Source organism: Muscardinus avellanarius, assembly GCF_963383645.1.
Source record: "Muscardinus avellanarius genome assembly, chromosome: 14".
Taxonomy (NCBI): Eukaryota; Metazoa; Chordata; class Mammalia; order Rodentia; family Gliridae; genus Muscardinus; species Muscardinus avellanarius.
The window spans coordinates 75,301,091-75,445,269 of NC_137800.1; the positions used below are offsets into that span (position 1 = coordinate 75,301,091).

At 43.2% G+C, this 144,179-nt stretch overlaps 4 protein-coding genes across 8 annotated transcripts; 1 reads left to right on the forward strand and 3 right to left on the reverse strand.

Annotated features, from left to right (window-relative positions):
- Nucleotides 1–24,707: 24,707 nt before the first annotated feature.
- Nucleotides 24,708–25,901, reverse strand: NHLRC1 (NHL repeat containing E3 ubiquitin protein ligase 1; the record flags this gene model as incomplete). Its single annotated transcript, XM_080710937.1, has 1 exon — nucleotides 24,708–25,901. The coding sequence occupies one exon, from the start codon at nucleotides 25,899–25,901 to the stop codon at nucleotides 24,708–24,710; it is 1,194 nt and encodes a 397-aa protein (XP_080567063.1).
- A 7,164-nt stretch (nucleotides 25,902–33,065) lies between these two features.
- TPMT (thiopurine S-methyltransferase) lies at nucleotides 33,066–47,246 on the reverse strand (the record flags this gene model as incomplete). 2 transcript variants are annotated; one of them, XM_080710015.1, is made up of 8 exons in its annotated part: nucleotides 33,066–33,178; nucleotides 33,592–33,636; nucleotides 35,424–35,509; nucleotides 37,339–37,413; nucleotides 38,584–38,636; nucleotides 42,455–42,587; nucleotides 45,788–45,880; nucleotides 47,107–47,246. In XM_080710015.1, the coding sequence occupies 8 exons, from the start codon at nucleotides 47,244–47,246 to the stop codon at nucleotides 33,066–33,068; spliced, it is 738 nt and encodes a 245-aa protein (XP_080566141.1). The 2 variants fall into 2 exon arrangements, with proteins under 2 accessions (XP_080566141.1, XP_080566142.1); XM_080710016.1 differs by lacking the exon at nucleotides 33,592–33,636.
- Nucleotides 47,247–58,120: 10,874 nt separating this feature from the next.
- Nucleotides 58,121–99,269, forward strand: KDM1B (lysine demethylase 1B; the record flags this gene model as incomplete). 4 transcript variants are annotated; one of them, XM_080709780.1, is made up of 20 exons in its annotated part: nucleotides 58,121–58,207; nucleotides 59,857–59,984; nucleotides 61,744–61,833; nucleotides 63,594–63,705; nucleotides 64,657–64,773; nucleotides 72,664–72,702; nucleotides 75,750–75,960; nucleotides 78,755–78,939; nucleotides 79,667–79,843; nucleotides 80,036–80,110; nucleotides 82,255–82,392; nucleotides 83,282–83,453; nucleotides 87,306–87,433; nucleotides 88,637–88,768; nucleotides 89,932–90,006; nucleotides 93,975–94,091; nucleotides 95,035–95,160; nucleotides 96,267–96,389; nucleotides 97,991–98,143; nucleotides 99,186–99,269. In XM_080709780.1, 20 exons carry the CDS (start codon nucleotides 58,121–58,123, stop codon nucleotides 99,267–99,269), a joined length of 2,469 nt encoding a protein of 822 aa, XP_080565906.1. The 4 variants fall into 4 exon arrangements, with proteins under 4 accessions (XP_080565906.1, XP_080565907.1, XP_080565908.1 ...); XM_080709781.1 differs by having other exon boundaries at nucleotides 96,270–96,389; XM_080709782.1 differs by having other exon boundaries at nucleotides 96,273–96,389.
- Nucleotides 99,270–100,804: 1,535 nt separating this feature from the next.
- On the reverse strand, nucleotides 100,805–127,248 carry DEK (DEK proto-oncogene; the record flags this gene model as incomplete). Its single annotated transcript, XM_080710285.1, has 10 exons — nucleotides 100,805–100,897; nucleotides 103,300–103,368; nucleotides 108,313–108,461; nucleotides 108,758–108,893; nucleotides 115,529–115,714; nucleotides 119,085–119,205; nucleotides 120,206–120,300; nucleotides 121,578–121,687; nucleotides 121,975–122,076; nucleotides 127,089–127,248. 10 exons carry the CDS (start codon nucleotides 127,246–127,248, stop codon nucleotides 100,805–100,807), a joined length of 1,221 nt encoding a protein of 406 aa, XP_080566411.1.
- Nucleotides 127,249–144,179: the final 16,931 nt, after the last annotated feature.

Genomic DNA, 144,179 nt, shown 5'->3' on the forward strand with positions numbered 1-144,179 from the left:
GGTGACATGGTAAATAAAGGGTGGTCTAGTCATACATGGGGCATGTTCAGAAAATCAGAGACCAGCTGCTCCTGAATTAGCATCTGCTTTTACCAAGATTGGCTGCGAATAATTCCTAAAAGGCAGATGTCCTTGGTGAGGTTTATGAGGGTGTGGGCACCCCAACCACTCAGGCAGGAAAAGGACGTGCTTCAGGGGAGTTTGAAAATAAGCACTTGCAGCCAGGCGTGGTGGTGCACACTTATCATCCCGGCATTCGGGAGGCTGAGACAGGAGGATCGTGGTTCTAGGACAGCCTCAGCTAGTACTTAGTGAGGCCCTCTGCAACTCAGAGATCCTGTGTCAAAATAAAAAATAGAGCTGAGGATGTAGCTTGGAGGTAGAATGCTCCTGAGTTACATCCCTAGTACCACAATAAAATAAAATAAAATAAAAAATAACCACTTGCTGAGCTTGGGGTTTAAGGCCTGGGAAATTAGCATCTGGCTTTTGCCAAGGGACACTTAGAGGTAAGAAAGTATGGCTGGACCTGCTCCTCCTCACAATGACATGGAGATAGGGTACCTTGAGAGTCAGCTACAATTCGACTGCATTTTTCTTCTTCTATTCGTTTCCCCTTTTATGCGGTCCTGGGGATCAAGCCAGACTCTGAGCTTAGATAGATGCTCTAGCACTGAGTTGCATTCTTAACTTTCCACGGCATTTCTGAAGAACTGGATTCCAAGACAGCTGGCCTAGGATTTGCTGAAGCGTGATTCTCTGCAAAAGGCCTTTCTAGAAATAAAGAGGCCCAGGCAGAAGATGTAGACATGGAAGGTTGGGGGCGAGAGGGAGACCTGGAGTCCTCATCTCCATCAAGGACCAGGTAGGTAGATCTCTGAGGTGCCTGCAAAAGCTCACCATGAGAGAAAGCATCTACTAACCACAGGGTACCAGGATTGCATCTACCATCCACAGGGTACCAGGATTGCATCTACCATCCACAGGGTACCAGTATTGTAGCTACCATCCACAAGGTACTAGGATTGCATCTACCATCCACAGGGTACCAGGATTGCATCTACCATCCACAGGGTACCAGTATTGTAGCTACCATCCACAAGGTACTAGGATTGCATCTACCATCCACAGGGTACCAGGATTGCATCTACCATCCACAGGGTACCAGGATTGCATCTACCATCCACAGGGTACCAGTATTGCAGCTACCATCCACAGGGTACCAGGATTGCATCTACCATCCATAGGGTACCAGGATTGCATCTACCATCCACAGGGTACCAGGATTGCATCTACCATCCACAGGGTACCAGGATTGTATCTACCATCCACAGGGTACCAGGATTGCATCTACCATCCACAGGGTACCAGGATTGCATCTACCATCCACAGGGTACCAGTATTGCAGCTACCATCCACAGGGTACCAGGATTGCATCTACCATCCATAGGGTACCAGGATTGCAGCTACCATCCACAGGGTACCAGGATTGCATCTACCATCCACGGGTACCAGGATTGCAGCTACCATCCACAGGGTACCAGTATTGCATCTACCATCCACAGGGTACCAGGATTGCATCTACCATCCACAGGGTACCAGGATTGCATCTACCATCCACAGGGTACCGGGATTGCATCTACCATCCACAGGGTACCGGGATTGCATCTACCATCCACAGGGTACCGGGATTGCATCTACCATCCACAGGGTACCAGTATTGTAGCTACCATCCACAAGGTACTAGGATTGCATCTACCTCCCACAGGGTGCCAGGATGGCATGTGCCTCCCACAGGGTATTGGGAGGGCACACACCACCCATAGGATACCGGGAGGGCATCTACCATGTATTGGGTACCAGGATAGCATCTACCATTTACAGGATACTGGGGTAGCATCCACCACTCACAGGGTGCTGGGATGGCATCTACCTTCCACAGGGTACTGGGAGGGCATCCACAATCCACAGAGTACCAGAATAGCATCTACCATCCACAGGGTACTGGGATAGCATTTACCACCCATAGGATACTGGGGAGGACCACAGTGATTCACAGGGCGGGCCCTCATCCTGAATTCTCTCTCCCCAGGACCCAACCCTCGATGGTAACCAACAGCAGCCCAGAAGAGGGAAAGCCGAGGAATGTCAAAGAAACCGACTATACCCTCAATCCTGCCTCCCAGAAACGGGGCTAGGTCTTTCTACAGCCAGGGTCAAACTGGAGAATAGAGGAAGTCTTAGTTGGGTGAAATCTGGAGTTTTAATTTCTCTGTTGGACTAGATTGGAATTATATGATTATTAAAGACTTCCTTTTTGTTTTTGTTTTTGATTTTGTTGTCATTGTTTGTTTTTGTTACTGGGGATTGAACCGAAGGCCATTCTACCTATGACCTATACCCCCAACCCTATTTTATCTTGAAATAGAGTCTCTCTACATTGCTGAGGCTGACCTCAAATCTGCAGTCCTCCCATCTCAACCTCTCAAGTCCTGAGACTACAGACGCATACCATTGTACCCAGTTTAGACTTCATTTTTCGAGTGTCCACACAAGGGGCTTTTTTAATTTATTTCCACGAATGGCTAGAAAAGCCATGAGACATGCCCATAGTTCCATCCTGGGGCAAAGAACAATTAGAGTATGGAGCAGTTTGAAAGCCAGTGGAAGAAAGAAGAATTTTATTTTATGTTTCTAACCCGCTAAATCCAGCTCATTCAATAAACTGGTTAAAAGTGTTTCTGGAAAGAAAGAAGGGAGGGGTCCTGCTGCCGGAACCCGCCTCTAACCACAGAGGATAATGGATCTCTAAAGATGCGGGTTTTCCCAGTGAAGAGCTTTGGAAATCATCTACTTGACAAGAAGAAATGGTGGCTGCCCCCAAGTTGCAGGCCCTGCAGAGAATATTGGGGATACTGATTTTTTTTGGGGGGCTCACACAATGGTTGCAAAAGGAATCAATATCTCTCTCTCTTTCTTTCTCTCTCTCTCTCTCTCTCTCTCTCTCTCTCTCTCTCTCTCTCTCTCTCTCCTCTCTCTCTCTCTCTTTCTCTCTTTCTCTACTATAGCATTCTACTTCCAGGGGTATTCTACCTCCAAGCTACACCCCTAACCTTATATTTTATTCTTTATTTTCAAACAGGGTCTCACTAAATTGCAGAGGGCCTCACTAAGCAGCTGAGGCTGGCCACAAACCTGTGATCCTCCTGTCTCAGCCTCTCAAGCACAGGGATTACAAGTGTACACCACCGCACTCAGCTGAATTTATCTCTTTGAGTAATGAGAAAGATCTTGGTTTCCAGGAATGCCAGGTTTCTCTCCACCAAATCCAGAGCCTGATGGGTTGAACGCCTATATCACTGTTTTGAAAGTGTTTATACAGCCAGGAGTGGTGAACCAAGATGATAATTCCAGTACTTGGGAAGCTGAGACAGGAGGATTGCAGGTTTCACAGCCAGCCTCAGCTACTTAGTGAGGTCCTCCGCATTTTAGTGAGACCCTTTATTCAAAATGAAGAATTTTAAAAAAGAAAGAAGGAAGGAAAGAAGGGAGGGATAGAGAAAGAAAAAGAAAGAAAGAAAGAAAGAAAGAAAGAAAGAAAGAAAGAAAGAAAGGAAGGAAGAAAGAAAGAAAGAAGAATGTGCTACCACAAAGCATGATATCCATATCCAGGGAATACCGAGAGTCTTTACTAAAAGAAAGTTCAGAGGTTAAAAAAAAAAAAAAAAGAAACATGGAAAACAGCAAGGTGTGGTAGCGCAAGTTTGTAATCCCAGTACTTGGGAGGCTGAGACAGGATGATTGCAGGTTCAAAGCCAGCCTCAGCAACTTAGTGAGACCCTCTTTCCAAGTAAAATATAGAATAGGTCTGGGCATTTAGCTTGGATGTAGAAGGCACCTGGGTTCCACCCCCAGTAACACACACACACGCGCGCGCGCACACACACACACACACACACACAGAATACAATCAGTTAAAGCCATGTAGCTCTCTTTCCTGCAAAATTGGTCTTGCTTCAGCAAGAGGAAAACATATCATACAACATTTTCTGCACCTGGTTTTTTTTTTTTTTTTTTTTTGTGGTACTAGGGTTTCTGGAAGCCCTTCTACCTCCAGGCTACACTCCCAGACCTATTTTTTATATTTTTATTTGGAAACAGGGTCTCTAAAGCCAGAGCGGCTGGCTTCAAACCTGCGCGATCCTCCTGTCTCCATCTCCCAAGTACGGGGATTACAAGCATGCACCACCACGCCTGGCTTCTGCACGTTTTTTTAAGAGTAAAAACAAAAAAATGTTTAAAAAGTGTATTTCTGGATGGGTATGGTGGCGCATGCTTGTAATCCCAGCATTTGGGAGGCTGAGACAGGAAGATCGCAGGTTCGTGGCCAGCCTCAGCTACTTAGTGAGGCCCTCAGCAACTTAGTGAGACCCTGTTTCAAAATAAATAATAAAGCCGGGGGTGTGTGCATGCTTGTAATCCCCGCGCTTGGGAGGCAGAGACAGGTGGATCGCGCAGGTTCGAAGCCAGCCTTGCTGGCTTAAGAGACCCTGTTTCCAAATAAAATATAAAACAGCTCTGGGAGTGTAGCCCGGAGAAGGGTGGTTCCATCCCCAGTACCAGCAAAAAAAAAAAAAAAAAAAAAAAAAATTGGGCTGGGGGTATAGCTCAGAAGTAGAACGCCCGTGGGTTTAATCCCCAGCATCATAAAAGAAATGCACTATTTTTAAAGTGCGCATATGGTTCCTTTCTGTGTGGGTACCTTTCTGATCCTGTTACGGGGCCCCACCTTCTTGAAGTCAACTGAACCTAGCTATCTCCTAAAGCCCCACCTCCACAACCATTACCTAAGAAGTTAGGGCGTCGATATATGAATTTAGGGGACACCATCCAATCTTTATTAGTCCTACCAAGTTACATGTAATCCTGCTGTGTGGCAGGAAGGAGCCACGTGAATGAGTATCAGCAGATAGGGATGTTGAGGGACATCATGGGCTGCCTATCCCAGGCAGACTTGCTCCTCCAGCTGGTCCTAGTGGCTCCCAGCTCATGCCTGGGTTTTCGGAGGCCCCATCCCAACCTTTGCTGGAGGCTCCACATCCTGCTACGTAACTCCTGGTGGAATTCGTGATGGCTCGCTCAGGCGGGCCCATCTATAAGCTTCCACATAGCTCCTGGGAAAGATGCCCCTCCATCCTGGGGTGGCTGGAGTCACACCTCGCTCTTGGTGCTGCACCAACCCGAGCACCAACGCCAGCCAGATGCATGCCTTTACCCTGGATCTCAGATGGGTTTTAGAAACTAGTCCCTGTGGCCAGGCGTGATGGTGCATGCTTGTGATCCCAGTACTTAGAAAGCTGAGACAGGAGGTGTCGGGGCCCACTCAGCTGGACCAAGGTGGCACCCAGGCTTGTTGCCAGCGTAGACTCAAGATGGCACCTGGGCTTGCAGCCAAGTCACGAGGCTCACGAGGCTGGCGGTGCCCTGAGCCTGCACAGTGAGCCCTATCAGGCGCCTTACGGATGATTAGTGACGCAGCGCCTCGTGCTACCACCTGCCCGCCCAGGAGAAGGTTGAAAATGTGCATGCCCTAGCGGGGAAGCGAGGAGGGTTGGTGGAGTGATGAGGGAGGGGATAGAAGACTGATGTTGTTTTTACCTGAGAGGGCGTTGAGAGAGCATTAAAGAGGAAGGAGCTTCATCAACAGAGTCGGCGTTCGTGTGTTTCTTCCCTAGGCTCTGCTGGTCAGAGCCCTAGGGACGCAACAAGGAGGGTCTCACTAAGTTGCTGAGAGCCTCAATAAGTAGCTGAGGCTGGCTTTGAACCTGTGCGATCCTCCTGTCTCAGCCTCCCAAGCGCGGGGATTACAAGCGTGCGCCACCACGCCCGGCTCCTCAGCCCTATTTTATTTTTTCATTTTGAAAGAGTCTTGCTAATGTGTTAAGGGTCTTGCTAAGTTGAGGCTGGACTTGAACCTGCAATCCTCCTGTCTCAGCCTCCTACGTATTGGGTTTACAGGTATGTGACACTGCGCCCGGCTCTGATTTATCTTTAACCCTTGCCCATAGTTGCAACTTTTTTTTTTTTTTTTGGTGGTGCTGGGGTTCCTGGAAGCCCTTCTACCTCCGGGCTACACTCCCAGACCTATTTTATACTTTTTATTTGGAAACAGGGTCTCTTAAGCCAGCGCGGCTGGCTTCGAACCTGCGTGATCCTCCTGTCTCCGCCTCCCAAGCGCGGGGATTACAAGCGTGCGCCGCCACGCCTGGCTTAGTTGCAACTTCTTGAGCTGTCTGACTGGCTCACTGCAGGAGAAAATGCACAATCTCCTTTCCGAAGGGTCTGGTCCACCCGAGCCTCCCTAGATGAAGGAGTTCTGGCTGCACCAGGAGCTCAGAAAGCAGAGCTCTGCCTGGTGAGTGGAAGCAGCAGCTGGCTGGGGCCCAGGTGTGACCCAACGGGCCACTTGAGGGAACCCTTGGGCTCGCTGGGTCTTCCTTACCTGAGGGCTGCTTCCTCTTGCGGGTGCCACATTCCATCCAGGAAGTGTTGTTTGCTTCTATTGTCAATGAAGAAGGGAGCAGGTGCCTCCAAGGGAGCCCTGGCCTCTTATGAGAGGCTTTCCCAGGGTGCGATGGCACAGTCCTGTAATCTCAGTACTTGGGAGGCTGAGACAGAAGGATCACAGGTTGGTGGCCAGCCTCCACAACTTAGTGAGACTCCATTTCCAAACAAAAGGTTAAAAAGAGCCAGGGGTCTAGCTCTGAGTTAGAATGCCCTGGGTGAGAGAGGGGGGGGAGGGAGAGGAAAAGAGGGAGGGGGAGGGAGGGGGAGGGAGGGAGGGAGGGAGGGGGAGGGAGGGAGGGAGGGAGGGGGAGGGAGGGAGGGGGAGGGAGGGAGAGGCAGGGAGGGAGAGGCAGGGAGGGAGGGGGAGGGGGAGAATATCACTTGGTACGACTGCTAGTCCTGCTGGAAACTAAGAGATAGCCACATGGCTTTTATCACCTCAACAACCTCGAGACTTGACTGACTCAGCCCCCACCTCATGGTGCTCCCATCGACCTTTTATTTCTATTAATGCCTCCCAGTTACACCCAAGGCTACGACCACCCCCTGGATCATCCCAGTGCACCCCCACCCCAGGGTGGCATCCTTGACCATAGGAATCTCTAGAAGCCAAGCACAGAATTCTGTCCCACTGACTGTGAGTGGGTTAGGAGTCACCCTGTGACTGGTTTTTGTCGATGTGACAGGAGAGCTTCTAAGACATAGTTATCTTCTCTTCAAGTGAGACAAGGCACCGGGTGAGAGGTGGGATGGAATGATTTTCTCTGCTGAATATTGAGGATATCTTCAGGGAGTTTGGGAGAGAGACCAAAACCCCGCTGGCTGATGAGTTGCTGGCTCCATCCACCTCAGAACCACCCCGCCTCTGCAGATCAGATGTCAGCTAGTAAATGTCTTTCTTATCCAAGCTGTTGCGAGTTGGGTTTTCCAATGTTTGCAGCTGAAACTGTCCCAGGGGGATATCTGCTGCATGCTGGGGATTTCCGGAAGGCACAGACGATGATCCTCACGACATGTTATAGAAGGAAAGAAACGAAGACGCCGCCTCATACGAACTTAACCTGGAAATACTCATGCTGAAAGCATGGCTATCTACTGTCTAAGACTTTGACGTTCCACTCCGAAGCCAAGTGAGCCAAGAAATGAGGACAGTAGGTCAGGTTCTGTAGTCAACAGCCAGCTCAGAACAGGAGGGATCCTGAAGTTAGACCCTGAGCTGAAGGCGTTCTGAATTTACAAGCCGTCTCTGCTTTAGTCTTGTGGTCCAGACCGAGTCCCCAAATCTGGGTCAGCTAGAGTTTTTAGATGCAACCTGATGAGGGAAAGAAACTGCACTCACGGGAACATTCCAAGTCCAAACCACGTAAGTCTTTAAATATTCAGTTTAACACCTTGGTGTGATACCTGAGCCCAAACAAGTAACTTAGTTAAACTAATGGCCAGCCAGGCAGTACTTCTCTGGTTACGATTCTCAGGTTGAAAGCCAGAGTAAACTTCTCTGGCCTCTCCTTCCCTGGAGGAGATCTAGGTGTTATCATACACGGCTTTATCTCTACTATGGGTTCCTTCAGTTCCACCTGTGAGGGTAGCTTCTCAGCAGGCAATGGATGTCTTTAGTTAGTAAATCCCAAATGTGAGGTTGGGGGAGTTCACACGTGGGGAGCTTCTATCGCCGGGCAGGGTTCTCTGCCAGAGTGACAATCAGAGCATATGTTTAGGACTGATAAATCCCAAGGTTGATTTAAATGATGCAAAGATGACAAATGATTCAAGAGTGGAGGTGCGCACTTGTAATTCCAATGACTTGGAAAGCTGAGGCAGGAGGATCTCAAGTTAGAGGCCAGCCTGGGCAATGTAGTGAGACCCTATCTCATCAAAAAAGGGCTGAGGATGTAGCTTAATGGTAGAATGCTTGCCTAGCATGTGCAAGGACCCGAGTTTGATCCCCAGCACTTCCCTCCCTCCCTCCCTCTCTCTCCCTCTCTCTCTCTCTCTCTCTCTCTCTCTCTCTCTCTCTCTCTCTCTCTCCAGAGACATTACTGTATCTCTTTACCCTCAAAATAAAAGCCACCCACAGACATTGAGAAAAAGAATCACAACCAGAGAAGCAACCGAATATAGAATCCTAGAGAAACAGAAGGATGGGTCAGAGTAGAGCATTATCAGAACTGAACATAAGAATGAAAAACAATCCAGAAAGAAAAAGCCAGCACTGAGCCAGAGAGAGGTGACGCTTCAGCCCTGGAAACGGAAAATCCAGTCCTCCAACACAACATTTGCTAAAACACTACGTCTGTGGCAAGGTAAGTTTGTAAAACACTAAAGCCCATGTCTAACCCACCCCCCCATAACTTGTAATACAACATAGCTTATTAATGATGCTGAAAAGTACTTCCATGGAGAGTTACATTCAATGTATAAATTTACTTACATACAGAACCTCTTTTTCCACATTACCCCATTCCAGTGACTTCCACTGGGGCCAGAGATCTACACGGCCTATTTGTTAGATGTTGTAAGAGTGTATGCAGTAAACATGGTGGCCACAGAGAAGCCATGTTTAGTGACAGGAAGAGGCATGAAACACATCGCATGATAACACATTGTTTTGTGCATTTTGACTAGGATCTGTCACATGAAGTCAGGTGTGGAATTTTCCACTTGTGGCCTTCTGTCAGAACGAAGGAATTTTGGATTATGCAGCAGTTTGGGTTTGGGATTTGGACATTAGGGGTGCTTATTATTATTATTATTATTATTATTATTATTATTTACTTTTGTGGTACTTGGAGTGGAACCCATGGGCTTTCTACCTCCAGGCTATACTCCCAGACCTATTTTCTATTTTCTTTGGAGACAGGGTCTCACTAATTTGCCGAGAGCCTCACTCAGTAGCTGAGGCTGGCTTCGAACCCGTGCGATCCTCCTGTCTCAGCCTCCCAAGCGCAGGGATTACAAGTGTGCGCCGCCACGCCTGGCAGGGATGCGCAACTTGGAGCTGTATTTGATAAGATAGAAAGTGTCATAACAGATCCCTGCAGTGGACTTAGGAAACTCCAAACAGCCGAGCTGAGCTGTAATATCCACTTTGGGAACACGGGCTGAGAGTAAGAATGAGGATTGTCAAGGCTGACAATCTAGCCTAGACAGGAGCCAGTAACAAGACCCCTGTATTGGAAGGCCAATCCCAGAGAAGGAAACCTTTACCTGGAAGCCTCTCCTGCTCCAGCTGGGGCAGCAGCCAGCTGCAGAGCAGCCAGCAGGAGCGCCACGGCGGGCAGCCCATTCTCTCCATGAGGGAGACGGTAATAAGTTAACTTGACTGAAGAGTGAGTGTGGGATCCAAGTGAAGGTCATATCCTGACAGGAAGCCTTCCATTGGTGGTGATTACATGAGGAGATGCTGCTAGATAGTATTCATAAATTACTTGGCATGGCTCACAACAAAGATAGGATCTTAGAGAAAATTCAGCATGCATACTGATAATAAATACTCCTCAACCCGATTGTGAAATAGGCCATCGAATCAACACACACCATGGAAAGTGGTTTCCATCTCAGGTAGAGCGGCTCTTCTGGATTTTTTGACCTGTAATGGGTGCCTGGAACCAAAACTATCTTAAGACTCCACATTTCTCTTACAGAGTACTTCAAAATTAGTGTGTGCTGCCAGGCGTGGTGGCGCATGCTTGTAATCCTCGCGCTTGGGAGGCTGAGATAGGAGGATCGCACGGGTTCGAAGCCAGCCTCAGCTACTGAGTGAGGCTCTTGGCAACTTAGTGAGACCCTGTTTCCAGATAAAATATAAAATAGGTCTGGGAGTATAGCCTGGAGGTAGAAAGGCCCTGGGTTCCACCTCCAGTACTACCACAAAAAATATTAGTCTGTATTTCTGGGGGGTGTGTGTGTGTGTGTGTGTGTGCACGTATATAACTGGGGTTTGAATCCAGGGGCATTCTACTTCTTAGCTACACTCCCAGCAGGGTCTCACTAAGTTGCAGAGGGCCTCACTAAGTTGCTAAGGCTGGCCTTGAACCTGTTATCCTACTGTTTCAGCCTCCCAATCACAGAGCCAACCCACCCAGGTGTTTCTGATCTTTTTAAACATGCTGTTCCCAACTTGTGAAACAAAGCCACTAAGGTGAAGACTTGCAATCTTGAATTTTTAATTAATTAATTAATTAATTAACTTATTTTTTGCAGTACTGGGGATGGAACCCAGGGGCATTCTACCTCCGAGTTACACCCCCAGTCCTATTTTTTATTCTTTACTTTGAAACAGGGTGTCATTGAGCTGCAAAGGGCCTCACTAAGTAGTAGCTGAGGCTGTCCATGAACCTCAATCTTTCTGTCTCAGCCTCCCAAATGCTGGGATTACAAGTGTGTGCCACCATGCCTGGCTTACAATCTTGAATCTTGGCTACTTTTTCTCTGGCACCTGAGCTCCTGGAGTTGGGCAAATGAGAACTCAAATGATACCCTTAGGGCCAAAGTGTCTATCAAAGTCCTCATCCCTCGGTGCTCATTGGCAGATGCTGAGCATTCGAATTGACCAACATCCCAGAAAGGGAAGGCATCAGGATGCCTCCAGTGACAAACATTGCTGAATCAGGAAAATAATTGTTATGGCAATTTGACTCCTCCTCTTATAAAGTATGGTTGCCATGACGATGGGAGGAGCTAAAAATGGGTAGGAATTATAAACTACCAAAGACATGCCTTATTATAACACACAGAAGCTTTGTTCACATGGGCACTTTTGACCTTGGTTGATATTAATAGATGTAAAACTGTGGCATTTGGCTGAATGTGAAAACACCAGTGAGACAGGTGTCAAGATGAGCTGAGCAACTCCTTCCCAGACACCAACTGACAGAAACTCAACGACATGGGCCATGAGTACCAACTTTTTACTTTTGTTTTTTTTCCGCTACTGGGGATGGAACCCAGGGGCATTCTACCTCTGAGCTATACCCCCAGCCCTATTTTTTAATCTTAACTTTGAAACACGGTCTCACTAGGTTGTGGAGGGCCTCACTAGGTAGCCGAGGCTGTCAGCAAACTGCGATCCTCCGGTCTCAGCCTCCCAAATGCTGGGATTACAAGCGTGCGCCACCACGCCCAGCTCAAATTTTACTTTATGAGAAGTGTGTGGCCTCAGAGGTTGCTACTGACACCCTGGGTGAAAAATGGAAGAGTTATGTGGTTCAAATCAGTAGCAGGAATGACCAATAGGGATTCCCCATGAAGCAGGGTATCTTGACCTGCAGCCATGCCCCCCTGCTACTAAGAGAGAGGCATTCCTTTTATAGACCAAGGAGGGAACACATGCAAATCTTTTTGGAAGTCCTTTGTACATGAGAATATGAGTGTTATCAACTTGCTTATTATAAAAAATGGAAGAAAAGGATACTCTGGACTAACTGAGACTACTGTGCTTTATCTAGCGGACTCTCTCTAAAGATGATGTCTGTCTGGGCATGCCTGTGATTGTGGCTACTCAGGAGGCTGAGAAAGGAGGATCACATGTTCAAGGCCAGCTTCAGCAACCTAGTAAGGCTCTGTCTTCAAAACAGCTGGAGCTAAGCCGGGCGTGGTGGCGCATGCTTGTAATCCCCTAGCTTGGGAGGCGGAGACAGGAGGATCGCGCAGGTTCGAAGCCAGTTGCGCTGGCTTAAGAGACCCTGTTTCCACATTTAAAAAAAAGTATATCTGGGAGTGTAGCCTCTGGGAATGTAGCCCGGAAGTAGAAGGGCTTCCAGGAACCCCAGTACCACAAAATCAATCAATCAATCAATCAATCAATAGTGCTGGAGATGTAGCTCAGTAGTAGAGTGCCCTTGGGTTCAGTCCAAACTGAACTAACCAAACAACTAACTAGATAACTAAATAAATACATAAATGAAAAAGACATGTCAAGCAAACACTAAGCATTAGAAAGCTGGAGTAGCTATATTAATATCAGGTGACCTAAGCTTCAAGACAAAAATATTCTAAGATAAAGAAGAGTGTTTTGTAATAGAAAAGAGCCAGGAATATCAGGAAGTTATTACAATCATAATTGTGAATGTGCCTAGCAATAGAGCTTCAAGACCCATGAAGCAAAAAATGACAGAATTAAAAGGAGTGATGGGCATTCCATAATCATTACTGTAATTTTAATAGCCCTTCTCAGCAATAGACAGAACAATTAGACAAAGTAAAACTATCAACTACAGTGACCTAAATTAATACATTCAAGCATCTCCTTACAATAGTTCCATCACCAATGAACCGCACATACGATGGTGGGTCCATAAGATTATAATGAAGCTGAAAATTTTCTATCTCTAGTGACACTGTAGACTTTATAACATTGGAGTACAATGCATGACTCGTGTTTGTGGCCATGCTGGTGTAGGCAAACCTGCTGTACTGTCAGTCATTCAGAAGGAGATCAATTTAAAGCTGGGGTGTAGCCGATGGTACATCAATAGCCTGGTATGCATTTGAATCTCCTTTTTTTTGCATTACTGGGGATGGAACCCAGAGGCATTCTACCTCCAAGATACACCCCCAGCCCTATTTTTTTATTTTTTATTTTCGGTGGCACTGGGGTTCCTGGAAACCCTTCTACCTCCGGGCTACCCTCCCAGACCTATTTTATACTTTTTTATTTGGAAACAGGGTCTCTTAAGCCAACGCGAATGGTTTCGAACCTGCATGATCCTCCTGTCTCCACCTCCCAAGCCCGAGGATTACAAGTGTGCGCCACCACGCCCGGCCTCCAGCCCTATTTTTTATTCTTTATTTTGAACAGGGTCTCGCTGACTTGCAAAGGACCTCACTAAGTAGCTGAGGCTGTCCGTGAACCACATCCTCCTGTCTCAGCCTCCTGAATGCAGGGATTATAAACATGCGCCACCATGACCAGCTGACTCTCCTTCATTTGTACAGACAGTACTTCCAGCAAATTTCACACACACACACACACACACACACACACACACACACACACACACGCCTTATTACTGATTTTTCAGAAGAGGGGAACTACTTAACTTTAAGACTTGTATTTGATTGGCTGCCAGTGAAGACTGGTTATAGTTTTGTGGAAATGAACTTCAAAATGTCATGAAATTGGGCTGAGACAGGAGGATTGTGCAGGTTCGAAGCCAGCCTCAGCTGGTTTAAGAGACCCTGTTTCCAAATAAAGTATAAAATAGGTCTGGGAGTGTAGCCCGAAGGTAGAAGGCCCCTGGGTTCCATCCCCAGTAACACCAAAAAAAAAAAAAAAAAAAGTCATGGAATTGGTTTCGTGTGTCATCGATTTCACATTCGGTCTGGGCATTGTCAATCCGTGGTTTGAAAATAGAAATAGACTTCACAGAGTTATATATGTGGGAAGAAAGGTCATAGCAGCAAAGGCTATTTTGGAACATGTTGCTCATCAGAACATGGGCTGGAGAGATGGCATAAAAATGGCTGATGTGAAGAAACCAGAGCGGGAGGTTTTTCTGATCCTGCCACACCTCTCACTGTGCACTTACTCAACGTGCTCAGCAGCCCAGGGCTCTGCTGCTGATGTTTGATTTCACATGTTTAGAAGCTCTTTTCCCTTTGTTCAGTGGCAAGGACAAATCACCCTTTTGATTAGTGAAAAACATTCTCCTGAATACAAATGCAACACAGGACTTTCCTGGTAATAATGCAAACTTTCATGGATTGAAAAGACCAGGAAATATACCAAGTATGAATGTATCACTTCAAATCTCATTAAGATGTATAACTACAATGCACCGATAAATGTAAAACAAAATAAAACAAACAACTAGGAGCTCAGATAGGGTCCACTTAAATTTTATTGTATAAAATCTAGATATAAGATGGGCATGGTGGCACACATTTATAATCCCAGCATTCGGGAGACTGAGACAGGAGGATCGCGGCTTGTGGATAGCCTCAGCTGCCTAGTAAGGCCCTTTGCAACTCAATGAGACCCTGTTTCAAAATAAAAAGAGTAAAAAATAGGGCTGAGGGTGTAGAGCTCAGAGATAGAATGTCTCTGGGTTCCATCCCCAGTAAGGAAAAAAAAATTCTAGATATAACCAGGCGTGGTGGCACGTATCTGTAACACCCATACTTGGGAGGCTTGAGATGGAGGATTGCAGGTTTGCAGGCAGACTCAGTAACTTAGTGAGACCCTGTAACAAAAGAATAAAATAGGTCTGGGGGTGTAACTCAGAGGTAGAAGGTCCCTGAGTTCAATCCCCAGGTACCATATATAAAAAACCTGCCCTGTCTACCTTAAGAGATGTTATGAAGATCAAGTAAATTAAGAGGTGTTTTGTGGTACTGGGGATGGAACCCAGGGACAGTCTACCTCTAAGCTACACTCCCAGCCCTATTTTATGTTTGAAACAAGGTCTCAATAGAGCCAGACATGGTGGCACACACTTGTAATCCCAGTACTTGGGAGGCTGAGACAGGAGGATCGCAGGTTCATGGCCAGCCAGCTACTTAGTGAGGCCCTCTACAGCTTAGTGAGACCATGTTTCAAAATAAAGAATAAAAATTAGAAGTGGGGGTATAGCTCACAGGTAGAATGCCCTTGTGTTCAATACCCACGACTGCAAGATAAATAAATAAATAAAATAAAGCAGGGTCTCACTAGTTTGCTGAGGCTGGCAGGGAATCTGCAATCCTCCTGTTTCAGCCTTTCAAGTGGTAGGATTATAGGCATGCACCACCATGCCCTTCTTTTTTTTTTTTTTTTTCCCTTTTCCTTTATCTTTTTTCTTTTTTATATTTTTATATATTTTTTCTTTTTTTCTTATTCTTTTTTTGCAGTACTGGGGATGGAACCCAGGGGCATTCTACCTCCAAGCTATACCCCTGGTCCTAATTTTTATTCTTTTTATTTTATTTATTTATTTATTTGTTTATTTTGTGGGTCTGGAGATGGAACCTACGGGCATTTGACCTCTGAGCTACACCCCCTGCCCTATATTTTATTCTTTATTTGAAACAGGGTCTCACTAAATTGTTGAGCCTCACTAGCTGAGGCTGTCTGCGAACAACGATCCTCCTGTCTCAGCCTCCCGAATGTTGGGATTACAAGTGTGCGCCACCATGCCAGCCAATTTTTTTTTCTTTTTAATATGAGCTGCTCTTCAACAATTACAATGGATATGCCCTGTCTTATATTTGTGACCTGTCGTCTGTGGCAGGCTTCTCATGCAGGTGGTTTCTGGGAAGGGCAGGGCCTCTTTATGACATATGCTAAACCAACATCAACCAGAGATGATGACGTTAGCCATGCTCTGAGCACGGCGCCGGGTGAGCGGCCCCGGTGCACCATCTGTCCTTCCTGTGCCCTTCAGATGGAGTTGAAGACACTGATCCTGAAGGGCTCACACAGTCTTGTTTCCACTCTTCGTGCTTTGACAGAAGATGTGGTTCATGAAGGCTCGGGCAACCCCAGCACCTCAACCTCCCATGTCCTTGGGTAAATATAGAGCGTGTGGTGATGGAGACCACCAAGTTCTTCCCACAGTCCCAACCCAGGCAGCCACAGGCCTTCAGATCTCTATGAGTCACTCCGCAAACACACCACAAATCTTCTTAATTCTAGACCAGCTTCCCTAAGCTATCCAGCTACCTATACCGCTTCCCTTTTACCGAGTAAAAGGATACATGGTCTATAAAATATTCCTTTGGAAAAGCATTGATGCAGAAAGTAGATCTGAATGCCTACAACATACAGATTAGCACTGCTCTAGGAGCTAAAAGTACAGCTTTGTACAACACAAACACCATTCAAGGTGTTTACACTCTAGTTGAACAGGGGCTGACAAAAATACACCTTTTGGACTCTTCATAGCTTTTGTTTTTTAGGTTTTTTGGTACTGGGGATTGAACACAGAGGTGTTCTACCTCCGAGCTACATTCCCAAACCTTTTCAATCTTACTTTTTTTTTTTTTTTAGGAAAAATCAAAGCAAACATATTTTAAAAAGAAATGAATGAGACATCTATTACCCTCATTTGGTTCACATATAAAATGTGGCTGTTTCTACTAGCTGTCCAAATTCACAGAGCCTGAAATTTTCTTGTAATGTAATATCAAAAGTAAGAATAAAAAAGACTAGAAAATTTCTTTACCTCTGTAGTTTGGTAGATCTAAATATTGTCATGTATAACACATTCTCAAGAACTAATTAAGTTAGAATTTAAGATGGATTGAAGTAATCTTTTCAGATTTTGAAAGCTTTAATTTCATGACAATACTTTGGAGGAGGTAAAACTGTATAGAAATGAATTTAAATTTTTTTTTCTCCCTGCTAGTTTGCTTTTTTTTAGTCTTTATATTTTTTTCAAGTGTCAAAATTTTATGTTGATATTTACTTGTTTTTATTTTTATGTGGATTATATTTAAAATGGCATAGATTCAGACAGTGCTTGGTGCCCTCTCTGCCTTTTATCTTACTTTTTCATGTTGAAACAGGGTCTCACTAAGTTGCCAAGGGTACCCGGGTGTGGTAGCGCACGCCTGTAATCCTAGTACTTGGGAGGCTGAAATAGGAGGATCAAAGCCAGCCTCAGCAACTTAGCAAAATTCAGCAACCTAGTGAAACCTTGTTTCCCAATAAGATATAAAATCAGGTTGGGGTGTAGCTTGGAAGTAGAAGGCCCTTGGATTCAATCCCCACTATTAAAAAAAAAAAAAAAGAGGGCAAGGTGTGGTGGCGCACACTTGTAATCCCAGTGCTTGTGAGGCAAAGACAGGAGGACCACACAGGTTTGAAGCCAGCCTCAGCTACTTAGTGAGGCTCGCAGCAATTTAGTGAGACCCTGTTTCCAAATAAAATATATATAAAAAATAAGTCTGGGAGTATAGCCCGAAGGCAGAAAAGCCCCTGGGTTCCACCCGTAGTTACCACACACACACACACACACACACACACACACACACACATTTGCCAAGGGTCTTAGTTGCAACTCTTTGTATTTTTTTAAACATATTCCAGATTGTAATGATTTCCTGAAAATGTGGCGTCCCAAGATTGAGCAAAAACTTTGCCTAAGCATTCTAAAATGGAATCCTAAGACCCAGCCTTCCAAACCATAACAAAGAGTATTTTTAACACTTGTATTTACATGTTTCAAGAGAGGAGGATCAAAGTGCCTTACTTACCAGTGTGTTGGCCCGATTTATGATTTACACATTTAGACTCACGGTACGTGCGCTCCGTAGGTGTACTCTGGCCTCAGGCCCCATCGATATTAGGGGTTGGCAGGTTGATGAGTAAGTGTCGAAACCCACAGGTTGAATTTCTTCTTCGTACCATCAAAATTAGTAGGTTTCAGTCCAATTTTCTCCAAACAAATCAACAAAGCAGCACCACCTTCACCAGGAACTTTCTGTGACACTATGTGTAGATTCATGCAGCGAGCTGAAGCCAGGGCGCGTTTAGCATAGAGTCCCCAACTCACAAGAGTTCCACGTACAATTTCTTCACTTTATAGTGGTGTGAAAGAAACTGTACTTCGAGTCCTGTACTCTTTCCCGGCTCGAAGTCTGCAGTGGGATCCCCTTTAGCGCTGCTGGACGGCGACAGCAAGGACAGCTCCCAGGCAGCCTGGTGATCCAGGCCCATGCGCACCGGGCTGCGTTGCTATTCCAGGCTATTCTGTAGGTTACTTATATTAAGTGCATTTCGACTTACCGTACTTTCCACTTACGAGGTGTGTCATGGGATGAAACGTCACTATATGCAGAGTAGCCGCTGCCTAAAGAGTCACCAGGCACGGAGGGTTCTCAGGACTCCAGAACCAGGAACCACAGTGAGGCCGGGCCTTGCAGAGAGAAAGAGCTGAATCTAGGCAGCTCAGGGGCCACGTGCTGGTGCGGTGCCCCGAGTTAATTTAACCACTGTACGCAGGTGCCTTCACCTCCTACCCTCACCTGGAGTCCTCTGAGCCCTATCTTGTCTCTGCCTCAGAGCTTCTTATTTTCCCTTTAGCTCACCCACAGGGGTGTTCTGTGCTCTTCTAACTGAGCATATTTTTTTACCCCCAACCCCAGCTGCCATCTGCCTGGTTTGTTCCTGATTTCTAAACTCACAGTTTGAAGGATGTGAAACCCACCTAGGCATCCATCAACAGATGACTGGGTTATAAAATTATGGGATATACACACCATTGGGATTCTATTCAACAATCAGGAAGAACAAGCTGGGCGTGGTGGCGCACGCTTGTAATCCCAGCATTCGGGAGGCTGAGACCAGAGGATTGTGGTTCGTGGACAGCCTCAGCTACTTAGTGAAGCCCTCTGCAACTCAGTGAGACCTGGTTTCGAAAGAAAAGAATACCAACGCCAACCTCAATATCCTGTATGGATGGAGAGGGAGCCAGGGAAAGCCCTCCATGTGCCACGTGCATCACGTTGAATTTCCTTGCTCCTTATTTAGGAAAACCTGCTCATCCCAGGCCGATTTGTAGCTGCCGATTTCCTTGTCTAATTAAAGCAGTTGCTGGGGCACGGTTGATGGGTTGGCTGTTCTTGGTCCAGGTGTGCCCCCCATCTAATTGGCTGTTGCTGGAGGGGCTCCCGCTGTAGACCTTGTATCTGCTGAGGGCTGGCGCATCAGCAGGGCCTGTGGAAGTGCTGGGGGCGCAGCAGACACCGTGGCCGCCCAGTACAGTAGTGTGGTGGCCTTTGTTGGCTTCTCAATCACACTTTCTACTTTTTTTTTTTTTTTTTTTTTTTTTTGCGAGTCTGGGGATGGAATCCAGGGTTATTTGACCTCCGAGCTACACCCCCTGCCCTATTTTTTATTCTTTATTTTGAAACCGGGTCTCACTGAGTTGCAGAGGGCCTCACTAAGTAGCTGAGGCTCTCTGCGAACTGCGATCCTCTGGTCTCAGCCTCCCGAATGCTGGGATTACAAGCATGCGCCACCATGCCTGGCTTTACTTATTCTTTAAGAAACCAGTTCATCTCCTGATAAATCATAATATATCACCATAGTATATTGCTATTAGCAGAACAACAATCACTAGGATATTTTTTTCATTCTGTGGTAGGTGTAAGGATTATTAAGTTTTCTTTTCTTTTTTCTTTTTTTCGTGGTACTGGGAGTGAAACTCAAGGGCTTTTCTACCCCTGAGCTATACTCCCAGACCTATTTTATACTTTGGAAACAGGGTTCACTAAGTTGCTGAGAGCCTCACTAAGTAGCTGAGGCGGTCTCTGAACCTGTGATCCTCCTGTCTCAGCCTCCCAAGTGCTTGAATTACAAGTGTGCACCACCATACCCGGCCTGATTTTTAAGTTTTCTATCATCAGTGTTTCTTCCTCATTTTTCTGAGGTGTAAGGGATAATATCTGTTCCTCCAAAGGTGTGTGACTCAGCTGGGCGTGGTGGCACATGCTTGTAATCCTAGTACTTGGGAGGCTGAGACTGGAGGATTGAAGGCTCAAGGACAGTTTTAGCAATTTTGTGAGGTTCTCAGCAACCTAGTAAGACCCAGTTTCCAAATAAGAAATAAAATTGGTCTGGGGATATATCTTGGAAGTAGAAAGCCTCTGGGTTCATTTTCCAGTACCACAAAACAAACAAAGGTGTGTAACTCACCTTTGTGTGTGTGTGTGTGTGTGTGTGTGTGTGTGTGCGCATGTGGATGTGGTACTGGGAATCAAACCCAAAGGAATCTACCTCTGAGCTATACCCTCTTTAATTTTTTTTTTTTTTTGCAGTACTGAGAATGGAACCCAAGGGGCATTACCTCCAAGCTATACCTCAGCCATATTTTCCATTCTTTCTGTTGTTGTTGTTGTTGTTGTTGTTTGGTTGTTGTTGTTGTTGTTGTTGTTGTTGTTGTTGTTGTTGTTTTGGTACTGGGGTTCCTGGAGGCCCTTCTACCTCCGGGCTACACTCCCAGACCTATTTTATATTTTCATTTGGAAACAGGGTCTCTTAAAGTTGGCTTTGAACCTGCGCAATCCTCCTGTCTCCGCCTCCCAAGCACGGAGATTACAAGCGTGAGCCACATGCCCGGCTCCATTCTTTATTTTGAAACAGGGTCTCACTAACTTGCACAGGGCCTCCCTAAGTAGCTGAGTCTGTCCTCAAACCATAGTCCTCCTGTCACAGCCTCCTAAATGCTGGGATTACAAGTGTGCGCCACCATGTCCGGCTTTAAAATTGTTTTGAAACAAGGTCTCTGAGAGTCTTGCTAAATCGCTGAGGTTGGTCTTGAACCTTTGATCTTCCTCTCTCAGCTTCCCAAGTGCTGGGATTAGAGGCATGCGCCACCATGCCTGGCTTATGACTCACTTTTTATGGGGTTTGCACCTGTTTTAGCAGATGGCCTGGAAGGATCTAGATAATGCACTCGCAGATGGTTTGGGCCCTGGGATCCAGAGCTGGACTTGCTAGGGAGGCATGAGTGTGTCTGAACCAATGTGTTTAGAAAATACCAAGGAAACAAATAGAAAGAGCCAGGTCCAGGTGGCAAGTTCAGAAGGTCAAACAGGTCACAATCAGGATGCAGCACAAGGATGGGACACAACGGGAGAGATGGAGGATGCTGTGAGAGCTGCTGAGACGAGACGAGCTGCCCACGTTCCCTTTTATGGACTCGCAGGGGGCGCATGGTTCCTGTTCTGGAAGAGCCTGTTTCTTTGCCTTCTCCTGTCTCTCCTGGCCACATCCTTTTGTCTCAGCGTCTGAGAGTTAGTCATCTCCCCCATATCACCTTGGCACCTCTTCCTTACCGCCGGGGCATTTCTTCCCGTCTATCTCAGAACTCTCCAGTGTCCTGAATCGCCTGCAGTGATTTGTCTCAGGCCCTCTGACCAGCGTACTTTAAAGAGCAGTCTAGCCTGGGCACGCCTGTAATCCCAGTACTTGGATGCTGAGACAGGAGGATCGCAGGTCGGAAGCCAGCCTCAGTAACTTAGTGAGGTCCTCGGCAACTTGGCAAGACCCTGTTTCAAAATAAAAGGGCTGGGAGTGTAACTTGGAGGTAGAACGCCCCTGGGTTCATCCTCTAGTACCCAAATAACAGTAGTAGTAATAATAATGAATAGTAATAATAATGATAATAATACAGTCTGTGAGACAAGTTTTTGCCTCTGCCTTCTAGGTCACTGAAATGCCTTGTGCAGCCTGCGGATGGTTGGAGATCCAGCTTGTGTCTTCCCCGTGAAGCTCTGCTCTGGTATCATGCCATGCCTGGGAAGAGCTGCTTTAGACATTTTATGTTGAATATCCTGCCCCACCTTGTTCCCAAGCCGGATAATCTACCTAGGCGGTTAAGGCCATTTGTCATTACATCCCTGATGCGTTCCTACATCCTCGCACAGACGTACATCTGATTCTCCCACTCGGTAATCTACAGGGGAGCAAGCAATACTTTGCTCACTGTGTGCTACAAAGTCCACACCTTTGCTGCTAGGGCTGTCTGAAAGGACACATGCACAGCTTTATAATTAAAAAAAAATGATGCCACCGGTAATCCAAAAATCTTTTGAATTGGCTCAACACTAAGATTATTAAAATGTCCATTATTCCTAAGGCAAGCATTTTAAGCTCAATCCGCCGTTGGCCTACTTGCAAATAGGCGGCCTCTAGGAACTCACATCTCCATGTAGAACAACTCTCTTACACACTCGGGAAATCCGTGAAGTCACCAACCTAAAGGTGACGTCTTAGGGTAGAGCGTGGAGTGAGGGAGAAGGGATCTGCCTCTGGGATTCCTATGTGGAATGCATTCACTAATGGTGGTCCAGGCAGCCGGAAGTCTTGCTATTTAGTGGTCTATAAAATGAGCAGTGGCAGCAAATCGAGCTTGTGTGAACTGACATGAGAACCCGGCCCTCACACTTTACTCCCGAAGACAAATGACAATCTTTTGGAATACAACCTACTCATGATAATATACATCTTACTCACAATGGGGCTATCCTTAGTGTATACATCATATGATTGTAGTATGCGCTTTGTATAATGGCATACTAATTTTTGTTGCTAAGTCATCAGTTACAAGCTCTCAATTTTCTTTCTTTCTTTCTTTCTTTCTTTCTTTCTTTCTTTCTTTCTTTCTTCCTTTCTTTCTTTTTTTTTGCGATACTGGGAATAGAACCCAGGGGCATTCTACCTCCAAGCTACACCCCCAGCCCTAGTTTTTATTCTTTATTTTTACACAGGATCTCACTAAATTGTGGAGGGCTTCAGTAAGTAGCTGAAGCTGGCTGTGAATCTGTGATCCTCCTGTCCCAGCCTCCCAAGTCCTGGGATTGTAAGTGTGGGCCACTATGCCCAGCTAAACTCTCACTTTTCAAAAGCAGTATTTGTATGTATTTGTGTGTGTGCGTGTGTGTGTGTGTGTGATGCTGAGGATGGAACTCAGGGACATTCTACCTCCAAGCTACATCCCGGCCCTATTTTTTTATTCCTTATTCTGAAACAGGGTCTCACTAGGTTTCAGAGGGCCTCACTAAGTAGCTGAAGTTGGCCGCAAATCTGCAATCCTCCTGTCTCAGCCTCCCAAGTACTGAGATACAAGAGTGGGCCACCACCCCTGGCTCAAAAGCAACATTTTTCCCAGGTGCAGCAGCACACACCTATAATCCCAGTACTTGGGAGGCTGAGACAGAAGGATGCCAGCTTTGATGCCAACCTCAGCAATTTAAGGAGACTTTGTTTTAAAATAAATAGAAAGGGCTGGGGTTACAGCTGAAAGGTAGAATGCCCTTGGTTCAATCTTCAGTAAGAAAAAAAAAAAAGCCATATTTTCTCCCTGACACATTATTTTTCTTGTTGCTTTTGAAGGCAGTTATTTGTACTAATAAATAACCACCAGGATGTTTGCCTTAGCTTTAAAAATATATATACAATTCTAAAGAGCCAGCTGGCCTCTCACACTCTGGAGCTGGCCCACATCCTCACTTTTCCTTAATGAACCTCTCTGTCTTTATCTCAGAAAAAAATATTAATAAAGAACCAGCAACTTCACCTGAACTTTCCACCCATATATTGACTCAGTTGCAACATTAACAAATTAATCTTGTCAAAGCTACACTTCGATTCAAGAGGTATTTAAGTGTTTACCAGTGGTCTAAAAGGATCAGTGGAACTGTTTATTTAGTACACAGCGTTTGCAACACATGGGATAAATTCAAATTGCACAAGAGAAAGCCCCCATCACAAAGTGCTTCAGTTACCACCGATAATGAAGAGGCAAGCACAATGTTTTCTGCTATGAACCTGTTACGGTGACTTGACTTATTATCATAAATGTCAACAGGCACATCATCAGGTCTGGGACACTAGTATGTAGTGTTCTGTAGGTCGTTGTCAACCAACGAGGAGACACAGATAATAAAAGACACGTTCACCTTGTTAATAAGCAGTCCAATTGTTTTTCCTTATTCAAGTAACTCAGGACCAACAGTGACTTCACCTCATATACTGTTAGAGCAGCTGAGAACTAAACTCTGACGCCCACTACAAAATCCTCTGAAAAGTCTCCTTTCTTTCTTTGCACATCTAACTGAACTAATTAGCTACTTACTTGTAAAGACAGTTCACACAGCAACAATATATATTCACATATTTTTTTCCACATCTGGTATCTTATTTAAAACTAAGGGGTCTCGAGCCAGTTCCAATTGTGACTGTCACAGTAAGTAAATATGACCTTGGGGAAGTCAGTTAAACTCTCTAGGTCTCCGTTTTCTCATCTCTAAAGTGAGAATAATAGCTGGGTACAGGGTGGGGGCAACGCCTGTAATCTTAGTACTTGGGAGGCAGAGACAGGAAGATCGCCGGTTAGAAGACAGCTTCAGTAAATAGTGAGACTCTCATCGATCTAATGAGATTCTGTTTCAAAATAAAAACAAAAATAGGGCTGGGGGTGTCGCTCAGAGATAGAATCCTCAGGAGCACAAAACCGAATAAATAGATATTAATAATAGAAATGACCTCAGTGAACTAATATTTGCAAATTTCTTAGCCCTGGCAGTATGCATTCAATAAATGGTGGATTTAATTATTTTTCTTTAATGATCACCCTAACTTTTGTAATTCTGGGACAGGGCCGGGGCTTCAAACTCCGGGGCCCGGGCTCCCCCCCTTCCCCACACCATTACCCTCAGTCAACTTTATAGACTCTTACAGAATGCGAGGCAGCATCCAGCACAAGAAGAGAATTCTCCTTGGTGAAGGCCAGAGCCACGGGATGGGAAAGACCCTGAGTGACCATGGGCTTCAGGACTGGAAACGCCTCAGGTTGTCCTAAACACAGGATGGAGGGACCCGAGGTATCTGCCACGATCACATTCCCCTGGTGATCAAAGGTCACAGCCGAAGCCATTACCCTGGAGGGAAAGAAGAGGCTTAACCCAAAGGTATCCACCTGGCCCATCAGCTGCATACTGGAGCTGAACACCTTCACTCTGGTGCTGCAGGCCCCGGTGCCCAGGGCCACCGGGTGCTCTAGGACCGCGACGGCCCCGGTGAGCCCCGACACCGCCACGCCTCGGGGATTGCACAGGTCAGCTTGCAACCTTTCGTTTCTCCGAAGGACCCCTTCGGGGAAGTCGACTTCCAGCAGGTGCAGGGACCCTGCCTCGGTATCAGTCACCATGACCCCATTCTGGGGGGTGGTCTCCACGCCCCATGGTAAGGAGAACTGGCCTCCGACGACGAGCTTGCTCTGGCCGAAAAAATCAAAGACTTTGATGGAGCGATCGCCGGCGTCGGTGACAACCAGGTGGGAGTCGTGGGTGACGGTGACGTCCAGCGGGTACCGCACGTCCTGGGCCGCGTCTCCCTTCTCTCCAAACTGATGCACGCATCCTCCCGCGGAGTCAAAGACCTTGACCCGCCTCCTGCCATCGTGCACCACCACGACCCGTCCGGTCTTGGGACACAGGGCCAGCCCGGTGGGGTTGACCAGGGTGCCCCACCCGCCAAAGGCGTGGCGGCAGGTGAGGGTCCCGGGGATGCTGGGGGCGGCGCAGGGGGCGGCCGGGGGCTGGTGCAGGCTGGAGCCCAGCAGCTCCAGCAGGTGCAGCACGGGCAGGCAGTCGCTGGAGTCGCAGGCCCTGCAGGCTCGCCTGCAGAAGGGACACTCGAGGGCCAGCGTGCGCGGGTGCGCCAGGGCGGCCACGCAGGCCAGGCACACCACGTGGCCGCAGGGCAGGTTGCGCGGGCGCCGCTGCTGGCGGTGGCCGAAGCGCTCGAAGCACACCTTGCACTCCAGCAGGCTGGTCTCCGCCTCGTGCACGAGCTCGGGCAGCGCGGCCCCCGAGGGCCCAGAGGCCCCCGAGGCCTCCCCGGCCATGGCGAGTCTGCGGTCCGGCCCCTGGGCGGGGCGAGCGCCCTGACGCCCAGCGCCGCCTGCTGCCCCCTGCTGCCCAGCGCCATGGCGGGCAGGGGCGAGACGGACGCACAGCGCGGGCGCTGACCCCAGAGCGCACCTGCAGCCAGGGGAGGGTTAATTCCCCTTTAAGGGTGAGGAAACGCCGCCGTGCAGGTCAAGCGGGTTGCCCACTATTATTCAGCCTGTCTGCAGCGCACGCCTGCAATCCCGGTACTTGAGAGGCTGAGGCAGGAGGATTGCAGGTTAGAAGCCAGCCTTAGGGATTTTATTTTATTTGCGGTACTGGGGATAGAACCCAGGAGCATTCTATTCTTTTTTATTCTTTATTTTATTATTTATTTATTTATTTATTGTGGCAGTGGGGATAGAACTCAGGAGCATTTTACCTCCAAGCTACATCCCCAGCCCTATTTTTTAAATCATTATTCTTTATTTTGAAACAGAGTTTCACTGAGTTGTAAAGGGCCTCACTAAGTAGTAGCTGAGGCTGTCGACGAACCGCTGTCCTCCCGTGTCAGCCTCCCAAATGCTGGGATTACAAGCGTGTGCCACCACGCAGGGCCGGCCCTAGGACTTTAGCGAGATTCTCAGCAATTTAGTTAGACCCTTTTTCCAAACGGAAAAAAAGGAGAGGGAGCTTGGAACCCCAGCATTTGGGAGACTGAGACAAGAGGACAGCCTCAGCTACTTAGGCCCTTTGCAACTCAGTAAGACCCTGTTTCAAAATAAAGAATACAAAATAGGGCTTGGGGTGTAGCTCAGAGATAGAATGCCCCTGGGTTCCATTCTCAGTAACACACACACACACACACACACACACACACACACACGAATAAAAAATAAGGCTGGTAGTGTAGCTTGGAGATAGAATGCTCCTGGGTTCCAGCCCCAGTACCAAAAGAAAGAAAGAGAGAAAGAAAGAAAGAAAGAAAGAGAGAGAGAGAGAGAAGAAAAGAAAAGGAAAGAAATGCACTAGGTAAGTGGCTATCATCTGGGGAACCATTGCTGCAGGTGTCTTCCAGATAATTATGAAATAAGAAAGCTGTTAGTTAACAATACTGTAGCGTTTACTCCATGCCTGTCTTCTTTTAAATGGTTTACAGAGATTTTCTTATTTAAATCTCAGGCAATCCTGTGTGGGCCTATTATTTTCATCGTTCCTTTTCTGCAGTAGAGTTCATAGAAGTTAAACATCAAGTCTAGGGTCCATGGTTAGGAAGAGCTTGGGCTGTAATTTACTTATTTTATATGTATTTTTATTTTTTGTGGTATTAGGGGTGGAACCCAGGGGCCTTTCTGCCTTTGGGCTATATACCCTCAGCCCTATTTTATCTTATTTTTTGTTTGGAAACAGGGTCTTGCTAAGTTGCCAGGCTGACTTTGAACCTGCCATCCTCCTGGCTCAGCCTTCTAAGTACTGGGATTGCTCACATGCACCACAATGCCTGGCTGGTTGGGCTATCATTTAAAGCCAGGCCGTTTTACTGAAGACCCCACTCTTGTTTGCACGTGTCAGCAGCTGGGGTTCATCCTCGGACGTGGATCTGGGGTGTGGTCCAGGCCACTGGGGTTTGTAAACGCTCCCCAGGTGATTATGCTGTCCAGCCACTTGGAGAACCACCGCTGTCTGGTGACACCTTCAAGTGGATCCCGTCTTCTGATCTTTTAAGACTGACAGCAAAGAGGATCTACCCCATGCTGAGACCTTCCAGCAAGAGTTCCTATGACCTCTCTCAGCAACCGGCTGTGTAATTACAGTCTTTCCTGTCCAGATGTCTTACATGAGCAATGCCCTTGGCAAAACCACATATTAGGATCATTTCTGTTTATTTAGATTAGATAGATTGTTGACCTTCTTATTGCTACACTTCTGGAAATAGGATTCTAGCTCCTGTAAAAACCTTAGGAGAAAGGTAGTTTTTTTGTTTGTTTTGTTTTGCAGTACTGGGGACTGAACCCAAGGGTATTCTACCTCTGAGCTACACTCCAGCCCTATTTTTTATTCTTTTTTTTAGAAATGGGGTCTCACTAAGTCACAGAGGGCCTCGCTAAGTACCCGAGGCTGGCTGTGAACACGAGGATCCTCCTGTCTCAGCCTCCCAAGTAGTGGGATTACAAGTGTGCATCACCACACCTGGCTCTAGAGAGAGCTTTAATGTAATAAGAGAGCTTTAATTGTTTAAGAATGAACAATTTCTTATCAAGCATTACATAATCTAAAGATTGTATTGTTAAAACACAGGAATCAACTTAATAGTATGATTTCAGAATACATTTCCATTCCAGATAAATAACAAACTAAAATCACATCCGATAAAAATTTCTTTCAGAAACAATTTTTAAGTCAAGAAACACACTCAAGCCGGATGTGGTGGTGCACACTTATAATCCCAGCATTTGGGAGGCTGAAGCAGGAGGATCTGGGTTCGAGGACAGCCTCAGCTACTTAGTGAGGCTCTTTGCAACTCAGTGAGACCCTGTTTCAAAACAAAGAATTAAAAAATAGGGCTGGGGATTGTGTCTTGAAGGTAGACTGTCCATGAGTTCCATCTCCTGTACCACACACACACACACACACACACACACACACACACTCAGAACATAAAAAATGGAATATTTTTAGAATTAGTGTTGTCTAGTAGAAAAATGAGAGCCATATTATATTACATTGTCTGGGAGTCATCTTTTAAAAAAGTGAAGCCAGTAACATTAATTGTATATTTTATTTAACCCAAAATATGATCACTTTGACCACAAAATATTAATGAACCATTTTTCTCTTTTCTGCGTGTACTATGTAAAACCTAGTGTTTATCGTACACTCAAGCACATTCCCAGGCTCAGGAGTCACATGTGGCTGGCGGCGAGGGCGTGAATCTAGGCCACATCTGTGCAGCAAGATGTTATCTTCTCAAAACTGACTCTGCGGATCCCTGACGAGCTCTAACTTGTCTCTGAGGCCACATTGTTTTAAAACTATTCAAAGACCTCAGTGCACGGCTGAACCCCCGGCCCTTTAGCGTGTTGAGTGCCTCGGCGGGAGAGGGCGCATCCCAACTTCTCGAGCCTTTGCTGCCCCCGTGAGGCGACTAGTGGTACTGCACCTTCCGGCCAGCACGTGGGTTTTCTGACCATGGAAGGCATCAGGAATACAAAGCAGAAAGTATTGCACAAGGGAAACTAGGGGAAAAAAAGAAAAAAAGAAAAAAAAAATACCAATAGATCTGACATTTCCAAGAATTTCCATCCCTGGTAGTTGTACAATATGGTGTGCTGGAAACCTTTGTGACATGCCCTAATTTGTCAAGAATCAAGTGGTTGCTGGGCACAGTGACACATACCTGTAATTCCAGTATTTGGGAGGCTGAGACAAGATGATTGCAGGTTGGAGGCCAGTCTCAGCAATTCAGTGAGATATTGCCTCAAAATAAGATTTAAAAAGAGCTGGAGGTGTGGCTCAGAGATTAAAAAAAAAAAAAAAACACCCCTGGGTTTAATTCCCAGTACAGCAAAAAACAACAAAATAAATTCATTGGTAAATTTGAAGTATGAAAATATAACTTGTGGGCATTTGATTGGGACTTAAGATTTTCTCAGTTATGCAAACTTCAGAACTAAAAAAAATTTTCAGGTTTGAGTTCTTAGTAATGTGGTGACCGGTCAGTGGGTCCCAGCGGGGCATTCTTGGCAATCTTCAGCTTTTTCTGGCTCTCCCCGGTTTCTTGTGGCAGTCCTGTCAACAGAAGCCAGCACTCCCTCCCTTTGCACCAGCCCTTCTCTACTTAACCAAAGATAGAGAGTCCAACTGATCTCGTTTGTTCTTAAAATTGTACTTATCTCCTCTCCCTTTCTTTCACTCCTGTCTTCGAGGAGATAAACTATGTTCCATGTCTGGTCTTGCTCCAGGCTGTATCTTGGCATCTTCAACCATCTGGTGGGCACACACTTACATGCGCTGAATACATGCTGACCACAAGGTCAGGGGAAAATACATAGCTTCAAAAAATCCTGGGCTGGAGGTGTAGCTTGCTGGGAGAATATATGCCTTAGCATGTGCAAGGCTGGATTCAGAACCCAGCGCCATCCCCCCAAAAATTGTTTTTGCAAAGTATTTAGTGACTGGGGAAAGGACTGATAAAATAGAAAAAGGCCAGGCGTGGTGGCACACGCTTGTAATCCCAATACTTGGGAGGCTGAGACAGGAGGATCCGGGTTCGCGGCCAGCCTCAGCTACTTAGTGAGGCCCTCTGCAACTTAGACCCTGTTTCAAGATAAAAGAATAAAGCGGGGCGTGATGACGCACGCTTGTAATCTTCACGCTTGGGAGGCAGAGACAGGAGGATCGCACAGGTTCGAAGCCAGCCGCATGCGCTGACTTAAGAGACCCTGTTTCCAAATAAAAATGTAAAAATAGGTCTGGGAGTGTAGCCCGGAGGTAGAAGGGCTTCCAGGAACCCAAGTACCACAAAAAAATAAAAAATAAATAAATAAATAAAAATAAAAAATAAAAGAATAAAATAGGGCTAGAGATGTAGCTCAGAGGTAGAATGCCCTGAGTTCCATCCCCGGTACCACAGACCACACACACACAAATGTGTGTGTGTATGTATGTGTACACACATATATTATATATGAGTGATTCAGTAGAAATCTTTCTTGAAAAGATAATGTGCCATGTATACATACATCCATACATATGCACAGATATGCATCTAGATTGCTCCCTTTTATGAGAATAGAATGAGAAGCATGTGCTACATTGTGAGAAATAAATCTCCTGGGCTAGTATCACTGTGGGGTTTTTACCTGTCCAGAAATCCCTTTCATTCAGGACCTTGCTTATGTAAGCATCTGTCAGCCTACCTTCTGTGGCTCCCTAGACACTAACACTATATAGAACCAGATCTTTGGCTCATTAGAGGTAGGTGTGAAATGTTTGGTTGTATTCTTTTCTATTTTTTTCATCACCTACACATACTATTACATAATTTCCTGTTTCCTCCTGTCTATTACTGGTAACTTTGAATGTCCATATTAGAGCATTCCCATCTGCTGCAGGACAAGCCACTTAATAAACCACTGTGTGCAGGGACAGAGGCTCAGGTCCTTTATTATTTAAAGTGTTTATTATTATTTAAAGTACAAAGTGAAATAAAAGGCATTTTTAGAAAATCTTGGGTATAACTCAGTTGCTCTAAAATAATATATGTGTAGTATGTATCTTCTATCTTGAGACTTTTTTCTTTTAGTGGTAGTGGGAATGGGACTCAGAGGCATTCTACCTCCGAGCAACACCCCTAGCCCTATTTTTATTTATTTTTTATTTTTATTTACTTTTTAAATTTTTTTATTTTTATTTTTTGGTGGTACTGGGGTTCCTGAAAGCCCTTCTATCTCTGGGCTACACTCCCAGACCTATTTTTATTTTTGGAAACAGGGTCTCCTAAGCCAGCGCGGCTGGCTTCGAACCTGCGCGATCCTCCTGTCTCCACCTCCCAAGTGCAGGGATTACAAGCATGCGCCACCATGCCCGGCTAGCCCTATTTTTTATTCTTTATTTTGAAACAGGGTCTCACTGAGTTGCAAAGGGCCTCACTAGGTAGCTGAGGCTGTCCACGAACCGCGATCCTCCTGTCTCAGCCTCCGGAATGCTGGGATTACAAGCTTGTGCTACCATGTCTGGCTCTGAGACTTTTAAAAACAGTATTCCCCCAATGAGGACAGCTTTTCTATAAAAGACCGACTGTATAAGGCCGTCTCCTTTGTATCCTTTAAGAGTCTTTGGATGCAGGTTACAGAAACCAACTCTAGCTAGTACAAGAGAAGGAGACTCAGCCCTCAGGTGGCCACAGGACTTTCTTGCCAGCCTGGACACGTGGGCTTCTGGAAGCATGGAGACAGGGTTGCAGAGAGCCCGTGGCCTCTCCTCTTCTCTTTCTGCAGCTCAGCACTCTCTATTTCTCTTTCAATGAAATCTAAAAACTTCCCCATTAGGTACTGGGGGGGCGAACATGATCAGATTACATTATTTGCACGTACAAATATGTAACAAGAGACTCTACTATTATGTGTAATTATACTGTATAATTATAATGCATCAATAGAAATTTAAAAGCCCATCAACAACTTTAGTCCCACATTGAACACACACAAGAACTTATTTCTAAAATATATATATATATATATAATCCCCCTATTACTACGAGCTAAACAATGCATTCTAAAAAAAAAAATATATATATATATATATATATATATATATATATATATATATATATATATCCCCCTATTACTACGAGCTAAACAATGCAAACTATTTAGCTATCGGAGGTGTGGGGTTAGCGAGGAATGTGTGATTTAACAAATATGATTGTTCATGAAAAACTAACAAATTTTGAATCACTTCATAAGACTTGCTCATTTGAACAAGATTAAATTAGAAGAAACAAAAAACTGCCAAACTCCGAAAAAAAAAGCTTTTAAAAATATTTATTCTTACAGTGGGAAAAATATCTGTTGCATCTAGGTTGGTTAGTTTAATTAAAATTTTAAAAATCTGTTTCTTGATTCTGTTACATATAAAAATCACATATGGAGGAAACCTGAAAACAGATGCTAGAATTTGAATATAAGCTCTAGTAAAAGCTAATGTATTATGTCATTTTGGGCTACCTGAAGCCTTATTAAATTGTTACATTTCTTTAATGATTCTAAACTTCATAAAGATCGTCAGTGTTTATATTTATTTGTTATGTATTTTCCTTTATTATACAAAGAGTAAATGCTGACTATAAACCGTTCTTGCAATCTGTTAATACACAGGTATAATATTTTGCTCCATATCATGCATTTTTCATCAAAGGAACTACTTTAGCCAGGTGTGGTGGCACATGCCTGTAATCCAGTACTTGGGGGAGGCTAAGAAAGGAGGACTGCAGGTTCGAGGACAGTCTCGGCCAAGTTTCGTAGTATTTTATTCTAAATATTATATGCATTTTTGAGCAAAGATCTATGACATGATTCGTGAGAAATTTAAACGATCGCTCGTTTGCAGCTTTAGCATAATTTTCAATTGCTCAAAACTCCAAAACACGTTGCTGCCACTTGATTCGATTTGCATCTCATTCACTTTTCTGTAAGTAGATATAATTTTTCAAAAATGTAGTCAATTCCCCAACTTCTATGTCGTTCTTCAAAAACATCAGCCTCTTCAAGGCAAAGAATACTGCACTGTTTACCTGAAATGGGAAAAAGTGACAAGACTGTGTAGAATGACATCGGGGTGCTTCTAAAAATACTTCACATTATTTTAAAAGCTGTGTACTGAAGGTCTTTCTCTTCTTTTTAATGGAAAAAGGGAAATGTTAAGGGCAAATTTTCTGAACTCAAAATTATTATTATCACTCATAGCTCCCAAGAACAAAAGTGAATATACCACCTCTGTAGAAAAGTTCAAATTTCTTTCACATACAGCAGACCGCTAAAATGGCATACTATGGAGGTTGGTCCCTTTTCTAGGCAAAAACGATTTTTAATAAAATGGTCTCTACGTTCTAAATTTCCTCTCCTTCCATTATGGGTCCTAATAGTTCAATAACAGCTGAAAACTGTTAACTGTTGACATTATTTAAAAGGCCAGAGCATAACTTACCAAACAACCTTCCAATTTCTGCAGCCGGAACATAAAATGGTGGGCCTAGGAAAAAAAAGAAACAAGAGTAGAGAATGGTCTCTACAAATTTAACTCTAAAATTTAATATGCAGGGCCTGCCTCTTCGCTTCTTTCCCGTGACCTAGGTGTACTTAATTCTGAATACAACTTAATCGTCCACCTAGGCGAGGATGTGGCATGTTCTTCTGATTCTGTTTTTGCAAGTCTCACCACTGAGCAAAAGGCCATGCTGCACCCAAGTCTGCAGCGTAGATGAAGTGGCCAACTGAGCCAGCCATGGGTCTTAGGAACACTGAAATCACAGTGGAGTCCATTAACACATTCCTTTGGGGTTCCTTCATCTTCTGGGGCACTGATTTTCTATCGCTTGCACTCGCCCGCATTCCATGAGCTCCTCCCACTCTGCTGTGAAACTCTGACTTTACAAGGAGCTTTCCCTTCTGCTCCATGGAGAGCAGGACTGAGTCTCCACCCCCAGCCAGGGCCTGGTGTGCTTTCTTCCCACAGGCCCTTTCTTAGGCCTCCTGTTCATGAATGGAATTTAAATCAGGTTAGCTCTGCTAACTTCTGGAAACATTCACTTCAATTTTTATCTGACCGACTCAGACTTAATTAGGGACACTAGGTCTCATCTTTTAATGAATTTTTTAAATCCTAGTTTATTGGGGAAAAGAAAAAGAAACAACCATATGCAAGCATATATAAAACAAAGCGCTTAAAAAAATCAACTAAAAAATCAAAAAGCAGATTCTTACAAATTAAAAGTTTATGCATTTAACCAGGTGTGGTGGTGTATGCCTGTAATCCCAGTACTTGGGAAGCTGAGACAGGAGGATCACAGGTTTGCAGCTGTCCTCAGCATTTTAGTGAGACCCTCTGCAACTTGGTGAGACCCTGTTTTATTTATTTATTTATTTTGTGGTACTGGGGGTGGAACCCAGGGGCTGTCTACCTCTGAGCTATACTCCCAGACCTATTTTATACTTTATTTGGAAACAGGGTCTAAGTTGCCGAGAGCCTCACTAAGTAGCTGAGGCTAGCTTCGAACCTGTGTGATCCTCCTGTCTCAGCCTCCCAAGTGCAGGGATTACAAGCATGCGCCACCACGCCCGGCTGAGACCCTGTTGTAAAACAAATAAAATAGGGCTGGGAGTGTAGCTCAGAGGTAGAATGCCCTTGGTTCCAATCCTCAGTAAACACACACTCTCTCTGTCTCTCTCTCTCTCTCTGCATTTGATTTTTACGTCTCCCTGAAAAGTCCAGCAATGAGAAGTGTTAAATTTCAATGTCCAAATGCAGCAATCTGAGTCCAGAAGAAAACATCCTTATTACAGACTCAAAACAGAGGGTTATAATAGAATGTAGTAAGTAAATTATAACATTTCAGAAATTAGAAAGGAACAGTTTAGAGACTTCCCTGCAAATTCTGACCTCCCCACATCCCTCCTCAGCTGGCCGGTCCTCTAGTGAGGGTGTATTTTCTGTGTACGCACCGTCATCTGCCCTATGCATCTACCACGCAGGTGACACACGGCCCATGGGGTTTCTCTTACAGTCGGATCATTCATTTCTCCTTCTTCTATAATTTGAGTTATGGGTGGTGAACCAAATAGGTAAGGAATATAATAACATATACAGTGTGGGAAAAGAAAAATGTTTATAGTTCTCATTAGCCCCCAATAAAATTATCTTCATGTGTGTAAGTAATATGCTTCCAAGGAGACAAGTCAGGGGGGAAAAAATCTTATCCGTATCATAAATTAAGTTCGAAAACTAGGCAAACAGAAAAAGAAATATAAAGCCAGCTTTACCTGCATGCTTTGTCGGATCATAAGACAGAACAGACAGAAGGTAGCTAAACTCTTTTTGTAGCAGGGGCAACATTATTTCTGCATAGCTAAAAACACAACAAGGTATCTGTTAGGTTTGTCTCCACAGGCAGAGGCTGGGGGGGGGGGGGCAGGAGGCAGGGAAGGAAGCCAGCATTTATTTTCATCAACACTACTGAGTTTAAGTCTCCTAACAATCACACAAAGCTGGTTCTTATTTTAAAAACAAGAAATGAGGTCAGCAAATTATGTCCCTGCCTCCCTGCCTAAGCCGGGAAAGGTAAGGCGGGAACCATGTTGCAGCCTCCTCCCAGGGCCCGTCAGACCTGAGGGTCTCATGGGAAGATTCGTGGAGGTTCCTTCAGGGACTCAGGACTCTGGTGGCCTTGGACACGTACTTCCTGAAGGGCTGTCATGCTGCTGTGTGCTCAAGGGCAGTGGCTCCCAGACCAGTCTGGGTATCAGAATCACCTAGGCCCTTGCTGAGAGGAAAGATGCTGAGGTCCATCCCTGAAGACTGACTCAGCAGCCTGGGCTGCTGCAGTTTAACTGGTACCCCGTGGGAGTTCCCTAGGTGCATCTGTTAGGGATATAGAACAACCCTTTCCCTCTAGTTAGTTGGGAAAAGACAGGACTACCACACAGGTAAAAATTCAAGGTGAGGGTTAGGAACAGCGCTGGGCTAGCATGCATGAGGTCCTCAGCTGGATTCTCCAGCAGCAGCAGCACCACCTCCACAAAAAAAAAAAAAAAAAAGTCGGGCATGGTGGCGCGCGCTTGTAATGCCAGAATTTGGGAGGCTGAGACAGTAAGATCTGGGTTCGCAGCCAGCCTCAGCTACTTAGTGAGTCCCTTTGCAACTCAGTGAGACCCTGTTTCAAAATAAAGAATAAAAAACAAAAACAAAAAAACAGGGCAGGGGTGTAGCTCAGAGGTAGAATGCCCCGGGTTCAATCCCCAGTACCACTCTCAGCAAAAAAAGATTAGGTATAGTAAGAATGGTCACCCAAAACATTAATAACAAATGCTCTAGTAAGAGCTAATACTCATTTCTTTATATTCCCACACTAACCCTTTGAGGTAGTCTAATGTAGAGATCAGGGGCTGGGCCTTTGCACCAACTGCCTAAATTGGGACAGATAACGGACTCTCTGACCTTAAGTCGCTCATCAGTATCACGGAACAGTGATAGCATATGCCCCACAGGCCCGTTCAGTGATGTCAGAGTTTGGTCTGGTCTCGAATGTGGCAGTGCTCAGAGGTGGGGCCTCTAGAGGGTGCTTAGATCATGACAGCTCTGGCCTCAACATGTGCTTGTGGAGTCAGAGCTTAAGAACTTAACAGGCTGTTGGTGGATGGTGGGAACTTGAGGCGGCGGGGCCTAGTTGAAGAAAGTAGGTCACTGGGGTGTGTCTTTAAAGGGTATATTTTGGTCTCTCTTCTCCTCTGTCACACTTCCACCATGGTGCCCTGCCTTACATAGGCCTCAAAGTAACCGGGCCAAGTAACCACAGACTGAAATCTCCCACACTGTGAACCAAAACAAACCCTTCCTGCTTTAGGTTGGTTTGTTTCAGGTATTTTGTCATAGTGATGGAAGACTGAGTAATAGAGGTGGATTAAATGTTTCAATCCCTATTAAGTATTTCAAACAATGCCAGGCCCCGGTTAAGTGCCTAAGAGTGGTTACCTGATAATATCAGTGAGGTGGTGATGTGTTAGTAGAGCTGTTCCAGTGTTCTCAGTTTAGGGGACTAAACTGAGGCTTAGAGAAGCTGAGGACTTTGATCAAGGAAGGGACAGAGCCACAAGCCTTATACTCAGGTCACTGTAGTGAGAGCCTATACTTTTCTGGAACTCAGATAAAAAGAAAAAAAAAAAAACCCAAATTACATACCGTTCACGGTCACCCGGATTAATAGCAACTAATGCTCCTCGATCCCAAATCCTGTCAAATTTGCCAATATTAGCTCTATCAGAAAAAAAGAAAGGGAAAAAGTATAACATTTTATATATGAAAAATCAAATCTTGAACAATATACAATGGTGGTACTTCATCAAGTGTCAAGAAATTAGGATCTCACACCGGGCGTGGTGGCGCACGCTTGTCATTCCAGCATTCGGGAGGCTGAGACTGGAGGATCACGGTTCACAGACAGCCTCAGCTACTTAGTGAGGCCCTCTGCAATTCAGTGAGACCCTGTTTCAAAATAAAGAATAAAAATAGGGTTGGAGGTATAGCTCGAAGGTAGAATGCCCCTGGGTTCCATCCCCAGACCCGCAACAACAACAACAAAAAATCTTAGGATCTCATGTCTGCTATTTTTTTTTTTTTTGTACTGGGGGTGAAACCCAGGGGCATTCTTCCTCTGAGTAACACCCCCAGCCCTAATTTTTTATTCTATTTTTGTGTGTGTGTGTGTGGTACTGGGGTTCCTGGAAGCCCTTCTACCTCTGGGCTACACTCCCAGACCTATTTTTTTATACTTTTTAATTTGGAAACAGGGTCTCTTAAGCCAGCGCAGCTGGCTTCGAACCTGCGCGATCCTCCTGTCTCTGCCTCCCAAGTGCGGGGATTACAAGTGTGCGCCACCACACGGCTCCTTTTTATTTTTGAAACAGGTTCTCACTAAGTTGTAGAGGGCCTCACTAAGTAGCTGAAGCTGTCCGTGAACTGTGATCCTCCAGTCTCAGCCTCCCAAATGCTGGAATTACAAGTGTGCGGCACCACGCCCGGCCAATGTCTGCTTTTCTTCATAGAGTCAACAAGGATGCACGGACCTGGATGTGGGAGCTATCCATCTCCTAAGAGGTCTAGGAGCTTTTGGCTGCAGCTTCTCCTCCTGTTATGACTTGAGAGATCAGAGGGGAAACAAAAGACCAGGAGAACCTGTGCTCCCAGCACCTGGCTCAGGTAGCAGGAGTTTCAGGAGATAAGATCTTGCCCCACTCTAATAACTGGCATTCATTTTTGTTACAGGCTTAGGTGCAAGGTAGAATACACCAGCTTACTCTCCCTCCCTTTTCCCTATCTGCCTCAGGTCATAGTAATGTTTTCCATTGGAGAAAAAGGCTCCCCACTCCAGCACTGCCTAACAAGCACCCACCTTTTAAAAAGTGCAGATGTGGCATTCAGACCTACCTGGGAAGATCAAAAATGTTGCAACAGTAGAGTGATATATTCCCTGAAGAACTCTGTAATGAAAAGATGAATTTTTCTTCTACTTAAATAGGTGATATATGAATAGTCTGAGAAGGAAAAGCGGGCCCAAGCAAAGCAAAGGTGGCAGAGAGAACATGGAATGCAGATTAAACACAATTCATAAGAAAGCAAAAAGAAATGTTGAAATGTTATCTCTACGTGATCAAAAGCTTGACATCAGACAAATGAATCTGTTATATGAGATTATCATTGTTAATTTTGGATAAATTGCTATAATATTAGATGTCAACCACTAAGCCAAGCATGGGAAGGAGGGATGGGGAGGGAATGGGGCAGGGATTGGGTAGGGGTTAACTGGGCGATGTGTGCATGTATGTCTATAGATGTTTTTTTTTATCCCATTATGATGTATGAATACAGTGCACCAATAAAAAAATTTAAAAAAACACAGTTCATAATGTATGGCAGTTTAATAGTACCTGGCTTTTTCTTTTAAACCTGTATGGGCTTCTTTAGAGTCTACTCAAAGAGAAAAATCATATACCTCTGAAGATCAGGGTGCTATTATCTATTTCAGGGGTTGTTAAAATCCTAGTCATACATCTGCAAGTCAGTCCATTACCAGGCATGCTCATATAGACAGATATTTTAAATGTTATTCAAGAAAGGTGTTATTGAGTCGAGCCCCCCTCTTTTTTATTCAGCGAATGAGCTTTTACTTCCTGAGCACGTGGTGGACCTACCCTGGATAATGGACGTGAATTGCTCAGTCTCTGGCCACAATGAGGACAGCCCAGTGGGGCGGAGATGTGGGCAGAAAGACGTTTTGATAGGGAATGGCCTGTTCTGTTACAGTTTTGTGCCTGTGAACAATGTGGGCACAGACAGAGCAAGGAACTGCCTGGAGCCCTGGGGGAGGCTGAGCAAGTGACGGCCCCATCAGTTAACATCAAAGTGGGGGACTGCGTGTGTTCCAGGAGAGAACCATGGCTCAGACCAGAGAAGCCTGGGAGCTAGAAGTGGGGGTGAGGGGCAGGGTAGGAAAGATGACCAGGACCTTCCAGATTTGACTCTGAAACGAGGTTTCCAAGTGGAGGAGGGAAGGTCTCTGAACAGAAGCCTGGAAGCGCTGTGGGGGCAGCCCAGAGAGAAGGGGGTCTGGAGGCTGAAAGAATGGCTAGTGGACTTCAACTTTGCTACAGACTGGGACCCCTGGTCAGCTTTAAATGGTACTGATGCTGGGGTCCCACCCCTGGAAGATTCTGATTGAACTCACTTGGGGTGAGACTTGGGAAATCTGCAGAGACCCGTGAGTTTAAATGGGCAGCCAGGGCTGGGAACCATTGTCTCAAGCGGGATCTGGAAGCAGGCCAAGCCTCTCTGGACTGAATGCGCTCCTAGTGATGATGTGAGAACAGGGTAGGGTGGGGGAAACTGTAGAATAAAGTACTGTCATCAAGCCTACTATTGAGCTGGGCAATTTGTTTCAGATTTTATTTATTTATTTATTTTTTTTGCAGTAATGGGGATGAAACCCAGGGGCATTCTACCTCTGAGCTATACCCCCAGCCCTATTTTATTCTTTATTTTGAAACAGGGTCTCACTAAGTTGCGGAGGGTCTCACTAAATAGCTGAGGCTGGCCACAAACTGGGATCCTCCTGTCTCAGCCTCACGAATGCTGGGATTACAAGCGTGAGCCACCACGCCTGGCTTTGTTTCAGATTTTAGAAGAGTATTTAGAAAATATTTGCGAGCGAACTAAACAGATAAATGGACAATGGCCAGACTATGTGACATTAGGACTCTGACCCACAGCCCCTGTGGCAACCAGCCCACAGGCAGTATTACAAACTCTGTATTGCCCGGTTCCCTAATATTTACCACCTTCCAACTCAGACCAGCCAAAGATGCCATTATGCTCCCAAGCCAACTGTACAGGATGTCCCATCTGACCACCCACCTCCGTGCCGGTACCCCAAGAGCCTCCAACACAAGCAGCTAACTCCCCTTCTTTTTGTGTTACTGAGGATGGAACCCAGGGACATTCTACCTCCAAGCTACACCCCAGCCCTATTTATTTTTATTTTTATTTATTTATTTTTGCAGTACTGGGGATGGAACCTCAAAGTATCCTGCCTCCAAGCTATATCCCCAGCCCTACTTTTTATTCTTTATTTTGAAACAGGGTTTCACTGAATTGCAAAGGGCCTCACTAAATAGCTGAGGCTGGCTGCAAACCTGGATTCTCTTGTCTCAGCCTCCCAAATGCTGGGATTACAAGCGTGCGCCACCACGCCCAGCTGACTCCTTCTTAAAGACCGTTTCTGCGAGCTCTCGTTTGGGAGGTAGCTGTTTATTCTGTGCGCTAGTGGAGCCGTTTCATAGACCACTCTGGTCACCGGATAAAGGCAACTCCCAAACGATCATTTCCAGCCCCAGCCCCACTCTTTCCCCACTATCATTCTAGAACAGAATTCCTTTTCTCTGCCCTTCAACTCGCTCCTTCATCCTCCACCACCTGACCAGGTATTGCGCTGGAAATGGGAAACCATCACCCCTTCACCCCCACTCAGTCCCTGGACCCTGCCCCGGGGAAACACTGCTTTAATTCATCCTATCACCTTCCTCGTCTGGCTTCCACTGCCCACATCCTCCTATCTGATCTGTCTGCCAGGAGTTTACTTTCCTGCAAGGAACATCCCACAAAGACATGCACTGATGCATCCATCCAGGCAGGCTCCTTCTTAAAACCCTACTGTGCAGACGGAACTAACTTCTTGGGGCATCTGAGACTGTGGACTTGAGTCTTTCTAATCTGCTTCAGGCTTCAGGGAGAATCCTACACCAGGCTGAATAATTCTCCCAGTTTGTTCTGTGTTATAAATATCTTTGTCCTTATTTCTCTTCTCTCCTTAACTAATAGATTCTTTAAGATAGGCACTATATTATCTTTCATTTCTTCAATGTTTTATATGCAAGATTTGACACCTTAGTGGGTCCTCTGAAAATTATTTAATTAACTTTTTTTTTTTTTTTTTGCGGTACTGGGGATGGAACCCAGGGGCATTCTAGCTCCAAGCTACACCTCCGGTCCTGTTTTTTAGAGTTTTTATTTTTATTTTTATTTATTTTTATTTATTTATTTATTTATTTATTTATTTATTTTTTGGTGGTACTGGGGTTCCTGGAAGCCCTTCTACCTCCGGGCTACACTCCCACGGGCTACACTCCCAGACCTATTTTTTTTTAACATTTTTATGTGGAAACAGAGTCTCTTAAGCCAGCGAGGCTGGCTTCGAACCAGCGCGATCCTCCTGTCTCCGCCTCCCAAGCGCGGGGATTACAAGCGTGCGCCACCACGCCCGGCAGGAGTTTTTATTTTTTTGAAACAGGGTCTCACTGAGTTGCGAAGGGCCTCACTAAGTAGCTGAGGCTGTCCGTGGATGGTGATCCTACACTCTCTGCCTCCCAAATGCTGGGATTACAGGCGTGCACCACCACACCTGGCAAGATTATTAATTAAAGAGAGGGCAACTAGGGGTGAAGCCCAGTGGTAACACTCACCTAGTATTTGCAGGGCCCTGTGTTCCAGCCCTGGCAGCAGTACCACAAAAAGCCCAAAGTCTAAAAGTTGGAGTACAAGGAGGTTTGACCTCAGCTTTTACATCTATCTAAGCCCGTAACTCTTTATTCTGCTTGTGCTTTGAAGCCCTTACGGCTTATCACATGTAAGTAAATCTGCGTGATTGAAAAGGAGCCGTCTGACACCGTACATAGTATTCTCATTTACTCATACTGAGAAAACCCTTTTCTGTAAGAAATCGTTATTTACCAAAATGAAAACAAACCTTAAATACTTTGGTGCCAGGAATTTCAGTGACTGGTTCTTCGGAGTAAGAAAGGTTTTGCTCCATAAAAAATTCCCGTATCCCAAGTTCACTGATTTCCACACCAACTACACTGTGTCCCCGGTCTGCAAACCTGCATAAAATCATGTATTTACACTTGAAGTTTTACTTAAAATACAGAACTGAAGGTATCTACTTTAAAACATACACATTATCTTGATTTTTAAAGGATTAATATAAATTCAGGTTCAAGAGGTTTCCTAGGGTCTATATATTCTCAAACCTTGTGTTATGTGGAATTCTACAAAATTGATTTATATAACTTTAGGAGAAAACTAAAAATTTGAAAAATTAATATTGACGTAATAGAAATGTTTTTCAACTTTCCTCAATCAGTGCTTTCCGTTAAAATACTCTGAGGATGGAGATGTGTCTATCTGTGCTAATATAGTAGCCACTGACTGTGTTGGCTACTGAGCACTAGTTTAAGGAAATGAACTTTTCTAAAATAATCGCATAATTTCTATTTATTTGCAATATATTATCTAAACATTTATGTTATTACTGCATGCAGAAAATTAACTTTTTTTCCTGGTAAGATTTCTAATTACAAAATTCACAGTTTTGGGATCTTGGATTCAAGAGGAAACAGTATCAACTACATGAATATCTAGTCAAATTGCATAAAAGCAGAGTTCTGCCATAATACCACACGTCTTCCTAAAGAATCAAAATGTTATGCAAAATCCTGCAAAGAAATCCCAGCAAAGAAATGTGAAATTCATATTATGCTCAAACTGTTCCCTAATACATCGATTGAACTAGAACAAAATTCCCATTTTTGAAACAAGAACAAGACTGATTGAACCTATTATCTACACAAGAGCACAGGCTTGCCCTGTGAACAGAGCAGGAACTGTTTATAGTTCTAAAATGAAACATATTAACAACGGATCTTTCCTTTTTCCTAAGAAATGTTTTTATTTGTTTATTTATTTATTTATTATTTATTTTGCAGCATTGGGGATGGAACCCAGGGGCATTCTACCTCTGAGTTACACCCCCAGCCCCACTTTATATTTTTTTCTTTCGAAACAGGGTCTCACTGAGTTGCACAGGGTCTCACTAAGTAGCTGAGGGTGTCCATGAACTGCGATCCTCTGGTCTCTGCCTCCCAAGTGCTGGGATTATAAGCGTGCGCCACCATACCCGGTTAAGATATTTATAAGGTAATATGTAGGAATTTTTTTCTTAAATTCTCCATACATGTTTTGAAGTTACAAAACGTGAACAAAGAAGTTATGTAAATTGGCTATGTATGTTTTCATTTTTCATCCAACACCTGGAAAAATGAGGTATGGCCTATGATAGTGTGGTTTAAAACCAAAGCAAACAAAACCTAAATATCTGAACAACTCATTTTAATACCTTCTGGCTTTAGCATATGGCCAGTTTATTCACATCTGATGTTTGTATAGACTTTATATGTAGATTACTTACATAAATAAAAAATTTATCTAACATAATAACTTACATGCAATTACAGTAACTAAAGTATGATAATATTATTATTATTTTTATTTGCAGTGCTGGGGATCAAACCCATGGCTTAATGCATACTAGCAAGGGTGTACCACTGAGCTACATTCCCAGGCCCTTGATATTTTTATTACAAATGGCTTTAGTTCCCCTAAATTCCTCATATTGTTTGTCTAATGTTGCTACATTGTTACCATTTATAACAATATGAAAACAATCTGTTTTAAAGTTAGTATTTTTCTTTCCAAAGTAACTCCTTTTGTTCCAATGAGTTTGCACATAGGTCTAATAATAGAGTCCAAACATTCTCAAATTTGTAGCCACACTTGAATCTTTTTTTTTTTTTTTGCTAGTCTGGGGATGGAACCCAGGGGGCATTAGACCTCTGAGCTATACCCCCTGCCCTATTTTTTATTCTTTATTTTGAAACAGGGTCTCACTGAGTTGCAGAGGGCCTCACTAAGTAGTTGAGGCTGTACTCGAACTGCGATCCTCTGGTCTCCGCCTCCCAAATGCTGGGATTACAAGTGTGCGCCACCATGCCTGGCCCCACACTTGAAATGGCCCCCAAAGGCCGTGGCAGCCATTTGGCATACCCTCTTAGCTAGAGTGTGGGCTACAAAAACTCCACTATTTCTAATGGGAAAGCAACTCCAAATTCATGCGACTTCTGGGGATGTTCACCAATATAGGAAACAACATTTTAAACTTACTATAGGGCCGGACGTGGTGGCACATGCTTGTAATCCCAGCGCTTGGGAAGCTGAGACAGGAGGATCGCGCAGGTTCGAAGCCAGCCTCAGCTACTTAGTGAGGCTCTCAGCAACTCAGTGAGACCCTGTTTCAAAAACAAAATATAAAATAGGGCTGGGAGTATAGCCCGGAGGTAGAAAGTCTCTGGGTTACACCCCCAGTACCACAAAAAAATAAAATAAAATAAAATAAAATAAATAAAGTTATTATAGTTTGCATTTACTAAGCTTTTCATACATTCGTTATTCTTTTCTGCTTAATGATCAAAGTTCTCAACATTTAAGCCTAAACAATGAATACATGAGTTCAGTATGATGGTGCACACTTGTAATTCCAGTATTTGGGAGGCTGAGACAGGAGGATGACAGGTTCATGGCCAGTCTCAGCAACTTAACTAGACCTTCCACAACTTGGTGAGACAGACCATTTCAAAACAAGAAAAAAGAAAAAGGGTCTGGGGGTGTAGCTCAGTGGTAGAATACCCTAGAGTTCAATCCCTACTACTACAAATAAAAGTAAACAAATAAAAAATAAAAAAGGGCTGGAGATGTAGCTCAGTGGTAGAGCACTCCTGGGTTCAATCCCCAGCATGGCGGAGGGAGAATATATGTCTTGGCAGGTATGCATGTATATGTATATTATCATTAAAACAGAGTTCTAAATAGAAAATGATTTTTGCATTTGTGACTTTACGGTAATCCATAGCAATAGTGGCTTATTAATAGAGTCTACTAAAAATATTGTCTGAAGCTGGGCACAGTGGACCGTAATTTCAGTACTTAGGAGGCTGAGACAGGAGCATCGCAGGTTCCAGGCCAGACTCAGCAACTTAGTGAGACCTCATTTCAAAATAAAAAATAAAATTGCGCTCGGTGTGTGACTCAGAACACTCCTGTGTTCAATCCCTAGTACCATCCTCAGACACCCCCAAACAAGAACCTCTGTGCATTTCCTGAAAATGTAAATTTTTAGCCTATATCTTGTTATATATTCACCCAAAAAATTATCATAAAAGACAAGTATGTTGGTTGATGCTCATACCATTTCATCTCTACTGCTTTTCCACAGAGAGGAACAAATATCCTCAGTTCATTCTTGCCCTTAAGAAAAGTATCCAGATGTTTCTTTAATAGCCTGGGGAGAAAAAAAAAAGTTGGTTGTTTGAATTAGCCCAGTGCACAGAAGACAGGAGTAGACTATATGACACTAAGTCGTTTTCGTACATCATCTCACTTAATATTCTCCAAACCTTAATGAATAAACAATATTGTAATTTCCAGTTTTCATAGTATGAAGAAACAGTACAGTTAGACAACATGCTCCGTTATACAGCTAGTTAGTGGTAAGAGAGTTAATCTCTGGGTTTCCTGTTAACAATAAAAATGATAATTACAATGATGTCTCATGGAAAGCTGGAGTGTTTGCCTGAAAGAACAATGTATAGAATGACCATTTTACTCAGTTACTCCATAATTTTATTGTTGCTACTGCAAAGGCAAACACTGGCTGCTAATATGTTGCTCAACACTGTAGCTCACTTATTAATTTCTCTTAACAGCCCTCTCTACTATATGGATACAATTCTTTTTTTTTTTTTTTTGGTAGTACTGGGGTTCCTGGAAGCTCTTCTACCTCCGGGCTATACTCCCAGACCTATTTTATATTTTTTAAATTTATTTGGAAACAGGGTCTCTTAAGCCAGCGAGGCTGATTATGAACCTGCGCGATCCTCCTGTCTCTGCCTCCCAAGCGCAGGGATTACAAGCGTGCGCCACCACGCCTGGTTGGATATGATTTTAACATCAAAACACATGATATGGGAAAGTAGTTAAAACAGCACCACTTTTTATTATAAAGAGATGTAAGCATAAATATTGTTTCAGCATGACTAATACATATATGCAATGGGTAATTAAAAAGATACAGTAAATCTAAGATGCCATGAACTGTTAGTCACATAATTATTTATACATTATGTGTTTAAGAAAACACATTGCCAATTTAACTATGATAGCCATAAATGCATTTTGATTTCAGAAACGCTAGCCTGCAATCCCTGTGCTTGGGAGGGTGATAAAAGAGAATCACAGGTTCAAGGCCAGTGTCAGCAACTTAGGCCCTCAGCAACCTAATGAGACTCTGTTTCAAATAAAAAATAAAAATCAGGCTGGGGGTGTCGCTGAGTGGTAGAATGCCCTTGGGTTTAATCCCTGCTACCAAAAGAAAAAAAAAGCTATATATGAAAAAATAAAAATGCACAATGAAAATCAGCTTATTAATGTATACTGAGATTATTATTTCTATTTAAAAAGTCAGTTTTGGATACAGCACTTCTCTTTCATAGACCAAACACGTCTTACTGGTGTCCTTGTTCCTGGTGAAATCCAATCCTGCGAGTCACCCACTTGTCTTGCCATTCTTCCAGGGTTAGTACTTGGTTTTTCTGAACCTCTGTGTTGGGGGTCTCTTTAGTATTGAGTAACTTTCTTGTATCATCCATAGTGCTGTAGACACCTCTGTCTCACAGGCAGGTATCTTCAGAGCTTAAATGGAAAATATTTGTAATGTTGCTATTTCAGGGCATTGCAATTCTATTGCTGATTTAAATGAAGACCCACTGTCCTTGGCAGTATGGTTTTTAAAAAGTATTTCAACACCCAATACAACAAGCCATACAAAATATGGCTTTTCAATGACTTTGGTGGTGGAGGCATAAATCATATTACATGTTTGGGAAGATCTTTAAATAAATCAAATTAGTCCTTAACACTGGAGTAAAACGGTGTAAGTTTAACAATGGATGGGAGAGGGGACAAAAAATCAGGCATTATGCAGTCTACAACAGTCTAAGTTTCAGAAACTTAGATTTTTTTCTAGCATCTTCTTTTTAACATCTTAATATTTCATTCTTTTTATCAATATATATAGTACACACCGTTTTAAGAGTGCAACTGATTTGTTTAAAAATAGTAGTTCACATTCCCAATGACACAACCATTGTTAACTCTTAGCTGAATCATGCTATCTCAAATTAGCATGCTTGTATCTTAATTTTCATTTCTAGGGAACTTTTAGAGAAGATAAACATTTACATCTCTTCCAATTTCCCAATATACAAATACACCATCTTCTCATCTTTCTTGTCTTTTTTATATACTCATAGCATGCATATATATATATATAATGTACATTTATGTGTGTATATATATGTGTATATATACACACATGTGTATACACACACACACACACACACATATATACATACACACACACATTTTTTTGGTGGTACCGGGGTTCCTGGAAACCCTTCTACCTTCAGGCTACACTCCCAGGGCTATTTTATATTTTTTTATTTGGAAACAGGGTCTCTTAAGCCAGCGCAGCTGGCTTCGAACCTGCGTGATCCTCCTGTCTCCGTCTCCCAAGCGCGGGGATTACAAGCGTGCGCCACCACGCCCGGCTCATAGCATATTTTTGATAAAATATCTGGTGTGCACATTATTATAACTAGGTAAATGCTGCTCACAGCTACGCCACATAGCAGCATATGAATGCTTTTCTTTTTGCAAACCTCTTAATTCTATAGTTAATCATTATCTTATTTTCTCATTTACAAAGTTTCCATGTATTTGTTACTAATTCAAGTCCAAGCTCTGCCTAATGTCCCAGTACCCATCATTACATTTCTAGTCTCTTTAGTAGTCACATTTATGACAGTTTATGCCTCTAAAAATCTTGTTTTGGTAGAGTTTCAAGAGGGAGCAAAAACAGATGCATGGGTTCAATATCTTATTTCTATATCATAAGTCTTTATTCTAAATATATATATTTTTTGCAGTGGAAAATACAAACAAAAGGTACTAAAAAAAACACCCCAACTCCATGTAAACACAATTGCAGGTCCATTAACTGTCTTTTTTTTTTTAATTGGGGGTTGAACCCAGGGGCATTCTATCTCCAAGTTACACCCCCAGCCCTATTTATTCTTTATTTTAAAACAGGGTCTCAGCCGGGCATAGTGGTGCATGTTTATAATCCCAGCCCTTGGGAGGCTGAGACAGGAGGATCGCACAGTTTCAAAGCCAGCCTCAGCTACTGAGTGAGGCTCTCAGGAACTTAGTGAGACCCTGTTTTCAAATAAAATATAAAATAGGTCTGGGAGTATAACCCGGAGGTAGAAAAGTCCCTGGGTTCCACCCCCAGTACCGCACACACACACAAAAATGTAAATCAGGGTCCCATTAAGTTGCAGGGGGCCTCATTAAGTAGCTGAGGCTGATCAGGAATCTGTGATCCTCTTGTCTCAGCCTCTCAAGTACTAGGATTACAAGTGTGCAACACCATAACTGGCTTAGCTCTCCATTCAGGGTTGATTTTATAATATATTAATTTCAACATTCCCTTTAAATCATTAGTGAAATTAATTTGGTTTGGAGTATACTAGTACTGGTGATTTTTTGTTTTGTTTTGCTTTGTTTGCGGTCCTGGAGATAGAACCCAGGGGAATTGTACCTCGGAGCTACATCCCCAGCCCTATTTTTTAGTCTTTTTATTTTTGAAACAGGGTCTCACTGAGTTGCGAAGGGCCTCGATACATAGCTGAGGCTGTCGTCCTCATTAAAGATGCTAGGCCACGATCTTCCAGTCTCCACCTCCCAAATGCTGGGATTACAAGCATGCGCCACCACACTGGTGTTTTATATGTAATGATTTTATCCATGAAAGAACAAACATTGCATAAAAGCAGAGCTATCCAAAAAAACCTCAATTGTTGCACAAATTGGCTTCTGTGTGCTTAGGATTTAAGGAGATGGCAACTCCTAGGAAGATAAATTCACTTCTCAGCAAGTTATTCACTAATAAATAACTTTTGCAAGGCCCTGATGATATCAGGCGACATTTGGTTTTCTGAGAGGTCAATGAGAAAGAAGAATCTGATTATGTTGGGTACAGAAAAGCAAGAGAGTTTCAATGTTCCCATCTCTGTGTTCAGTCAGCAACTTTGAAGCTCAACAATTCTACCCAGAAGTTAAGCCCTGAACTGGGCATGGTGGCGCACCCCTGTAATGCCAGTACTTGGGGTTCTAATATGGGAGGATCACGGGTTCGAGGACTGCCTCAGTAAGTAGTGAGACTTTCATCATCCTAAGGAGACCCTGCTTCAGAGTAAAAATTAAGACTGAGAGTGTAGCTGGGAGGTTAATGCCTCTGGGTTCAATTCCCAGTTTAAAAAAAGAAGAAGAAAAGAAAAAAAAGAAAAAAAGAAAAAACAAAACAAAACACACATTCGCACACACATAGAGTTAAACCCTCATAAAGAAGTTGTCTGCTAAAAATATGACATGTGATCTCTATCATTCACCAGAACAACTTCAAATCACACAACTATTTTTTTTTTTACAGGAACTTGAACTTTAACAATATAATAAATATAATCACTTCTAACAGTTGCTCTAACATTTACTTGATGCGTATTTCACTTGTCTACGTCATTTTTAGAGAAATAAAAGTCTCCTTTATAAAAGTGCAAAGTACAAGAATCGAAAAAGGCAGATTTCACAATCATACTTACTCATGTTAATTTCAAATGTGCTCATTGGTTGCCCAGGTTCTCTCCCTTACCTTTTAAAAGAAAACTTCTGCTTTAATTCCATTAAAAATTTTTGTGTGTGGTACTGGGGGTGGAACCCAGGGGCTTTTCTACCTCCGGGCTGCACTCCCAGACCTATTTTATATTTTATTTGGAAACAGGGTCTCACTAAGTTGCTGAGGGCCTCACTAAGTAGCTGAGACTGGCTTTGAACCTGTGTGATCCTCCTGTCTCAGCCTCCCAAGCGCTGGGATTACAAGAGTACGTCACTACATCTGGCCCATTTTAAAATTTAAAAAGTAACTTCCCTAAATTACTGAGTATGGCTCAGTGAACTATTTTACATATGCATGCTCCTGTGTAACACTCCAGAATATCTTAGCTTAGAATATCTGCAATGTCCCAGTTCCCCTAACCCCCAGAGTGTCACTCCCTATCCTAGCAGTAACTATCTTTTCTTAAAACTCACTAAAACAACATGGGGGGCGTAGGGGGAGTCACTTAAAATCCTGTACTCTCAAACTGGGTGTGGTGGTACACACTTGTAATCCCAGTACTTGCAAGGCTGAGACAGGAGGATCGCAGGTTCACCGCCAGCCTCAACTACTTAGTGAGGCCCTCTGCAACTTAGTGGGACCCTGTTTCAAAATAAAGAATAGCCAGGCGTAGTGGCTCACGCTTGTAATCCAGCTTTTGGGAGGCTGAGACAGGAGGATCGCAGTTCATGGCCAGCCTGCCCTTTGCAACTCAGTGAGACCCTGCTTCAAAATAAAGAATAAAAAATAGGGCAGGGGATACAGCTCGCAGGTAGAATGCCCTTGGGTTCTATCTCCATTACTGAAAAAAAATCCTGTACTCTCAAAGACCATTCATTGCCTGACATCATTATTCATAACCTTCTGTTCTCCAAACCCCATTTCAGGGCGCTTTTCGGACGCCCCATTCCGGAGGAGGCTATCGCTGGCTCACACACTCTTAGCAAACTGTTTCTGCTCACCGCTTGCTCTCGGAGCCCGCGGAGCCACCTCGCGGGTCGCCGGCCGCAGGACACTGCGGGGCTCGCCCCTCCGCTCCCGAGCGCCGCCCTCCCGGGTGCTCAGCGCCGCCCTCACCCCGCCCGCGCCGGGCGAGTGAGGGCGGAAACGGCTGGGGCGGGGCTCGCCGCGGCGGGGGCGTGGCCTCTCGCTCACTGTCCCGCTGACTCCTCCCTCTTCGCGTCACGCCGTGATAGGGGCGGGGCGGAGCCTTCCTCTTGCCGCTCCACTCACGTCAGACCGTGATAGGGGCGGGGCGCGCCGCGACGGGGCGTGGCCGTGGGCTCGCAGTCTCCCTGGCTCCTCCCACCAGGAGGGGCGGGGCCTCCTGCTCGCTGTCTCCCGGGCTCCTCCCACTCCGGGTCACGCCGCGATAGGAGCGGAAGCGGCGCGGTCGCGCGAGCCCTGCGCGCGGCTGAGGAGGACGCCGGCAGGCAGCCGCGGCGGCGAGCCCCGCTGGCCCGCGCTTCTGAGGTGCGGGCTCCGGGCTTCGGGCGCGCGCGGGGGCGGCGGCGCTGCACAAAGCGGCGGGGCGGGGGCGTGATCCCTCGTGCGCCCTGGGTGGGAGGCGGCGGTGTCCCCGGCGCCGCTGGTGGGAAGGGGCGCGGGCGGGGTCCCCGTCAGCGGGAGGGGGTCCCGGCCGGGGCGGCGGGGTCCCCGACTCGTCGCGGCGGCTGGTCTCCTGACCTCCTTGCGGTGTTTCCTTCTGCTCAGCGCTGCCGCCTCCTCGAGACTCCCTGCGCCGCTTCCACGCACAGGTGAGCCCCGGGGCGGCTGCTTTGGGACTCCGGAGGCGGCGCGAGAAAGCTGCTCCGAGCGCGAGGCGGCCGCGGCTGGCGCCCGAGCCCTGGGCTTCCTCCCCGGGCTGGTCGCAGCCGGGTCCCCCTGCGGGAGTCTGAGCAGGAACTCCCTCCGGTCCTCCCGGCGAGGCGAGGCGAGGCGGCGCGCAGCCCGCAGGTGCAGCGGTGCTGCCCCGCGGAGCCTGATTGGCATGGATTGCAGGGTTGCTGGGGCAACCCCTCTGGAATTGGAGCCCCCGAGCCGGGTAGGACAGCCGAGTCCCGGGCCAGGCCACTGGCAGGTGAGAGAGGAAGGAAGAGGCAGGCCCAGCTGTAGAAAGTTGGGGTGCAGCTAAATGGAACCCAGCCACATAGAAGCGCCTTGTCCCGTGTGAGCTGCAGGACCCCATAGACCTCCATAGCTCCAGTTGGGGGATCCCCCACTCCACATGTACACACCGAATTCGGGGCATTTGCCAGGTTTATTGAGTATTCTAATCTGTTTTAGTGGAAGAATGACGAGTGGGAGGGTTGGTTTTTCTTCAGGAGGTATAAGAGAAAATTACCATCAATAATTAATTGGCTTCCAGGCAGAGGAAGTTCAGTGAAAGACATCCAGGCCAATGGGAATTCAATATTGAATTGTTGAAGTGGATATTGAATATTGAATAATTCAGTGTTGAATTATTGTACTGGATCCGTATTTCTGAAAATTTGTTAGTGTGAGAAAAATAAGGTGCTAGTCTTGCCTTATAAGTGGCCCAGGGGGGAAGGAAGTCCTGTTTCTTTTTTCTCTCAAGAATTTTCTGGTAGTTTGTCCTATTTTTAGAAATTATGTTGACCCTACTGTAAATTATTATTTTAACATGGAATCCTTTTGGTTAATATTTTTATGACTATTTATTTGTTTATGGTGCTGGTGACTGAACTCAGAGGCATTTTACCTCTGAACTACAACCCAGCCCTATTTTTTTTTTTTTCCTAATTTGGACACAGGATCTTGCTAAGTTGATGCAAGCCTCACTAAGTTGCTGAGGCCGGCTTCACCTGCGATCCTCCTGTTTCAGCCTCCCAAGCACTGGAATTACAGGTGTGGGCCTCCACACCCATCTGTGTGTCTTACAAAGCTATTCTGCTTCAAAAACACTTGGGAGCTGGGAATGGTGGCGCACACTTGCTTGGGAAGCTGAGACAGCAGAATCCCAGCTTCACAGCTAACCTCAGCTACTTAGGCCCTTCACAATTTAGACTCTGTTTCACAATAAAGAATAAAAAAATAGGGCTAGGGGTGTAGTTTGGAGGTAGAATTTTCCTGGGTTCAGTCCCCAGTACTGCAACAAACACCCACACATCCCAGAATTATTTAAATAGAGGTTCTGATATTTATATATTTACCTGTGTATTTATTTTAAAAACCTGCTTTAGACCAGGTGTGGTGGCACAAGCCTATAATCCTAGTACTTGGGAGGCTGAGACAGGAGGATGACAGGTTCCAGGATAGCTTCAACAATCTGGTGAGATCCTGTTTCAAAATAAAATAGGAGCTGAGCTGGCTGGGGTTAAAGCTCTGAGGTAGAATGCTCCTGGGTTTAATCCCCGAGTTATACACACACACACACACAAAAGGCTCTGCTTTTTTTTTTTTTTAACACATTAATAGAAAACCACCTGGGTACAGTAGCACAAGCCTGTAATCTTAGAAATTGCAAGGTTGACAGGTTGACTGGTTGACGTAGGAGGATCACAGGTTCAAGGCCAGCCTCAATTTAGTGAGACTCTGTTTCAAATTTTAAAAATTAAAAGGATTGGGGTGTAACTCAGAGGTAGAATTACCTTGGGTTTGAACCCCATTATCAAACAACAAAAAAAGATAACTAAAAGCCGGGCGTGGTGGTGCACGTTTGTAACACTAGCATTTGGGAAGCTGAGACTGGAGAATCGCCGTTCGAGGACAGCCTCAGCTACTTAGTGAGGCCCTCTGCAACTCAGTGAGACCTGGTTTCAAAATAAAGAATAAGCTAGCCGGGCGTGGTGGCGCATGCTTGTAATCCCAGTGCTTGGGAGGCTGAGACAGGAGGATCACACAGGTTCATAGCCAGCCTCAGCTACTTAATGAGGCTCTCAGCAACTTAGTGAGACCCTGTTTCCAAATAGAGTATAAAAATAGGTCTGGGAGTATAGCCCGGAGGTAGAAAAGCCTCTGGGTTCCACCCCCAGTACCACCAAAAAAAAAAAAAAAAAAAAAAAAAAAGAAGAAGAAAAGAAAAAATAGGGCAGAGGGTGTAGCTTGGAGGTCAAATGCCCCTGGGTTCCATCCCCAGACACCCCCCCACACAAAAGATCACTAAAGCCATGCATTTAAAAATAGGAAGAAATATGCTTAAAATACTGAGCATGAAACAAATTGATAGGTATCTATTAATTTGAAGAACCACGTGGGAGAACTTTCAGTTTACTAGTTTGTTTTAGTGACATTTTGCTAGTATTTCTAGGATTATATTTAAAACTTGATCATTTTAGTCCATCTAACTTACTTTTTTCCTTCATTTTAAGATCCAAGGAAAGCCGGGTGTGGTGACACAGGCTTGTAATCTTAGCATTTGGGAGGCTGAGACTGGAGGATCACGGTTTGCGGACAGCCTCAGCTACTCAGTGACACCCTGTTTCAAAATAAGGAGTAAAAATAGGGCAAGGGTGTAGCTCGGAGGTAGAAGGCACCTGGGTTCCATTCCCAGTACTACCACCAAAAAAAAAAAAAAAAAAAAAAAAGACCCAAGGACCCAGCAAAAGTGGAAATATAGAGATTACATTAAGTGCCAAAAAAGATGGAGGCACATAACCCTCAGTTGTATAATTAAAGGTAAAAATGTGCTGGGCGTGGTGGCGCACGCTAGTAATCTCAGCGCTTGGGAGGCTGAGACAGGAGGATCGCACAAGTTTGAACATCCTCAGCTACTTAGTGAGGCTCTCGGCAACTTAGTGAGACCCTGTTTCCAAATAAAGTATAAAATAGGTCTGGGAGTATAGCTCAGAGGTAGAAAAGCCCCTGGATTCCCCCCCCCCCCCCAGTATCACTAAAAAATAAAAATGTACTACTTTAAAAAACTTAAATCATATTTAATAACAGCTTTTATAGTTTTTATTTCCTTTTTAGCCACTTCTTGAATTTTGTTATTTTTTATTGCATTAAGTACATATATTCCAGTGTACAATTTGATTAAAACTTTTGATGAAATTTCTGAAAACTGTACTTTCCGGAACACACACACATCTGGGTGACAAGAGCAAAAGTTTCTTGAACTGAGGATGATTTCATCATGTTCCTCGTCCCCACATGGGACACATAGCTGCAGTATTTACATAGTACTGTATATACATTCTTTCTGTGGTTCTTTTATTTTTATGGTGTTGGTAATTGAACTCAGGGCTGCTCTACCTGAGCAACATCCCCAGCCCCGCCCCCCCTTGTTTCTATGGTACTGGGGATTGAACTCAGGGGCATTTTACCTCTGAGTTTTATGTTTTATTTTGAAACAGGGTCTCACTGAGTTTCTGAGGGCCTCTCTAAGTGGTTGAGGCTGGCTTCAAACCCGTGTTCCTCCTGTCTCAGCCTCCCAAGTACTGGGATTACAGGTGAGTGCCAACACACTGGGGTTCCAAACCCCTGTTTAGATTTTATTTTGAGATAGAGTTCTTAAGCTATCCAGGCTGGCTTCAGACTTTTTTTTTTTTTTTTTTTTTTTTGGTGGTACTGGGGCTGGAACTGAGGGGCTTCTCTGGGCTATGCTCCCAGACCTATTTTATATTTTATTTGGAAACAGGGTCTCATTAAGTTGCTGAGAGCCTCACTAAATAGCTGAGGCTGGCTTTGAACCTTTGCGATCCTCCTGTCTCAGCTGCCCAGGCACAGGGATTACAAGCGTGCGCCACCACGCCCGGCTGGCTTCAAACTTTTAATCCTCCTGTCTCAGCCTCTTAGTGCACTGGGATTGTAGGCATGCATTGCCATGCCTGGCTTATGTGGTTCATATTATGAATAATGTGGATGTTTTAGTAGGGAAGAGATTACATTATTTTATATGTGTTAAGAATTCACATTTACATGTTCTTATTTATATTCATATTTACATAAAGATACTTATTTTGTCCTTTGAAAATAACAAATGGAATCCAGAAAATCCAAGAAAGTATAAGAGTGACTACATAGGTAGTATTTTTAATATTGCCAGCAGTATAATGGATTCTATAGAAATAAATATTTATTTTGGTGCTGGAGCTCAAACCCATCTTTATGCTTGCTAAGCTCACATTCTACCACTGAGATATACCCTCAAGACCCACTAGATCGTAATTAATGCTTAAAGAACTATAATGCACTTCAGATTATGCAGGGGCTGTTATGTTCATAGCTAACATCATCCTGGCTCTAAGAAAGTCAAGACTAAAGAAAAATTATCCATAGCATTGGTAGCAAGAGTTCCCAAAGTCAGGGTAGATGGCAGAGATTTTCCATTTAATGTTAACAATCCATTAACAATCTTCTTCAAATATTAGTATAAGTCACAAATATGAGACAATAGGATTATAAACTCTTTAAAACTTTGTTCCAAGATCAGGATTATGTATGTGGAATTTGTATTTTATGATACTGTTTTTTTGCTTTCAAATTCCTTAGCCATAGGTATGTCCTGTTTATTTTTCATTCTATCATTTTGTGTGTGTTTGATAAACATAATAGATCAGAGAATATTTACTATATATTACTGATTACTTAAGCTAAGTATTTTCTTATTTAATTAAAAAACTTCTCATAGCTTTGTCTTTCATTGCTTTGTAATTTATCTTAGAGACTTTGGTTCTTAATTTTTCTTTAACCATGCTGTTATTAGTTTGAAAACTCAGAAGAGTTTTCTAATAGAAGATAGCAGCATTTCTCTAAATGCTTATATTAAGTAGTGTCTACACAATGTGCCTGATACTCATCCATTGAGTTTTACTAAAAAGGAATGAGTAAGTTATTTTTAGTTATTGCTATTATTTTTGTGATACTAGGGATTGAGCCCAGGGGCATTCTACCTCTGAGCTACACCCCAGCCCTATTTTATTTTTATTTTGAAACAAGGTCTCGCTAGGTTGATGAGTGTCTCACGAGTCCTGAGCTACACCCCAGCCCTATTTTATTTTTATTTTGAAACAAGGTCTCGCTAGGTTGATGAGTGTCTCACGAGTCCTGAACCTGTGTCTCAGCCTTCAAGTACTGGGATTACAAGCATATGCCACCATGCCTGGCTGTTTTCTTTTTAAAGAATACTGAGGCATCAAATTTCAGAGATTATTAACAAGACACAACAAGATAGGGACATAACAAAAACTAGATATTTTTCTTAATTGAAACAGTATACGAACAGTATTATAATTTGGTTATTGGTCTTTTGGCACAATTCTTATTTTTAAGTACACATTGAGTCGGGCACAGTGGTGCATGCTTGTAATCCTTTTATTGGGGAGGCTGAGACAGGAAGATTGTAGGTTTGAAGCCAGCCTCAGCAACTTAGTGAGGTTCTCAGCAACTTAGACCTTGTTTCCAAATAAAATAAAAAATAGGTCTGAGGGTATAGTCCGCAGGTAGGAAGCCCCTGGGGGTTCCATACCTCATATTACACACACACACACACACACACACACACACACACAGTGTGCATAGTACTAATGGGTAATATTTATTGAGTACTTATACCAGTATTGGTGCTTTAAATAGGTTATCTTGTTTAATTTTTATGCCACTGCTATGGTATATCCTTACTGTATATGTGAGGATGCTGAGGCTTAGGTTAATTTGGAAGTGGTGGCTTTAACACTCAGGCAGTCTAGCTGCAGGGCATGCACCTCCTAAACTACATAATGCTCCAGGATGTTGAAAACAGCAGGTGGTAATATTTAATGGTTTGATTTTTTTTCAGACTATAATACAATGGCAACACTTCGGGGGAGGTCAAAGAAAAGAGCAGCTTTTGATCTTTCTCCAGATAGTCTTCCTGTGAGGAGCTCCGGTAGGCAGGTATTATTCATTTGTTCACTTGATGAACCTGTTTTTTGCACACGCAAAATGATCAGGGCTGGGGAGTTAGAAATGGAGAGACACAGCTCTAGTCCTCATGTTCTTTGCAATTTAGTAGAGAAATTTGCGGTACAGTCATAATATAGTGTGATAAAGTGGTAGGATATAGAAAATAGTTGCCTATGGCAGAGAGAACTCTAAAAGAGCAGAGTGTGAATCAGCATGGGCAGATCAGAGAATCACAGCTGTGTAGTTGTTTCCAGGATATGAGGCTGGGGCCAGACCATGCTTGGTTTGGATGTCATTCAGAGGAATTTGGACTTCAGCTTATAGTCGGTTGGGTGCTGTTGGAGGATTGCTTGTACGGCTTTCTTTTTTTTTTAAGAGCATTTATTTACTCACTTATTTTTATTTTTACTTTTTTTTTTTTTTTTTTGTAGTGCTCGGATTTGAACCCAGGGGCATTCTACCTCTGAGCTACACCCCCAGTCCTATTTTACTTATTATTTTGTGGTACCAAGGATAGAACCCAGGGGAATTCTACTGCTTAGCTTCACTCCCAGCCAATTTTTTTGGTGGTACTGGGGTTCCTGGAAACCCTTCTACCTCTGGGCTATACTCCCAGACCCATTTTTATGTTTTTATTTGGAAACAGGGTCTCTTAAGCCAGCACAGCTGGCTTTGAACCTGCACGATCCTCCGTCTCCGCCTCCCAACCGCGGGGTTTACAAGTGTGCACCACCATGCCCGGCCCTATTTTTTATTTTTTATTTTGAAACAGTTTTAGTAGGTTATGGAGAGCCTCACAAGTTACTGAGGCTGACCATGAACTTGCAATCCTCTTGTCTCAGCCTCCCAAGTACTAAAATTACAAGTGTGCATCACCACCCCTGGCTCTATTTTACTTTTTATTTAGAAAGAGTCTCACTAAGTTACTATCATTCCCACTGAGTTGCCGAGGCTAGCTCTAAACATGTGATCCTCCTGTCTTAGCCTCCCAAATTCTGCGATTACAGGTGTGCGCTACTGTACCTGGCTTAAAGCTTTTATTTTACTTTATTTTATTTTGGTGGTACTGGGGTTCCTGGAAGCCCTTCTACTGCTGGGCTACACTCCCAGACCTGTTTTTATGTTTTTTTATTTGGAAACAGGGTCTCTTAAGCCAGCGCGGCTGGCTCTGAACCAGCACGATCCTACTGTCTCCGCCTCCCAAGCTCAGGGATTACAAGCGTGCGCCACCACGCCCGGCAAAGCTTTTATTTTTAAGAAAAACTTGAATGATATAATCCTTTGTCTAGAATTTTTCTTATAATTTTTATACTATGATATCTAAGAAAGAAAATAAATCTTAATTTGACAATGACTTTATTCTGACTGAGGCCATTTTATTCTAAAATAGGCTCCTGTGAATTTTAGTTCATAGATGTCTATCATTAAAAAGCTGTTTCTGTATCTCTAGCAAGGTAGTGAATTATTTGTACAGTGCGATCACGAGGAAGTCGTTGCTGTATTGGTCAGCCCCTGTCCAACTGCCAGCATGTTGTTGACCTTCACATTGAGAACTTGTAAAATGTATGTGATTCCAGTAAACCTACCGACGTTACCCCAGAGGGCCCATGAAATCTTAACCTCAGCTGCCTCTCCTGCAGGCAAAGAAGAAAGCAACAGAGACAGCAGATGAAGATGAAGATGGTATGTCAGAGAAGAAGTACCGGAAATGTGAAAAGGCAGGCTGTACGGCTGCGTGTCCCGTGTGCTTTGCAAATGCTTCTGAAAGGTCTGTTTAGAGGGCAAGTGTTGGCCTCTGTCTCTGCCCCTGCAAACATGCCTGGTGGGAACATCATCCGCTATGATAGTTTTCCTAAACATACATACTGGAAGTCACCGAATAATGGAGACACTCTCCATAGCCATCGCTTCCTCGTTGTTCCTTGTCATAACTTGCCTAACAGGCGACAGCACACCCAGGTCAACTCTGCAGTAGAGCGTCCTCAAATCAACCTACCGTAGCTTGTGCCTGTCTAGGGGCTGAGGGTGACACTCAAGGCACTCTCGAGCTCACAGTAGAGACCAGCGTGTGCTTGCTTTTTCCATATTTCTTTCTCCTTCATGTAACATGCCTCCTCTTCCCATATTCACATGAAAACATGTAGTTAACTACAGATCTGCCATATTTATTGGGATGGCACAAATAGGTTTTTTTCCAGGGAAAAAAGTCTTCTATTAAGGCTTAAGACTCAAGATTCAATAAATAAAAACAGATATCCCATTTTTTCTTTTTTCTTTTTTCTTTTTTTTTTTGCGCATTACTGGGGATGGAACCCAGGGGAATTCTTCCTCCAAATGACATCCCCAGCCCTATTTTGTATTCATTATATATATATTTTTTCTTTTGGTTGTACTGGAGGTGGAACCTAGAGGCTTTCTACCTCCAGGCTATACTTCTAGACCTATTTAATATTTTATTTGGAAACGGGTTCTCACTAAGTTGCTGAGAGCCTCACTAAGTAGCTGAGGCTGGTTTTGAACCTATGCGATCCTCCTGTCTCAGCCTCCTAAACACGGGGATTACAAGTGTGCGCCACCACGCCCAGCTTATTCGTTATGTTTTGAAACTGAGTTGCAAAGGGCTAAGTAGCTGAGGCTGTCCTAGAACCATGATCCTCTTGTTTTTGAGTGCCTCCCAAATGCTGAGATTACAAGCATGCACTACCATGCCTGGGATCCTTTGTTTTTAAATACAAATAGGTGGTGGCTGTTGTGTTCATGGTGGCATGATTTTTTGTATTCTTTTGCTCCGTTATTATCTGTTAGGCAAGTTGTTGGATTGGCTGCTCAGTACTGAGATCACAACTGGCCATTCACTGTTCAGTACTAGCAGGTGTTACTACCAGAGTCTTCTCTTCCCTTCATACGCTCCACTTGCAGGGAGTACAGCGCCATCATTGTTTTATGTTACAAACCACCATCAAATGCTTCAGGGAGTTTTACTGAGACTCCTAAGCTCAGGCTGCTGGCTGGAATACATTCCACTGGTCTAAATCCCTGTATCTTCGCTATACTACTGGCAGAGCATCTCTAATCTGAAAAGTGAAACCCTTTAAATCTAAAGCTTTTTGAGTGTCAATATGATGTCACCAGTGGTAAGTTCTATACCTTAGCTTATGTGATAGGCCTCAGTCAAAATAGAGGTACCCTAAAATTACCCTCAGGCTGTGTGTATAAGGTGTATATGAAACATGAGTCAACTTTGTATTTAGACTTGGGTTCTATCCCCAAGATAAGGCAGTATGTGCACACATGTAAATATTTTACAAAATCACCCAAAATATCCAAAATACTTCTGGTCTCAAGCATTTCAGATAAGGGATACTCAGCTTATATTATCAGTCATTCATTCTAGTTTTCCCTGTTATGGCTCATGGAATCTTAAGCAGAGATAATGCAAATGGGTTCAAATGATAGTCTTACTGAATGTTTTTTAAAAAGTGAAATGTTTGTTCTTTATCAAAGTTACATGTTTTTGCTATTTTCAGATGTGCTAAAAATGGATACACATCTCGATGGTATCACCTCTCCTGTGGGGAGCATTTCTGCAATGAATGCTTTGACCACTATTATAGAAGGTTTGTTTCCTAACTGAGGTTTCAATGGTGGAGGGGACAGTAGCAAGGGCAATGCTACAATGGTTATAGCTTAGTCTCCAGGCTGAGTGACTGGACTGTCTCAGCCTGCCTGCAGTCACTGTACTTTTGACCAGGAGTTGATCTTATTTGTGTATGTACATACTTATGTGTGCACAGACTCAGGGCTCTAAAAATACCTGTCATGGAACAGCTACTCTCTTCAGTCTGAAAGTTCTGGAACATCTTGGAGCTGTTCTGCTATTCAATCACAATGCATAGAGGATAAGGGTGCATAAAGCAGGGGACACTGGGCAGGCAGGTGGCTCAATCTTTCATATTAGTATTACTTTATTTTTTTTCTTTTCTCCTCAATTCTGGTTGGTAGCAGAGAAATTTTATTAATCTTTTCTAAGAATCAGATTTTGGTTTTGCTTCTGTTTCCAATTTTATTCTAATTTGTGTGTGTGTGTGTGTGTGTGTGGGGGGGGGGGGTACTGGGGATGGAACCCAGGGTCCTTCTACTTCCAAGCTATACCCCCAGACCTATTTTATATTTTATTTGGAAACAGAGTCTCACTAAGTTGTTGAGAGCTTCACTAAGCTGCTGAGGTTGGCTTCAAACCTGTGATCCTCCTGTCTAGCCTCCCAAGTACTGGGATTACAAGTGTGCACTACCATGCCCAGCTTATATTCTAATTTTTAATCATTTACTTTGTTTTATGTTTCAATTTCTCTTTCTCTGATCCCTTAAATCGAAAGTTTAAGGCTGTTGATTTAGACCTATTTTTCTAATAAATGCATTTAATGCTATAAATTTCCCTTCAAGTATTGATTTAGTTGTTATTTCATAAATTTTAATAACATTTTCACTTCATTCAAAATATTTAAAATTTTTTCTTTAATCCAAGATTATAGAGAATAAACTGTTTAAGTGCAAGGTCCTGTGTTCAATACATAGCATCAAAAAGTAAGAGAATAAAAAGTAAGCTGATATGCTGGTGCATGCCTATAATCCCAGTTTTTGGGAGATTGAGGCAGGAGGTCTGCCAGATCAAGGCCAGCCTGGGCAACTTAGACCCTGTTTCAAAATTTAACAAATAGGGATGCGGATATGCAGCTCAGTGGCAGGGCACCCCTGGATTCAGTCCTCAGTACTGCCAAAAATAAAATATAAAAAAGGTTTAATTTCCCACTGCCTTTTAATTTGTGTTTATATTATCCATATTTTAAGTGATTATTGTTATAATTGGATTAAATGTAATCGTCTTGCTAGCTGTTTTCTGGTGCATTTTTCTCTATCTTGTTTCTCTTTTTTTGCTTTCTCTAATTGGATATTTATGATGTTTTAATGGCTACTGTAGTGTTTACTGTGTATATGTGAAACTTTTTTTAAAAATTTTTTGTTTTGTGGCTGAGACAGGAGGATCGCAGGTTCAAGCTAGCATCAGCAACCTAGTGAGACCATTTCAAAACAAAAATAAAATAAAGGGCGGGGGTATAGCTTGGAGGTTGAATGCTCCTGGGGTCAATCCCCAGAACCACACACACATACACACACACAAAATATTTTTTCCTTCCTATTGGTCTTAGATGCTAAAGCTGACAAGAACATACCCCTCTGGCAGCAAGTTGTATGGATGCTGTAGTAACTTCCCTCCTTGAAACAAAGCCAGCTTAGTCCTGTACACAAGATTTATTTAAACTTGACTCATATTTTGAGAATCTGATTAGCTTAATAGCTTGATATATTTTTTTTTCAGCCATAAAGATGGATATGACAAATACATTACATGGAAAAAAATATGGACCACCAATGGCAAAACTGAACCTAGCCCCAAAGCGTTCATGGCAGACCAGCAGCTTCCCTACTGGGTAAGAAGGACGATGCTTTGTTGTTCTAGAGTGTGTTTGTGGAGCGGGTAGAATGCGTTGCTGAGCTTAGTACATGTCTTCTTAGCCTTTTCTCTGTTCCTATTTTGTGTTTAAGCATAGTTTTGTACTTTAATTATAGATCTTAATTAGGTTTAAAAATCATACTTTGAATATAGTTTTTTATAACTTTTAGCTTTTTTATCAAGTTTATATTATTCTGTTCCAGCTAGCCATCCTTTGAAAATATATTTTAGTGATTCCATATATAATATAAAGATGCCACCTTTTAAAAGATGATTTGCTGAATTTAAAAAAAAATTTTTTTTTTAATTGGTGCACTGTATTCATACATCATAGTCTGCAGGTAGAACCCAGAGGCATTTGACCTCCGACCTATACCCCCTTCCCAATTTTTTATTATTTATTTTGCTTATTATTTTTTTAAAGGGGTTCTTTTTTTTGTCTTTTTTTTTTTTTTTTAAACCGGGGATCGAACCCAGAGCGCCACACCTGCAAAGCAGGTGTTTTGCCACTGAGCTCCATCCCAGCCCCTTATTCTTTATTTTGAAACAGGGTCTCACTGAGTTGCGGAGGGCCTCACTAAGTAGCTGAGGCTGTCCGTGAACCGAGATCCTCAGGTCTCAGCCTCCCTAATGCTGGGATTACAAGCGTGCACCACCACGCCCGGCTTGGAAAATCTTTCTGGTAGCAGTTCTCAGTTCCTCTGCGCACTTTCCTGTTGCTGAGCTAGTATTGAATTAGAAATTACCCTAATGGGGTAAACGTGGCCTCTTGAGTATGGTGATGCAAGGGAGGGAGAAAAACGAAAAATACTAAAACTGTTTAAAGGTCAGTCAGATCCCATGGAGAAGATAGCAGAGCGAGGGGCGGAGACACAAACTCTAGCTCAGGGTTCGCTGACTTACCGATCCTGACGTATTCTCCATCTAGGTTCAGTGTACAAAACCAGAGTGTGGGAAATGGAGGCAACTTACCAAGGAAATTCAGCTTACCCCACAAATAGCGAAGATGTATCGGTGTGGTATGAAACCAAATACTGCTATGAAGGTACGCTTTCTGTCTATGTGCCTTTTGAATTAATTGATAACATTTATTTATAATTAAGTAGCAATGGTGTATGTTTTTCATTTCATGTGTTAGTTGTTATATTGGAGTTGTATTGGTATGCATGTAACAGAACCCTAATTACAATGGGTTAACTAATTCAGGATTTTGCTTTCTCTCATTTTAAGCAATTTGGAGATAGGCTGTCCAGGGTGGTTTAGCTCCCTGAAGGAATCTTCTAGTTTCCAATGCAGCCATTTTTAGTAGCATCCTCAAGTTCATCAGATGGTTACTGTGCCACCAGTTACTATGACCAAATTCTTTTTTTTTTTTTTTTTTGGTGGTACTGGGGTTCCTGGAAGCCCTTCTACCTCTGGGCTACACTCCCAGACCTATTTTTACATTTTCATTTTTGGAAACAGGGTCTCCTAAGCCAGCGCACGCGGCTGGCTTCGAACCTGCGCGATCCTCCTGTCTTCGCCTCCCAAGCGCGGGGATTACAAGCGTGCGCCACCACGCCCGGCGACTATGACCAAATTCTTAAGCAGAGAGGAGGGAATGGGCAAAGGACAAGAGAGGTGTGATGGCTGACTCTGTCCCTTCATTACTGGGGAAACAAAAGCTTTTCCTGGAAGTTCCAACCGTAGATTTCTGTTCATATCTCTTGGCTAGAGTCATATGGTTCCTCAGAGTCATACAGCTACTCACTCTGGACTGTACCAAGGACAAAGGAAGAAAATATTTACATCCAGCCGGGCGTGGTGGCGCACGCGCATGCTTGGAATCCCAGCATTAGGGAGGCTGAGACCTGAGGATCACGGTTCGCAGACAGCCTCAGCTACTTAGTGAGGCCCTCTGCAACTCAGTGAGACCCAGTTTCAAAATAAAGAATAAAAAATACGGTAGGAGGTGTAGCTCGGAGGTCAAATGCCCCTGGGTTCCACATCCAGACCCACAAAAAAAAAAAAAAGAAAGAAAATATTTACAACCAAGCATGTTGTGACACCAAACAAAAGCAGATCTCGTTAGGAGGAGGAATGAAAAATGACATGTTTGGCTGTTAGGAATTAGCCATAGTTGTTAAAATGTGCCTTCTGTGTGCATGCATGTGTGTATGTGTGTGTATGTTAGTGGGGATTGAACTCGAGTGCTGTAGCTGAGCGACACCCATAAACCTGGGATCCTCCTGTCTCAGCCTCCCAGGTAATGGTGTTCACAACCATAGTCAGCTAATAATATGCCTTTTTATGAAATTTGGCAGTTAGTGTTTAAAAATGCTTAAATGTTTAAAGTTAAGTCTGTTAAAGGCATTAGTATATACAAATACCACTCGTACCTTGAATGGTTAAAGAGTATTAGGAATTAGTTGGAAGTGGTGGTGCATGCCTCTAATCCCAGCTATTTGGGAGGGTGAGGCAGAAGGATTGTAAATTTGAAGCCAGGCCTGGAAACTTAGCAAGATCCTGTCTCCAAATAAAAAATAGAAATGGCTGGGGTTCTAGCTCAGTTTTAGACCACGCCTGGATTTGATCCCTGGTTACTGAAAACAAGACAAAATATTAGTAATCAAATTCCAAATACAGAAATACTTTTTAAAAATTGAAGAATTAACATATCATAAAGTCTTTTTTTTTTTTGCTGGTACTGGTGATGATACCCGGGGCCTGTCTACCTCCAGGCTATACTCCCAAACCTATTTTATATTTTATTTGGAAACAGGAGAGCCTCACTAAGTAGCTAAGGCTGGCTTTGATCCTGCACGATCCTCCTGTCTCAGCCTCCCAAATACTGGGATTACAAGCATGAACCACCATGCCCAGCTAAGTTTACCTTTTTTTTTGGGTGGTACTGGGGATGGAACCCTTCCACCTCCGGGCTGCACTCCCAGACCTATTTTATATTTTATTTGAAAACAGAGTCTCTTAAGCCAGCAAGACTGGCTTCGAACCTGAGCGATCCTCCTGTCTGCCTCCCAAGCGCGGGGATTACAAGCGTGCGCCACCACTTCCGGCTAAATTTATCCTTTTAAATTACACAATTTAGTGGTTTGCAATATCTTCACAAAGTTATTACCAGAAAAATGCTTTTGGTTCACATATTTTCTTTTATGAACAAGTTTTTTTTTTTTTTTTTTTTTTTAAGCCTTGGGTTTAAAATGCAAGTACTATTAACGCAGTCCGTAATTTTTAAAGAACAAAATTTGAGGGCTGGAAGTCTAGCTCAGTGGTATAGCACTTGCCTAACATGCTTGAGGTCCTGGATTTCCAGTACCACACAAAAAAAGACTTTTTGTACAGTGACATAATGAGGAAGAGGTTTTTGTAAAGTGACATAATTTAGGAGTTAGATTTCTTATTTTCACATAAATAAATTTTACATATTAATGAATATAATTTTACAATTTTTTTTCTTTTTGCAGTACTGGAGGTAGAACCCAGGGGCATTCTACCTCTGAGCTACACTCCCAGCCCTATTTTTTATTCTTTATTTTGAAATAGTCTCTCTGAGTTGCAAAGGACCTCACTTAAAGTAGCTGAGGCTGTCCCCCAACCATGATCCTGCAGTCTCAGACTCCCGAATCCTGGGATTATAAGCATGAGCCACCATGCCTAGCTATAATCTTAGAATTTATAAAGTAAATTAAAAATATGTAAACTTTTATAAGTTACACATATATACACACATATAACATGCAAATAAAAAATAATATTCTTAATCTCTTCTCTTTTTGTGTGTGGTACTGGGGATTATTGAACCCAGAGCATTCTACCTCTGAGCTACACTCCCAGCCCTATTTTTCATTCTTTTTGTTTTAAAACAGGTTTTCACTAAATTGCTGAGAGTCTCACTATATTGCTGAAACTGGCCTTGAACCTGTGATCTTCCTGTCACATTCTCCCAAATACTGGAATTACAGGTGTAATCCCACTCCTGGCTTGTTAGGTACATTTCTTAAGGCTAATGATAGGAATATTCAAACTACGATTAAAGACCTGTGGCTCGGTGGGCATGGTGGCACACCTATAATTACAGTACTCAGGAGGCTGGGACAGCAGGTTTGTGGCCAGCCTCAAATTTAGTGAGGCCCTCTGCAATTTAGTGAGACCCTGCCTCAAAAAAAAAAAAAAAAAATTATAGGCCGGCATGATGGCGCACGCTTGTAATCCCCGTGCTTGGCAGGCTGAGACAGGAGGATTGTGCAGGTTCAAAGCCAGCCTCAGCTACTTAGTGAAACTCTCAGCAACTTAAGTGAGACCCTGTTTCCAAATAAAATATAAAATGGGTCTGGGAGTATAGCCCGGAGGTAGAAAGCCTCTGGGTTCCACCTCCAGTACCACCAAAAAAAAAAAAAAAAAAAAAAAAATTATAATAATAGAATAGGCCTGGAGATGTAGTAGTTCAGAAGTAGACTGTCCCTGAGTTCAATTCCTAGTGACACACACACACACACCACACACACACACACAAAGACTATGCCCCCAAGTGATGATTATATCAAAACCTTACCTGCAACAAGGGGTAATATTTTTAATAGATGTAAAATTGCATCTTATTTTCATTTTTGAGGCATGTGTACATACTGGGATTATATGCATGAGCTTTTTTTTTTTTTTTTTTTTTTTTTTGGTGGTGGTACTAGGGGTGGAACCCAGAGGCTCTCTACCTCCGGTCTATACTCCCAGACCTTTTTTATATTTTATTTGGAAACAGGGTCTCGCTAAGTTACTGAGAACCTCTCTAAGTAGCTGAGGCTGGCTTCGAACCCGTACGATCCTCCAGTCTCAGCCTCCCAAACACAGGGATTACAAGCGTGCGCCACCATACCTGGTGTCTTCAACAAATTTGACAATGTAGATGAAAAACGCATGTTGCTTCTTGGAAAAATATTTAGCTAATTCGTACTCTCGTATGCTATTATTTTATATATTGATGGATTTTTATTATGCTTTATTAAGGATTCTTACATCTGTGTTTGTGATGAATACTGTCTTTTATATTTTTTGGTACTGGGTATTGAACCCAGGGACATTCTACCTCTGAGCTATACCCACAGCCCTTTTTAAATTTTTTATTTTGAAACAGCTGAGGCTAGCCTTGAACTTGCAATCCTCCTAGCTGATCCTCCCATAAAAAAAAATGGAGATGTATGCCTTCTTTTCTGTTTTGTCAATTTGTTGAATCAAGTTGATATTAGTTCTTTTTTTTAATGTTTAGTTGACTTTACTAGTCAGTCGAATTGGACAGTAGTTTTCTCTGTATGAAGTTTGAAATGGAAATTACAGATTCAATTTCTTTATCAGAAAAATGTCAGCGTGGATGGTCTATGACTTCCTTCTGTCCATTTTGGAAGGAATATGTGTTTTTCATCTACATTGTCAAATTTGTTGAAGTTGTACTGTTTTCTCATCCTCCTTTTAATGTTGGTGGGCTCTGTAGTGGTATCTCTTTTTATTCTTGATGTTGATAATTTGAAACTGAGGGATTAAAACCCTAGATCTGAATTTAGGACCAGGTTCCTGGAATTGGTAAGACTTGTTTCTAAATCTTTCAATTTAGTTCTTGATTATTTTCAAAAAAATAATTTTATTTGACAAATGAAAATTATATATATTTGTTGTGTACAGGTGTCAGCCAACATATACATGGCCTCATATAACTATTTTTTTGTGGTGAGAGTACTTAAAATCGACTCTCGTGATCTTCAAAGACCCTGATTGAGGCTCAAGCTCAACTTGCAGGGTAGCGGCCTCTCTGAGGGGAGGGAAGGAAAACCTGGGAGGAGCCCAGTGGCTGTGCTGAGGCCCAGCCTGAGTCATGGAGCCACTGAGGGATGGAGTGGTGGCAGAGGAGCAGGTCCAGCCCTGGAGACAGTGTCTTGGCTGTGCTAAATTTACCGGTGAAAAGTAGATCCAGTGGCCTGTCTTTATAATAGTTAAAGGAGATTTCAGCCAAGCACCATCAAAAATAGCAAGGTACTTTTAATAGTCTAGCCATTGAGCCATTTTCACATGACTTGTTTATGCAATGTTTTAGTTCTAAACACTTTATGAAAAAAGATTTTGGAAGGCTTCTGTAATATTAGGTTACCAAATGATATTAGGCTACTGTGTACTAGGTGTGATTTTACGTTTTGTTCTGTGCTTTGACTCAAGTGTAATTTGGAATTATCCATAATCTCTCTTTTGTCCTCTCAAAATTAAATGTACACTTTGACTTCATCACTACTAATTGTTCAGACTCTTCATGTGCCTTATTTTTTCTGTCCTTGGGTGACAATTATTTTCAGTTTCTCCAATTTAAATAGTTTTGGGAAACTCTTAAGGTTAAAAATGACTTTGTTTTTAGACAGATGATAGGTGTTCATCATTGAACAATTAAAAAATACAGAACAGAGATGATAGCTTCCCTACAAAAAATTAATGCAGTTAGCCATTATGAAATAGCCACCACTGCGTGAATCTTCAGTAGTATTCCTACATATACACAGGGAAGAGTGGTTGACTTAAAACTTAGCTTGACCTAGTGCTGTCAAAGGGCACTTAAGTTTCTCTTAGATGTTTATTGTTACTGACAGTGGTACAGCAGATAGATTCTATGGATACCATTTTTTAGTATTTTTGTAACATATATCCCTAGAAATGAAGTTTTGATGTCAAAAGGGTGAATTCAGTTGTTTCAATATGAAATAATTTATTGTGCAAAAGAGAATTTTAATGTTTCTATAAGTGCGTTAATGAAAATGCTGATGCTCCCACCACTCAGTTCGAGAAGCAGAGTACAGTGGCCGGGAGCGGCGGCACACAACTGTAGTCCCAGTCCTCGGGAGGCTGAGACAGGAGCATCACGGGTTCACAGCCAGCCTCAGCAACTTAGCAAGATTCTGCTTCAAAATAAAAATTAAAAAAATTAAAAAAAAAGGGATAGGGCATAGTTCAGAGGTAGAATGCTCCGGGGTTCTCAATCCTAGTACCAAAAAAAAAAAAAAAAAAAGTCTGTGTGACTGTGTGACTATGTGTGGCTTTGTTCATCCTGCGTACCTCTGAGTGTGCTTTTCCAGGGCTTCTCTCTCCTCCCCCTGCAAGGGCAAAGACTATTTTGAATTTCGTGTGTGTGGTTTCCTTGCTTTTGTCACAGAATTAGCACGTTGCTGAGTGTTGGGGAGCTATGGAGCTCTGCGCCTCGTTCCTGGTCCAAGCTGCCTGGTACTGCCAGCTCCCTCTGCAGCTTGCTGTGGTGTTGTTGTATTCAACGCCACGTGTGGCTGCCAGTGTGTCTGTTTTTCTGTTCGTGGATAGAGGGTTGTTTCTGAGACTGGGCTGTTACATACAGTGCATTCTTGCCCTGCCTCACTAGTTCTCTTTCAGCACGCACATGCCACTTTCTCTGGACTGTATTGCCAAGACTACAATTGCTAGGCCATATGGTCTGTCAGTCTTTTAGTTAGGCAACAGATTTTTTTTTAACATAATATTTAACAGAAAATGCACAAATCCAAAAGAATAGCTCACAGAACTTTCACGGAGTAGTCGTATATCTGACACCCAAGATGGAAATTGAGTACTAACCAGTCCCTCAAAAGCCTGTCTTATGTCCTCTGACACTTATAGCCTAGTCAGCCTTGCTCCCCCACCATAACTCTCTACTTGCTACTCTAACTTAGTGACGTGTGTGTGTGTGTGTGTGTGTTTGAAGGTTCCATGTGTGTGTTTGAAGGTTCCATGAATGGAATCATACAGTATTATGGGTCTGGCTTCTTTGACTCCACTTTATGTTGGGCATACAACATGATACGTCACACAAAAATGTTTTAACATCTAGTTATAATTTGTTCACTCCTATCATGGTATAGCATGTCATTGTTTGAATACAATTTATCCATTCCACTATCAATGGAATGGAATTTTGGGTTGTCTTACTTTTTTTTTTTAATTACAAAAACTGCTTCTTTGAACATTTCTTAATATATCGGTTGGTGCATGTGTTAAAGGGGTCTGTCTAGAAAATATATCCAGAAGCTGGGTATGATGGTGCATGTCTGAATTCTCAGAACTTGGGAGGCTGAGACAGGAGAATTGCGAGTTCAAGGATAGCCTCAGCAACTTAAACCCGCAGCAACTTAGCATGACTTTGCTTCAAAACAAAAAATAAAATGAGGGTATAGTTCAGAGGTTGAATGTCCCCGGGCCTGATCTCTAATACCACCAAAAAGAAAAAGAAAATATTGCTGGATGTGGTGGTGCACATTTATAATCCTAGTACTTGGGAGGCTGGCCACAGGTTTACTTAGTGAGGCCCTCTATAACTTAGTGAGACCTTGACAAAATAAATAAAAATTAGGGTTGGGGGTTTAGCCCGGAGGTAGATGCACCTGGCTTCAATCCCTGGTACTGAAAAAAAGAGATGAGAGTATATCATATATATATCCTCAGTTAAGCAAGATAATGTCAAATTACTGGGCCTTTTAAAATGTTCATGTTTTGTCAAGTTACTCTTCATTGCTGTTGGATTCCTTTTTATTTTTACCAGGAACAGCCTTATGATGTGTCTTACCACACCCTCACTCATATAGTGACTTATCAAACTTTTTTTCTTTGCCAATTTAATAGGTGAAAAGGAGAGCAGGGTGTGGTGGCTCACGCTTGTAATACCTGCGCTTGGGAGACAGGATTGCGCAGGTTCAAAGCCAGCCTCAGCTGGCTTAAGAGACCCTGTTTCCAAATAAAATATAAAATAGGTCTGGGAGTGTAGCCCAGAGGTAGAAGGCCCCCCTGGGTTCCATCCCCAGTACCACCAAAAAAAAAAAAAAAAAAAATGAAACGGAGGTATAGTGAAGGTAATTTGATATTGAAGTCTGTATCTTGTAAACCTAATTATCACTGTTTTCTTTTGCAGCCTGAGACTGCAGATCTTTGCTCCCTCCCTGAGGATCTTGTGAGTATTTCTGCATATAATTGTGCCTCTGAAAAGTACTCTAAATGATAGTAACATCTTAGGAATGTCTTTCTTTTTATTTGGTTGCTGATCAAACACTTTTTGATCTAACATGGTAACTGTATTATCAAAATGTCAGAAATAGTGATATTATATGAGATTCCCTCAACTTAAAAATTGTCAGTTATGTGGCTTTATATTAAAAGGAAATAAAAGACAGACATCACTCCTGTGCCTTGCTACAGATCAGAGTTACTATATTTGTATTTCAAGTATGCCTTTGTGACCCTTTCTCTACTTGAATCCTTCCCAGAAGGAAAAGGAGAGCTGTAATTTGATTTTCTTGGCCTGGATGTAACAGCAGGAGTGTTCCTGTGCATTCAGACCTCAGCATAATGGCTTTGTCCTGTCCATGCCTAGATATAGAAGGGGGAGCAGTGTGTCCAAGCTTTGCCACATTTTGCATGTCCATGTAGTGTTTCTACCAGAGTTGGCAAACTCCTTATGCCATGTAACTATATCCAGTTCACATGATTTTTAAAGTTCTGGGTTTCCGAGTTTCTCAAATTCTGATTTTTCAGGGATTCAGTATCGTTAATTTGAGGTTGTTCTGGGTATCTGAAATTCAGGAACCACAATAGATTTTCAGGATTCCACTTCAGGGAGAATTGACGTCTAGCAAATCTACTTTAAATATATTCTGTTACATATAGTGTCTGATACATATGTGCATATATATGTATACACATACACATATATTTTTAATGAGAGATTGTACCCTCAAACATTCCCATACAAAGGCAGTGGACCAAATGATTTCTGGATTTGGGGTAGACAGGACAGGATGAGATTATGGAAAGAATGGAGAAATAACTTTAAATACAGTTTATAATATTTTATCCATCAGTTCCTCTAATATTGACACCATTGTGCAACCAAACTTTAGGACAAAGGCCATTCTACTCAGGAGATTTAAAAACTGAAAAAAAGCTGGGAAGAGGCCTTGGATGTTTATATAGTTATTTTGCATTCAGTTAAGAAGAGTCAGGTCCAGGTTTCTAGTCATGATCGTCTACCTTACCTTTTTCTGCTGCTGTGGCCACAGCAGTTTCTAAATTTTCACTGAGCTTATTGGTTTTCAGGAGTGCTGTAACAGTTCATCAGTGTGTTCTCCCGCAGTTCTGGAGACTAGAAGTCTAAATCCAGGTGTTGGCAGGGCCGCGCTCCTCTGAAGCCTCCAGGGACGGTCCTCTCGCCTTTCCCAGCTGTTGCTGGTTGCCGCGGTCGGCCTCCCTTTGTGTGTAGATGCTCCAGGCTTGCCTGCTTCCTCACATGGCCTCCCCCGGGTCTGTCCCCTTCTCTGTATCTCTTCTCTATTAAGGACATCAGTCATAGTGAATTTAGGGCTCCTTCTATCCCAGTTTGACCTCATCATAACTAATTACATTAGCAAAGAGTCTGTTTTCAAATAAGATCACATTCTGAGGTTCAGAGTAGATAGGAACATTGGGGCATATTGTTTAACTTAGTATTTTATTGAATATGCTAATTTATTTAGTAGTATATGAAATGCATATTTAATTGAATATGCTAATTTATTTATTGGTATATATATTAAAGGTAAGGATGGGATATTTGATGGAATCTTTACAGAATTATATCCAGGTGTCCAGGATTAATGACTAACAAGAACAAGTGCTAGTTATTAGTCTGTGTTCCTCCTAGGCCATCCAGCATTGGGTTGGCACACCCTCACGTGGCTTGTAGGGAAAGAAAGTCTGGGGAATCATAGCATGACCCAGGAAATGGAGGAGAATAGGTATAGCCTGAGCTTCTGTTTGCTTAAGGCACCTGCCTGCTGCCCTCCACACAGTCCAATCCAAATGTCAGAGCTGACTGCTCAGTTTGCTCTTTCCTTGGAACTGAACTGGGAAGGTGGTTGGGAGAGGCAGCTCTGGGTTTGTGTGGGAAGGAGCTAAAGCTCCTATTTTTTTGGTAACACGGTTTGGCTGAGGATAGGCAAACCTAAAACGGGCACTGAGAGCAGAGATTGCAGAAGCAGATGCCTTCAGAGGCTGGGCAGGTAAGATGAATGTGAGCAGCAGCCGGGTGTACTTTATAGGAGGTGCTGGGGCTCGTAGTCAACTGAAAAATGTTCCAGATTAGCACTCCGAAGGCCAAACAAAAAACATCTCCAAAGTGGCTTCACCCTGTAGCCTAGGAATTTACCAGCTTGTTGGCAAATGGCAACGTGCTTGGAGCCCTGAGAACTAGCAACAGAGGGTTCCTGAGCTCAAGCCTCTTCTGTATCACATAACAGTTCTTGGAGGATTGCATTTCTTGAAGACTGTCGAATGGAGCATTTGCGGTACTATTGCTGTAGAAGCCGTGTGACTTTTAATTTTATTGCATTTGTCAGTCATAGGATGCTTTGGTCCAGTGACTTTCTGTGTTCTATCATCTCTGGAATATGAAATAGATTCACATGTTTGAATAGCTAAAATAACTTCTGCCCAGGTCTACATTGGTCTTCTTATTTTGATGTTTGTACTGTGCTTTTCCCTCTGAAGGTTTCTTTAGTAGTTTTTGACAAAAAGAGCAATGCTCCACTACCTATATTTTGTTTCTGCTTTCTCAATTTCAACTCAAGATCTCAAGTGAAATGGATCTGGATGATAGATGATTATAGAGCAGAAATACATTTCCCACTGCAGACTTTGAGCCAGGTGTGCAGTGCAGTAACTGAATGCAGCTTTAAAGTCTTACTGCTGTTGGTACAACTCGGAGATAGGGGAGAGTGTTGCTGTATATTTAAAGAATTTTTCCTAGGAAACATTGTCTATAGATATTATAAGCCACTTTAGCTTCTAAATCTGTGTGTGCAGAACTCTGGCATAGAAATGTTAAGTGTGAGTGTGTCAAGGGTGGGGAGAGTCAGAGTAGAAGGGTCAAGGATGAAGGAAATGAAGACAGTCATCTGTCCTTAACACTCTGCATGTACGTTCTTTCCTGCCTCTGTTTGTCTTCCTCCTGCTGGTGCATTCTAGAGAGTGTCAGAAGTCTCCGAACATTGGTGGTACTCCATGCTCATCCTACCTCCTTTGCTGAAAGACAGCGTGGCAGCGCCCCTGCTTTCTGCCTACTACCCTGACTGCGTTGGCATGAGCCCTTCCTGCACCAGCACGAACCGCGCTGCCACCACTGGTAATACCAGCCCTGGGAAGCTGGAGCCCTCCAAAGTGGCACCCTCCACGCTTGGTGAGCTTAATTCCCAGTACTTTCTCCTTTCCACCCCCTGCCCCTCTCCCTAGAAATGCAGAGATGAGCGAAATACAAAGGAATTTTTTGAAACTCTGAGACATGATGTAAGGCACCTCATTATTTCCTACATTTGATTATACAGTTGACTCTCCATATCCACGGGTTCTGGATTGACAGATTCAATTAACCATGTATAGAAAATATTTGGGGGAAAAATTGTACTGATTATGTAGACTTTGTGTTCTTATCATTATTCCCTAAACAATGTAATTATTTACATAGCATTTACAATATATTAGGTGTTGTAAGTAACCTAGAGATGATTTAAAGCGTACAGGAGGATATATATAAATTATATCCAAATACTATGCCATCTTATATAAAGGACTTCAGTATGTAGGAATTTTGGTGTCCTGGGGGGGTGGGTCCTGGACCTGATTTTCCAAGAATACTGAGGATAACTACTGTGAGTCAGTCATAACATTGGTATATAGTATACAGATAATTTTTCTTTTAACAATTGGGGAAGCCTAGCCAGGCGTGGTGGCGCACACTGGTAATCCCAGTACTTGGGAGACTGAGACAGGAGGATTGCGGGTACACCTAAACTTAGCTACTTAGTGAGGCTCTGTTTCAAAATAAAGAATAAAAAAATATGGCTGGGAGTGTAGCTTGGAGGTAGAATGATCCTGGGTTTAATGACCAGTACCACAATAAATAATTAATAACAAAGGGTATTATTAATTATTAATAATTATTATTGGGGAAGCCTGCGACACTTATCTATGAATTATCTGCATTGTTTATTTGAAAGTTGGATAGCTGTACAACTTAAAGAACATGTGAATTCTGCCTTACCAGAAGCAAGTTTTGAAGTATATGAGGAGGTCTTTTTTTCCCCTTTTGCCTAGAATTCTGCCTCTAATGATCCCTTTGGTGAACTGCTCTCAAAAAATGCAAAATTTCAGATCAGGACAAGCATCTTTCTGTTGATTCAAAAGGACAGCTTTAAAATTCTGTATCTTCTACTGTCTTATCAGTATGTGAACAAACTTATTTTTGATGGCGCAGCTAGATTTTTACATCATGGTGCTATCTTGAGGTTTTTAACTGGTAACAGTGAACCCGCTTAAAATACACATGTGATGAAGATCATAGCTAAAGTGGCAGTTCTCAACATTAGTGAGAGTAGTGAAATAGGCACTCAAGTCTGTTAGCGTGTACACATGTGAAGGACAGTTTGGCAGTCTGCATCCAAAACCTTAAAATAGATCACCTTTAACCCAGTGTGGAGCTTATCTAGGATTTTTTCCTAAACAAATTATCAAATGAGTAAGTCCATGGAGTTATTGCAAAGGAATTTATTTTGCCATTGTTGATAATAGTGAAGCAACTGGGTGAAATTTTAATTGCCCAGGAATGGTTAAATAATAAGAAACTATTTTATAGCCATTGAAATCATGTGTAATGATATGAGAAAATGCTCATGATATTCTAACTTTTAAAAAGCAGGTTAGAGAAGCCGGGCATGGTGGCGCATGCTGATAATTCCAGCATTTGGGAGGCTGAGACAGGAGGATCACGTTTTGCAGACAGCCTCAGCTACTTAGGCGCTTTGCAACTCAGTGAGAGCCTGTTTGAAAATAAAGAATAAAAAATTGGGCTGGGGGTGTAGCCGGGAGGTAGAATGCCCTGGGTTCCACCCCAAGTACCGCAAAAAAAAAAAAAAAAAAAAAAAGATTAGAAAATGACACTTTTATGGCATTTTCCCCAGCTTTATAAAAAACAGAGTTCACATATTCATTTTTTATTATATTATGTTAATATTCTCTATTCTTTAAAGTGGAATAAGCAGCCAGGCGTGGTGGCGCACGCTTGTAATCCCCGCGCTGGGGAGGCTGAGACAGGAGGATCGCACAGGTTCAAAGCCAGCCTCGACTACTTAGTGAGGCTCTCAGCAACTTAGCGAGACCCTGTTTCCAAATAAAAGAAATAAATATAAAAAAAATAGGTCTGGGAGTATAGCCCGGAGTTAGAAAGTCTCTGGGTTTCACCCCCAGTACCACCAAAAAAAAAAAAATAAAGTGGAATAAGCGATAGAATGTACCCCTAAATGTAACTCCACCATTAGGACATCATCAAGGGTTAGTGGTGATTCCACTTTATGATCAGAAAGTGACAAAAAGTTGCCTTTAAAATATATTTTCACAAGGAGGTGTGTAAAGGGTGATGTGTAGCTTTAGTCTCGTAAGATATAAAAGTCCTAGTACAGCAGTATGAACATACTTAATACCTGAAGTGTATACTTACAAATGGTTCAGGTAGAAAGTTTTCTGATATATATTTTTAGCACAATTAAATTAAGACAAATTTATATTCCAGAAAAATAAAGTTGTGCATAACTTGTGGAGAAAGAATGGGGGGAAAGCTGTTTACTTCATATGTATTTTATCCAGCTAAAAATATTTATTGCAGATAGGCTGTGGTGCTTGTTCATGCTAGCCTTTTTGGTTTGCCTGTGTGTGTGTGTGTGGGAGGGGGGGTATTGGGAATTGAACCCAGGCGCATTCTACCTCTGAACTACACCCCCATCCCTTATCTTTATTTTGAAACTGGGTGTCGCTAGGTTGGTGAGAGTCTCACTACCTGCCGAGGCTATCTGAACCTGTGATCCTCCTGTCTCAGCCTCCTAAGAACTGGTATTACACATGTGTGCTACCATGCTGGCATTGTTTGCTTTTGCTCATTAATTCTTCTGGATTTGGAGTTGGCTTTTTATGTCATCTGTCAGTTCCAGGCATGAACCGGTACTTTCAGCCCTTTTACCAGCCCAACGAGTGTGGCAAAGCCCTCTGTGTGCGGCCTGATGTGATGGAACTGGATGAGCTCTATGAGTTTCCAGAGTATTCCCGAGACCCCACCATGTACTTGGCCTTGAGAAACCTCATCCTCGCCCTGTGGTACACCAACTGCAAAGTAAGTGTGTGCTAACTTGCAGCACATGCGCATGGCACTTCGGTGGAGGAGAGGAACAGAAGATAGACATTTCTTCTTTGTTAATGCTGAATAATAATCCACTATGTAAACTGTATTTCCATTATCCACACATCAGTTAATGGATACTCAGATTGACTCCACAGAAGGCTGTTGTGTACAGAACTGTACTGAACACAAGAGTTCAGAAGTCTCTTTAATGTGCTGGTTTCATGTCTTTGGAGTACTCAGTAGTGCGATTGCAGATCATATGGAAGTCCAGTTTTTAGTTTCTTCAGGAGCCTCCACACCATTTTCTGTAATTGCTGAGTTCACTTATACTTCCATTCACAGTGTGCAAGGATTCTCTTTTCTCCGCATCTTACCAGCACTTAATGTTTTGTCTTTTCGATAATAGCCATTTAACTGGAGTGAGGCAGTATATCATTGTAGTTTGAAGTTGCATTTCCTTGGTGGTTGGTGATGAACATTTTTCATATACTTGTCAGCCACTTTTACATGTTTTGAGAAATGTCTCTTTAGGTTCTTTGCTCATCCCCCATTCTGGGGACCAAAGATAGGGCCTTGCACATATTAGGCAAGTACTCTGCCAGTGACTCACTTCCCTAGCCCCTGCTTTGCCCATTTTTTAAGTTGGGTCATTTGTTTTCTTGCTGTTGATTTGAGTTCCTTGAATTTTTTAACAGTTTGGTTTCATTTCCAAATCCAGGAAGCTCTTACTCCTCAGAAGTGCATTCCTCACGTCATCGTCCGGGGTCTGGTGCGCATCCGATGTGCTCAGGAAGTGGAGAGGATCCTTTACTTTATGACGAGGAAAGGCCTCATTAACACTGGAGTCCTGACTGTGGGACCCGGCCAGCATCTTCTTCCTAAAGACTACCACAGTGTAGGTGACCAGCTTAGCAGTAGCCCTGTCACTGATAAAACATGAGTGTACTGCTGATAAAGTACTACCATGGTTTTAAGAAAAATAACGTTCTTAAGAATGTCAAGGAAATGTAATAGAACATTGATTGGCAGTTAGTACCTTCCAGAACAACTATAATAGTATATTGTCAACTTTTTTTTTCTTCTTAAGAAATCCGTCATCATTATCGGAGCTGGTTCAGCAGGGTTAGCGGCTGCGAGGCAACTGCATAACTTTGGAATTAAGGTAAGATTTGGGGGACATGTAGGTGGAAGCAGATGGTTAACTGCTCCTCTGGTCCAAATTTTCTAAGACTTAGAAACCAGTTTCTAATTTTAGTGGAGAATGCTAAATGCATTACATCTTTACACTGGATCCTAAAAATGTTTAGCATTTGAAACTGATTTAATAAAGGTAGAGGAAGAAAGAAATTCTCACAGCTTTGGAGAGAGTTTCAGACTCTTAAGTTGCAAATCAGAAGTTCTACCTTGGAATCAAAGTGAAATTCTTACAAGATTATCTGTCCACACAGTAGAGCAGTAGAGGGTGATGGGAAAAGCCCTTGTTTGTGTGATAATTCAAGATCATAAATGACAACATGGAAGTTCTCCATTTCTTGGGTAAAAGTTTCTGAAATATACAGCTTGATTTTCATACACAAACCAAAGACACCCTTTGAATCATCCTCTAGAAAACAAAAACCTGTGCTTTTAGAAGCAAAATTGAACTAATTCAGTCTTGATAGAACCACACGATTCTTATTCATACTAGAGGCATTTAAGGTTTCTTGCTTCCCCAGAGGAAGACAGAGTAGCATGTTGCTGCCTTTCCAGCCGCTCACAATTTGCCAAGATAGAGACTGTGACAGAAAAACCCTGGTGTGACTCGGTATCCAGTTTCATTTCATTCATGTTAACTGCTCCCTGGATTTTACTGATACGCTAGGTCTGGCACATTTCTACTTTTAAAACTTACTTTGCAAGGTCTTTGGTTTTCAGTATAACCAAAGGTGTAAATTAATTTGGTAGAATTAAATTAGTCTTTTCACTCTTCTCTACCTGGGTAAAAGAAATGTAACTTTCTTTTTCATAATATCTTCTCTGCAGAGAGGTTTCCAGAAAAGCGATAGGTTTCAAATTTTCAGGAAAGATTTTAGTAGCTGTTCCTGAGAAGTTTTCTGCCTGCTTAGATAAGAACCAAGTCATAGGTTACATTTTATTGCTGACAAAACAAGAATCTCAGTTGGATTTATTGGAAGTGTGCTTGCATTTTAAAATATTTTCTGTGTGGTATTAAGCTGGAAAGTGGTTGATTATTTCAGCATTAGATATTATAGCCAATATTTTTGTTTGTGTTTTACTTGGTAAACCTACAGATACATTACAAAGAACGTTATTAATATCCAAGGTCTAAGGCTGTCCTTGGTGTTCAGCCTCCTCTTATATTAAAAAAAAAAAACTAGAAATGGATGGTTCAGTGTTAAATTGATGTCAGATAAAGAGAATGAGTGGATAGAACTACAAGTTGTAGCCTATCTAGTTAGAAGAAAGGAAGAACGTAGGTCTGGGGACTGCTGTCTGTTGTCTCTTACTCTTTCCCAAGTGATGAGGGAAACAGCTGGGAGACATCCATCCCCCTCGAGGTTAGGAAGTGGAGTCCTGTGAGCAACTGGAGAGATGGTTAACTAGCGGGACCCCTTGAGCAATTTGAAGTAGTGCTTTTAAGAGATCAGAACTGAAATGTCTGGTCTTGCAGTAAATAGGACTCACATTTTCAGTTGATGCAACCCGGGGGGCTATGATACTTTGAATCCTAGGGCCACAGTGAGGTGCTACCTGTCCACCTGAGAGCAATTCCTCATCCCACCAGCATCAGAAATTTGGAGATCAGACAGCCTGAGTGTGGGACTGACTTTGTTAGACCAGTCCCATTGAGGTCTTACCTCATACAAAATAGTGTATGATTTCTTAAAGACAAATGCTCATGTCTTAGAGAAGTTAAGACCCTTTTGCAATACTAAGGAGATTGTATACACATAGGTATTTCACAGATAAATCAACTCTTTGATCTAATTTTAAATATAATTTAGGAATATTCTTTAGTAAATGCTTTCCCAGTACATTTCTTGTGCTGGTTTGTCAAATCTTCTGCAATGTGAGAAGACACGGTGTGAAGCATCCTTTCAGCAGGCCACCTGGTTACTCCTTGGCTGAATCAGGATTGTTCTGAACATCTACTTTGCCTTCTGTTCATATCCAGCTAAAATTGTTTTTTTAGAAGTAGACTACATTAAGCATGGAGGTTATTAACACTGTTTTTCTACGGTTTTGTGATGCTGTTGTCTTTTATGACTAGTCCATCCTATTTAGATTCTGTGATTATCTTCCTAGGTGACTGTCCTGGAAGCCAAAGACAGAATTGGAGGCCGAGTGTGGGATGATAAATCTTTTAAAGGTGTCACGGTGGGAAGAGGACCTCAGATTGTCAATGGCTGTATTAATAACCCAGTAGCACTAATGTGTGAGCAAGTGAGTTTCTTTAAGATTTGTGTTTTGGACAATGAAAAGATGACCTCATTGGCTTGTGTATAGATAGTATTAATGTGGGGCTAGGGTGTAGCTCAGTGGTACAACACTTGTCTAACATGTTTGAAGCCCTGGGTTTGATTCCTTAACACTGAAAAAAATATGTATATAGTATTAATATACTTCTATAGTAGGTAAACATGCAATAGTCCCCTCATCTTCTCTGCAAAGAAAATAAGAAAAATTACATTTCATTTTCCAAGAAGGTATTTAAAAAGTTTTTTTCTTTTCCCAGATCTTTCTTCATGTATTATTTACAAGCCACTTGATTAGTTTATAATTGTAGGGTTCCCAGAGGTAACACATTAAAAGTTTAGGATTATTAACTTTGACTTTCCGATAAAGAAGTAATTTTTTTTAGTGCACTATATCCCGTACATTACATAGGATATTTTGCATGTAGTCTTTGGGGGCATACTAAAAAGTATGTGTTATTTATCTGGAAGACAGTTGTTACCTGGCAACCTGGTTGGCCTGAGGGTTTTTTTTCTGAAACATTTACTGACAGTAAACTTCATTCTGGCTCCTGTGAGTGTTTGCGTGTGTGTGGGGTCATTTACGTGAGGGTCAGTAGAAGCGACAGAGGGTCTGAAGGGTCAGTGGGGAGGTTAGCGGGCATGACTTGGACTCCGTCTCCTGCTCAGCACGTCGCGCTGTTGATTTCACGCTGTCTTTCTCACTGCCCCCCTGGGCTGCTGTTCCATTTCGTGCACACTTACCTGTTTTTGCATTGTTAGACCCTTTTCTCTAGGGGAGCTCTAATTTCAGCTTAGAACCTGTAAATATTTTTTCCAGGGAAAATTTTCACCTTCTTATTCTTACTATTTTGAAGCTTGGCATCAGCATGCATAAATTTGGAGAAAGATGTGACTTAATTCAGGAAGGTGGAAGAATAACTGACCCCACCATTGACAAGCGCATGGATTTTCATTTTAATGCCCTCTTGGATGTTGTCTCTGAGTGGAGGAAGGATAAGACTCAGCTCCAGGATGTCCCTTTAGGAGGTATGGGGGGAATGGTGCTCTAAATGTTCTGTCTCCGTGTCGCTAATCTAAGCTTGCTTAGTACTGGCACTGTTCCTTCAGCCCGCTGAATGTCGAAGTAGGGATTGTTCTTTTAGGATTGATGGACTTTCCAGATCATTCCTTGGAGGGAGGAACTTCCCAGGGGGCTCTTTAATGCTCAAATGTGTATACACACATGAGCATAACTGCACAATGGCTGGCATTTTACAAAACTATCTAAGCCAGGTGTGGTGTGGTGCACGCTTGTAATTCCAGCATTTGGGAGGCTGGGACAGGAGAATCTGTTTGTGGACAGCCTCAGCTACTTAGTGAGGCCCTCCGCATCTCACTGAGACCCTGCTTCAAAAAAAAAAAAAAAGAATAAAAATTAGGGCTAGGGGTGTAGCTTGGAGGTAGAATGCCTCTGGGTTCCATCCCCAGTACCGAAAATATAAAAAATTATCTAAATGTTTAATTTTAAATTTCCCAGAGGAGCCGGGTGTGTTGGCATAAGCCAGTAATCTCAGTACTACAGAGGCTGAGATAGGAGGATCGCAGATTCAAGGCCAGCCTTAGCAATTTATCAAGACACTTTCAAAATAAAAAATAAGACGGGCCAGGCGTGGTGGCGCAAGTTGTAATCCCACCATTTGGGAGGTTGAGACTGGAGGATCGCAGTGTGTGGACAGCCTCAGCTACTTAGTGAGGCCCTCCGCAACTTAATGAGACCCTGTTTCAAAAATAAAAAGACTGAGCCGGGCATGGTGGTGCACACTTGTAATCCCCTAGTCTTTTTATTTTTGAGTCAGGGTCTCACTGGGTTGCAGAGGGCCTCACTAAGTAGCTGAGGCTGTCCACAAACCGCAGTCCTCCTGTCTCAGCCTCCTGAATGCTGGGACTACAAGCGTGCGTCACCATGCCCGGCTCATCTAAGAATTTTAATTCAGAATCCTTTCACAAGCTTTGGTACTTGTGCCAGTATTAACCTCAACTCTTTATTATGCTTGGCTGCCTATAATGACTCATTTCCAGGAGGGGCCAGATGAGATTTTGTATATTGCTTTAAAGTTAATTATAACCTATAATTTTGTGACCTGAATGTATTCATTTGTAGATATCTTAATATTTCTTGAAGTATGAACGTTTGAACTGAATCCGTAAGATGTTAATGTGCTTTAACTGTATATGTCTTTGCAAAAGTTCTCAGTTCTTCCTGCTGACTGATACAGGCTCCATCTCTGTCTGGGGTGAACTTCTCCCTAGCAGGGACGGCCTCTTTTTTTTTTTTTTTTTTTTTTTAATCTTTTTCCCCCATCACCTCTAAGAGACTGACCCACGTTCTAGTCACCTTGGAAAGTGTTGACTAAAACCATAAGAGAACATTTTCATAAATACATTTCATTCACAGGGATCATTTGATCAAATGTTGTATTATCCAGATCAAGTGGTGAGTTGTTAAATTTTTGGTGTTGGAAACAATTATTAGGTTGATTTGCAGGATAGTCTCAGAATTTGGTGAGTGTTTTGCTCTTTTGTGGTAGTCACTGTGTAGGGTTTTCTTTCCATTTCTTTTAGAGTTACCAAATAAAAATTTTTGGTGATATTTCTTTGCCTTTGCTTTATAAAAAGTTGCTAAGTGCTAGGATCTAGCTCAGTGGTAGAGCCCTCACTTAGCATATGTAAGGCCCTCGGTTCTGTCCCACGTACCACCAAGTCAACCTAGTTATCAAGGGAGGCCCAGAAATACTGTATAATTTTTCACCTTAATATTTTGTTTAAAAGCTTCCATAAATCCAGGCACAGTCCTGTAATCCTAGTACTTGGGAGGCTAAGAGAAAAGAATCATAAGTTCAAGGCTATTCTCAGCAACTTAGTGAGACCCTGTTTCAAAATAAAATAGGGCTGGGTATGAAGCTCAGAGGCAGAATGCCCTGGGTTCAATCCCCAGCACCACCCATAAATGTTCTCGCGTGCGCGCGCGCGCGCACACACGCACACACACACACACACACACACACACACACACACACACACCCCTCCCTTCCAAAACAGTGCGCACATCTTTTTTTTTTAATTCTTCATTATGAAACAGGGTCTCACTAAGTAGCTGAGGCTGTTCACGAACCGCGATCCTCCAGTCAGCCTCTGAATGCTGGGATTACAAGCGTGTGCCACCACGCCCAGCTTGCGCATATCTCTATATAAGATTACAGCTATATTATATATTCTGCTCTTCAGTATCTCAGGTACCTAAGAGCATACCTTAGTATAGTACATAGCTTAAAAAAAACACTGAAATATAATTACTAAGAGGCTAGAATTCTTTGCATAAAGCATGTGTTCTAAAGCTTTTAAATATTACTTACATTAAAACTACATTAAGGCCTTCCTCATCTGTTCATACTTAATTTTATATTTTTGTTCTCACAATCTTGGTTCTTTCTCCTCCACAAAATGGACAGGAAAGCACAACTGGTGCCAGCAGGGAAACGGACTGCCAGGGAAGGTTCCCACAGTGGCAACAGCCCAGGGCTCTGGGGACAAAGCCAGAGGTCCTGGGGAAAGCCCATGTTACACTTGACCTCAGCCAAAAGACCGAGAAGCAATCAGGCAACCCCATGTCACAGTCTAGTGTAAGAACTGAAAATATCTGATGAGAACCTGGAGTTGTCAGAAAACAAAGAACTGATGGTTCTGCCTGTAGTCAGGCAAGCGCAGCCCTTTACAGAACCCTGTGCCGTGTGTTGTACATGTTGGATGGTTGTCATCACTAGAAACATTAGAGGGACCCTGTACTAAGATGCTTGGAATTAGACCTGATGTCAGGACCCCCCTCCCAGTTGTTGTCCAAGTGAGAGAATATTGGACTGGTTTCACAGAGCTGTGACTCTCTGTGTGGAGTGCCAGTGAATGAGGTAGATAAGTGCTGGGGTTGATAACGGAGAGGATTCTGGGGCTTGGCTGTGCCTAGGGTGCTAGACTGTAAAGGATGGGAGGGAGGGGTGGGAAGGAAGGCTCTGCGAGGCGGGAAAAGATTCAGGAGCAGTGCGCCAAAACCCAGAGTGGGCAGGCATCAGGTGCTGCATTGGGAAAGGCTGGTGTGCACCAGCATGGCTTGTCTGTGGCCTTGGGGATTTATTACCCACCCAAAAGGGAAGCCAGCAAGAGAAGGTACTGAAACAGTGGATGTCCGCACTGGAGTCTTCTTGTTTGGGTAGTTTACTGTTGCTCTGGGTGGTGGTGAGGTGAGATTGACTGTAAGGTGTTGGCAGTAGGACCTGAATGCGAGCGCTAATCCTCTGTTTGTGTGTATGGCCAGATATGTATGTGCTGGGCGGGGGTACTTTTTCTATGTCTTGAGCAAAAGAAGAAACTTTCTCAACTCCACGTAAATGAAACTTTTTTTTTTCTTCCCAGCACTGGGGATGGAACCCAGGGGCATTGTATCTTGGAGCTACACCCCCAGCCCTATTTTTTAGTCTTTTTATTTCTGAAACAGGGTCTCGCTGAATTGTGAAGGGCCTCGCCAAGTAGCTGAGGCTGTACGAGAACCACGATCCTCCAGTCTCCGCCCCCTGAATGCTGGGATTACAAGCGCGTGCCACCACGCCCAGCTGAAACATTTTTGAAGATACAGAACTGCCATGGCTAGGTTTCTGTTAAGATACGATTTTATTTCCTGAGGGAAATCTCTCCTGTAAAGAGATCCCTTCCCCTGAGATTTCTTGGAGAAAGACTTTGGGAATTTGGGTTTTTTCCAGGTGAAGTAGGTTGAGAGCAAAAGATAAGGAAATGGACAGAGAATAATGAATGCTAAGCAGTTTTTCCTGCTTTGATTCATTCCCCTTACAGGAAAGATAGAGGAGATATACAAAGCTTTTGTCAAGGAATCTGGGATCCAGTTCAGTGAGCTGGAAGGACAGGTGCTTCAGTTCCATCTCAGTAACCTGGAATATGCCTGCGGCAGCAACCTCCACCAGGTACCACTGGGTTTTGTAAACATGCTTTGAAAGTACTTGCTGTATATGTGTGTATATTTTGTAACCTCCAAATACTGAAATCATATTGATTTGAATAAACAGAGAAGAACGATTCTGCTGCCTGGAAGCTGATAACCACCACTTTCAGAGCACTTTCATCCCACTGTGGGGGTTTTAAACTTTTTTTTTAAAGAAAGAGAAACCCTTCAAATAATGTCTATGAATCTCAGTCTATACAGTCAAAGAAAGCAGGGCCGCTAGCCTGCGCCAGAGGCGGCCAAGACCTTTGTCCTCTGACTGCCCTTCTCCTTCCTCTCTGCAGAGGCTGTCTGGTCATTTCTGAGGGGAACATGAGTCTAAAACAACATTCTCAAGGAAGCAAATTTCAGCCGCCTCACAGTTCTGGCCTGATTTTTGTAAAAATAAATTTAAGCTTGCCTTACTCCTTTAACCAATTGTGAACCTAACCCCCCAGTATTCAGTGTTTTATTATATATATATATCAGTACCCAGGGGCATTCTACCTCTGAGCTATACTCCCTGCCCTATTTTAAAATCTTTACTTGAAACAGGGTCTCACTGAGTTGCAAAGGGCCTCACTAAGTAGCTAAGGCTGTCTGCGAACTGTGATCCTCCTGTCTCAGCCTCCCAAGTGTTGGGATTAAAAGCATGCGCCACCACACCCGGCTCTCGGTGTTGTTTAATAGATACTCTGTGGATGACTTCATCTGTCCTCTTGAGGGCCTCTCTGTTTCCATTTCATATTACATTACAGTTGGAATTCCACTGCTTTCCAAAACCATGCTGCATTTCAGCCTCTAGAGTTTTATGCGGAGGACTGCTAGTTGGCATATTTATATGTGGAACTGAGCAAATGCAGTTTCATGCCCATAGAATTTTTCTTTTGCCAAAGTTGTTGATACATGATGTTGACTTTTATTTTTATCAGAGAATGGTACCTATGCCCAAGTCACACAGGCCTTTCCCTCTGACAGAAGCTTTCCTCTGTGTTATGGGGAGATTCCTTCGCTGACAGTGGCATGTGCCGGGGCTGGCCCCTTCCTTGGTGTTCGCTGTGGAGTTGGCAAAGCGCCACCCTCCAGCCTCGGGTTGCGGCTCCCACCCAGTGCTTCCTCCCTTCGCCCTCAGGTAGGCTGGAGGATTTACATTACTGGGTTCCTTAAGTCTCCTCTTGTTTTCCAGGTGTCTGCTCGCTCCTGGGACCACAATGAATTCTTTGCTCAGTTTGCTGGTGACCATACTCTTCTGTCTCCCGGATACTCTGCAATAATTGAGAAACTGGCTGAAGGGTTAGACATTCGGCTCAAATCCCCTGTGAGTGTCGTGGGGATAGGAGGCGGGAGGATGTGAAGTCTGGGGCCCAGGCTGCTCAGGAGACAGGCACTGGCTTGGACGGTCAGCCAGTGCCTTGTACTTCAGCGGCACAGCTGTGGCCCGCAGTCAGTAGCATTATCCATGTTAGAAGATGGGGCTACAGTTTGGAAACCGTAGTGCACAGGTGCATGCTCATTAATAACAGATGCTGCAATTCCTCATCTCCTCTCAAGACAGTGCAGTTACTTTCACTTTAAAACGTTTCCTTCAAAGCTAAGCATGGTGGTGCAGCTTATACTCCCCTACTTAGGAGGCTGAGACAGGAAGATTGCAAGTTTGTGGCCAGCCTCAGCTACTTAAGGAGGCTCTCTGCAACTTAGTGAGACCCTGTTTCAAAATAAAAAATAAAAAACCTGTCATGGTGGCATACAACTGTAATCCCTGCACTTGAGAGGCTGAAACAGGAAGATTGTGGGTTTGAGGACAGCCTCAGCAAGTAGTGAGACTTGAACTAACCTGGTGAGACCCCGTTTCCAAATAAATAAAACTAAACCAGGGAAGGTAGAATACCTCTGGGTTCAATCCCCAGTACCACACACATACACACAAAAAAAGGCTGGGGATGTAGTTCAGAGGTAGAATGTCCCTGGATTCAATCCTCAAACACACACACCACACATTCCCTTCAACTCTGTTGCAGTGGGCTTATAGCCTACATTGTAATCATAGGGATGATTATATTTCACTATATTATGAAGATTTTCTGTATTCAAAGATACTTACAATTTTTAATTCCTTGATTTTAGCTCTTAAGTATTGTTTAGATCTCTGAATGCCAAGAAATGATAACCCATAGCTTTAGAGACACACATTCTCATCGGAACTGGAAAGGGCCCTGATTTTAGCTCTCCTTTTTTTTCGTGGTATTGGGGATGGAACCCAGGGGCATTCTACCTGTGATCTACACCCTCAGCTCTGTTTTTTGTTCTTTACTTTGAAACAGAGTCTCACTGAGTTGCAGAGGGCCTCACTAAGCTGAAGCTGTCCGCAAACCATGATCCTCCCATCTCAGCCTCCCAAATGCTGAGATTACAAGCGTGCACCACCACGCCCGGCTCTCTAGCACTCTCTCTCTCTCATTCATGGCTGTGTCTCTTGAGCAGGTGCAGAGCATCGATTACACTGGAGACGAAGTGCAGGTGACCACGGGGGATGGCACGGGGTACTCTGCACAGAAGGTGAGTGCGGGGCTCCAGGAGGCAGAATCTGGCCCCAGGGCCCACAGGGAAGGGAAACAGTCTTTGCACTAGGAGCTTGCCTATGGCAGTCTGTTCAGAGCCTTGTTGGGTTTCTAAGGAATTAGGTATGCTCACTTGACTGTGTAAGCTGTGTACATGATTTAATTGGTCTGACGCCAGCTAGATTCATAGCAGAAGGAATTCTGACTAGTGTTCCTCAGAGTGGGTCCAGCTGAGAGTTGAACAAGAAAGGAACTTCCTTGACCGGATAAATTTGGCAAATATTTATATACTACGCGGTACTTTCAGGAATATAGTGAAGGCCCTCAGAAGTCCTGTATTAAGAGAATCTGTTTGTTCTGTAATTCTGTGCTTTTTACCATGGAACCCTTTTCAAATTAAAAAAAAAAAAATTCTTGTTTTCATCTTGAAGTTATACTCTTATATAACTTAAGTACTTTCTGTAACTTAATGATGTTTGTCTATAGCCGTAGTAGGTGGATAGTGCAAGGTACTACTGATTCTAGTGCCTGCATCCAGTGAGATTTTGTCGCTTTGGAGAACAAAGGCACACACTTGGGGCCTAGGGGGCTGAATAAACCTTGAAAGTTCAGGGGTTTTTTTTCGTTTTTTTTTTTTTTTTTTTTTTTGGTGGTACTGGGGGTGGAACCCAGAGGCTTCTACCTCCGGGCTATATTCCCAGACCTATTTTATATTTTATTTGGAAACAGGGTCTCACTAAGTTGCTGAGAGCCTCACTAAGTAGCTGAGGCTGGCTTCGAACCCGTGCGATCCTCCTGCCTCAGCCTCCTAAGCGCGGGGATGACAAGCGTGCGCCACCGCTCCCGGCTTGAAAGTTCAGTTTTGCCTTAAGCCATTAACAGATATCGAGGAACTTTACTTATTCCCAGACTGACTGTGCTTTCTACTCTTTATTTATGCAACACCTGTTTTGTAATCCTTGATAAATATCATACAGAAATAAAGGATAGTGTGCCCCATGGAGGGCAGAGCCTAGAGGCTGAGTCAGGGTGGGTGCCCTAGTATTCCTGCCATCAACTTCCTGGGAGCTCTGGGGCCAGCAGTAGTTCTCAGGCTGGGCTGCAGGTCGCAGTCGCCGAGGAGGTACTTGAAGACAAAGTGAACAGTGCCCCACCCTGCAGAGATTCTTGTGTTTTCAGAGCCTTCCAAGGGGTCCAGTTGCAGCACAGCTGGGAACCCTGGCTGCATTCTTCTTCTCGGTGGTCATCATTTTTCCTAAAAACCACTTTTAAAATCGCAAGTCTAGCCGGGCGTGGTGGCACACACTTGTAATCCCCGCGCTTGGGAGGAGGATCACGCAAGTTCAAAGCCAGCCGTGCTGGCTTAAGAGAGCCTATTTCTTTCTTTCTTTTTTTTTTTTTTGTGGGTCTGGGGAAGGAACCCAGAGGCATTTGACCTCCGAGCTACACCCCCTGCCCTATTTTTTATTCTTTATTTTGAAACCGGGTCTCACTGGATTGCAGAGGGCCTCACTAAGTAGCTGAGGCTGTCCGCAAACCGTGATCCTCCAGGTCTCAGCCTCCCAAATGCTGGGATTACAAGCATGCGCCACCACACCCGGCTAGAGACCCTGTTTCTAAATAAAAATATAAAAATAAGCTGGGCGTGGTGGCGCACGCTTGTAATCCCCGCGCTTGGGAGGCTGAGACAGGAGGATCTCTCAGGTTCGAAGCCAGCCTCAGCTACTTAGTGAGGCTCTCAGCAACTTAGTGAGACCCTGTTTCCAAATAAAATATAAAATAGGGCTGGGAGTATAGCCTGGAGGTAGAAAGCCCCTGGGTTCCACCCCTATTACCCCCCCCCACACACAAAATATATATATATATGTCTGGGAGTGTAGGCCGGAGGTAGAAGGGCTTCCAGGAACCCCAGTACCACCAAAATAATAAATAAATAAATAAATAAAATAAAATAAAATAAAATCGCAAGTCAGTGGACAGCTCAGCCCCGTGCTCTGTGACACGGCCTTGTGGTATCTGGCCACGTTTCTCTGCCTGGGCCCCACTGCTGACCCTGGCTGGCCACTGACCCTTCTGTCTTTGTACTCTGGCCTTCCAGAGAAATTAGGGTTTAGTTGCATGCTGCACTTTGAACATTCAAAAGCAAATGTTTTTATTTTTATGTAGCTAGTATGCATTGCAGTTTGTGTTGGAAGTCTCCCCAGACATGTGAGTGAAAGCTTTCCAGCCCATGTGATGACCCACAAACCTTTGACAAACTGTAACTCAATCTGGGCTGCTTCTCCTGAGCTCTAGCGTCAGTTCCCATTCAGGGTGTGCCTGTATCATTTGTTTACTGGGGTTCTTGTGTTTTTAGACGCTTTTTTGTTAACCTGTATGAAGACATTTCGGTTTCTTTTTTTTTTTTTTTTTTTTTTTTTGTGGGTCTGAGGATGGAACCCAACAGCATTCAACCTCCGAACTACACCCCCTGCCCTATTTTTTATTCTTTATTTTGAAACCAGGTCTCACTGAGTTGCAGAGGGCCTCACTAAGTAGCTGAGGCTGTCCGCGAACCGCGATCCTCCTGTCTCAGCCTCCCGAATGCTGGGATTACAAGCGTGCACCACCACACCCGGCTCTTCATTTTTTTCTTTGCAGTTCATTCTTTCTTTCTCTCTTTTTTTTTTTTTTAAATAAGATTTCCTTAACCAGATGTGGTGGTATGTGCCTGTAGTCTCAGTACTTGGGAGGCTGAGACAGGAGGATGGCAGGTTCGGGGGCATCACTTGGAGGTAGAATGTCCCAGAGTTCAGTCCCCAGTACAAGCAACCCACCTAAAAAGGCATCCTTGCAGTTCTTTTTTTTTTTTTTTTTTTTTTGGTTGGGGGAGGTACTGACGGTGGAACCCAGGAGCTGTTGTACCTCCAGGTTATACTCCCAGACCTATTTTATACTTTATTTGGAAATAGGGTCTCGCTAAGTTGCTGAGAGCCTCACTAAGTAGCCAAGGCTGGCTTTGAACCTCTGCGATCCTCCTGTCTGAGCCTCCCAAGCGCTGGGATTACAAGCCTGCGCCACCACACCCAGCTCTTGTTCTTACTTGTATTTCACCTGGTTAATTTTCTGTTGTTATTGCTTGTTTGGTTTGGCCACATGGTAGCTCTTACCTATAAACAGATAGTAAATATTTTACTGAGGATATGGACACTTAAAAGATTTTAATGTGGCAGAAAATAAGGATAAAAGTTACAGGAAGAACCGTGAGCTTTCAGTGATCCAAATATCTGAACTCCTTGATGAGGGCTGGAGAGACAGGATGCTTGGGGTTCCGCTTTATCTGTCTCTCATCCTGTTGTCCTGCGCTGCAGGTACTAAACACACGTGTTCTTCCCAGACCAGCCTGTAGCTGAGGCTCTACGCAGGCACCGGGCCAGCCAGCCTGCCTGCCATGCTGACCTGAGGTGTGGATGGTGTGGCGGGCTTCTGCTTCACTTGGCTGCCTCTACTGACAAGCATGGAGGTCGTGGTGGTGGTTCATTGGAGAGAGTGGAGCCCCAGGGCCCAGTCAGGGGCAGGGCACCAGGCACCCATTTTGCAGCGTGGGTTGTTCTTCGCGTGGCCTGGTCCTGGAGCTGGTAGCAGTAGCTGTGGCTTCCTGATTGTCGCAGTGGTTTTGGAGCCAGAAACTGATGATGGTGCTCTTTGGGGGCATTCTTGAGAGTCATTCTTAAGAATCATTCTTAAAGAATCAAGGCATTCTTGAAGAATCCACCTAACCTGTGTTTTTAGCCTCTTAACAATTCTTCAGAACCATTTGAGCCCTTGCAATAAATTACTTTATCCTTATAACATGGGGTATTGATCATCTCAAGACCAGAAATAGAGAGGAATGCTCAGGAGTCCATTTTCCTGGAAGTAAACTTAGAGCAGCTGTGCTCTTGGGTTCAGTTGTTGTGTGTGTTAACTGTTAATCATTTCCCACAGGTGTTGGTCACCGTCCCATTGGCCATTCTACAGAAAGGTGCCATTCAGTTCAACCCACCGCTGTCGGAGAAGAAGATGAAGGCCATCAACAGCTTGGGCGCCGGCATCATTGAAAAGGTGGGCTCTGCGACGGTAGCTTCAAAACTCCAGGTTCACGTCAGGTGGGAGGAGTTACCTTGCGAGACGCAATAGCGGGTCGTGTCTGACTCCAGATACGATTCAGAGATTTCATTTGAATAATCTCAGGAAGAATACAAGGAATACTTATCAAAACAAAAGGCTGGCCGAGGTCTGAGTTTTGACTTTTAGGAGAATGGATCTTGTTACTCAGACTTCACCTGTGCTTATAAGAGTCGTTACTTCTCCTGCCTTCCTTGCCCGCTTTCTACCTACTGCCCCAGCGGGGACAGTGGTTTACTTCCTCTGCCTTTAAAATCTCCTTTAGCTTTGTGTGTGTGTGTGTGTGGGGGGGGGGTACTGGGGGTGGAACCCAGGGGCTTTTCTATCTCCGGGCTATACTCCCAGACCTATTTTCTACTTTATTTGGAAACAGGGTCTCACTAGTTGCTGAGAGCCTCACTAAGCAGCTGAGGCTGGCTTCGAACCTGTGCGATCCTCCTGTCTCAGCCTCCCGAGTGCTGGGATTACAAGCATGCGCCACCACGCCCGGCTTTAAAATCTCCTTTAGAAAAGCCTGCCGGTAGCCAGGCGTGATGGTGCACGCATGTAATCCCAGTGTGCGGGAAGCTGAGGCAGGAGGATCATTGGTTCACGGCCAGCCTCGGCTACTTAGTGAGGTCCTCTGCAAATTAGCAAGACCCTGCAGGTACGGGACCCGTGGGTTGTAGCTGTCTAGTGCCCCAAGACCAGGCCTCACCTGCAGGCTGGCCTGTGGGTTCCCAGTGGGTCCCGCCTTGACCCAGGGAGTGAGGAACCGGGAGGCAGGATGCTGAGGAGGGGAGCGGGAGAGAAGGCTGAAGGCAGCATGTGCTCCGGAGCAGAGCGTGTGCTGTGCCTTGGATTCGAGGTGCCTCTCACACCCTTCTTGTTTGCTTTCCAGATTGCCTTGCAATTTCCGTATAGATTTTGGGACAGTAAAGTTCAAGGAGCTGACTTTTTTGGCCATGTCCCACCCAGCGCCAGCCAGCGAGGACTCTTCGCTGTATACTATGATATGGATCCCCAGGTAGAATCATGTGTGAAAACTGGCTTGAATTCCCATCTGAAAGTTTAGAATTTGTCAGTTATTAGGAACAAAGGAATATTGAGTGGGTTCATAAGATATGTTTACATTTGGGGCAGACACCTGGACTGGGTCACTTTTCCATGGAAAAGGAATGCTAGTATTTGCCTGATTTTCTTGAAGTACTAGTGTGACTTAGTGCTTGTGGAAAGAGTTATTTCACACTGAGGGGGAATTCCTCTTAGGCCGTAGGTGACAGCATAGTAATTGAGGAATTTGGAATTCCCCATCAGCCTTCTAGTTCACTGAAGGGCGGGCTGGTTGGCCCAGGTGGAGGGCCAGGGAGCCACCTGGCGAGGGGTGGGGAGAGGGAAGGGGTGCGCCTGGAACGCGGAAGCTGAGACTCCCCTGCCTTGCAGCTGTGTGGCTGCCTACAGAAGAATCACAGCCACTGTGCCCTGCTTTCTCTCAGTTCTTTTTTTTTTTTTTTTTTTTTTGGTGGTACTGGGGATGGAACCCAGGGCCTTTCTACCTCCGGGCTATACTCCCAGACCTATTTTTAAATTTTTTTTTTTTTGGAAACAGGGTCTCACTAAGTTGCTGAGAGCCTCAGTAAGTAGCTGAGGCTGGCTTCGAACCTCCGCGATCCTCCTGTCTCAGCCTCCCAAGCACGGGGATTACAAGCGTGCGCCACCATGCCCGGCTCTCAGTTCTTTTTTAATAAGATTTCCTTAACCAGTTCCAAGAAACTGCCGTGAAGTTTCACCTGGAACCAAGGCAGTTCTTCACTTGAGAAAGCTTTTTCTGCAGATCTTTCTTCTCAGTCTCTTTCTACTACTTTTGAAGCAAGGTTTGATAAGCAAATAGCCAAGAGAACCCTGAACCAGACATTTATATTAATTCCTAGTATTTTTTTTCCCAGCAGGGAACAGTCAAATGGGTATGAGTAATGTGTTTGTGGAAAATAGATGGGCAGTTGAAGGGAGAATAGGGGCAGTTGGAAGTTCTGAGATTGACCTGTGAGGACGCCCTAGTGTTTTTGGAACTGAGCATTTAGAGATTGGAACTGATGCAAAAGTATCAGCCGCTTCCCCTCGCCATGTCTCTAGAAGCAGCAGAGCGTGTTGATGTCGGTGATCGCCGGTGAGGCCGTTGCGTCCGTTAGGACCCTGGATGACAAGCAGGTGCTGCAGCAGTGCATGGCCACCCTCCGGGAGCTGTTCAAGGAGCAGGTCAGCAGCGGCGGCTCTCCGGGGGTGTGGGCGAGGGGAGCCGCCCACGTTACTGAGTGCAGGGACCCCGAACAGCGGGCCGCACGACCTCGAGTGGCCCTCTTGCCACTTGAAGCCTGGGTCATTGGCTGGGGCTCACCTAGCAAGACAGTACAGCAGGGGTGACTCAACAACAGAAACTTATTTTCTCACAGTCATTGGGGCTCTAAGATCAAGGTGTCAGCAGGGTTGTCTCTTTAGTAAAGGCTTCTCTTTGTGGTTTATAGATGGCCATCCTCTGTCTCCTCGCGCGGTCTCTTCTATGTCTGTGTCCTTATCTCCTTTTTATAGGGACAGAAACCAGTCAGATTGGATTGGACCTACGCCAACAACCGCATTTTAATTATTAAAGACCCGGTCCTGATAGTCACAGTCTGACCTGAGAAGGGTTGGGACTTCAGCATAGGCATTTGGGGGGCCAAGAACAGCCTTTTATACAATTTTTTCCTCAACTCATACATATCCTCCTTTACTAAAGATGTAGAAGGCTAAGCATTTTCAATAGATCTATATTGACACACCCTAGAAGCTTTAGTTACAACTTCCTTTTTTTGGGAAGGGTAATGGGGATGGAACTCAGGGGCCCTCTACCACTGGGCTGCACCCTCACCCCTGTTTATGTTTGGGGTTTTTTTTGTTGTTGTTTGAAAACAGTATTTCACTAAGTAGCTGAGGCTGGCCCTGAACCTGCAATCTCATCTCAGCCTCCCAAGTACTGGGATTACAGGCATGCACCACCTTGCCCAGCCAACTTTCCCTTAATAAAAGGGCTATTGTCCAGAATTATTATTATTGGGGGGGCAGTACTGGGGATGGAACCCAGGGGCATTCTACCGCCAGGCTACACCCTCAGCCCTATATTTTATTCTTTACTTTGAAATAGGGTCTCACTAAATTGCAGAAGGCCTACTAAGTAGCTGAGGTTGGCAACGAATCTATGATCCTCCTGTCTCAGCCTCCCAAGTACTGGGATTACAGATGTGTACCACCATGCCCGGCTTCAGAATTTTCTTGATTCCCACACAGGCAATCTTTTATTCTACCTTTTTTCCCCAAAGAGTTCAAGGTACTTTGTTTATAAGTTTACAAAAGTTATGCAAACTAGAGAAATAGCAGGGTATCCGGGCATACGGTCCGTTTTATGTGAGAGGTCTCCTATCACAAAAGTTCCCTCCTTGAGCTTTTCCCCAAATGTGTTTTAAATGAATTTTTTGGAAAGCAGCAGAGTTTCCAGAGGAGTATTTTCATGTTGAACAACATCGTTAGACGTCAAGCATACCCTCGCGTTACTGTTTTGTGGAGAAGCCTCTGGAGTTCTCGTAGCTCCCTTCCCCCCTGTGCCATCTCTCCCACACATGCCATGTGATGAAACTGGGAAGGCCTGAACTCAGCCGCTGGCGATGCCCCACAGGCGGGCACCGCGCTGAGTGTCCAAGTGAGGGACCGAGAAGCGCTGCTACCACAGTGAAGCAGTCCTGAAGGGAGAGCCGTGCGTTCTAACTCGAGTTGCACCTTATCCAAGTCCCTTCTTGAGCCTATTTCATAATTTTATTTGGACACAGGAGGTCCCAGATCCCACAAAATACTTTGTCACTCACTGGAGCACAGAACCATGGATCCACATGGCATACAGTTATGTGAAGACATTTGGAAGTGGTGAGGCTTACGATATCATTGCTGAAGAAATACAAGGGACTGTCTTTTTCGCTGGTGAGGTAAGTATGTTGATTCCAAACCCAATTATATTGACTTTTTCCTTAAAGTGCTATTGCCCGGATAATAATCCAAGTCAAATACTGTTGAGTCTTAAGACTGCAAGTAGCAGAAGCCTTCTCAATACTGGGAGCGTATCTAAGACAGCCATTTTTAACTCCTCTGGCCATTTCTTCTGGACTTTCCTATCTTAAAATCATGTTTATGTCACCATGATCCTGCAGAGTCCCTGTGTACCCTTGTCTAAGTGCGGTCAGTTCACACTGGTCTCATGGTTTCTATCTGTGACTGTGTACATGGCGTTTGCTGCCGAGCAGGTGCTCATATCAGCTCTGAGGGGTTGCAGCAGGTGGAGTGTGCAGTCTGGTGAGGGGCTAATTGCTAGTCTTTATTGATTTAATTACTTTTTTTTTTTGTACTGGGCATTGAACCAGGGGCATTCTACCTCCGAGCTACAACCCAAGTCCTATTTTTTATTTTATTTTATTCTTTGGTACTGGGGTTCCTGGAAACCCTTCTACCTCTGGGCTACTCCCAGACACCTATTTTTTATATTTTTATTTGGAAACCGGGTCTCTTAAGCCAGTGAGGCTGGCTCCGAACCTGCGAAATCCTCCTGTCTCTGCCTCCCAAGCGCAGGGATGACAAGCGTGCACTACCACGCCCAGCTTCTTTATTTTGAAACAGAGCTTCACTAAGCAGCCGAGGCTGGCCCTGAACCTGTGATCCTCCTGCCTCAGCCTCCCAAGTACTGGGATTCTGGGAGTCTTTAAGCCAGTCCTGTTTGGGCTTTGCCACCCAGCTCCATGGGCTCGTGCCCCTAATGACTGAGGTGTCTGACGGGTGCTTTGTGGAGTTGGTTTGCTTGTTGTCATCACCCCCACACCCACCATCCCAAATCCAAAGTGAATTGTTACCATCCTCCCATCTGTAGTCATACTTTGTGTGCCTTATGTAGGGCGCACTGGAGAGTATACACTTGTTACCTCAGTATCACCTGGGTCCTAGGTGTATGATTTCAAGTTATGCATTTATTTTTTGCAGGCAACAAACAGACATTTTCCACAAACTGTTACAGGGGCATATTTGAGCGGTGTTCGAGAAGCAAGCAAGATTGCAGCCTTTTAAATAGAATTTGTCTGGATTCTGCTTTCTTCTGTACTCAGAATGGGAAAGTCTGAAACACATGTTAAACCTCAACGTTATAAGGGGGTTGTACTGCCTTGTACAGCAAAATTGAAGAAATGAAAGTGCAGACCTACATTACCACTCTGAAAACACTGCCCCCAAATCCTTAAGAGCACTTATATTCAGCTGTATTTCCCAGAGGCCCAACTAATGCTAAGTCCTCTTGGCTTCCGGATAAGGCAGAACACAGCCTTAAAATGAGACCATGGACACGAGGCTTCCGCGGATGAGGCTCCCTTTGGGTCCCATGTTGTTTGGCTGGTCAAGTTTTATACATTGTAAAACCAAGTAAAACAAGCAGGAATCATTACCAAACCAGATAAAGCCATTTGTTTTTCCTGTGATAGTTTATATCAGTATCTTTGCCAATGAGCCTTAATACTTTTATATAGATCCAGTACTGAGCTTTACTTAAAATCTATCTTGATCTTTCTTTTTTGATACATTAACTCTCCACTTGAAGGTGGAAAAGCTGGACTATTTTATACTGTACATATTTCTTCCCATTAGGTGAATTCAAAAGGAACTTGAATTTGGTCTTTTGTGGTAAATGGTATTTATATATGCGCTCATTGGCAAAACAGAAATCTCAATCCCTTGAACAATATAGGTATTACATCATTGGGAATGGAGTGTAAAATGAGATCTGGATACTACACAGACTATGATGATTTTTCTTAAAGCCAAATTTGGGTGAGTAGCATACTTTCAAAGATCTTGTCAGGTCAGAATAATAAAAGCCTCCTGTCTTTTTATAACTAATTCACTAATTCTGTTTCTAGGATTTTTTTTTCCTCCAAAATTACTTAGTTTTCCACTGGCAGGTCCACTGGAAAATTTAGAAAAACTTTACCCTGGTATATATTATACATTTTATAAGCCATATCTTAAAAAGCCTATAAAGCATGGCAAACATTTTTACACTTACAGAACTTTGGTTTCAGGGTCTTCACGCCCATTTTGCCAAGAAACTTCAGTTTTCAGGTTAGAAATATGCTTTTGTTTTTAAGTCTTTGAATAATCCTTTGAATTGGTCTGCTTTTAAAAAGGAGCTAAAAATGCAGAGCTACTTCTCAAATTAGGCATTTTTGAAATTTTAAATTAGCCTGTAATTGGGAAGAGGAAGTTGTATGCAGGGGGCGTGCAGTGAACTTTACACATACACATGTACTCTCACCGCCAGAGTATGATATAAGCAAAAGAGACAGCCAAGAGCGTTATGTCTCAGAGTTAACACAAGAAAATGTTGATATTTAGGGTATTTGTTGAGACTCATTGGTACTGATTAGTAAGTGTTATGCTTTTAAGTGTTATGTAATAAAATGTTTAAATAGCATGTGTTAAGTGATAAATGCAAAACGTTTGAAATGGTTCACAGTAAATTATTACTTTAGTTTCTGGGCACTTAAAGCTTGTGCTGTGCTACAAGTAGAAAACCTTTATAGTAAATGTGTATTTAAAGCTTTTCCCCCATCTCAAATGACATACTTCATTTGATGTTTGCTCTTTAAGGAACTGTGGTACTTTTCAGTTTCGTTGAATATGCCGTTCGGTGTTGTCTGAAGATTCTGTAGTTGAATAGCAGTGAATACACATGTTTACAGTGATTTAACTACAGATCATGAATAGTTGTGTAAAACTGCTTAATAAAAACTAGATTTGTTTTTTCAAATAGCCTTTGTGTATATGCTGTAGTGACAAACATACTTACGCCTGTAGAGAGTCATAAAACATGTTAACCTTGTTACACACTACTGTGAAATCACTCCACATAGCTACTGCTCAACAAGCACTATAAATCAGATTATGGCTACTACTACTTAAACACTTTTATCATGGGGGAAATGACACATAAGCCTGTAATCAATAAATCAACTCCAAGAGGCTGAAAACACCATTGATTTATTTTTATTGACAAGGTTTGTGAGAACAGATTTGAAATCAAAGGCCAATGTCTAGGCCACATTCAGCTGCTTATTCTATTTACTTGTATTTCATTATGCCTTTTCCTAATGTCCTGACTTTATCAAGAAGTTAAACCTGTGAAAATACCTCTTAACACTCAACTTATCATTTTTATATATATATATATCTTTTCTATGATGCAAAAATCTTAAACACTCAAGTGGTAATCAAATGTCTAATTTTGTCATAGGCAGCATGTTTTAAACTAATTAAGACAAGTCAATTTAAAAGATGTTCAGTCTTAAATTCAGGAGTGGTCTGAGTGCAATGGCACACGCCTCCATTTCCAGCTCCTCGGGAGGCTACGGCAGGAGGATCGCAAGTTTGAGGCCAGCCTGGGCAACTTAGCGAGACCCTGTCTCAAAAACGGTTTGGGAGACAGCTCAGTATCAGAGTGCCCTTAGGTTATAACCCCAAAACCACACAGGCAAGTCAGAGTGGCCCATATGTTGATCACCGAGAATCCGGATTGGCTAAAATTAAAACCGAAAAGCCCCGATTCCACATTAAATTTCTTGACTGTTACTTATTATCATTTTCGAGAAATACTTTGTCAGATATTGATTACATAATGCATTATTCTCTGGCACTACACCTGGCACTTCTATCACAATTATGAAGGTGGCCAGGTTTCCTGTAAATATCAGCATTTTATATGGTTAAAAGCAGTTAATAAAAATCAGTCCACTATAAGCCAGGTGTGCTTGTTCCTAGTCCCACGCTTTCCCAAAGTTTTTGAAGCTTTGATGTGATTTTTGGTCTGTTCTTAGTATAAAATGTATCTATAGACGTCTGCAGAGTGCACACTAGTGAGTGATGACACTTGAAGGCAGCGCGGCACTGAGCTCCGTCAGCGTCCAACACCGAGCTTGCTCTGCTCTGCCACCCTTCTGGCTGAACACTGACGTTACAAGTGTAGGGATACCTACCTACCTGTGTTTAAAAATTGATCTGCACAAAAGAAATAAAAAACTTTATGTACAACAAATTGGTTTTTAAAAATACAAAAATAACATCTGTCACTTCTGTCATGCTGACAACTGGGCATATATACACATGCAAGAGGAAGTCCAATCTCGTCTACTGGCCAGCTGTACGTGTGTAACATGATGAATACACTGCCACCGGGTTTTCAACCTGACAGAAGAGATGTGTATTCAAAATAGCTCATATGCTAAATACTGCATTACTGTGCATGTACTGTATAAATGCCAGTTGTAGTTATTTTCCTACTTGATTAAAAGTATGTCTTAAGCTAATATTAAGTGCACTAAAACCCACGACAGTTTAGGAACCTATGACATTATATAAAGAAATCCAAATGTACAAAATACAGTTATAAAAGCAAGGAACAGTTACTGCCATGCAAGATTTAAACTAAAAACTGCATAGAAATGCAATTTAAAACAGCAAACACAAATTTATACAACACTCAAGATAAAAAGATCAGCAGTAAGTCCTATCAACACAATACTTAACAAGGACTTGGAAAAGAGAATACATTCTCTTGCTGGTATAATGGTAAAATCAGTTCAAATCTATGGGAACAAGTCATCTGTTTCTGTCCTCTGTCTCAAGAAATTAGCTGTAATGAAAGAGAAACATTTTATCATACATCAATATGCATATGTAAGTATACATAAATGTAAGCCTCACTCCACTTTTCCTACGTCTTTTACTCTGGTTTAACTACTGTGGCCTGGGAAGCCAGCTGGGGCGCATCCACTGCAGACCCTCCTCGGCCTGGCCGGGAGCACCGGAGCCTGCCCTTGAACTGCTACTTAGCGCCTCCCAGGCGCCCACTTAGCAGGAACGCTGCGAAGCCACACTTGAATCTGATTCAAGGTTTTGTCACTAACTGTTCAAGCTTCATTAAATATATTTTTCCCTCTATTCTGAATATTAGGAACAAATGTGACAGTGGTAGATATATTGAAAAATATTAATATACATATTTTCTTATTTTCTATTCCAAAATGGTCAAATTAGGAAAAGAGAAACTTACTTCTTTTACAGTTGTTTTTATAAAATCTTTCCTCTCAGTTAAATCATAAGCAGGATAATTTTCATATACCTATAGTGAAAAGGAAAAATGTTTAAAGCAAATTTAAAACTCCAATATACTCTTTGCAGATGTACATGATACTAGTGCTCTTTAGTTTACCATATACAATTGTCTTGCAAAGGAGTAGTTTCAATATTTCCTGAAACATTTTCCATGCTTTATAAGCTGGGGCAAGGGATGAATAATTGTGGGTGAGGAAACATCTAAACGGATCTCAGTGGACTAAGTTCTTTGTATCAGCAGAGTATCTGTGACCTATCTTTTGCAGTAGAGACTGAACCCAGACGCTCTACTATGAGCCACACCCCCAGCACCCTTTAAAAACTTTTAAACAGCAAGACAGGGTCTTGCTAAGTCGCCCTGGTTGGCCCCAGATATGCAATCCTCTTGCCTCAGCCTCCCTAGTAGCTGGGATTACAGCTGTGGGCCAGAATGCCTGGCTCTATAAAATACCTACTTCCTTCTCTGTAACAACACCCAGCATTCACTACATCTAGGTGGTCTCAGTAGTCCACTGCTCCTAAAATTACATTCTTAAATGTCCTCCTTGCCAACTTCTTAAGTCTTATTATACCTGCTACTTGGACTTCAAGGCCCCACTCCATATGCTCAGTTTCTGAGCACGGCTGGCTTCACTTCTCTCACAGCTCAGGGCCAGGAACTCTTTCTCTATATGGCCGAGTAAATACTTTCAACTGCTGTCACAACTGCTCAATCGTGCCACTGTAGTTTGTGTTACAGACAACACAAATGAACAGGAGGGGCTGTTATAATACAACTGTTCACAAACCCAGGTGGAGGGTAGCTGTGGGCCATGGGCTGGAGTTGGCCAACCCTCTCCAATATAGCCCGTCATTTACGCCACTCTAATTAGCCCTGTTCACATTGGTCTACGTACCCATGTCTCTAAAGTTAAGCCCAGGTCATGGTTGCTTTGAAGACTAGCCCCCTTTCAGCTCATGGTACTCAGCTTTAAGCCTCTGGGCAAACCCGTCCCTGCCTCTCTCTCTTTTCTTTGGCAGCTTCATCTCAAGTGTCCCACTCTCCTGCTTGCAGCAAAAGAACCCTTATTTTAGCCGGGCGTGGTGGCGCACGCTTGTAATCCCCGCGCTTGGGAGGCAGAGACAGGAGGATCGCGCAGGTTCGAAGCCAGCCGCGCATGCTGGCTTAGGAGACCCTGTTTCCAAATAAAAAATGTGAAAATAGGTCTGGGAGTGTAGCCCGGAGGTAGAAGGGCTTCCAGGAACACCAAAAAAAAAAAAAAAAAGAAAAAGAAAAAAAGAGCCCTTACTTTATTAGGAAGTCCTTCCACCCTCTGGCATACTTCTTTCCCCTCCAGTTCTACCTCCATTCAGCAAGGGCTCCAATTTCCTGCTCCTCCACCGAGCCCGTCAACTCCCCGGTAGCTCGCCTCTCCCAGCACTTGCCCCTTGACATAACACATGCTTGCCCTCTGGCCCTTTTAAAAATGCTTCCTCACCAACCTCCAGCCACTTGAAACAGAATATTCATTCATTCATGTTCTTCATTATTTATTAAATCTCAACAGAAGGAAATTACTTTTTATCACCCCTGAAAGCTGCTATTGTAGGACATTTCCTAACTGCTATCTTAAAAGTCAAATCCTTCTCGCCTGCCCTCTTCCACGTTACTAATAACCCTTTCAAGAACTTAAATGTATATAATCACAGAACTCCTTCAAATCCACAGAACTAATCTCCCTTCAGTTTCCTCTCCACTGCACCCATCTTTCCTCTCCCCTCAAAGGACATCGTGACTGGTTTGGTCTGTAATCTTCCAAACCATTTTTTTAGCCAGGCGTGGTGGCGCACGCTTGTAATCCCCGCGCCTGGGAGGCTGAGGCAGGAGGATCACACAGGTTCAAAGCCAGCCTCAGCTACTTAGTGAGGCTGTCAGCAACTTAGTGAGACCCTGTTTCCAAATAAAATACAAAATGGGTCTGGGAGTATAGCCCGGAGGTAGATAGCGTCTGGGTTCCACCCCTAGTACCACACACACAAAAAAGACCAAACCACTTAAAAAAAAATCTATTTACATATATATAAATGGTATAAGTTTTCTATATTTGTTAAATTTTAACCTGAGAGGCTTTCCCATGTTCTTTTAAACTGCTACATAATATTAAAAAAAATACGATGTACCAGTTTAACCATTCCCTATTGATGGCCATTTAGGTTGTTTCTGATTTTTCAGTATTACAGATATGGTGAACATTATTATTTTTGTGCAGATATAACTATGTCTTTAGGATAGAACTAGAAATGGAAATGTTAGGTTAAAGGGTATTTGCTACTACACCTAACTATACTCCAAAAAAGCTGTAACAACTGTTCCTGTATATTCTTGCCAAAAGAAAAAACTGTCGATTCTTAGTTTCAATATAATTAAAAATATTTTCTTTTCTCTGCTTGACTAGGTTCTTTTCTTACATTCACAAGTCTGCCCTATTTGTCCTGTGACTTGCCTTTCTGCACCCACTGCCCTGTAGGTTAGTAGCCTTTTTCCTTCCTTCTGACATCTCTGCTTGGCTTTCACAGGCTCTGCTTCCACTGGCCTTTCTTCTACCTCTGACTCTACAATGTCTTATATTTCATAGAAATTACTTCTCAACCCTGGTGTTAATGGCCTTCAGGATTACTCTTACTTTTTTATATATTTTATTTGGAAACAGGGTCTCACTAAATTGCTGAAAGCCTCACTAAGTAGCTGAGGCTGGCTTCGAGCCCGTGTGATCCTCCTGTCTCAGCCTCCCAAGCGCGGGGATTACAAGTGTGCACCACCACGCCCAGCTTACTCTTACTTTTCTCACCCTTTATCTAACCTGGGCCACCTTATTTATGGTTAAAACCCCAACAATATCCTGGTCTGGACTCCTCTATTACAATTTTGCTCACTTGATAATCCCAAGCACCCCAACTCAAAATGTCTAAGATTTATAAAATATTTATAAAGTATACAATACTTTATAAAATATTCTTTCTGTTCTACTCTATTATGATTAATGCTGCCCAAAGCTCTTATACCCACACAGGGTATTCTAGCTTGGATTAATCTGGATTATGGCAACCCTGTTACTTTTGTTGTGGGCAGTGGATCCACCCTAGCGCCCTGTGCATGCTAGGCCAGCTCCCTAACACCGCGTCATCCCCAGCCCAACGCTCTAACACTGTCATCCCCAGCCCAACGCTCTTAACACTGCGTCATCCCCAGCCCAACCCTGTTGTTTCAGTGATGATATAAACCGGGTTTCCTCACTACTCTCATCCTTGCCAGACCATCCTTCATGTTTCTAGGATAACTTCAAAAAAAAAAAAAAAAAAAAAAAAAGATTGTTTTATGACCCTGCCAAGTAGTTCTCATAATGTACCCATCCTCCCCATTTCCCACAAGGCATAACATGTAAGGTCTAAAAGCCTTTAGTATTGTCTCCTTTTGTGAAGATGTCCTTCCAGTCCTCATCTGAAACATGTATTTCTCAAAGTCATCTCTTAGTGATTATCTCACTATTCCTCTATGGAACAGATATTCGACTGAGAACTCAGTCAAGAATTCTTCTGATGCTCTTCTAGACCCCTCTGCCCGATTCCACATGACAGCCAGTACTTTACTGCATACCTGTCTCTCAACAGTAGGACTCACCTCCAACCTACACTCCCAGCCCTTTTTATTTTTAAACAAAGTCTTGCTGAGTTGCTGAAGCTGGCCTTGAAACTGTGATCCTCCTGTCACCGCCTCTCAAGTCCTGGGATTACAGGTATGATCATGTCTAGCTAGATACTTACTTCTATCCTACCACACCATAAGCCCTGTTTAAAGCCAAGTAAGGGCTTTTCGGCAACATCTAGCTCTGCCTGTTATGTAGTAAAGGCTCAATGAATAAACAAAATAACCAATGCTCTTATAAAAAGTATATAATATTTTACCTTGGTATGTATCAAATTTTGATTTTATTTTGCCATAGGAAACCAAATTCTAAAAATCTCCCAATTTGGAGTTAGGATATGGAATCCCTATGAAACCATTCTTTTTTTTTTTTTTTTTTTTGGTGGTACTGGGGGTGGAAGCCAGAGGCTTTCTACCTCCGGGCTATACTCCCAGACCTATTTTATATTTTATTTGGAAACAGGGTCTCACTAAGTTGCTGAGAGCCTCACTAAGGAGCTGAGGCTGGCTTCGAACCTGTGTGATCCTCCTGTCTCAGCCTCCCAAGCACGGGGATTACAAGCATGCGCCACCATGCCCGGCTTATGAAACCATTTTTAAGGTTAGAACATTTGATTTCCTGAGAAGTATTAGAAGAATTTCACAGAAGATTGAATTGAGAACTTTATCTTTCAGAGCTCATTTATGATGCTAACAAGAGTAGCTCATGAGATTCTGGCTTTTTATTTTATTTATTTATTTTTATTTATTTATTTTTTGGTGGTACTGGGGATGGAACCCAGGGGCCTTCTACCTCCGGGCTACACTCCCAGACCTACTTTATATTTTATTTGGAAACAGGGTCTCTTAAGCCAGCGCGGCTGGCTTCGAACCTGCGCGATCCTCCTGTCTCAGCCTCCCAAGCGCGGGGATTACAAGCGTGCGCCACCACGCCCGGCAGATTCTGGCTTTTTAAACTAACGCAATATAAGAATGCATCAATACAGCTTCCAGGTCAGAGAGATTTGGAATGTAGTGTTTTAATTTTGATCACTCTGACTTTATTCAATCTAATGTTATGTATAAAATAACTCCATTAGAACAGAGCTTGGAGTATTCTATGACAAGTGTAGATACTAGCACCTACAGTAATGCCTGGTATACAGTGGTTCAATAAATATCTATTCAAGGAATATCTATTCAAGCCAAAAGAATATAGCTTTGAATTAAGGAATGGGTGAAAGAAATTTTGAAATCAAAGCAAAATGATCTAAACATTCATCTCATTACCTCTTTGCAAATTTGCTTCATTGTGACCTCCTCCAAGTTAGCATTAGCCAATAATTTCTTTACTGTTTCCTTTAATTCTTCATCTGTAGGCGGTTTCTTCAGTTTTTTAATTAAAGGTTCATCATCTGAACTATCCTCAGATTCACTTTCTAAACATAAGATATTAAGTAAATAAAACTGTTCTTACACAGCAAAGTAAATACTTAAGATTATGTATGGGAAAACCTCCATATGTTTTCACCATTCTCAAGGAAGTATTAGACCTCCAAAATTATAAATCACTACTTCAGTTTATAATTTATAAATTACCCATAAAACACACATTAAAATTTTATGTAGACCAGAAAATTTTTGAAAACTGGCAAGCTGTATTTCCCAATGTCCTTTGCAGTTCATCAGACATTTCGTATTTTCAGAATTGTTGGTCATGTAACTTCTAACCTACCTTTTTTGGAACTGTTTTGATTCTTCTTGGTGGTGCTACTATCTGCCTTCTTAACATTTGCACTTTTTACAGATTTCTTACTTTTAGGAGTAGCTTTTGGTTTAGATTTTTCTCTTTTCGATGTCTTTTTTGGTGGCTATTGGGAAGGAGAGCAAAGCAAAGTATATATATTAGATGGGATTCATTGCTATCCCTCTATGCCTCTCAATAATATCAGAGAAAATTAACATTAGATTATATCCAATTAAGAATTAATTACTAATTATCAACTTTTGAGAAGACTGATATACTCAACACTATTTTATCCTAATATAAGTCTAATTATCAACTTTTGAGATGACAAGAAACAATCAGACACAAAAATGGATGCCCACACTTATTCTGCTGTATGAAATACAAACTTTTATTACGCCATTTAATTATGGGTAATAACCCCCAAAACCTAAAATATAAATAATACTGTCTATTTTATTTTCTGTCCCCCAGTTAGAATTGAAGTCCCATGAAGATTTTCTCCCAGCTCTTGCATTTACTGATATATCCCCAGCACCTACAATAGTGCCTGGCACATAGTAGCTGCTTGATATTTACAAATATATGGGGAAACAAAGGCAGAGTAAGGTTAATTTGTCCACAGTAACATAAGAGCCAAGATTCGGACTCCAGCATGTTCTTAAACAACCACATCTGATTAAACAGAAGCAGAATGCATATGTGGGACAGATTAAAAATGACAAAATTAGTTTATAGTCACTTTGTCTCAATCAGGGTCTCTGAAACTAGAAAGCATTAATTATTCACTTAATTATCATCTCCAAAGGCAAACGTGTATATACACAAATATCCTAAGAATTTAAGTTTTCACCTTTACACACCAAAACTACTGCAAATAACTAGACATTCTGTGTGCTACCACACCCAGCTGGAAAAACCATTTTCAGTTTGTGGGCTGTATAAAAGGAAACAGACACAGGATGGATTTGATATACAGACCAGAGTTGCTGACTTTAGGAATAGATTATGAATTATTGGTAATAATGCAGGAACCAGCTAAAGTGTTCAGTAGGATAACTTCTCAAGTTATAAAGCTTAACTTAATAACTTTAAGTTTTAAATTAAGTAAGATGTAGATTTATACTCACTAATTTCCCTAACTCTATTGTTGAAAATCAAATCTTGATATAAATCAAGAGTGAACTCTGAAGACAGAAGTATATAAACTAAAGGTTGAGAAAAAGTAATAGAGAAAGCACTTCCAGGTGTGGTGGCGCCAATCCTAATTCTTGGAAGGCTGAGACAGGAGGATCATAGGTTCGCAGTCAGCCTCAGCTACTTAGTGAGGCCGTTGGCAACTCAGTGAGACGCTGTTTCAGAATAAAGAATTAAAAAATAGGGCTAGGGGGTGTAGCTCAGAGGTAGAGGCCCCTGGGTTCCATCCTCAGTACCACACAAAAAATAAATAAATAAAAATAAAAAATAAGGCTGGGTGTAGCCCAGAGGTAGAATGCCCCTGGGGTCAATCCCCAGTACCATCCACACAAAAAATCTTATAAATAGCTGGGTGTGGTAGTACAAGCTTGTAATCCCAGTACTTGGGAGGCTGAGCCTGGAGGATAGCAGGTTCAAGGACAGCCTCTGCAAGTAAGGAGACCCATCAACCTAGGGAGACCCTGTTTCAAAATAAGAATAAAATGGGGCTGGGGTGTGGCTTAGGGGTAGTTCAAATGCTAGGTTCCTGGGTTCAAATCTTAGTTCCAAAAAGAAGGGCTTATATATTTATCATAGCCTGAAGCACAAAAATTAGGACCTATCTCTTATGTTACATAAGTCAAGAATACCAGATGGGGAAGTACATGGTACACAATATTCTCAATAGTGTCCTCCATGTCTGTACTAAATGCGTATTGAGTGACATCTCCCAGGTAGACTGTCAGCTCCTCAAATTCAGAGGATGCTTTCTTTTTACTTAGCAAAATGCTCAGGTATAGAATGAGACAATCATTTTCAATGAACAAGAATGATAAATCCATTCCCAAAGGTTGTGTTTGTCACACAATGATGGCCAACCACACAAATTCTCTTTAGTCTGGCTTCAACCTCCATTATTTTAGCGTCATCTGACTCCTCTACTGCTGTGGCACAAGACTAACCAAGGCTCTCTGCAACTTAGTGAGACCTTATTTCAAAATAAAGAATAAAAAAATCAAGGCTGGGGGTGTAGCTCAGATGTAGGATGCCCCTAAATCTGAAAAAAGCACCCCTGCAGTTGGGGTGTGGTGGTACATGCCTGTAATCCGAGTACTTGGGAGGCTGACAGGGTTGGAGATCCTCAGAAGCAGACCGCCCCTGGGTTCAGTCCCCAGTACCACACACACCCCGCCTTCCCTATTCCCCGTCTATGTTCAAATGTCCATTTCTCCTCTATTCCCAAGGTCAGCTTGAATTGGCACTTCTTCCATTTCTCTCCTAAGCTTTCTCTTAACAGAGATTCTCCTAGAATATTATCAAATGGCACTTAGGTATTAAATACCTCCTGTAACCCCAATAACACATAGTATACTCCCAAGTTACTAAATTGAGTAATCAAAAAGTACTGGTCAGCCGGGCGTGGTGGCGCACTCTTGTAATCCCCACACTTGGGAGGCGAAGACAGGAGGATCCCGCAGGTTCAAAGCCAATGCTGGATTAAGAGATCCTGTTTCCAAATATAAAATATAAAATAGGTCTGAGAGTATAGCCTGGAGGGAAAAGGGCTTCCAGGAACTCCAGTACCACCAAAAAAAAAAAAAAAAAAAAAAAAAAGTACTGGTCCCTTTAAGTCTCTTCTTTAATATTCCCCAAACTAGTAATTATAGTAAAAACACTATGTGGCATTATAAAGGAAAAGTGTTGGAAGTACTCATGATAGTTAATGTTTGTGAGAAAAGCTAGTTTCTGAACTGTCATAGGATTTTTCAAGATTTTGGTTTGTTAACTTTCTGAACATGTGAGTGGTTCAATCAAGATGAACTAAAGGGGAACATAAAAACTGACAACTGCCATTAATTTCAGACAGTACAATATACTATAATCTAAATTTTTAAGAATTAGTAATATAAATTTTCAAAAAAGTCAGGATAAGTCAGGATTTTCCACAACTGACCAACATGAAGGTATAGAATCAGAGGAATGACATAAGCACTTTTTGAAGGAAGGCACAAAAAAAAAAATCTTGGTAGAGTTAATAAGGCTTACCTATCTTTTATAGGCAGCAGGGCTCTTGAAGGAGGGTCACCAAAAAAGATGCCTGTCACAGAGCCAGAATTCTGTCCTCAGAGCAGAAAGGTTGTACTGAGTGAATAGATGAACAAAATAAAAATTAGCTTAAAATACACTATTCTTTTAACAACTTGGCTGAAAAAATTCAAAATGCCAAGAGAAAAGAATGTGTAAGTCTAGTTATATTTCACAAGAGACTCTGAAAATTTAAATCTAAATGTATTTTAGTATAGTGAGATTATGTATTTAGTTTTGTGATTAACTTTGCCTTCCAACAAAAGGTTTAAATGTTCTATTCAGTTTTGTAATTCCTCTGGTCAAATTATGAGATTTCTTAGTTTTTAAACACCTACTTAAGGACTAGCCAAATTTTCATATTCACCCTCTTACTACTACCAAATAATCCTTCAAATGGTCCAAATATATAGTTTACCAAAATTATAACGAGTCTCTGACTTGTAGGATGGCCTGCTCAACCCATTCACATGAGCTTTCACCTCACAGCTTCCCTTGCAGCTACACTGGCAAAATTCTGGCCAAGGCCAAGTAGAGAGATGTCTGGTAAAAAGCACCTCTTCCAAGGGGGACAAAACTCCCAAAAACACTAGAAGAAAGATCGTCTTCCTTTGTCAGGAACATGAATAAAATATATAAAGGTAAAACAATTCTCCTGTGGAACATAGGTTAAATGCCATATTCTAACTCAAAAAGAGACGGCCCATATCCAGGATACCTTTCCTAAACTGTCATATTGGCCCAAAATTGCCTGACCCTGGACTTCTTGATATGCAAGGTAAAATGAACTCCTCTGACCATTACTAAGGTTGTGAATTATTTCAGCTGAAGACATTCCTGATAGCTTATGGAAACATAAGTTCTAAATACAAAGTAAAAAAAAATACAAACTCTATTTTATACTTCTCTAGAAATAAGACTGCAATAAAAAAAACTATGAAAAATGAAAAAAAGATATCAGAATAAGATGAAAAAAGAAGGCATGCTCTTGAGGTCTAAACGACTCATCTGGCTTCAGACATCTGGCAGTGCTTTCTCCAATGGGCACTGTTTCCCCTTTTTTTTCTACATTCTATAATTTCCCTGTGCCTCAGGTTAATACCTTAAACAGCATAAAAGAGGATAGTTTAATCTCAGTTGCTCATTTAAGCAATCTGTCCTAACAATGCTAATCCAATATAGGAACCAGTTGATTTTAAAAGAATCAGTTTACACTAACAAAAAAACACCACTTTATAGAGAATAAATCTGTTTCCCCATTCTTTTTAATTTTTTTTGTTTGTTTGTTTTTGCAGTGCTGGGAATAGAACCCAGGGGCATTGCACCTCCAAGCTACATTCCCAGCCCTATTTTTTAGTCTTTTTTATTTTGAAACAGGGGCTCACTGAGTTGTGAAGGGCCTCATTAAGTAACTGAGGCTGTCCTCGAACTGCAATCCTCTGGTCTCAGCCTCCCAAATGCTGGGGTTACAAGCTTACAAGCTGTACCACCATGTCTCAGCCTCCCGAATGCTGGGGTTACAAGCTTACAAGTGTGTACCAGCATGCCCGGCCCCATTCTTTATTTTGAGGAATCTTCAACAGTTTAGTTTCTAATTACTCTCCTATTCTAATGGTAATAACAGTAACTAATACTTACATAGTACATGTGTCAGACACTTTGTTAATAGTTTATTTTTCTATTTTTATTTATTTATTTTGTGGAACTGGAGATGGAACCTAGGAGCATTTGAACTTTGAGCTATACCCCCAGCCCTATTTTTTATTCTTTATTTTGAAAGGGGGTCTCAGTAAGTTGCAGAGGGCCTCACTAAGTAGCTGAGGCCGACCACAAACCTGCAATACTCCTGTTTCAGCCTCCCAAGTACTGGGATTACAAGCATGTACCGCCACGCCCCGCTACTTTGTAAATATTTTAAATTAAGTCATTTAATATGACTCTATGAAGCTGGTAATATTACCATCCCAATTTACTGAGGGGAAAGTGAGGTTTAAATATCTTGCCCAAAGTCAAAGAGTGAAAATCCAAGGGCGAATTGGGATATGAACTCAGTTTCTAAAGCCCATGCTTTGTCTCTATGAAGATAAATAAATATTAATATTCTACAACTCTTCGTGCTTTCTGTCCTTAAAAAGAGTTTAGAAAAACAGTGAGTGGCGTATGGTAGATAACCAGAAATGTGAAGACTACAATTACTTTAAAATTGTCACAATTATATATGTACATATACACAAACATCTTTCCTCCCAGAAGGCCAATCCATAAAACATCAGTGCTCAGATTACTTATCTTTCTTTATGCCAAAAAGATAGTCATTTATTTATTTATTTACTTATTTATTTGTGGTACTAGGGATAGAACCCAGAGGCATTCTACCTCTGAGCTACACCTCCAGCCCTATTTTATTCTTTCATTTTGCAACAAGGTCTAAGTTTCTGAGGCTGACTGTAAACTTGCAACCCTCTGTCTCAGCCTCCCAAGTACTAGGATTACAAGTATGCACCACCACACCTGGCTTACTTAGTTGTAAATGTCTTTATGAAATCTAACATTAAAGGGAACACAGATTTTAAGTGCCTCAAGACAAGTACATCCACTGAAGAAACATATAGAAAACCAGGGTTCGCAACATCTTTTAGCCTTCTAACTTTGGGTTCTCAAGTGGAGCCGGTCTTCCTGCTCCAAGACATCTGGCAACATCTGGAGACACTTTTTCTTGTATTGGAAGTACCTACCCCTCACAACGAAGAGTTATCTAGCCCAATGTGTCAAGCCAGCATCAATCAAGTCCCTGAATAAGACAGGGGAATTTACAGAGCAAAGTCTGACCTCTGAAGAAAGATACCATAGCAAAATTAAAATCCTGCTATCAAACATAATTACCAACTGTAACTAATCTTTTTACCTGGTCTCCTTTATCTACTGGCTGAGGATACCCATCAAGTTAAATCTTTTAACTGCTTCACTGGCTCTCCTCCTTCCTAAAGTTTCACTCTGGAAGCCAAGAAGTCTCATCATCTTTTTTACAAGTACTCCCAAATAGAAAACAGCAGACGAACCTCAGTAGAACAAAACTGACCAACTTCAAACTATGTTATTCTTGTTAAATAGCCCACACCCCAAAATGATGGCCCTTAAACCCTTGCTTTTTGCACGAAACAGAAATCGGTTCAACTCACTTATGAACTATTAATATACTCTGAAAATATGCTCTTAAAGTCTGCTCCTATGTCTCTGTTGAGGACGTGCATCCTCCACACCCCTGCTCCAGACAAGGCCCACTGCAAACGCAGGCCGCAGCAACCTCACTTCTCCAGCTTTTACCCGCTGACTTGGCAATAAAGCTAGATGTTCCTTAAGGGAAGGAAATGGGTTGATACTCAATTATTTCTGTATTTTCACAATTCAAAACAACCAATATGTATTTTCTGGCTTTGGATATATACCAAGAATATTTAACACTACTCCCATCAAATAATAAAAAAAAAAAAGTGTTACCTCCTCTTCACTTTCTTTATCTTCTTCATCTGAAGACTCTTTGTTTTTCTTTTCATCTTCATCACTACTGGACTCATCTGACAGAATTTCAGGACACTTGGTTTGCTTCGCCTTCCTTGCTGTTCCGGAACTGTTCCGTTCCTTTTTATTACCTTTGCTAGGAGTTTTTTTAGATTTTGGCAATGGCTGTATAAAAAAATTGTAATGACAACACCAATAAGGTACTATATATCTCAATTAGTCAACAGATCCTGATCATTACTTCTCAACACTAATCTCAAAAATATTTTCAAGCTTAGCCAGCAGCTTTACAAAGACTTCATCTTTAATGTGTCAAGTTAGCCTACAATTATTAGCAATATTCTTTTATCTTGTTCTAAACACCTAGTAATATTCTTCACAAAGGTTGAGTGTCACGGGCATTCAAAGTTCTGACTTGGGACTAGAAACCCAAGTGCACATTGTATTAGGTCCAGACACTGGCTTTTACTTTATGAAGACAGTATTTTTAGGCAGAAATAACTTATATCATTTTGTAAGAATTAAAACTGTCACCACCAGGTGCTCTTATTGTAGACAACCCATACATTAAAGGTGTGGGAGAAACTAGCAATAAAGTAAGACTGAATCACTAATTATGAATGAACCGTCATTACATCTGTGCTATATTTTCAATAATGCTAGTATCATATTCTCACAGATGCATCTGAATATGCAATAGATGTTGGTGCATCAATTACAAAGCTAAGTAAGGACACAAAGTAGGCACATTACTATACTATGATATTCAATTAAAGCACATATATGAAGAGCAGAGCAAATCACACGAGAAAAATCTGATTATACTAACCAACAAATTTAATTTTTAAATGATTTCTTAGGGGAGCACTGGCTAAATCCTGAAATTGAAACTATTAAATATCATTAAAGTATCTGGAAATATATACACCAAGGAATTAGTACTGTTTCTGAGATTATCAGTATCTTTTATATTTTTTTCATTTTTGTCTATTCCTTTTTTTCTGCAGTAAGTAAAAACATTAAGGTAAAATTCTATAATACAGTGGTAAAGTACAGGCTGAATATGCCTAATCTGAAAATGCAAAATGCTTCAAATCTGAAATCTGTTGAGTGCTGACATGATGTTACAAGTAGAAAATTCCACACTTGACCTTATGTGATACAAGGTCAGAGGTAAAATGACCTTCAGGCTATGTGTAGAAGGTGCATATGAAACCTCAATGAATTTCATGTTTAGACTTGAGTACCATCTCTAATACATTTTACTATATATGCAAATATTCCAGCCCCAGCCTTTTCTAGAATCCAAGACACTTTTGCTGCCAGCATTTAGGATATTTGATACTCAACATATAGTCAACAATATATTTGTGATATAAACTTTAGGCACTGTTTTTCATATAATTAGCAAAACCAGAGGTCCTAAGAATATCCAGTCTTTTAGTAGTTACTGTCATCTACACAAAAGTGAAGAAAAGTGTCTGCTGTAATGCTGCACTCTCAGGCTATCTCCAAATGAAACAAACAGGACAGCATCTAGTTTGCCCAAGCAGACAAGGCAGACTGGAAAACTGTCGGTTTAGGCCCCTCCAGGAATATTAAAAATTACTGGGTTAATGACATTTCTCAGGATTCTCTTCAAAAAAAATTTCCTTGAGACTGGGCTCAGTGGTTCACACCTGCTATTCCAGCTACTTCAGAAGTAAAGGCAAGAGGATCCCAATTTGGATGCCACCCTGGGCAATTTGGTGAGATCCTGTCTCAGAATAAAAAGGGACAAAGTTGTAGCTCAGTGGCATAGTACTTGCCTGGCATATGTGAGGCCCTGAGTTCAATCTCTAGTGATGAAAAACAAAAAACAAAAAACCTCCTTGAATATATACAGATATCCTTGATATGTAAACTATTACCATGATCAGCTATTGCCTGGACTCAATTCCATTTAGATAAATTCTCTGATAACAATGTTTGGAAAATGGTGAGTCACCATCCAAACTCTATTTGCCGGATGAACTCCAAGTCTCAAATAAATGTGATATCCTTCACTACCTCAGTTCAGGAGCCAGATACAGAGTGAAGATAGCATATGTATACAGAATCAGTGACAATGGGATTAGAAGGGTGCTGGATAAATCTGTACAGGAAAGTGAAAAGATGTTAAATTATTCAAGTAACCAATCAAGAATACACAGCTCCCAAAAATAAACAAGAAGCTTTTAGAAAAGCAAAAAGTACTAATAATGTACAAATGTTTCAAAGCCTTCCTGTACTGATTCTGATAGTTAGATGTATTAACCAGAATCCAAAGTCAATAGCAGATCTTTTTGGAAATAAAATCCAATAAAAAAAAACCAGTACAACAATGAATATTGTGTTAATACTTTAAAACAAAGAAAAAGCTACTAATGCGAGTTTATAGCATTGTTCTTAACTGATGGAAGCTTACACTGGCACAGGATATAGCTTAAACGTGACACCATCAGATTAAGAAGTAATTATCATAGGGTCACATACAAAGAATCAATGTAAGAGATTTTATAGAAAAAGATAAAAGCACTGATTCTCTTAAGTATAGTTCACAGACCATGGACCCTGGCTACTCTGAGACCTTTTCAAAGCCAACTATTTTTTCATTTTTGCAAGGGGAAGAAGAAATTACTAGGGATTAAACCCAGAGGCATTCTATCTCTGTGCTATACCTCAAGCCATTTTTTTTTTTTTTTTGGTGGTACTGGGGGTGGAACCCAGGGGCTTTCTACCTCCGGGCTATACTCCCAGACCTATTTTCTATTTTATTTGGAAACAGGGTCTCACTAAGTTGCTGAGAGCCTCAATACGAAGCTGAGGCTGGCTTTGAACCTGTGCGATCCTCCAGTCTCAGCCTCCCAAGCGCAGGGATTACAAGCATGCGCCACCACGCCCAGCTCCCCAAGCCCTTTTTATTTTGAAGCAGGGTTTCACTAAGTTAATAAGGCTAGCCTTGAATTTGCGATTCTCCTATCTCAGCCTTCTAAGTACTAGAATTATAGGTGTACACCACTATGTCTGGCTATTTTGATAATATATTATTTCCTTTTTTTCATCGTTGAAATTTGCACTAATTGGACAAAAGCAAAGGTTAGTAAAACTGCCAGCACATCAATACTTGTCAAGGCCCCTTAGTATTAATGAAGTCAGCACAATGTACTAGTAGTCATTCTCACAACTACATAACAGCAGCAACGAAGACAACAAGAACTATTCACCCTTAAGAATATCCTTGATGAAGCAATAAATACAACCTTATGGAACACTCCTTTTAGGCAGTGCTGGGATCTAACTCAGGGCCTCACATAGGCTAGGCAGGCCCTCTTCCACTGAGCTACCTCCACGTCCTGAGCATCATTTTTAAAAGAACTGACAAATATGGCTAATTCAGACTTTAGGTATTCGATAAACAGGTCTTCACAAACAAGCAGGTAAATGTGTTCATGAGAAAGTAAGGAAGGTCATCAATAGCGAACTTGCTATTAAGACGGTAGGGACTGCCTCTCACTTTGCCAGAAGGCTTTGGATGCATTAAGAAGTTCAAGATCCTCTTCACTAGTTCGCTGTTCACCCCCGACCGCTCCAGATCGAGAACCTCGCAGATGCTCTTTAACATGGCGTTCCTAAATCTGAAGCAGAAAATGGAAAAACCAAGGTGATCCATGAGTTTATAAAAATTCCCCACAATGCAAAGGCAACAGCCAACATAACCGGCTCAGTTACATTCTGTCTCTCTGAATCTTATGCAATAATCCTGATTAGTCTACCCCCAGAGATGAGTATTAGGAAATTGAAAACACCACTTTCCATTCAAGTTTTAAGGACAGTATAATAAGCTAGCTCATGGACTGGATACTTCTTAGCTGGTAATTAAGTACTGTATCCCTGCCCAGCACTCCACCTGCCAGGACAACACATCAAGTACTCATTTTTATTCTTAAAATTCTTTACAAGTATATAAGAAACAAAGGAGCTGTAAGTGTATCACCTTGTTGCATTATGGCAACCAACGTTGTTTTACCAAACTGATTCTCTCTGAAGTAGTTTATTTATTTATTTATTTATGTATTTATTTATTTATTTATTTATTTAGGTGGTACTGGGGTTCCTGGAAGCCCTTCTACCTCCGGGCTACACTCCCAGACCTATTTATACATTTTTATTTGGAAACAGGGTCTCCTAAGCCAGAGCGCGCGGCTGGCTTCGAACCTGCGCGATCCTCCTGTCTCTGCCTCCCAAGCGCGGGGATTACAAGCGTGCGCCACCACGCCCGGCTCTGAAGTAGTTTAAATGCTTTAAAAAAAGGAACAGAGTGGCTGACAAGGATAGGAATTAGAAAAATTTTACTCAATTTTCTAGAGACCTTTTGAAATTTGGTTTCTCTGAATGACTAACCCTTTCACTTTTCTAGGAAATAAAAATTTCTTTAAAAGTTTTCAATAATCTTGGTAAGTCACTATGTAATGGAAAGTTAAAAATCCCAAGTTAATGCTATAAAGATAAGTCAAACTTGGCCCCTAAGGTAAAGAGTCAGCAATCTACTGAAAATCTATGAGCAGTCACTTTTAAGCATTAAAAATAAACTCAAAGCACACTGATCAAAATATAAAACTTACAAAATTAGCTTACTTTTTCAACATTTCTTCCTTTTTTTTGTACTGGATACTCCCTTTTTCAAATGGAAAGCCACTGAACTGACCCACATTCTTCTTTAATGAGGCCACCTGAAAATATTTGTCTTATTAATGTGACTTTTATCAAGTAATATACAAAAGAACATGCAAAGCCACTATATTTTTATGTCACCAAGTTATAATTTTGACTTATTCAAATTTTTACCAAAACTGTTATCTGACAGTACCAGGAGATATGAAGAGTTATACCTTAAAAAGACATCATGTTTCAGCTACTCAGCTACTCAGGAGGCTGAGGCAGGAGGCTTGAAAGTTCTCTAACTTAGTGAAACCCTGTCTCAAAATATATTTTTTTTAGTAGCTTGCCCTTACACACACACACACACACACACACACACACACACACACACACACACACACACTAAGCAGTATAAGTCACTAAGTAATATTTCTTATTTTCCAAATCATGAAGTCAAGGATTGTATTCTTTTTTGTGTGTGTGGGTCTGGGGATGGAACCCTGGGGCACTGGACCTCCGAGCCACACCCCCTGCCCTATATTTTATTCTTTATTTTGAAACGGGGTCTCACTGAGTTGCAGAGGGCCTCACTGAGTAGCTGAGGCTGTCCGCGAACCGCGATCCTCTGGTCTCAGCCTCCCGAATGCTGGGATTACAAGCGTGCGCCACCATGCCCGGCTTAAAGATTGTATTCTTTGACAAGTAAAAAATACTCTTTAGTATTCCAAAATTTTATCATTATTCCAAATTATATCATTTACTAGTTAAGAGACTTGTGTAAATTAGGCTGTTGTGAGGATTACATGAGATTAGCACAAATGAAAATAAATGACAAAATTTTATTCTATAAATCTCAAACTTGACTTCCCCAAACACAACCCAAAGTAAAGCTTCTTTCACGCATAAAATACTAAGTCATTTTCTGTACAGCAGAATAACAAATCCTTTGGCAAAGAACGGCCATCACTGTTACCAGATATTTGCTCAAAACGAGACACAATTACACAGAATCATTTATTCTGAATGGCCAGAATTTCCCCAAAGTAAATTTTTTTCTAATATATTAAAAAATTACTATCATTACAATTCTGATTTCCAATCTGAAAATTCTTTTTGGAATAAAAAAACAACTACAATACAAAGAGTAATGCATATTACAGTACTAATTGCTAACACCCAACTACGTGACCTATAAGTCATTTGATAAGTATGTCTCAGTCTGCTCACTTGTATAAGAAACTGAACTAGGCAATCATTCAAGTCTTTGCAGAACTAAAATTACAGCTCTACTGTTAAGCACTTAACTACATAAACGTGCAAATAGATTAAAGGTATTAAAAGGTCTTACTGTGCCAGGTCTGTTATAAAGCAGTTTGTGTAGATTCCTAAGTTCATCTGTTTTTTTCTTACTCAGAAAAAAATGTATCCTTTCAATTTCACAAAGTTTCTGTCCCTTTCCTAGAAAAAAATACCAGAATGAAATAGCTCTTACTTATTAATATACTTAAAGTTAATTTAACAAGAATTACTTTACAACATAATTCACACACATATATATACACAGATATATACATATCTATGTAAATATAACTTTGCTCACTGGGGCAAATTACATAAAATTATACCAAAAGTACATTACTATTTCCTAAAGCCTAAATACCCCACTAATGCTAAGCACTGCTAACCATCATTTTTGCATTGGGCTTTTTCACCATAAAAAGCAAAGGAATACAGAATAAACTTACCTTGTGCAATTGTAAATGGCTCTCGTTGTAAGGAAGACACTTGCATCGTCAACCTCTCTACTTTCTTCTTTTCCCTCTTGCCTTCCACAATTAGACTTTTTTCTAAAAATTAATTTGTTAAATAACAAAAGATTAATGTAGTTGAATAAATATGCAGGAAAAAAGCCCACATCCAACATCTTACACTTCTTTTTTTTTGTACTGGGAACTGAAAACAGGGCATTCTACCTCTGAGCTCCACCCCAGCCTTATTTTTTATTCTTTACTTTGAAACAGGGTCTCACTGAGTTGCAGAGGACCTCACTAAGTAGCTGAAGCTGGCTGCAGACCTGTGATCCTCCTGTCTCAGCCTCCCAAGTACGTGGATTACAAGCGTGCGCCACCACGCCCAGCTGACCTTATACTACTTCTGAGTGTGGTTTTGAGAAGCAAATATGTACAGGATGAAGCATTATGGATTTTTTTTCAGTACTGGGGATGGAACCCAGGGTCATTCTACTTCCAAGCTGCATCTCCCGCTCTACTTTTTATTTACTCTGAAACAGAGTCTCACTAAATTGCAGAGGGCCTCATTAAGTAGCTGAGGCTGTACTCAAAACCTGCGATCCTCCGGTCTCAGCCTCCCAAATGCTGGGATTATAAGCATGCAACACCACACCCAGAACATCATGGAATTTTTTATTTATTTATTTAGATCCTAGAGGTTGATCCCAAGGAAATTCTACTTCTGAGCTACACCCTTTCATTTTTTATTTTAAAACAAAGTCTCACTAACTTTACTGGCCTCAAATCTGCAATTCTATCTCAGCCTCCCAAGTACTGAAATTATAGGCATGCTCCAGCACACCTGTCAGTAAGTTTTTTTTAAGAGTAATATTTATATCTCAGAAAACTCACAGAGACTCAGCTTTAAAAAAAAAAAAAAAGGCCAGGTGTGGTGGCACACAGAATCCTAGCATTTGGGAGGCTGAAACAGGAGGATCGCAGTTCACGAACAGCCTCAGCTACTTAGTGAGGAGACCCTTTACAACTCGGTGAGACCCTTTTTCAAAATAAAGGAGAAAAAAACCCAGAAAAACAAGCAAAATTTTATCCAACTACAAATGTTATTAATGTCCAGCCAACTTATTTGTAAAAAATTGTCTCTAAGCTTACTTTTTCTTTTTAAATAATGCATGATTATACACATTTATATAGAGTATGGTGTGATAATTAAATGCATGTATAGTAATATATGGTGTCATAATTCAGTATATATATATAATGATCATGTTGGTTATGGTGGCGCATGCTTGTAATCCCAGCATCAGGAGGCTGAAACAGGAAGATATTGTTTCCCAGCCAGCCTCATTTACTTAGTGAGGCCCTCCACAACTCAGTGAGACCCTGTTTCAAAATAAAGAATAAAAAAATAGGACTGGGGGTATATCTCGGAGGTAGAATGTCCCTGGGTTCCATCCCCAATACCGTCAAAATAAAAAAAGAATGCAATGATCAAATTGTGATAAACTGTGATATTTCCATCTCCTTACCATTTATGTTTGAGGCATTTGAACTCCCCTCTTCTAGTTCTTCATAAAATATATAAAAAATTGTTGGAAACTATAGTTATCCTATTGTGCTACAGAATATTAGTGCTTATTCCTAACTGCATTTTGGTTATCTGTTACTAGGTAACACAAAATTCAGCACGTTTACATATGCCACAGTTAACTGGCCAAGCATTACTTTGCAGTCTAATAAAAAAAAATGACTCTGAAAAAGTTAAGTTCTATTCAGGCCAGGATACTAATAAACAAGACAAAACAAGCCAGGTGCAGTGACACTAACCTAGAATCCCAGCTACTCAGGAGGATGAGCCAGGAGGATGGCGATGTAGCTCAGTGGTAGAGCACTTGAGCATGTATGATGCACTGGGTCCAATCCCCATTACCACAAAAAGTTCATGTTTAAAAAGTAGGAAATACATGGTATGTGTTTTAAAGTCTAAGACCATGAAACTCAATTTATCTAAACCATTTACTTCAATAAACAGATTAAAAGCATTATAATGTTGGAGGTCATTTCAATGAAAGCCTGTTTTTTGTGGAAAGCTGCACTCGATACTAAGAGGGGATGAATAGACGATTATGACATTGAACATTTTTTGAAAAAGATCATGTCTCCTAGGAAAAGGAGACACAAATATTAATGCAGATGATAAAACACTTTAAGATAAAGTTAAGTTTTGTGAGCTAAAGAGGGATTATTTTTTGATTGGGAAAACAAGATCAAAATGTTGGTGCTAGCTTTGAATAGGTAAGATTTGAAGATATAAGGATTTGAACAGGATGCCAGCAGGCATATTCTGACAGTGGTGTACACTATGATGACTGAATACCTATAAAGCAACCCTTGCTATCACTCAATTCCCCCTCCCTTAGTCATTTAAGTTGTTTTTGGTTTTGGTGCTGGGGATTGAACCCAGGGGCATTCTACCTTTGAGCTACACACCCAGCCCTATTTTATTTTTTTTGAAAAAGGGTCTAGATAAGTTACTAACAGTCTAAGTTGCTGAGGCTGTCTTCGAACTTGGGGTCCTCCTGTCTCAGTCTCCAAAGCACGCTTGTAATCCCTGCGCTTGGGAAGCTGAGACAGGAGGATCACACTGGTTCAAAGCCAGCCTCAGCTACTTAGTGAGACCCTGTTTCCAAATAAAATATAAAATAGGTCTGGGAGTATAGCCCAGAGATAGAAAGCTTCTGGGTTCTACACCTAGTACCACCCAAAAAAAAAAAAAAAAAAAGTTCCAGCTGGGCGTGGTGGTGCACACTTGTAATCCCAGCACTTGGGAGGCCAAGACAAGAGGATCGCTCAGGTTCGAAGCCAGGCTCAGCTACTGAGTGAGGCTCTCAGCAACTTAGTGAGACCCTGTTTCCAAATAAAATATAAAATAGGTCTGGGAGTGTAGCCCAGAGGTAGAAAGCCCCTAAGTTCCATCCCCAGTACCACAAAAAAAAGTTCCAAAGAGGCACTGGGTTTGACCTCTTGCACCACACACACACACACACACACACACACACACACAATCAATCAGCAAGCAAGCAAGCAAGCAAGCAAGCAAATAAATGCATATACACATACATACAACCGCAGGGCCAGGGACTCAGCTCAGTGGTATAGTGCTTACCTAGCATGAGCAAGGCCTCCAATTCCATACCCAGTACCATAGAAAATAAAATTTACAAACCATAATTTATTCCTCTAAAACAAAATGTGGTATTCACCAGCTCTCCAAGAAAAACTGTTTCTGCTATAGTCTATTTACATCTGTAATTTTCTTCTGATCAAGAAAATTCACTATCTTTAATACCTCAATCCAGCTCCCCTAGAAAGATGCAAAAATAGAAAATTGTAGGGGAAAGTGCTTAGTTTGGCTAGTTGTAAGATATTACAGCCAATTTTCACTTATTGTATAATTTATTAAAATTTTAATTAAAAGGAGTGTGGTAGTTAAATATGAATATACTATATATAGGGCACATAGCATATTAAACAAAAGATACACCTTGTACTCTTTTTTTTTTTTCCCCTTGGTGGTATTGGGGATGGAACCCAGGGGCCTTCTAACTCCGGGCTACACTCCCAGACTTATTTTATATTTTATTTGGAAACAGGGTCTCTTAAGCCAGCTGAGGCTGGCTTCGAACCTGCGCGATCCTCCTGTCTCAGCCTCCCAAGCGCGGGGATTACAAGCGTGTGCCACCACGCCCGGCTCACCTTGTACTCTTAACCCAGATTGTATTTGTAAAATACTGGCCACGGACTGATTTAGATTTAAAACAAAGTGTCAGTTAAATCCAGGAAGAAAACTCCCAACCTCTTCCCAAGTTTGGCCGAATTCTCACCATACATGAAATAAACCAAGATGGGGCTATTATCAAAAAATGCTAGCAAGGCACAGTGGCACACACCTGTAACCCTAGTGCCGGGGAGGCTGAGATAGGAGGAGCTCAGGTTAGAGGAGGACCTCAGCAATGTGGGGGGACTTTCAACAAACTTAGCGAGACCCTGTTTCAAAAGTAAAATAGGGCTGGGGTTGTATCTCAGAGGCAGAATGCCCCTGGGCTCAATAATTCCCAGTAACACACAGAAAGAAAGAAAGAAAGAAAGAAAGAAAGAAAGAAAGAAAGAAAGAAAGAAAAAAAGAACGGGTGAGTAGGTGGTGTGCCTCGCTTGTAGCATGCATTTTGGATAAACTGATCTGTACTACTCACTCCCCAAGTCACTAAACTGTCTCATACCTCCCATCCTCCTGTGCGGCCGCTCAGCTCCAAAACTGAGAGCTGTGGTTCACATTTAACTTTCTTTCATATCTCACTTCTTTCATTTTTAACTACTTCCTCAAATGGCAACAGCTTTCACCGCGTTTCCAAGTGAAAGAAAACTCTCCCTTGAAGAGGACCTCTACTGAAGTTCAGCAGATACAGAAATAGCTTCAAACATTAAAACACTCCCAGGACTCGCATTAATAACGTCCCCTAGGTCTTAACGTGCGCTTACATGAAAGACCTTTTCCGAGCACTTCCAAAACCAGAGATGAGTAATGAAATCCGCAAAAAGAAAACCCCCCTTTAACAAGTGGAAAAGCGCGCTCTCAACACCCTGGCTTAGGGGCTGGCGGATGAGGCGCGCCTCCCGGGCCGCCTGTCAAACACCAGGGAACGTGATGCACGCACGTTCGCGGGCGAGAAGTCAAGTGCACCACCGAAGCCGCCACCCTAAGGAGGACACAACACACCAGGACACCCCAAGTCAACTCTGCCATCGCTCAACACGCAAAAAACAAAACAAGGAAGCCTAAAACATCAGGACACACCAAGTCAACTCTGCCGTCGCTCAACACGGAGAAAAAAAAAAAGGGAAACCTAAAACATCAGAGCACACTAAGTCAACTCTCTGCCATCGTTCAAGATGCAAAAGTAAATAAGTAAATAAATAAATAAAATTCTTGCAAACACAAAACAACACCACTCGGATTCAATGCCTCTGGGCGCCAAAAAGAGCGGAACGGCCGGCTGGGCGGGAGGGGCGTCGGGTGGGAGCATCCATCGCCGCGGTGCCCCCGCGCCCACCTTTCTCCTCCTCGTCGTCGTCCTCCTCTTCCTCGTCGTCGTCGTCGTCCTCCTCCTCCTCCTCGCATTCCTCCCTGCGGCCGGGCAGCTCGGGCTCCCGCTCGGACGCGGGCTGGGCGGGGGTTCCCTCTCCCTCCGCGGCGGAGGCCGAGGCGGACATGCTGGACCTGCGGACGGGAGGAAGCGGCTGCCTCGGTGCTCGGTGCCCGGCCCCGGCGGCCCGATCGCCGGCCCGCGGCCTCCCGGCCTCCCTGCCTCCTCCAGCCTCCCTCCCCGCCTCCCGCCGCCCGAGGCGGGAAGCCGCCGCAGCCCCGTCCCCGCCCGCGCCAGGCCGCCGGCCCTGGGGCCGCGCTCCCCGCGCTCCCCGCGCGCCGCAGTCCTCACCGCGGGGCCGGGTGCGCGCGAGGGAGCACGGGGGGCGCCGGGGCGCCGAGGCCGAGGCCGAGGGAGCCCGCGGGCCGCTGCCTGGCGTGGGGCTCCTGCCGCGCGCCGCGCTACGCGGAATCAACAAGATTTTCAAAATGGCGGTTCGGGAAGGAGAGCGGGAATGCGGCGGCCAATCAGGCGCGAGCGGGGCTTGGCGCGCGCGGGCGGGGGCGGGGCTGCGGGCCTGCGGAGCGGGAGGGCCGCGGCTGGGGGGTCCCCGCAGGGCGGCGGCCGGGACCCCGGCGGCCCGGCCCGGAGCCGGAGCTCGCCCCGCGGCCTGCGCCCCGGCTGTCGCCGCCTGGCGTTCCGGGAGAGAGGCTGGGCGGTTCCGGGAGCGCCCGCGCGGCCGGGAAGTTCGGGGATCCCCCAAGTCGTGGGGGCGGGGATCTACTAAATCTTGGGTCTCTTTGGTGTCCCGGAGATCACAGTGGGGAATGATCCCCAACTCAGCCCTGCATCTGGCACTTGCAGATGCACCCTAAAGAGAAGCCCCTAGCACCTTACTCCACACCAGAGATGTGTAAATAGATTTGCATGCCAGTTAGTGTTGGACGAATCCTTCCTCTCTCTCTGTCTCTGTCTCTCTCTGTCTGTCTCTCTCTTCGCAGGTACCTTTTAAATTCTGTATTTCAAAACCAACGCAGTGTTCTGCCCCCTCCAATGCTGCCCTTTTGTATGGAATTTTCATCGTTTTCTCCCGCAACCAACAGCTGTCCAAAGAATCCTTTTACCCAGTGGATTTAACCAGGGCCATAACAAGACATTTTCTTCTTCCCTCTCTTTTCCTTTCGCGCCTCCTATCCAAAGTATAAGGGGATCCTGTCATTTCTACTGTAAAATTCCATACTATTTTCCCAGTTTGCTGTTTTGGCTCGCGTCCTTTGCCCTCTTTGGATGACAACATAGCTTGTCGCCGGTTTGTGCCTTGCATATCGCTGACCCCAGCCCCCAGGAGTCACACTATACTCAAGGTGATTTTTATTTATTTGTTTAGTTTTTTTTTTTTTTTTTTTTTTGTAGTACTGGGGGTGGAGCCCAGGGACTTTTCTATCTCCGGGCTATCCTCCCAGATAGATAGATAGATAGATAGATAGATAGATCGATCGATATAGATAGATAGATAGATAGATAGATATGTACTTTATTTGGAAACAGGGTCTCACTAAATTGCTGAAGCTGGCTTTGAACCTGTGCCTCCTGTCTGGGATTATAAGCATGCGTCACCACTCCTGGCCTGATTTGATTTTTTTTTTTTTTAATACTGGGAAATGAATCCAGGGACATTCTCTTCCGAGCTACACTCCGGCCCCCTTTATGTTTTTTACTGAAATGGGATCTCGCTAAATTTCTGAGGCTGGCCTGGAACCTGTGATCCTCCTGTCGCAGCCTCCCAAATACCACGATTACAGGTGTATACTACCAAAACCCTGACCCCCCCCTCCACTAAGGTGATATATTAAAAAAAAAAAAGTTACCAGATTGAAAACTCTCTTGCTGAACACTCTGCAACGTCTCTCATTATACTTGGAATACAACCCAAAATCCGTATTCAAGATCCTACCTATTCCAGTTGGTGACAAACTCTCTAATCTCCTTCCAGATAAGATTGGCTATTTCAGCGACACAGCCTTCTTTGATGTTCTTCCAAGAGGGGATGTTCATTCCCACGTTTTGGGCTTTGCACTTTTTTTTTTCCTGTTAGGACTGTTCTTTCTGGATTATCAGATGACTTGCTTTTTTATTTTTCCTCCCCCCAAGACCATCACTATGTCCTTATTGTTCCTTTTTATTTATTTCATTCATGCAAAATATCAGTTGAACATCTACCCTCTGCCTGTTAGAAGAAGCTAGAGCAAGACCAAGTGCCTGCCATCTTTTTTTTTTTTTTTGGTGGTACTGGGGTTCCTGGAAACCCTTCTACCTCTGGGCTACACTCCCAGACCTATTTTTATACTTTTTTATTTGGAAACAGGGTCTCTTAAGCCAGTGCGGCTGGCTTCGAGCTCCGCCTCCCAAGCGCAGGGATTACAAGCGTGTTGCCACCATGCCCGGCATAGTGCCTGCCATCTTGAAGCCTACATTTTAGTTGAGACAATGTACAAATAAATAAATATATTCTATGATAAATAGTTGTAAAGCAGATTAAAGGAGATAGGAGTAACAGTAGGGGGGGTTTACATATTTTACAAATATATATATATATAATTTACTTGTGGGTCTAGGGATGGAACCCAGGGGCATTCTACCTCTGAGCTACACCCCCAGCCCTATTTTTATTTTTTATTTGAAAACAGGGTCTCACTAAGTTGTGGAGGGCCTCATTAAGTAGCTGAGGCTGTCTACACACACCGATCCTCCAGTCTCAGCCTCCTGAATGCTGGGATTGCAAGCGTGCACCACCACACCTGGTAAATATATATGTTTATATAAATTACTTATGCATTTTATATATGTTTAAGGAAAGTCTTGTTAAGAAGATGACGTTTGATGCCGGGCATGGTGGCGCACCCTTGTAATCCCTGCGCTTGGGAGGCGGAGACAGGAGGATCGCTCAGGTTCGAAGCCAGCCGCGCTGGCTTAAGGGACCCTGTTTCAAAAATATAAAATAGGTCTGGGAGTGTAGCCTGGAGGTAGAAGGGCTTCCAGGAACCCCAGTACCACCAAAAAAAAAAAAAAAAAAGAAGAAGAAGAAGAAGAAGATGACGTTTAGACAAATAACTTAGTAAAAGAGGAGCAGTGGAAGCCTAGCGTGGTGGCGCAGGCTTATAATCCCAGTACTCGGGAGGCTGAGACAAGGGGATCGCAGGTTCACAGCCAGCCTCAGCTACTTAGTGAGGCCCTCCACTACTTAGTGAGACCCTGTTTCAAAATAAAGAATAATGGTAATAATAAAAATAGATCTGGGGATATAGCTCAGAGGTAGAATGCCCCTAGGTTCCATCCCCAGTTCCACACACACACACACACACACACACACACACACACACACACACACACAGAGAGAACAGTTGAACAAGACTAGATACAAGCCAGAAGTGGTGGCGTATACTTGTAATCCCAGCATTCAGGAGGGTGAGACCAGAGGATCGTGCTTTGCGGACAGCCTCAGCTACTCAGTGAGGCCCTCTGCAACTCAGTGAGACCCGGCTGTAGCTCGGAGGTTGAATGCCCCTACCCGCAAAAAAAAAAAAAAGACTAGATACAACCTAAATAATTCTCTAACCTATTTCATGAGGAGATAAGAATCAGTGAGAAGTCAGGGCTGACTGGGTTTTCGGTTCAATAAGTAAGAACAGTAGCTATTTATTGAGGTGAGGGAGACTTCAGGGGGGAGCTCGGGTGTTTTGTTTTATTTTGTTTTCAGGGAGGGCCCTGTGGGAGGTGGAAACTAGTTGTTTTCTTTCAGGCTTGACATTCCTGTGAGCATCTAAGTGGAAATGCTGAATAGGCGGTTGATATGGGAGTCTAGCGTTAAAGAGAAGCTCCCCGGCCTGGTGGCGCACGCTTGTAATCCCCGTGCTTGGGAGGCAGAGACAGGAGGATTGCGCAGGTTCAAAACCAGCCACACTGGCTTAAGGGACCCTGTTTCTAAATTTTAAAAAAAATATATAAAATAGGTCTGGGAATGTAACCCGGAGGTAGAACGGTTTCTAGGAACCCCAGTACCACCCAAAAATAAATAAACAAAAAATAAATAAAGAGAAGAAGCTCCTGCCCAAGGTGAAAGGTTAGCACTTGTCAACTCGGAGATGGTCTAGGAAGCCCTGGGACTAGATGCGGTCACTCACAGTGAATCCAGGTGGTGACGGGGAGAGGTTTAAGATTGTGCTGGAGTGTGGCCGTGTTTACAGCTTCTAGAGAGGAAAAGGAGCCAGCGGGGGAGCCACCATAGCCAGTGCAGCCGGGGAGAATCAAATGAAAGCTGTGTCTCAGGAGCCAAGCAACAAGGGATGTCTCCCAAAGACAGGGGATCCGATTGGTCCGATGCAGCTAAAAGGTCAGACGAGATGGGAACTGAGAAAGACCCTCGGATGGAGGAGTGTTGTAACGGTGACAGCGACAGGAGCTATTTCTGTGGTGTGGTCAGCGTGAGGGTGCCGGGTGTGGGGATGGGGAGAGAGGGGTAAGGAATGGATTCAGATACTCTTTTCAGGAATTTTGCTGCATAGGGAAGCAAAGAAAGAGATGGAACATTAGTCTGAAGGAAGTTTATTTTTATTTTTTGTGGTACTAGGGGTGGAACCCAGGGGCTTTTCTACCTCCGGGCTATACTCTCAGACCTATTTTATACTTTATTTGGAAACAGGGTCTCACTAAATTGCTGAGAGCCTCACTAAGTAGCTGAGGCTGGCTTCAAACCTGTGTGATCCTCCTGTCTCAGCCTCCCAAACGCTCGGATTACAAGCGTGCACCACCATGCCTGGCCTGAAGAAACTTTAAGTTTTTTGTTTTTGTTTTTTGTTGTTATTGTTGTTGTTTTGTGGTACTGGGGATGGAACCCAGGGGCAGTCTACCGCCGAGCTACACTCCCAGTCCTATTTTTTATTCTTTGTTTTGAAACAGGGTCTCACTGAGTTGCAAAGGGCCTCACTAAGTAGCTGAGGCTGTCTGCGAACCACCATCCTCCTGTCTCCGCCTCCCAAATGCTGAGATTAAAAGCATGCGCCACGCTGGGCGTGGTGGTGCACACTTGTAATCCCTGCAGCCACGGTCACCAAGTACTCCCTATTTGCTAGATCCTTTGCATTTGGGTGGAATCTTACCGCTGACCTATCCACTGACCACTGAATGGACTTACCGAAGAGTTGTGGGTATGAGTTCTCTTCCCCTACCACTGTGAGCAGGAAGGGCTTGTGTTGAAGTGGTAGATCCTCAAAGTAGTCTAGCTCAACGGAGCTTAGAGTAACAAGCAAACCACATGAATAGAAGGAAGCCCTGGAGAGTCACCTGACCTGACCGGAGAGCCTTATAGAGCAAAAGAGCAACTATTACTGCTAGGCTATTAAATTACCTCTTCTATCCTAATACACTTTCTTATCGCATTGACCAAAAAAATAAAATAAAATCCTGGATCTTCCTACAGGTTTACTTTGGCTTGCATTCATTCATGAGGCAAGTGCTTATTGACGTCCTACTATGAGTTAGGGGCACTGCTTGTGGTGCTGAGAAAACAGTGACGTCGGAAAACAAAGGCAGCCTGCAGCTCCGGGGAGGAAGCTTCTTGCACTGCAGTGAGGAAGGCTCAAAAATTCCAAGTAGTGATAAATGTAACACTGGACTCGGCTGGAGAGAAGCTGACGGCTTTCACCTTGACTGCGGCCCCTCCTCTCAAGGGATGCTTGCGTTAGGATTTGCCCCACCCCAGGCGTCACTATTTCCTCTCCTGCAACCTGTAATGGTCTTCCAACTCACTTCTGGTCAATAGTTTGGCCAGATTTCACTGAGGAACTTAAAGAAATAAGAATCCCCAAATTCCTACTGCATCCAGTCCTCACCCGGAGTCTGTACACATATGTTCTGTCTTCCCTCCTGTGACTCTGTTGCTATGGTTTGAATATGCCCCCAAATTTCATGTGTTGGAAACTTAATCCCCAAATTCATGTCTTGGATATTTTTTTGGGGGGATGAGGCCTTTCAGGAGGTAATTACAATTTAATATCAATGTAATTACAATGTTAATATCATCAGCATGAGGCCCTGGCTCCCTAAGCAGAGGAACACAGACCTGAGGAGACACGTGCTTGCCCCGTCTTACCACCGACTCTCCGCTATGATGCTGCACCAGATACCTGGCAAATGCTGGCGCCACCCTCGTGCCCTCCCCAGCCCCCAGAACTGTGAGCATGATCAACTTCTATTCTTAAACTACCTGGTGTTGGGTATTTTGTTACAACCAAAACCAGACTAAGACACACGTCGAAGCCTTCCCTTGTCCTATCTACGGACATTCCCATGTGCCCACTAGCCCTCTCCTCCCCTGAGGCAGATATGCCCCTACATCCCTCTTCTAGGAAGGATCTGCTACCTAGCCTTGGCGCCCCTGGGTGGCAGACAGCCTCCACCTGCAGCTCCTTCAGGATCTGCCAAGGCTGCCGTGACTTCACCTGAGGCCTCGCTGTGCTCACGGCAGCCTACACGCAGTGCTGGCCAGTGTAGGATATAAAAGCCCAGCCTCTCTGGATACTCTGAAGGGCAGGACTCACTCTGGAGTTCCCCAGGGGAGGGTGTGGGCTGAAGTTTTGTCAGATCAGCTTAGCTGTCTGACCTCTTCCACGGCCCAATCTCATTCCTTCTCCTCCCTTTCACTCATTATAAAACAACATATACAACTTGGTGCCCCCCCAAAAAAAATCCTGTTTCAGCACCTGCTTACAGAGAACTCAACCTGACATACCCATTTTGTTGGTATATCAGCTTCCCTCTCCTGCATCGCCCCTCTGTTGATTCATCCCCATTATCATACAAACACACAATAATCTCCCTTCTTTAAAAAAAATAAACTAGCCAGGCAGGTGGCGCATGCAATGGGCCATTGCACCATCGTCTGGAACAGTTGGAATGAGCAGAGGTTGTGCCTGAAAGTATCTGTTGGCTTTATTTGGGCTATTATTAACCCCCAGTTATTAAATTTTTTGCATTTGAGAAAATTTTACATCCACTGCATCTGTCTATCAGTCTTTCTCGTTCACATATCTAACTCTTGCACACACATACTTATCTTCCCCAGACTATGAGCTTCATGGGCAGAGACCTCGCCCAGGCTTTATTATTCTCTCCCAGGTCTTGGCACAGTGACTGACATATAGTAAATACTTTAAAAATATTCATTTCAGCCGGGCGTGGTGCCACACGCTTGTAATCCCAGCGCTCGGGAGGCTGAGACAGGAGGATTGCACAGGTTCGAAGCCAGCCTCAGCGACTTAGTGAGGTTCTCAGCAACTTAGTGAGACCCTGTTTCCAAATAAAGTATAAAATAGGTCTGGGAGTATAGCCTAGAGATAGAAAGCCTCTGGGTTCCACCTCCAGTACCACCAAAATAAAAAAAATTATATATATATATATATATATATATATATTCATTTCATTGAAGTGCACCCCCATTTTTGTTCTTATGCAGTGGCATGTATCTGTCGTCTGGATACTATTTAAAGATGGTCCAGCAACACTGACACAGGAAATTAACAGAGCTTGAATAAGCTGATGTTCAGATTCTTTTGTAAACCAGGTCACAAATATAAATAGAGTGACATATTTGATTCATCTGAAAACAAGATATCATACTCTATTTTAGTACAAAGAGTTAGCCAAAGTACACAGTTTAGTAATTTGAGATTAGGTTTGAGAATGTCTGGATGCAACAGTATCCAGTTGGTTGACAGTAAGCTGAGGTGCTGGTTTGAGGACTGAACACTTCTGGAGGTAAACAGCCGGTGAGGGAAACGAGGGTGAGACTGGAAAACTTGGAGACCAGCAGACCAGCACTTACCAAATGTTTGCCCCTTGTAACTTAACTGTGATCCAGTTTTAATGAGTATCATCTGTATACATTTTGTTAATATTTCTATCAACCGTTTCATGAAATGAAACCAAAGAAATAGAGAGGCATAGAGTTTTGGTATTTTTTTTTTTGCTTGTTTGTTGTAAAATAAGGAGGCCATCTCCATAGGAGGGTCCATAAGCTCCTCTGTGGACTAATATTCAGTGCTAAGGTTATCTATACTGCAGTGGCCAGGACATGACATCAGAGTAAGAAAGATGTTCTTAGCAGGCATGGTGGTACACCCCTGTAATTCCAGTACTTGGAGGGTAGAATAGGAGGATTGCAGGTTTGAGGCCATCCTCAGCAATTTAGCAAGGCCCTGTTTAAACAAACAAACATGTTTTCTACTACATTAGCTAAATATTCTCAGTAGTCACAGGACTCAAAATAGACATCTTAGCAAGTAGATGTCTAACTTTTTTTTTTTTTTTTTGGTTCTGGGTGTTGAACCCAGGGGCATTCTACCTCCAAGCGACACCCTCAGCCCTATTTTACTTCTTATTTTGAAACAGGGTCTCACTAAGTTGCAGAGGGCCTAAGTTGCTGAGGCAGGCTACAAACTTGAGATCCTCCTGTCTCAGCCTCCTGAGTACTGCGATTATAGGCTCGTGCCACCAGGCCTGGATTTAACTCTTTTATTTAAATTTGGTACATTGTTAAAAAGTTTTATTTATTCATTTATTTTGGAACTGGGGTATGAGTCCAAGGGCATTCTACCTCTGGGCTAATAATGGAGCCCTAATTGAAGGCAAAAGCCTGTACGCTCCCTGGAGAGTCTCTGACAAGAGTCTGCATTGAAGGGCCTTAGAAGCTGGAATCCAGGGGAGGCGGCAGCCCTGTCAAGATGAGTGGAGCTTGCAGGCCCCTATTGGGTAGTACCACCCACATTTAGGTGGAGTCCTCCCCACCTCGATTTGCTCTCTCAGATGCCAGTCATCTCTGGACACACCCTCCCAGCCACGCCCACCAGTGTCCTTTAGCAAATTCTAGGTGCATCTGAATCCAATCAAGTCAATAGTCTAGAATAACCATCAGAGACTGAGTAAGCCAATAGCCCTCCCCGGCATAGATGGGCATCATCCAGTTATTCTGAGGGCCTGGATTAGAGGGGAAAGGCAGAGGAAGGCTGAAGTTGGTTTCTTTGTGATCTAGCTGGGACTTTCTCCTACCATCAGGGTTCCAGTCAACAAACCTTCAAACTGCTCCTTAGGCCTATGTGATAGTTTCATCTGTACTGAGCACGTGCAGATGTTTTTCTCTTGAAATTCCCTAAGCAATACAATATAACAGTGTAAGCACAGGCTTGTAATCCCGTAATCCCAGCATTCGGCAGGCTGAGACAGGAGGATCAGGTTCCTGGGCAGTCTCAGCTACTTAGTGAGGCCCTTTGCAACTCAGTGAGACTCTGTTTCAAAAAAAAAAAAGAATAAAAAATAGGGCCGGGTGTGTAGCTCTGAGGTAGAATGGCCCTGGGTTCCATCCCCAGTACTGCAACAAAACAAAACAAAACAAAACACAATATAACAGTGTTTACATAGCATTTGCATTGCATTAGGTATTTAAAATCATTCAGAGACAATTTAAAAGCACAGGGGGGCATGTGCATAGTTTATGTTCAAATACAATATTTTTTTTAAAGCCTTATAAAGGATATCTGCAGATTTCGGTATCCATGGGAGGTTCTAGAACTAACCCTGCATAGATGCCGAGGGGCAACTGTCTATATGGAAGGGGCTCCTGTGTGTCACAGTGCCCTGCGATGTATTCTGCTGCTCTGCTGACAACTCAACATTCCTTTTATCCTTGAGCTGTGTCAGCTAGTCGTTGTACAAATAAAAATATTTAGTGAAGCCGGGCGTGGTGGCGCACGCTTGTAATCCCCGCTCTTGGGAGGCGGAGACAGGAGGATGGCGAAGGTTCGAAGCCAGCCACGCGCGCTGGCTTAGGACACCCTGTTTCCAAATAAAAATGTAAAAATAGGTCTGGGAGTGTAGCCCGGAGGTAGAAGGGCTTCCAGGAACCCCAGTACCACATATATATATAGTGAAAAAGCCATATTCTATTTCTAATTTCAGTTGACCTCTATTGTTTCTCAATTGTTTAACACCCGAGCCCTCCTCCTTCCACACCTTCCTTTAAGAAGGTTGTGTCTCCGGGGACTCGTCATGGGGTACACTCTGACCCCACACAGGCCCGAGGATGTGCCAGTTGACATGCCCTGACTCAAGTTCCCCTCTCAGAGCGCCTCTCATTCTTCCTCCTTATTCTCTGGCCACCATCCTCTGCTCTCTGCCTGCAGCCAGCCAGTCCTCTTTCTCATATAAAAGGCTGGATTCTCATCTTGCTTTGCCAATAATATTCCAGTGCTTCCCATTGTCTGTGGAATGAAGTGTGGTTTTTATTTTTTATTATTATTATTATTATTATTATTATAATTATTGTTATTTGGTCCCAGGGATGGAACCCAGGGACCTCTACCTCCAGGCTATACCCCCGACCTATTTTCTATTTTATTTGGAAACAGGGTCTCACTAAGTTGCTGAGAGCCTCACTAAGTAGCTGAGGCTGGCTTCGAACCCGTGCGATCCTCCTGTCTCAGCCTCCCAAGTGCTGGGATTATAAGCGTGCACCACCACGCCCGGCTTGAAGTGTGGTTTTTAAAAAGATGGCTTAGAAAACTCTGCGTGGTATGGCCTCCGCCAATCTCTCCAGCCTTGCAGATCCTCCATTCTTTACAGTGACCTCTACTCCACACCCCTGGATGGTCCTTCAGCCATAATGAACTTCTTTGAATTCCTTTTTCTTTTTTCTTTTCTTTTGCAGTACTGAGGATGGAACCCAGGGGCATTGCACCACCGAGTGACATCCCCAGCCCTATGTTTTAGTCTTCTTTATTTTGAAACATGGTCTCACTGAGTTGGGAAGGGCCTCACTAAGTAGCTGAGGCTGCCTGCAAACCGCGATCCTCCGGTCTCAGCCTCCAGAATGCTGGGATTACAAGCATGCGCCACCACGCCCCGCCTTCTTTAAATTCTTTGAGTTGCCAACTTCTTTTAGCTTTCTCCTTGGCCTGCTCTCCCTACTAGAAAACTCTTTTTTCCTCCTACTTTCCTGTTTCAGGTCAATTTACACTTACCCAGTAGGTCTCATGACTAGTGCTATCTGTGTGTGTGTGTGTGTGTGTGTGTGTGTGTGTGTGTGTGTGTGTGTGTTACTGGGGATTGACCTCCCAGGGGTGTTCTACCTCTGAGATACATCCCCAGCCCTATATTATTTTGAAAAAGGGTCTCTGGAGGTTACTGCACACTGGCCTTGAACCTGCAGTCCTCCAGTCTCAGCCTCCCAAGTACTAGCGTTACAGGTGTGCGCCACAGAGCCTGTCCAGAGCATCTGCTTTTAGCAGTCTGTTGACTTGTCTTTCCCTCATTCAGCTTCATGAGGGCTGGGGTTTCGGCTTCCTTGTTAGCTCTTCAATCCCCAGAACCTATAACTTTTAAGTTGCAATAACTGGTTAATGAGTTTATTTTTTCCAACCCAACATTCTGCTCAATAAAGAAACCTTGACATTTTAGTCAGTGCTCTCCCTCCCTTGTTAAAGCTCTCAGATTAGAAAGTTCTGTGTGGGCCAGGCATGGTGGCGCAAGTTTGTAATCCCAGCATTTGGGAGGCTGAGACCGGAGGACCGCGGTTCGCGGACAGCCTCAGCTAGTAAGTGAGGCCCTCTGCAACTCAGTGAGACCCGGTTTCAAAATAAAAAAAATAGGGCAGTGGGTGTAGCTCGGAGGTCGAATGCCCCTGGGTTCCATCCCCAGACCCGAAAAAAAAAAAAAAAAAAAGAAAGAAAGAGAGAAAAAAAGAAAGAAAGAAAGAAAGTTCTATGTGGTATGTGGTAAAGTCAGAAAAGATAATGGATTAATAAAGGGTAATAAACTTAATAGATGTAACACGATCGACTATGAAGTTCTGCGTTTCACCTCTTGTATAAATACCGCTCATATTGATGGGCGAATGAGCAGTCACTCTCCGCCTTCCCAGTAGGGGTCACGTTGCTCGGCCTCCTGCGAGGCAGTGATAGGTGGTGTCTCCTGGATCCCTTCACATCCTTTGGTATCTTCTACGGAATTCAGTGAGCCCCGCCCATTGCCAGCTGGCTCTGCTTGGGACGCTCTTTGAACACACCCACCTGCCCTCGTGGAACTCGAGCCTCACAGGTGGGTCTCCTGGAGGAGAGGAGCTCGGGGCGCGCTCTGTGCAGAACCAGGTTGTCATGGACGGCTCCTCCCCGGCTCGGCCGTGACAGGTGGCAGGTATCCACCGAGCCGGCGAAGGAAACCCCGACTCGTGCTGCTGCACATACCCTCCCCAGGCCAATCCAAGTCCTGACGGCCTCCCTTTAAACACGGGGGACGTCTGCGTTTGAAGAAATAAAATGGAAGGCTTATTCTGGACAGCTTTAAAGAACCCGCAGGGGCGTCGCCGGACGCAGTCTTTCCAGGAATGCCCAGCGTCCTGATGCTGCGTAGACACTCAGAGCCGAGGCTGGGGCCCAAAGCGATTGCTGCCGTGAACTTCCTCGCGCGGATCGAGATTTCAAAGCGATTTTTCTGAAGTTGCCGGGAATTCTGACGCCTGAAGGAGCGGGCGTCCCTGGGGGAGCCGAGCGCGCTGCGGGGGCCGGCGGCGGCCGGGGAAGCAGCAGGAGCGCGGCCAGCGCGGGCGGGCAGCCGGGGACCCCCGAAGCCGAGCCCCGGGCGCACGCCTGCCCTCCGGGTCCCCTGCTGGGTGCCCAGACCTCCGGCTCCAGGTAAGCAGCGGCGGCCCCGCGCCCAGGTCCTCCCCGCCGTGCACCGCCGATCCGGCCTCCCCGGGCTGTCACCCCCACATCCCCCTCCTGGTCCCTTCCCGGGGTCCCCTCGGCCCCCCGCGGACGCCTGGGCGGGGCCCCCTAAGACTCGGATCCTGGCGACTCCCGCGGGCTCTCCACGCCCAAGCCTGCACTCTCTCCCACCTCCAGTGGCTCCTGAAACCCCGCGCCCCCGACTCTGGGGTTGGGGGAGGCGGGAGGTCCTGGCCCCCGTGGGGTGAGCCGCGCCAGCGCCGACGCACTGATTTGCCCTCGGGTCTGAAATAATCTCCAGGCTGAAAATCGCAGCTCTTCCAGAGCATATATTTTGCCCCTGTTACTGTCCCAACTTTGGGCATCGTGTGTGTGTGTGTGTGTGTGTGTGTGTGTGTGTGTGTGTGTGTGTGTGTTATACTGGGAATGGGACCCAGGGGTGATCTGTGAACTACACCCCCAGCCCTATTTATTATTTTTATTTTGAAACAAGAGCTCTGTTAAGTTACCCCACGCTAGCCTTGAACCTGTGATCCTCCTGTCTCAGCCTCCCAAGTACTGGGATTACAAGGACGAGGCTCTTGAACCAGGTAAATGGTACCACCTTATCTGCACCTAAGGAGAGGATAGGATTCTCTCCATCCCCTGGAATGATAACTGTGACAAGGTGCCGGTTTCCTGGATGATTGCAGTGCTAGAACTCTATCACAGGTTAGAGCTCTTACTAGAGAGCTGGGGGTGTGGGGACCGCGCCCCCCTCCGATCCTGATTGAGAGCTGGGGTGGGTGCCTGTGTTTCTGTGCTCAGGTGTGTGTTATATTTTAGAAGCACCTCAGGTGAGCTCCATTCCCTACTCAATAATCTACTTGAAAGTATTTATCTGTGAGGGCCAGTGGGGGAGAAGGAGGGCGCTGAATGTAGCCAACTTCCCCTGAACAGAGGAGGGGGACCGGAGGGAAGGCGGTTCCTCCCCAGTTGATGGGTTGGGTGGGTCTGTCCTTGGTTCTTAGACGCCAGTTTGGGGTAGGGAATCTCAGATACCGGGCTGGGTGAAATACCGTACTTCTAAGGGACCTGGTTGAGGAATTAACTTTTATTTATTTATTATTATTATTTTATTTTTTGTACCTCTGGGCTACACTCCCAGACCTATTTTATACTTTTTTTTTATTTTTGGAAACAGGGTCTCTTAAGCCAGCGTGATCCTCCTGTCTCCGCCTCCCAAGAGCTGGGATTACAAAACTTTTAAATATCAAGTTTTAATTTCTTTAAATTTTTGTGTGAGCTGGAAGTGGAACTCAGGGCCTTGTTCCTGCCAGGCAAGCACTCCATCATTGAGCTATATCCCCGACCCCTTACTTTTTAAAGCTACCTCCTTTCACTTTTTAAAGTGTAAGAATTTCAGAGCTGGCGTGGTGGCGCACGCTTGTAATCCCAGCGCTTGGGAGGCTGAGACCGGAGGATTGCACAGGTTCGAAGCCAGTGTCAGCTACTGAGTGAGGCTCTCAGCCTCGAATAAAGTATAAAATAGGTCTGGGAGGATAGCCCGGAGGTAGAAAAACCCCTGGGCACTATAAAATAAAAAAGGCTTAGGCCTATTCTAGGAATTAGAACATCTTCCTTCATTGCTGCCTTGACTGACATTTTGTCAGTGATGGAATGCAGGGTTTTTGTTGTTGTTGGTTTTTTTTTTTTTTTTTTTTTTTTGGTGTTTTGACCTGTTGCTTCCTTTAAAGGCAAAAGACTCAAATGGACTATTAATTATCTTTAGGTATCAGGAGGAATGATCGTATGAATTAATTTAGATCCTGTTTATGCTCTTAATTATTTGGACCAAACTATTCTACTTTAAATTGCTTAAGAGTAAGCCGGGAGTGGTGGTGCACACTTGTAAGTCCCAGCATTTGGGAGGCCGAGACTGGAGGATCGCGGTTCGCGGACAGCCTCAGCTACTTAGTGAGGCCCTCTGCAACTCAGTGAGACCCGGTTTCAAAATAAAGAATAAAAAATAGGGCAGGGGCTGTAGTTCGGAGGTCGAATGCCCCTGGGTTCCATCCCCAGACCCGCAAAAAAAAAAAAAAAAAAAAAAAATTGCTTAAGAGAGTCTATAAATCACCTTGTAGCCGGGCGTGGTGGTGCATATTTGTAATCCCTGCGCTTGGGAGGCTGAGAGAGGAGGATCGCACAGGTTCGAAGCCAGCCTCACCACTTAGTGAGGTTCTCAGAAATTTACTGAGTTCCTGTTTCCAAATAAAATATAAAATAGGTCTGGGAGTATAGCCTGGAAGTAGAAAGCCTCTGGGTTCCACCCCAAGTACTACCAAAAAAAAAAAAAATTGTATTTACAAATATACTAAATATTTCTTATTCTTGCACTTTTTCATAGAAGTACATTTGCTTCTCAAGTACATTTATATAGGTCTGAGGTATAGGTATTGAGCCATCAGGGTAACTACCAGGGAAAATAAGGATTGTTATTTGTCTTTTGGTAAATTGAACTGAATGCCTAGTTGCTTAAAATACCACAACCTATGTATAATGGGTAGAATATCAAAGCATATATTTTCCTTCATGAGATGAGATGTCTGTTGTGGAACTGAGATGCTATTCGGTACTTGCTTTCAAGGATACGAAGGCCAGCTAGAGACTGTAAGGCTTTTGAACTTGGAAGCAAAGACTCGCTGTCTAGTTATTGAGCCAGTGCAATTGTTTTTCTGGCAAACTTTTTCTCCTTTCTAAAATTAACTTTCCCTCAGGAAAAATAGTGCAGATGCACATGATTCAGCCCAACCAAGTCTAGAAAAGACTGGGTTTGAATTTTAAAAGTGACCTTAGTTCATCCCTATAGATCTAGTGTTTTTTGCAGCTTGTGCCACACAATAGGCAGAAATTTTCATCCCTTGCCGACCTTTGCAAAATGTTGGTTTCATGAGAGTAGTTATGGATAGGCAACAGTATTATGTTATACATTTTATTGATTTAGTCTTACTGTGATCATTATTATCCCAAGGCTTTTGTGTACCGTGTGCATCCTGGATCTGGGACTTATATATATACATATATATATATATATATATATATGTATATATATATATATACATATATCACGTGTTTTTAATAGGAACAAAGCCCCCGCACTACTTTGCTCTGTGGTAGTAATCTTCTGTAGGCATTAGGTTTTGATTACTTTTTTGGTGGAACTTTTAAGATGCCAGAACTGAGAATTTCAAGGAAACCATTCCATAAAGATGTTTGAAGCCCTTGGTCAGCTGCTTAGCTTACGTAGAATCGTCCTTTGTGAGTAAGGGTGTTGGATCCAGGCCTGGCAGCCTCCGACAGTAGATGATTAGCCCCTGCCACTCTTCGGCAGACCTTTAATTTAGTCTGTAACCTGATGCTTCATTGACCCCGCACCCCCCCTGCCAGCTTGCTCACAGAGGAATTGCTGGCACTTTGGAGTACATTTTTCCCCTCCCATCAATTAGAACATGTTTGCCTAGGTTGCAGAATGCAGTTACATTTTTAGCTCAGTATTCTAAGAAATACCTTTGGCCAAGAGGAGAGCGGCTTTAGAGCAGCTTGAATCACAAATTGCCTTCTTGTAGTGTGCTTTGTTAATCTCCCAGAGATTCAACTGTGTTGAATAAGAGTCATCGAGTATGAAAATCGGAAGGCACTTTAGAAGTCATCTAGGTTTTAATCATTTATTTTACAGATGGATATGGAAGTGCCCAGTGCCATAATCCAAACTCTGAGACTAGACATTGAATTTTAAATCTTTCCAGTTCTTGGAGGGATGAGGATTTTGTTCACCTGAGATGAATTTATATGAGTTCAGTAACATGGCAGTGGCAGCAATATATGTTACAAATCTCAGCTAGGTTTCCAACGAAACTCAAAATGTCTCCGTAAGGCAATATGGGCCATTTGCAAAGGCAGGGAGCTGCTCTAACAGGCTGGGTTTTTCAGTGCGTTGGTTGGGCACTGCTGCAACTGCCTGGGGGGGATAACAGGGGTGTAAGAAGATGTGTGAGCCTAGAGAGACAGGAGAGAGTGCGGTGGTAGGTGAGTGAAGAGCCCGCTGACTAAATCAGCAAATTACGCGGGAATGGTCAGCCTTTGAACCAGAAATAATAGAAATACCCACTGCAGGTTCTAGCTCTCCAAGCCCCACTTAGTTAAGGCTTACCCTTTGGAAGTCCCACTTCTTCTTCTTCTTCTTTTTTTTTTTTTTTGGTGGTACTGGGGTTCCTGGAAGCCCTTCTACCTCTGGGCTACACTTCCAGAG